Consider the following 133382-nt stretch of genomic DNA (forward strand, 5'->3'; position numbering starts at 1 on the left):
TGTCTCTGGAACATGCCCCCTTAAAAGGATATTAATCATTTGGTTTTTCTCGAAATAATAGGTAAACTAGCTTATAGGCTTACCCTTTTAAAACCGCACTGCAGATGCTGGAGAGACAGCCCAGTCCATAGGTGTCCAGAAACCACATTTTAAAAAAAAAAAGTGCTAGCTACAATGTCACACTTGTAACCCTGGTGCTCGAGAGGTAGAGACAGAATCTGTGAACCGCGCTGGCCAGCTCATCTAGTCCAATTGCTGAGTGCCACAGGCACACACTTGGACACACATGAACGAATTTTAAAAGTAAACACCGGGCGGCTGTCCATGGTGTTCCATGCCTGTGATCTCATCACTCGGAACCCGGGGTAAGAGGAATGCAAGTTTAAGGCCACATCAAGCTACATGGTGAGCTCCAGCTTGAACCGCACGATGAGACCCTTTATAAAAATGAATACATATAAAGACACACTGCACGCATCTTTATTATGTAAAAATTGCTTCCAAGAGTCAATGATGCTAATCAGGCTAGGTTTAAGGAAGCATGCTTTGCAATTTAAATCTAAACTATTGTGCCAGGCTGGTGAGTGACTCTGCAGGTAAAGGCATTTGGAAAGCAAGCCTAGTGACTTGAATTCAACCCTTGGCACCTACGTAAAGATGGGAGGCGATAACTCACTCCACAAAATTGTCCTCTGATCTCTCTCTCTCTCTCTACACACACACACACACACACACACACACACACACACACACACACACCATTTCCATACATATTCACAAAAATAATACTTTTCTTTTCTTGGTTTTTTTAGACAGGGTTTCAATGTGTAGCCCTAGCTGTCCTGGAATTTATACTGTAGATCAGGCTGGTCCCAGACTTAGATACCTGCCTGACTCTATCTCCAGAGTGCTGGAACCAAATGTGTACAATGACAATATCTTTTAAATGTAAGTAAAAGATTAGAGTTAGGCTAGTGTTTCTGAATTACTGCCTGAGGCCATCTAATTTAGGGACCTTGGGAATGACTCTCTACCCATCAAACTTTCCTTATGTTACATATTATAATTTCTGAAATTTTCCATCATTCCAAAGCAGAGGCAGCCATGGTAATCACCTGGGGAGTGACATTAGGATCTTCTTGGGTACATGGGATGGGTGACAGAGGCACCAAGAAAATCCTGCTTTTGTATTGTTACTTGTTTGTTGAGGCAGGGTCTCCTGTATCCCAGGCTGGCCTGGAACTTGCTACGAAGCTGAAAAAAAAAGCCTTGAACTCCTGAACTTCCTAACTCTCCCTCCCAAGTGCTGGCTGCCAGCACGCACTGGCCCGACCAGCTTACGGCTCCTCTGTGCTTCTTTTCCCTTCTTAGTGAACACCTCTTTACTTGCTTGCCTGCTTCCTGATTATTGCACCCCTTCTTTTTCATGTGTTTTGGTAGTGATGAGTTTTTGTTATTATCTGTTGGGAGCTGTGAATCCCCAGATCCTGAATTTCTTGTAAACAACGTGTTATGCTTGCAGCTGCTCTGAGCACAAGACCCTCAGGAGTTCCTGATGGCAAGGGAGTGGTTTCTAGTGGGGTTGGCTGGGGTGTGGCTATCAGTTAAGGATCCCTATATAAGAGGCTCTAGTACGCAATAAAGAGGGCATTCTTGGGGCATTCCTGTTTCAAGGATGACCCAGAGTCATGCTGCCTTCACCTCCCCATGTGTGATTACACACAGCTCCACCACCTCTGGCATTTGACAAGGATGCTTGAAATCAAACTCAAGTCCTCCTGCTTAGAAGACAAGCAGTTTAGCAACTCATCATCCCCAACCATCTTCTTTTGTTCGGTTTGGTTTGGTTTGAGACAGGGTCTCACTGTATAGTCCTGGCTGGCCTGGAACTCCCTATGTAGACCAGGCTGGCCTCAAACTCAGAGATCTGTTTGCCTCTGCCTCCCAAGCATTGAGATTCAAGGTATGCCATGCTTAACTCTGTTCTTTTGTGTCTAGAATTCCTATCCAAGCTCTCTCAGGTTTTATGTGGCTGTAGTCAGCCCCGTATTGGCTTGCCAATCTGTTGTCAGAGACTGTTTGTTCATTTCCCAGCCACCCAGACCAAAATAATCACACATAAACTGTATTATTACAACACTGCCTAGCCTATTAGCTCATGCTTCTTATTGGCTATCTCTTATGTCTTAAATTGACCCATTTCTATTCATCTGTGTATCACCACATGGCTGTGGCTTACTGGGTAAAGTTCCATCCAGCATCTGGCATCTGTCTCCTACAGCAGCTACATGGCTTTTCTTTGATTCTTGGAATTCCCACCTTGCAATAGGCCCAAAGCAGATTCTTTATTAACCAATGGTATTCACAGCATACAGAGGGGAATCCCATATCACCCAGTGTCTTTGGGAGGCAAAAGATCTCTCTCTCTCTCTCTCTCTCTCTCTCTCTCTCTCTCTCTCTCTCTCACACACACACACACACACACATTCACTCACCACGGCCCCACCCCTAGCAACATTGAGGTCCTTAGGATGAAAAAGGGAAAGTAGATACGTATCACAAAGTATGGCTACTGGAGTCAACCTAGGCCTAGTGCTTCCAGGCTCTTGTTCCTGACTTTGGTTTGCAGACAGCAGTCCAGGGAACCCACTAAAAGCAAACCTCCATGTGCACAAGTGTGCTCAAGAGGTGGACCTGGACCACATCTTTACACAAGGCACCTTCTGGACACAACAGACACCGTTAATTATCTGGGTCCTTGTGGGAAGGTTATTTTTCTTTTTTCCATATCTCTCTCTCTCTCTCTCTCTCTCTCTCCTCTCTCTCTCGTATTTGCATATGTATGGGCACTGGAGTGAGTGTGAGAGCACGGATACACATGGCTGTGGAGGCAGCCTAAGGGTGATGTCAGGAATGAGTCTCCATTACTCTCCCACCTTCTTCATTGAGACAGGGTCTGTCAGTCAAACACAGAACTCACAGACATAGTTATAGCGGCTTGCTCTGGAGATGCCAGTCTGTACCTTCTGAGGCTGGAATGACGTGAAATCACCAGTGTACTGCTACACTCGCCCAGCTTTCTTGTGGGCTCCAGGCATCCAAACTCTTGTCCTCCTGCTCGTGTGTGATCTAACCACTGAGCAATCTCCACCGTCCGCTGAGGTCTGGGCTGGTGTCACATCTTTAATAGTCCGTCATATCCATAAAAAAAGAAGGGGCCAAGTAAAACACTTTAAATAAAGGTTGCTTTCTGTCAAACACATGGTGAGTATTCTGATTGAATCAGGATTTTTGTTTTTTCAGAAAGATAGCACCAATGGAGAGGCAGAGGAAGGGAGGAGGAAGAGAGGAGGAGGTGATGACAGGACAGGAGGAAAAGAGAGAAAAGAGGAGCAAGAAGGGCTCAAGTGAGCGAGCGCTGTGCAGAAGCGGGTGGCGATGGGCTAGTCTGACACCTGCAGACCACACAGGCTGCTCAGGCGCTCCTGACCTGCTCTTGATATCTGCAGCAGAGTCCCTTCTTCCTCAAGACTTCTCAGTGTTTCTGTCCTCAAGACCTTGGAGTGATGGTGCTCCAAGTCAGCTGAGAAGTTGGTGTTGGAGAAAGCCGTTCCCAGAAAGCAAGCAAAAGCCTCGGAAACCAACAGTTCAGTGGGGAGATGCCTGCGGAGATCAGCCAGTGGCGGCCCTTGAATGGAAAGTCTGCCAGGCACCTAGCTAAAGCAAGCAAAACTCCAGGGGGCACAGAGTACAGGGCTTTGCTTCCACCTGTTAATGCTTCTCCCCTGGTGCGAGGCTAAAACCCAAGACTTTGCCCCTACTGGGCAAGTATGGTACCACCAGGCTACATACAGCCCTTATAGTTTGTTTGCTTGTTTGCTTTTAGTTAGGGTCTTGTTGGAATTCAGCCTCCCGAGTGCTGATCCCAGAGTTATTCTGGATGAAATGGGGAAGACATCTCCACTGTTGCTTCGAGTCTTAGCTGGGGTCATCCTCGTGGATTCCTGGGAATTTCCCTAGTGCCAGGTTTCTCGTTAGCCCTTTGATGGCTCCCTCAATCAAGGTATCTCTTTCCTTGCTCTCCCTTTCTGTGGAGAGGAGGGAGTGGGAACAGGGATAGCTATGTAAAATGAGAAAAGATTCTATTAAGAATATTAATAAAAAAGCAAAAAAAAGAAATTGGGAAGACAGTGAATAAAGAAATGGCATGAATTGACTCACATTTTAACAAAATTATTGGCCACTATATTGAGAAGGGACTTCAGGAGCCTTTGAGATGGCTCAGTGGGTAAAGGCACTTGCCACCAAGACTGGCAACAAGTCCCCTGGGACCAGAGGGTTGCCCTCTAACCTGCACGCATGCAGTGTGGTTAACCACACACTCACACGGACACATGCATATGTTCACACAAATAAAAACAAAAGAAATTGTACGGCATGTAGGCCAGGACAGAAGCAAAGGCGGTTCGGAGGGGGCGAGTCCAGGTAAGAAGGAACACTGGCTTGGGTCAACACAACAGTCACAGGTAGAAGAGAATGTCTCAGCAAGAAGCTGGATTTATTTATAGCTTGAAGATGGACCCTGATTTGCCGACAGATGTGCGGGCTATGAGAGAAATGCGAGTGTCTTCTGTGATTTAGGGCAGTTTTGACAGAGGAACCGGGGCAGAGTCCGATCAGGACAGCTCATGGGAGAGCAAGAGCAGCGCGATTAGAGATCACGAACAAAAGAGAAGATCATAGTGTTCAGCACAGGAGCAGTAGCGGCTTGGGTGTGCTGATGGGGGCGGCCCAGGAGCAAGGAGCAAGCCCAGCAGTGACTCCAGAGAAAGGGAAGGGGCTGCAGCCTGATTCTTGAGAGGGGACGGGATTTAGCACACAATCACGGTCTGCTCCTGGCCACAGCATAAATAAGTCATTCATCTTTGATAAGCAGGAAGCAAGGTCAGGTCAGCGGAACGAACGCAGCTAGAAGGAGAAAGTTTGAGAGGACAGAGAGAAAACCACAGGCATGACTTGCAAACTTTACCTGAGTTTGTAGCTGGGCGAGCTCTTTATTAAGGCTTCCTTCTGTTCCGGGTAAAATCCGGGTGCCCCAGAAGAGGATGTGGAGGCAGCACAGACCCCCAGATGTTTGCAGTAAGACAGGAAGTGTACCACAACGGACAAGGATTGCAGGATGCACGTAATTGGCCACGTTGCCTAGAAGTGGACCCCACTGTGAGGTCTGTCAGTACCTCCAGAAAGCAGTAGCTCAGCAATTCTCAACCCATGGGTCACGACCCTTGCTGGGGGATCAAACAACCCTTCCACAGGAGTGGCCTAAGACCATCCATATATCAGACACTATGATTCATAACAGCAGCAAAATTACAATTATGAAGTAGCAAGGAGAATCATTTTATGGCTGGGGGTCTTATCACAATATTTAATGTCGCTGCAGTAGGGGACTTGCTTTCTTCAAATGGGAAGGGAAATATGGAAATTCAGGTTTGCCGGAAGAAACATTCTTTGCGAGAGTCCTTATTTACTTTGGTATCGCTGTTATCATAATACCTGAGAGAAACAAGGGGAGAGTTGGGCTTGTGGTTTTCAAGAGATTTCAGTCTATTGTGGGGAGGAAAAAAAAACACGCGTTTTTGGTTCCTTTTCTGTTGCTGTGCTGGTACACCATGACTAAAGAAATTCGGGAAGAAAGTTGATCTGGGCTTATGGCTCATCACGGTGAGAGACGCATGGCAGCAGGCAGCAGCAGGTCTGGTGACAGGAACTGAAGGCTGAGAGCCTACATCTGAGCCTCAAGCATAAAGCGGACAGAGCAGACTGGAAGTGGGTGAGGGCTCTTACTCTAAAAGCCTGACTCCAGTAGCGTGCTATCTGCTGCACTTCCCCACACAGTGCCACCAGCAGGGAACCAAGTATTGGAATGTGAGAGCCTGTGGGGGCATTCTCATTCAGCCCACTATACCGTGGGTTCTAAAAGCCCTTGGCAGAGGCTGCTTTCATGGCCAGGAGCAGGAAGCGGAGAGGACAGGCCAGAACCAGGGATGAATAGAACCTTACAAGCCTCACCTCTAATAACCCCGCCAGCTGGGTCCTACCTCCTAAGGTCTCCACAGCTTTCCAAAACAGTGTCATCAGCTGGAGAACCAGTGTTCAAACACGAGGCTTTGAGGGGCCATCACAGATTCGAGCCATAGCAGCTCCCCAATCTCTGAATGGATGGTCCAGCTCCTCTGTCAAAATTGAATGCTTAAACCAGACGTGGTGGTGCATGCCTTTACTCCCATCACTCAAGAGCCAGAAGCAGGAGGATCTCTCTGATCCTGGCCAGCCTGGACTACAGAGCAAGTCTTAGGACAGCCAGGGCTGTCTCAAAAACAAACAAGCAAGCCTAGGGTGAGTGTTGACAGAGGTTTCTGTCCCACCCGGTCCCACATACCCTCAGAAATAGATTGCATAATGCTTTATTAACCTTGAGTTTTCTTAACGCTAATAAGAAAGGGACAACAGGGGCTGGAGAGATGGCTCAGAGGTTGAGAGCATTGCCTGCTTTTCCAAAGGTCCTGAGTTCAATTCCCAGCAACCACATGGTGGCTCACAACCATCTGTAATGAGGTCTGGAGCCCTCTTCTGGCCTGCAGGCATACACACAGACAGACTATTGTATACATAATAAATAAATAAATAAATAAATAAATAAATAAATAAATGGGACAACAGCAGCAGAGAGACACTGGAAAACAAAAAAACCTTCTGAATTAAATCAGCTGGTGTATTTCAAGGATGTGTTGACCTCACAATGGAAACCAGGAGATGTGCTACGTTGGGGAAGGGGTTTCGTTCTTGTTTCCACAGGAGAAGGAAAGTTATGGATACCATCAAAATTAATAAAGGTTTGGTAAGAAAAAGACAAACCTCTTGAGAAAGAGAAATGACAATTCATCCACAGGGGTGACAATTAGACAGGTGGGAAAAAAAACCCTCATAAGGGCTGGGGCAGGGTTCTGCTCTTGTCTTTGCAGAAAAATACTCATCTTCAAAGAGTCGAGAGACCTTGGCCATCTAGATGTCTAACGATGAAAAGATAGCTATCCAGGAAGAATCAACAAGCCAGGAGGAATCTGACTTATGATGTTGCATCACCTGCATGGTAAAATTTGGTTATCTGGACACATATACATCTCTACTTAAAAATTAGAGCTGGCTTTGGAGTTGGAGATGGCTGTCCTTCTCTAAATCCAAGCATGTTGTTAAGAGAAAAATTCAGAGTTTCTGTCTCATGCCAGGAGCCATCTGGTATGGGTAGAAGATATGGAAGAAGATAGATTATAAGGAAATATTTTCCTTTTTGTTTATATCGTATCTTTCACTGAATATATGTTTATATGAATAATTCTTGAGTTTTCACAGTGAACAGTAGGTTTTCCTGCAGTAATCTTTGAAGCTTCCAAGAAGAAGATGAGGCCCCACAACAATGACTCTACCTGGTCAAGATGACATCATGATGCTGATAGCACTATTAATGAGACCGGGTTTGGGGTACCAGCTATGGAAATGGTGCACCTTCTTACAATGTTCTGGCCAGAACTCCAAATAAGAACTTCAGAAAAACCCTATCGACTACTCAGAGACCATTTGCAAGTAAACAAAACAGTAATCTTGGAACTTAACCAGCATTTTACTTTCACAGGATCCCATAGAAAGAACATCGCCCCCATGACAGCTGGAAGCAATTCTAGAAGAAGACATCCCATCTCTCAACAAAGTTTGTCCTCAGGGTTAGGGACACTATTTAGGGGTTGATTATTACTGGTATGGGGGTTAGAGTGGAAATTATGAAGGCCCAGAGATCTCATTAAAAAAAAAGAGGGAAAACTGAATGGGAAAACAGGTAGATCAGTGTAAACTCACACTAATAATAATAGTAGTGAGTAATAGAGTGAATACTTGTGAGCTATTATTTATGGACAATTTACATTGGTATAGATTTTTGTATATTGATACAAGTTCAAATTATATTTGTTATATTGAATATGCTCCTATTTCTGTTTACAATATTTGCACACCTATGCAAAGTTATTTTGTCAGATTATATGCATGCATGTTTCTACCTCTGTTTAAGATATTTGTATATTGATACAATTTTAGGATATATTTATCATCTTGCATTATACATTTCTACCTCTGAGAAAGGTATACATATATATATATATAAACACAAAACTGGAAACCATAACATACTTGCAGAGGACCTGGTGCAGACCGTGCAGGCCCTATGCATACTACGTCAGTCTCTGTGAGTTCCTATGTCCTTTGTTTATGTTGACTTAGAGGGCCTTGTTTTCTTCTCTTCTCTTTAAGTTACCCAGTGTTGGGTATTTTGTTATAGCAGCACAAACAGACTAAGACACCTACTAACTCAGAAACTCTGAGTGCAAGGCTCTGCAGCCTGTGCTTTAGCAAGGTCATTGCAATCCGGGCGACAGCTTGGGAGCCGCTGCCGGAGGCGCCTGGCAAAGTTTCCCTCTGCTCTGATCCGGTGCTGCCACCTATTGGGCGAGCTCGTCCACAGGCTGCCAGGCGAATGAAGCCTAGGCAAAGGGGGAACGAAGTGCCTTGATTTTTCTCTTCTAAACAACTTTACAAATCAAAATAAAAAGAAAGTTTATGAGTCTTTCTATGCAAACACTAATTTTACATTGCTGTAAGGAATATATTTAGAGTTTCTTTTACATTTGTTGGCTTACTCTGTGTGTGTGCGCGCGCACGTGTGTGTGTGTGTGTGTGTGTGTGTGTGTGTGTAGACAACTTGCTGGAATCCGTTCTCTCCTTCTATCATGTGGGTCGCAGGAATCAACTCAGGTCATCAGACAGATTGAGCAGACAAGATAAAGATTTGGAATTAATAACATCTCAGTGAATCTTAGAAGTTTGTTATATCCCAAATTAGTCATTCCTTGTTTTATATGCTTAAGCTATTTTCAATTTTCTGTAGTCATAACTAGTAACATAGTAAATACTTCTGCATGATAGACTGGAGGTAGTTATTTCTTTGACATTATAATTTTTTTTTTTTTTTTTGGATTTTTGAGACAGGGTTTCTCTGTAGCTTTTTGGTTCCTGTCCTGGAACTAGCTCTTGTAGACCAGGCTGGGACATTATAATCTTCAAACTAATAATACTTTTTTCCCTTAAAGGTTTATTTGTTTTTATGTGTATGAGTGTTTTGCCTCTATGTGTGTGTGTGTCAATGTGCCATGTGCATGCAGTGTCTGCCAAGGCCAGAAGATGGCGTCAGAGCCCATGGAAATAGAGTTATAGACAGTTGTGAGCTGCCTTGTGGGTGCTGGGATTTGAACCCAGGTCCTCCTCAAGAACATCCAGTGCTCTTAACACTGAGGCATCCCACCAGCCCTAAAATTTCTTTTTTAATTTTGTTTAATTTCCTTATTTAATAATGTGGCAGGGTCGGGCGGTGGTGGCACAGGCCTTTAATCCCAGCACTTGGGAGGCAGAGGCAGGAAGTTTTCTGTGACTTTGAAACCAGCCTGGTCTACATAGTGAGTTCCAGGACAGCCAGAGCTATATAGTGAGAGACCCTGTCTCAAAAAAAAAAAAAAAAAAAAAAAAAAAAAAAAACCAGGGTGTCACTATGCTACCCAGGCTCAGAGTGGTCCTTCTTGAGCCTTGAGCCTTGTGAGTAGCTGGATTTACAAGCATGTATTGGCCATGCTTAAGGTATATAACACCAGCATTTTTATTTTGTCTAAGGTTTTTTTTTTATATCGTTTTGTTTTGATTTGGTTTAGACAGTCTCTGTAGGCTCGCCTCGAATTCGTTATGCAGCTGTCTTAGTCAGGTTTCTACTGCTGTGACAAAACTCCAGGACCAGGAAGCGAGTTGGGGAGGAGAGGGTTTATGTGGCTCTGATGGTGAACAGCAAAGGAAGTCAGGACAGAAGTCAAGCAGGAGCCTGGAGGTAGGGGCTGATGCAGAGGCCATGGAGGAGTTGCTGCTCCACACAGTGAGCTCAGTCTGTTTTATTGGTTTGTTTTTGAGACAGGGTTTCTCTGTTAACAGTCTTAACTGTCCTGGAACTCGCTTTGTAACCAGGCTGGCCTTGAACTCACAGAGATCCAAAACAGCATCTTTCTCCCAAGCGCTGAAATTAAAGGTGTGCACCACCACTGCCTGGCCCAGCCTGCTTTCTTATAGAACCCAGGACCATCAGCCCAGGGATGGCACTATCCACAAAGGGCTGGACCTTCCTCATGAGTCACTAGTTAAGAAATTGCCCTGCAGGCTTGCATACAGCCCAATCTTACAGAGGTGTGTTCTCAGTTGAGGTTCCTTCCTTTCAGATAACTCTAGCTTTGTGTTAAGTTGAAGTTAAGACTAGCCAGCACAGTAGCCAAGGACGACCTTGAATTTCTGATGCTTTGCCTCAACTTCCCCAGTGCCGAGTTTACAGGCATGCACTACCATGCCCAGTTGTGGTAGTTTAAATGAGAATGGTCCCCAGAGGTTCATAGACTTGAATACTTGATCCCCAGTTAGTGGACCTGTTTGGGAAGGATTAGGAGGTGTGGCCTTGTTCAGATAAGTGTGTCCCTTGGGGTTGGAGGTTGAGGTTTGAAAAGACTCTTATGATTCGTGGTAACCCTTCTCTCTCTCTCTCTCTCTCTCTCTCTCTCTCTCTCTCTCTCTCTCTCTCTCTCTCCATTGTGCTTATGGATCAAGATGTGAGTTCTATAGCAACTCTCCAAAGCTGTAAACCCTAAAATAAGTTCTCTTCCCTAGTTGCTGGTTTACGTGGTGCTGTGCGGAGAACAGCCTTGTGCATGCTATGCAAGCACTTTACCAGTTTTGCTTAAGTTTAAATTAAAAAAAAAAAAAACAGCCAGGCAGTGGTGGCGCACACCTTTAATCCCAGCACTTGGGAGGCAGAGGCAGGTGGATCTCTGTGAGTTCGAGGCCAGCCTGGTCTACAGAGCAAATTCCAGGACAGCTAGGTCTGTTGCACAGAGAAACCCTGTCTCAAAAAAAAAAAAAAGAAAGAAAGAAAAGAAAAGAAAAGAAAGAAAGAAAGAAAGAAAGAAAGAAAGAAAGAAAGAAAGAAAACAATCCAAATGCACTCACAAAGGCGTTGGCATGGTGTGAGAACTGTTCCTCTGCAGCTGTTAGCAAGTGTCCCATTACATATTGTCGAGGAATTCACTAAAGGTCTTAGCTTCTGTGCACCTTAGGGACACCCTTCCTTAGTCTCTCCTCCCTGCTGGAAGTCAGAAAGTCCTTTCTTGTTTCACTTGCAGAGAGTTCCCATATGATCTAGGGTTCATCCACCCGACATCCCAAAGTCAGGCTGACTCAAACATGAGCAATGGAAGGAAGCAGGAAAGGCGGGGCAAGGGTAGCATCAGCACCCGCCACTCAGAGCTCCATGAAGCGGGACCTCGGCATCACAGGTGCAAGCCATGTCTGCGTCCACATTAAGTAATGTGGCTGGCATTAGTTACCTACTACCTGATGGAGTTTCCTCAGTGTGTGGTGGTGCGGTTAGAGCATCCCTGACAGCTGAATAGTCAGCCCTTCAGCCTAGCATCCTGGCCCTCCCAGACATCTCTGAATTATTTATATTTTTTTCATAAGTCCACCTCTGCCTGTGTGTTTGCTCCTCCTAATGTTGCTATGTGACAAATATAGTGTATTGTGGAAAATAAACTAGGTTTTCTCAACATTGGTAGAACAGACATTTGGGACCCAGACAATTTCTTGGGTGGGGCTGTCCTGTGTCCTGTGAGATCTTTAGCAGCATCCCTAGTCTCTGTCCACTAGACCCCAGCAGCATTCCCAATCCCAAGTTATGAAAACCAAAAATAATGTGTCCAGATATTGCAAAATGTCTTCTGAGGCTAAAATCACCCCAAGCTGAGACCCGACCAGCTTAAAATGAGCAAGTCTTATGGCATGTCCAAAAATATTAGGGCATCTCATGAAATAGTGGCTAGAGATGGGTGAGCTGGGGAATGTCTGGCATTACTTGCCCACTTCCTTAATTTTAAGGGCTCTCCACATGTCCTCTGTTTTGTTTTATTTTTTGAGACAGGGTCTCTCTATGTCCTGGCACTCACTATGTAGACCAAGCTGGCCTGGAACTCGCAGAGATCTTTCAAGCATGAGCCTCCATTCTGATCATCCACAGGTCCTTCTTGTGGGACCTACTTTGTGCTTGTTTATAGCATGATGACATCATGTTAGTTTAACTGATGATGTGGATGCTCAGAGCCCTAAGAGAATATTCTTAAAAAATTGGAAAATGCTTTTTAGGACCTGGTCTCAGATGCACCATGTCATCATTTCTGCCATAATCACAAGATCCAGAGAGGGGACATGGACTCTACTTCTCAGGAGGAAGAATATCAGAGTTACATTCTAAGACCATATGCAATAAGATGCAATAGACACTTTTGAGGATCCAACCTGCCACAGTTGCCAGCATCACTATGTATCATGGAAATGCAAATTAAAACCACTAGACACCACTACAAACCCACCAGAATACTTAAATATAAAACATGGGTCAAAACTATTCTCCACTGCAGATGAGACTGCATGTTGGTACAATCACCCCAGGCAAATCGGCTGTACCTATAGGGCCGAAACTCATGCCTACTCTACCACTCAACACTCTCCTAGGTTTGCTCCCGAGGGACAAGAACAAGCATGCACACCAAAAGACACACAAGAGGATGTCCACAGAATCTTACTTCGGATAATTAAAAACTGGATGACAAAAATGTCTGTTAAGGGACCATCTTGGAAAGGGGCTGAAAGATTTGAAAAGCCAGAAGTCAAGGAGGACCAAAGCAAGGCAGTGTGCGCTGACCACGACAGGACCGCTGTGCTCACGAACACACAGCATCTGTGGTTGCCTGCACAAACCTGTGAACAGCAGGCCAGCTAGCATTCTAGCGTGGAGTGGAAAGAGGTCCGGGAGCTCCTACCTCTAACTGACAAGCTATGGGCTTCTGGGAGAGGAAACGTCAGTTGTCTTTAAGGATGTGGCCCTAGTGGGTGGGCCACAATCCAGTAAATGAGTGACTGGCTCCATGCCTGTGGATATATGGGTAGCACAAATTGGAGTAAATGAGTTTTTTTTTTTTTAGGGGGAAATGAAGTTAGAAGGGCTGGTAGAGTGAAACCAGGCAGACTTAGGGAAATAGCAGAGGTGTGGTATGGTCAAAATATATTGTATGTGCCGGGCAGTAGCATCACATGCCTTTAATCCCAACACTCAGGAGGCAGAGTCAGGCAGATCTACAAGTTTGAGGCCAGTGTGATCTACAGAGCAAGTTCCAGGACAGCCAGTGTTACATAGAGAAACCCTGTCTCAAAAAAAAAATACATTGTATGCACCAAAAAAATTCTCAAAAATTAGTAAAAATATTATAAATAGCTGTCAATAAGAAAATGAAATTAGGAGCTGGAGAGAGGCTCAGAGATTAAGAGTGCTTGGTTGCTCTTCTAGAGGACACAGGTTCACTTCCCAGCACCCACATGGCAGGTCACAAGTGTCTGTAACTCCAGAAGATCCAACACCCTCATACAGACACTTATGCAGGCAAAACACCATTGCACATAAAATAAAAATAAACCATCTAGAAAACAAAACAAAACAATAAGCTAACTGTGATCTAGTCATCCATCCACTTGCAGACTAAACTTTAACATAAAACAATTGTTTACACACCCAGAAGGAAAAAGGCAATAGATATCACATTCAACAGAGGAAGCCAGACACATATGGTGTAATTCCATGTGTATAATATCAAAAACAGGAAGCTAATCAGAAGCAATAGAAATCAGAGGACGTGGTGACTTCTAATGGGAGCAGGAAGTGGCTACTGTCAGAAAGGGGCAGAAAGAACTTCTGGAAGGTTGGAACCAATCTCTGTTCGATCTGGAAGGTGATTAAACTCCTGTGCATAATCCAGGAGTGCACTTTGAAGTACTTAACTCCATTCCTCAGGAAGAAATAAATCTAAGCCAGTGTCCCTGTTTATAGTAATACATGGGTTCTGCCAGCTACAACGAAAATTCTTCACCTAAGAAAGACTGTGGCCCTTGCCAGTGGAAGGCACAGGCTCACACGATATCCATGGTGCTTCTGTGTGACCAGTCCCTCTGCCAGTTAGTCCTACCAAAAACCATCGCCACTCGGGATATGACTGGGATGTTCCTGGAAGAGGTAAGTGCACAAGTGAACACTGCAAGCATAAAACATATTTATTTAATTAGAAGCCAGGGCTCAGGGAGACGGTTTAATTATCAAGAGCTCATAGTGTTCCAGCAGAGGACCCAAGTGCACCCATGCACATAAAATGAAATAATTTTTAAGAAACATTTGAGTGGCTGGAGAGATGGCTCAGTGGTTAAGAGCACTGGCTGGTCGTCCAGAGGTCTTTAGTTCAATTTCCAGCATCCATATGGGGGTTCACAACTGCCTTTAACTGTAGTCCCATGGGATCTGATGCCCTCTTCTGAAGTGCACGTATACATGCGTACAAAACACCCGTATGCATACACACATCTTTTTTAAAGGAAAAGAAACAGCTGGATTTTTTATTTTAAAAAAGAAACATCCATAGACCCCTACACTTTGAGCACCAAGATTTTAGAGAACGCTGTTGTTAAATATTGGGCTGATTCAGGATGAATGTATGCTAAAGGTTCCTCACTCTGTTTCAAGACTATAAAAATTATACTGCTCCAGAAGATACTCAGAAATGTATTTTTAAAACAAAAGAAAACAAAATGGTTAATGGTTCTTGTCTTTAATTCCAGCATACAGCGGGCAGGGGCAGGCAGATCTCGGTGACATGAGGCCTGCTTGATCTACATAGTGGGTTCCAGAAAAGCCAGGGCTAGAAAGACTTCATCTCAATAAAATAAAATAAAATAAAATAAAATTTAAATATAACAAAAACCAAGAACTAGAACCAAAGAGGAAATTCCTGGTTATAATGAGACGCTTATTGCCTGCGGCCATAGAGCGTTGGATCCAGCAGCGTTAGTGGTCTAAAATTTCAGACACATGGGGAAACTTCAATGGAGTAATAAGAAGCAGGCCCTTCACAAAGCGGGAGCTGAGACAATGACCTTCTCTGCTACCTGTTAAATTCACAATGAACAGACTGAAAGATTCCTCACCTAGCTAGAAACCAGCTTCTCACACAAAGGACAGAGAAAGGCAGAAATGTTGGCAGAGTGGCCACCAGGAATACTCTCCATGTGGGCTCCTGGTCCCAAATGCTGATGTCCCCTGAGCCACTGCATTTATCCTTAAGCAAAAGAAGATGAAGCAATCACATAACCACTTTCCAGGGAGTGAGGAAAAGAGGAGGGGAGGGAAGGAAAAGAGGAAGGGAGGGTGGGAGGAAGAAGGGGGGAGAAAGAAAGTGGGCAAGCTTCCACGTTAGATGAACACTCAACGACATTACGAAGGCCTCAGTGAATCTGAGCACCACAAAAAGACAGCAAACCCAGCATGTGTAGGTACTTGTGTAAAAGAAATTTGCTCTACAAAGCAAGTTCAAGGCCAGTCAGAACTATTGCACAGAGAAACCCTGTCTTGGAAAAAAAAAAAAAAAACAAGAATGATAGAACAATCGGAAAAAGATTTTAAAATAAGTACATTAAAAATTAACAAACCAAGCAAGTTGTTATGGTTTAAGAATAGGAGAAACACTGGATTATTTAAAATTATTTATTTTTATTTTATGTATGTGTTTTGAATACATACATATCTGTGTGTACCAGTGCCTGGTGCCCACAGAGGTCAGAAGAGGGGGTTGGCTCCCCTGGAACTGGAGTTAAAAATGGTTGCGAGCACCATGTGGGAGCTGGGAATTGAACCCTGGTCCTCTGGAAGAGCAGGCAGTGCTCTGAACCACAGAGCCATCTCTCCAGCCCCTAGATACTTTTTTCAATCCGCAGTTGCACATAGCCTTTATCAGATGGCTGTAAGTGCTGGATTCTGGCAACACAATCTCCTTCCTTTGTCCCTTTGGCCATAAGGGTGGCAGCAGCTTCCTGCTTACTTAATTTCTGGGACGGTACACCATCTCAGTTTGTCTAGCACCTGTATAATAATCTGTCTAAATTTTCACTTGTTATCCAGGTGTGACGACACGTGCATTTAATCCCAGCACTCAAGAGGCAGAAGTCACAACTGTCTGTAATTCCAGTTCCAGGGGACCCAACCATCATGGCAAAGCACCGATGCACCTAAAATAAAAATAAATTAATTAATTAAAAAAAAGAAAAGTGAGCAGTGGTGGCTCATGCCTTCAATTCCAGCACTCGGGAGGCAGGTGGATCTCTGTGCATCTGAGGCCAGCCTGGTCTACAAAGTGAGTTCGAGACCAGCCAGAGCTGTTACACAAAGAAACCTTACCTCAAAAAAAAAAAAAAGAAAGAAAGAAAGAAAGAAAGAAAGAAAGAAAGAAAGAATGAAAGAAAGAAAGAAAAGAAATCAAAGAAGTGCCTCTGTGTTAAATATGGCTTTTTCTTATCATTAGTCCCAAAGCAATATAGCATAGCGATGATTTACATAGCACTTATATTGCATTAAGGGTTCTGAGTAATATAGAGATGGCATGAAGTATGTAAGAGTATAAGAATGTGTAGAGACTGTAGCTTGGTTGTAGCATACTTGTCTATGAGGCATAAAGGCCTGAGTCTAATGTCCAGCACCACATAAACCAAGCATGTTAATATCAGCCTGGAATCCCAGTACTAGAGGCAAGAGGATCAGAAGTTCAAGGCTACATATGAAGTTCAAGGCGAGCCATGAAAATATGAGACCCTCGCTCTAACAAACTAGAGAGATGGCTCAGCAGTTAGGAGTACTTGCTGCCCTTGCAGAGGACCTGACTGGGTTCGGTCCCCAGCATGCACATGGTGGCTAACAACCATCTGTTACTTCAGTTCCAGGAGATCTGATGCCCTCTTCTGACCTCCTTGAGTACCAGTCAGGCACATGGTACACATATAAACACACAGGCAAACACATACATAAAATAATAAATAAATATTAAAATTTAGGTAAATAAAGTATACAGGAAAATGTGACATGTGAAATAATAAATAAAATTTAAAATATAGGTAACTACAATAAACTATGCAGAAAAGTGTGAATAGTGTCTTTACAAATACAGTCCCTAGGGACTGGAGAGATGGTTCGGCAGTTAAGAGCACTGGCTGCTCTTTCAGAGGATCCAGGTTCAATTCCTGCACTCACCTGGCAGTCACAACTGTCTGTAACTCCTGTTCCCAGGGATCTGACACCTTCACACAGACATACATGCAGGTGAAACACCAATGCACATAAAGTACAAATAAATTATTTTCTAAAAAACACAAATACAGCCAGGTGGTGGTGGTGCACCCCTTTAATCCCAGCACTCAGGAGGCAGAGGCAGGCGGATCTCTGTGAGTTCGAGGCCAGCCTGGTCTACAAGAGCTAGTTCCAGGACAGGCTCCAAAGCCACAGAGAAACCCTGTCTCAAAAAAACCATAAACAACAACAAACACAAATACAGTCCCATTTTCCACATAGAACTCGTGGTGATTTGAATGACAAATGTTCCCCATAGTCTTGGCATTTGAATTCTCAGTCCCCAGTTGGTGGCACTGTTTGGGAAAGCTTAGGAAATTGCCTTATTACTGCAGAAATTGTGACACTGAAGGTGGATTTTGAGAACTTAAAGATTTCAGCCAGAAATCCTGACTCACAAGGTGGATGGCTAGATAGATAGATAGATAGATAGATAGATAGATAGATAGATACAGATAGAGGTAGATAGATAGATAGATAGATAGATAGATAGATAGATAGATAGATAGATTTCATGCTTCCAGTTGAAGATGTGAGCTGTCAGCTTCACCATGCCTGCTGCTTACTGCCATGCCTCGCTACCACGCCAGACTCTAATGGCTGGAATCAGAAGCCTGAATGAATTCTTTTTCTGTAAATTGCTTTGGTAATGGTGTTTTATTGCAGCAATAAAAAGCGAACTCATGCAGGACTCAAGCATCCATAAATTTTGATATTCAAGTAGTCCCTGAAACCAATCCCCCATGGTTCCTGAAGAAAAACTGTAATAACACACTAATGTCCTATGAAGTTATTAAACTTACTAACATATGGCTATATAGGGAGGCATATGGAGAGATGGTTCAGAGGTTAAGAGCACTGCCTGCTCTTCCAAAGGTCCAGAGTTCAATTCCCAGCAACCACACGGTGGCTCACAACCATCTGTAATGAGGTCTGGGACCCTCTTGAGGAAGAGACCTGGTCAGTCATCCTCATCAGCTTAGACCATGAAACCCAATATGAACAAGTTCAACAGAACCACCATATACAGGCTGCCCATGCATGCTTCTGCACTGCCAGGGCATACATTTCATTCATTTCATGGAGGCATATAGTTCGGAGAAGGGGCTATAAATAGAGTACTGCAGGGTCCCTGAATTGTCTGAGAAGTAGGCAAACATGCCAGGCAACATTAGACTTGGGGAAATCAAAGGTGCACATTGTACGCTGCACTACAGCTACAAAGTAGCTCTCAGTCCTGGGTGCATGCCGAAGAGACATGTGTGAACATTTGCACCAAAGGGGAAATGCAAGAGCACTCCTAGCAGCTGGATTGGAGACAGCCCCAGAGGTCGATAACTTGCGATGTGCTCAAGAAATGGAAGCCAGCCAAGCCAAGGTCTTCCAGAGCACCTCCGCAGCTGGTAAAACTGGACAGTTGTCCCGTCCCCCAACCCCCCAGCGCTGCCTCGGGAATGAACAGACTTGCTTCACTCCATTTAGGATTAAAGGATTAAAAGTTCCAGAAGAATGAGTCACCCTCTCGTACTTTAGGCAACACGCTGATACCTTGGCCCTATTGCAAAGATTAGAGGAAGAATCTGCCAGATGGCGTCTTCAGGGGCTTCTTTGGTTTCGGTAGTGGGAGTTCTGCCAGATTCTGAATTTATCATTCCCCCGAGATTGCACACACCCTGGGAACTGCCCAGGAGCAATCATGCTCGTTCTTAGGAAGGATGAATGAACGAATGGGAAGTCGTAACCCCCTCCCACAAAGCTCCACCATTTCAGGATGGTCTTCTCATGTATGTATGTCCAAGAACTCTGTTGTCTAAAGTGATGTGATTTCCCCTAGCAACATAAAATAGACTTATGTTTCTCAACATCTCCCCGGTTTCCACATCTAGCTCCAAGATAAAGATCTGTTTGGATCTGATCTGTTCTCCTAATTCCATAGCAATGCTGTAATCTAAGGTTCACACAGCAAATTTATATCCATCTTTATCTATATCAGGGACAGGGAACCAAAAAGATGAAAAAGTTTTTTAAACACACAAGCATATATATTTGGGGGGATGAGGCTCAGATAGAGCCTTTATTTTTGCAGCTTGCTATCCATCATCCAATCCTAAATTGTGTTAATTTGCAGAGGTGGGGTGTCAAAGAAACTAATCTCTGAAGGCCTATGTCCTCTGTGGTCCTGTCTGCTCAAACACCTAGTAGTTTTTCCTTTCAAGCAGCGGGACTCCCTGACTTCCAGCCCTATCCTCGGTGCATTTTGCATCAATTAGAGACAAGCCTCTGCCTTTCACTTGGCCTTCCTGCTCTTGAATTGCTGGTCTACTGGATAAACCCAGTGACTCCCACTGGTTAATGGCCTGTCTGAACCCAGCAGCTCCTCGTCACCCCAGAAGGAGCAACAGGCTGCTCAGGTTCTCACAAGCTGTCCCGGTGCTACCAACACGAGGCAGCTGAAGTTCTCAGAATGGGTATGGGACTTCCCTGAGGAGTTGGCACCAAGGCTGAACTCCCCCTCCCTGCTCCCCAGCCTCACACGCAGACACATTAAACTCCTCGTCCCAGGCGTCCTATAGAAAGGCAGGGGACCACCAGGAGATTTTTAAAAATTGCGTTAAGAAGGGAATGCAGGCTAGAAGCAAGCACTCATGTTTCACCTACTAGACTAGAAAAATAGGACATTCCAGCCAGGCTTGACGCTATCGGGTACTTTCATTACTGCAAGAAGTATGTATTGGCATGGCCACTCTATATTGGATGAGCAACTTGACAGTTGATGTACGACTTTGGAATGCACATATTATATGACCGAACCTGTCTGCCCTAGAAAACCACTCTGGCACAGAGAGGTGAGATGTGTTCCACTGAAGCATTGTGGAGAACAAGGAGAACCTAGAAATACCCCAAAAGGTCACTCGTAGGAAAACAGCAAAATGTACGATTCTCACTTGATACTTAAGATAGAAGTGTGTTTCAAGTCCCTATTTTTTGGTAACCTAATCTCCAAATGGATATCTCATGATTTATGTAATATTCTGTTCAAAATTTGATGAGATGGTTACGTGGGAAAAAGCAATGAGTGGGAAAAAAAAGTGACTCTTATGGCAATAGGGGATCATAGGTGCAAAACTAAACACAGGCATTTGCTTTGGGTATGGAAAGATTGACTCCAAATTCATACATGCAGGCAAGGAGAGGTGGGAAGAAGAAGGCCCGAGATCAGGTTACTGTCAAAGAGGATTCTATTTATAACATACTTATTTCATAAAGAGAATGTGTTCGTGTTATAGTCTTACAACTACGAATTAATCTAAAAATAATGTGTGCTGCTCAGGAAACAGGAAAATCCTCATTTGTACAATGTATGATAACGATTTGCCTTTTTATTTAGTGTTGTAAGAGAGGAATAGCTCACTGGTCTAATACTAATACAGCTCGGGCTGGTCTCAAATTCACAATCCTCCTGCCTCAGCCTCCCAAGTACTGATATTTCAGGTGTGTACTACCATGTTCAGCTAGACCTGCCTTTTGACTCTTCACAGGAACACAGACTGAGTGGCCCCAGAAACTTCTAGAATTACTTTTCTGGAAGTCTAGCAAGTTAAATAAGCGAGCACAGTGGAAAATCTTTCCTGAAGCTCATAAAGTCAAATTCCAACAGGAAACTCCAGGAGCACTTGAAATCTTTTGTCTAAAAAAAAATAAGTAACCTGATAGTGGTCCCTGAATTACCTATTTATATTAACTGCACAAGAGCTAATTCTAAAACGTAATAGAACAAGACGATGCAGTTTTCTCAGTGTCTGTGACCCGAGTATCAGGATCTCACCCTGCAGGGTCACCATCAGAGTATTGGAAGGGCTATGGTCTCATCCAAAGGCACCATGGGGGAAGGAAGGTTTCGAGTTCACTCGTGTAGCTGTTGGCTGGATTTTGTTTCTCAGAAGCCATTGGTTCCCCCGAGAGCTTCAGTTTCTCATGGACCGATGAGCACAGCTGGCTGTCCTCAGCATGGACATCTCCATAAACTAGGCGGCGGCAACAGGACAGCTAGCCCCACTCAAGACAAGCAAGCAAGAGACAACTCATGAGCCAGACAGAAGTCCTCGGATTTTGTAATCTAATCACAGAAGGGACGTCTCATGACTTTTATCATCCTGGGTTCATTAGAGTCAAGTCATTAATGTCATTCACACCCCAGGCCTTACAGGGATCACTGCAATCTGGTCCAGAAACTTCCTGCCACAGTCTCGTGGGAATGCTGCCCTCTGCTTGTGCCTTTAAAATGGAGCCTGTGGGGTGGGGAGAAGGAAATACCCTATGAATACAGGAAATATTAGCACCCAACAGCATCTGAAAAGGAATTCCGGGTGCTGTTAGAATACTAGCCCGTTCCCTTGTGAGCTGATCCCTGCCTCTTCAGAAACAGCACAGGCTGGGAAGAACATCATGCGGCGCCAAACATTCTAGTTAGTGGGAATGGCTAGACCCAGTGCTGAGGATTAATTCGTGAAAAAGCCACACTTCCACTGTCATCCTGAGCAACTGGTACGATTTTCTTTTCTAACTAGTCACGGAGATGGTGACAAATTATATCATAACAACATGTACACTCTTTTACACTATCCCGTGTGGCCCAGTGAGCACCCATGTGAAAGGAAAAGCCCTCTCGGGCAGCATCCCCACTGATAGATTCAAAAAGCTTTGTACTATCTGTGCCTAATCAAACGCTATGCTTGCCCGTGGGCGGATCATTCACAATGCTTCAGCAATCAACTTTTAACCCTTTCTTCCCATTACAAATAAAATACCTGAGCAGTTCGAAATATTAATCACCACCTAGATGTCCTTTTCATTTTAAAGTATGTGTCATATTAGTGGGCCAGGAAATCAATTTGGTAAGTTGTGATAAATGCATATTTCAAGTATTATTTAACCATTGCCATTGTCTGTGTAGAGAACATTTTCATTAATCCAAGTAGAAACTGTAGCGTAAGCAAAAATTTCCTATTATCTCCTTACTTGGCCCCCAGCCCCTGATACCTCCTTTTTGAGTGGAAGAGGGAGTTATTGTGAGTTTTTTTTTTTTTTAAGTTTTTTCGAGACAGGGTTTCTCTGTAGCTTTGGAGTCTGTCCTGGCACTAGCTCTTGTAGACCAGGCTGGCTCAAACTCACAGAGATCCGCCTGCCTCTGCCTCCCGAGTGCTGGGATTAAAGGCGTGCGCCACCACCACCTGGCTTGTGAGGTTTTGTTGTAACAGGGTTTTACTCTGCACCCCAGGGCTAAATTTCATTGTGTGGCCCCAATTGATCTTTACTAAGTCACTACAATTCTCTTGCCTCAGGCTTCTGGACTCGGGGTTGGTGTATAGGTGCGCCCCACTGCCATGACTTGCCCCTGGTGATCTCTAATTCATTTTGTGTCTCTGCCTCATATAACCAAATAATATTTGTCCTTCCTCACGCCTGGCTTGTTTCACTTGGCAGGACATCTCAAGGTTAATTTACATTGGACAATATGTCAGAATTTCATTATTAATAATATTACAGAACATGGAAAGATCCCATCTTTCAATCCATCCATTTGCCCATCATTTGATCTTTCTTTCAGCTGTGAGTATTGATGCCATCTACGCTGGCGTACAAGTATCTATTTGGGCCCTGGCTTCAATTCTCTAGGCTCTCTACCTACTAGTAGAATCACTGGATCATATGGCAATTCTATGTTTAACTTCTTAGAGCCCTGGAACTGTCTTCCACAGCAGCTGTACCGTTTTACATTCCTATCACCAAAGCCCGGGGGTTCCAATTTCTCCATGTCCTTCCAAACACTTGTTATCTCCCAGGCTTTGGATGATGGCCATCCTGGAAAGTATGAAGGAGGCTCTCACTGTGGTTTCGATTTGCATTTTCTTAATGACTAATGATGTCGAGCATCTTTCCATGCGCCTGTTGGCCATTTGCATATCGCCTTCCGAAAATGACTAAGTCTTTGCCCGTGTTTAAATTGGGTTGTTGACTTGCTTATCATTGAGTTCTTAACTTTCTTTTTTTTCCTTTTCTACTGAAGAAATTTTTTTTTCCAGATGGTAAATCCTGACTACAGTTTCCCCTCCCCCAACTCCTTCCAAATCATGAAAGATGGGAAGGATCTAGGAGTCTCTATTTTGTATGTTAATTCTCATCAGATCTATGATTTGCAAATACTTTTTTCATTTTGTGAGGTGTCATTTCTTTCTGTCTGATAGAGTCTGGCTGACCTCGAATCTCAGTGTAACAGAATGGCCTTGAACTTCTGAACTTCTTGCCTACACGTACCCAGTTTCTGTGATGATGAGGATTGAACCCAGGACCTTGTGCATGTGAGGCAAGCATTCTACTAACTCAGGCTTTCTGTCTCTTGATAGTGTTCTTTTCTCAATACATTTGAATTTTTGTTCAGTCCAGTTCACCTATTTTTTCTTTTGTTTCCTGATTTTTGTGCCACATTTAGACAAATAAGTGACTTAATGAAACACAATAAAGAAGTCACAGTTGGCCACACAGGATAAGCATTAATGAAGCTCCTGCTTCAGTATATGTGATATGTGAATCATAGAATGTATTTTCACAGGGGCTGGAGAGATGGCTCAGAGGTTAAGAGCATTGCCTGCTCTTTCAAGGGTCCTGAGTTCAATTTCCAGCAACCACATGGTGGCTCACAACCATCCATAATGGGGTCTGGTGCCCTCTTCTAACCTGCAGGCATACACACAGACAGAATATTGTGGGTTTTTTTTGTTGTTGTTGTTGTTTTTTGTTTGTTTGGTTGGTTTGTTTTGTTTTTTCAAGACAGGGTTTCTCTGTGGTTTTAGAGCCTGTCCTGGAACTAGCTCTTGTAGACCAGGTTGGTCTCGAACTCACAGAGATCCGCCTACCTCTGCCTCCCGAGTGCTGGGATTAAAGGCGTACGCCACCACCGCCAGGCTCAGACAGAATATTGTATACATAATAAATAAGTAAACATTTTAAAAGAAGAATGTATTTTCACGATAACTGCAGTTGTTTGGCTAGGCCATAGTCAAAAGTGTGTGAAATTTGTTGATGGAGAGCAATTCTGTATCACACACTTGAATATTCTCCATCTCCCCTCTAGTTAAACATAAAAGCTTGTATTGACAGGAGCTTATTCCCTTTCGAGGCATTCTCTTAACATTCCGATAAAAATTACAAACTGATCAGAAGCACCTGAATCTCTTCCAAAAGCCTGCAGTAACAGAAACAATAAATTATTTATGTATGCTGCCAATAGAAAGAGAGCCGTTGTGAGCCAGGAATGTTGAAGCACTCTTAAAGAAAAATTACAAGACAAGATCACATCCAAGTACCACATGTGCAAGACAGGAAGAAGGCAGGGCTGGTCAAGTCTGAAAGCAATGGCTGTGAGGAACATAGTGGAATCATGGGCAATCTTCTAGACAGCTAATTTGAAGACTACATGCAAATCTCTCTCTGTCTTCATGTCTGTCTGTCTGTCTGAGCAGTGGACAGCAAAAAGAGTCAGGCTCTGCCTAAAACTTCCCCAGGAGCAGACAGTCCGCATGAGCTCTCAGCATTGTCCACTCTAGCTCCACAATCCCGACAGCACCCACAGTCACAAGAGCAAGAGCTCGTAAACACCAGTGGGAGCACACGGGTGAAAATGAAGGAAGATCTGAAGACACGCAGGGCCATTCAGCAGGCACCAAGCTCAATGAACATAAGAAACCCCAGCATTGCCACTGACGCTCAAGGGAGGATAGCTTTGTCTGTTTTCTCCTTTGCAGCTCACCACAAGGAGCCCGCCCCAGCTCAAGACTGACATGATGAGAGAGGGCTTGGTGTGGGATTCCTCTCTGTAGGCTGTGAATATGTTTTTTTTACCATTGGTTAATAAAGAAGCTGCCTTGGCCTGTGGCAGGGCAGAATACAGTCAGGCTGGAAGAGCTATAGAGAGAGAGTAAGTAGAATCAGAGAGACACCATGTAGCTGCCAAAGGAGTCAGATGCCGGAGCCTTGCCGATAATCCACAGCCTCATGGCAAAACATCGGTTAAGAGAATGGGTTCATTTAAGTTGTAAGAGCTAACTAGGAATACGCCTAAGCCGTTGGCCAAACAGTATTGTAATTAATATAGTTTTGGGTGATTATTCGGGTCTGGGCGTCGGGGAAACGAATGAGCGGTCTCAGAGTACAAGGGCTTTCTCCCCAGCACGGGAAAACAGCTAAAGCTGACAGGATGGCACATGCTTCTTGTCACAACCCTTGGAGGCTGCGGCCAGCAAACTGCGCATGTGAGAGGAGCCTACACGACACAGTAAGCTCCAAGCCAGCTTGCTCTACAGACTGAGGCCTTGTCTCAAAAACGACAACAAAATGTAAGTCAAAGATGAAAAGAAGGCATGGAATCTTTAGCCGTAACTAGGCCCCAACTCTATCTCAGTGGCAAGCAGTCTGCTCCTTCCTCCGCCTGCCCTCATACAGGAGGGGAACCAGATGGCATGCAGTGTAACTGACAGCCTGTGGCGATGGTGAGACATGAATACTGAGGCCCGGAGAAGGCAAGACTGCCAGGGAGCATAGCTGGGCACGGTGGCAGTTTTTTTTAGCCAGGGTTCCTACTGCTGTGCTGAAACACCATGGCCAGAAGGAACCTGGGAAGGAAAGGATTGATTGGGCTTGCACCTCCATAATCACTGCTTAGCACGGAAAGAAGTCAGAACAGGAACTGAGGCAGAGACCCAGAGGAGTGTTGCATACTGGATCACGCAGCCTGTTTTGTTACAGAACTCAGGACAACCAGCCCAGGATGGAACTACCCACTATGGCCCTCCCACATCAATCACTAACTAAGAAACCGTCCAGCAGGCTTGCCCATGGTTCAGCCTTAAAGAGACATTTTTTTTAATTGAGGTTCCCCTCCTCTCAATGACTATAGCTTATATCAAATTGACAATAAAATGAGCCAGCACAGTGGCTCCCAGAAGTCAGGAGGGTGAGGCAGGAGGATATGGGTGAGCACTTACACATGCGTGCGCGCGCGCGCGCGCGCGCGCACACACACACACACACACACACACACTGACCTGTGTATTTCCCAGGCTGGGAATTGAGTGTGCATACTTCATTTCTCCCCTCTCCGAATCGCCACAAAACTTCCTTTTCCCAAGCAAAAGACAGAGAGGCTGGGCATGGTGGCGCATACCTGCCTTTAATCCCAGCACTCAGGAGGCAGAGGCAGGGGGATCTCTGTGAGTTTGAGGTCAGCCTGGTCTACAGAGTGAGTTCCAGGTATACTGAGAAACCCTGTCTCAAAAAAAAAAAAAAAAAAAAAAGAACCAGGCAGTTCTCTGTAAGTTTGTGAGTTTAAAGCCAGCCTGATCTACATAGCTCCTTCCAGTGCTACATAGTGAGACCTTGTCAAAAACAAAACAAAAATAAAGCAAAAGCATAGGCTAAAAAGAAAAAATGTCACACATAGAACAGCTCTTGATTGTCTTGTCTCTTCTGTATATGACCTGGACTACATTTGCGCTTCTATATGCAGCTGGCCTTCAGATTCAAGTTTTCACATTCAACCTAAACTGGAAAACATCCTTATTAGGAACATCAGACTATCAGAAAAATGATGTTAAAAAATGAGAGTTGTCTCAAGTCATGACCCAGATAGTCCAAGAGTTAAGACCTCCTGATGTCAGAGCAGTGAAGCTGGGGGGGGGGGGGTAATACGGTGTTACAACTGTACATACCGGATAAAATCTCATCTATGTGCAAGCCTCACAATGTTAAGTTATAAATCAGATGTCCTTTAAAACCTAACCCCCCGCGCCCCAGCTGGGCAGTGGTAGCGCAGGCCTTTATCCCAGCACTCTGGAGGCAGAGGCGGGTGGATCTCTGTGAGTTGGAGGGCAGCCTGGTGTACAGAGCGAGTTCCAGGACAGCCAAGGATAATAATAACAGAGAAATTCTGTCTCAAAAACATAACCCCTAGGGCTAGGATAATAGTTCCGTGGGTAAAGGCACTTGTCCTGCAAGCAAGAAGACCCAAGTTCAAATCTCCAGCACTCAAGTAAAGTGCCAAGCACAGCTGCACATCCCTGTAACTCCCAGGGTGGAGTCCTGGGAGGTCACTGGCCAACCCATCCAGCCCAAATAGCAAGCTTCCAGTTCAGTGAAGAAACCAGGTCTTAAGGCTAATAAGGCAGATTGTGAAAGAGAAAGACAGACAGACACCCCACATCTGACATCCCACTCTGTCCTCCACAGGCAAGTACAGGAGCAAGTACACTCACATGAATCAGAGAGAGAGAGAGAGAGAGAGAGAGAGAGAGAGAGAGAGAGAGAGAGAGAGAGAGAGAACCTAATTTCCACCCCACCAATGTCCAATTTCTTCAGAAACTGAACTGAGAGAAATTTCCAGAGACAGGAAATTTATGACCAAATTTTCCTTTGTTCAAGATGCTCCTAGAACCAACCCTTCATGGTTCCAACAGCACCATAAGCTCCCACAGCTTGGCAGCCTCTGTGAGGTTTGTGGCAACGTGGGCGTACCAGAAACCTAAGAAGTGTGTGAGAAACAGCTCTTCAAGTACCAGGTCAAAAGACTTCATTCTGTGACTAGAGAAGGCAATGAAATAGTACAGCGAACTGGGCAAGCTTTAAGTGACTCTCATGAGTGTGTTTCGTGGGCTTTCTACCCGTAGAGAGAAGAGCAACATGGACCAACGCTGCAATCCACGTGCCAGTTTATCAGAGTGTCTGTCAGTGAAAAGCACAAGGACACTCGCTGTTGGTGCAGACTACAACAACTCTCAATACACATCACCTACTGGGAAGAAGTCCACAGATGACAGGGGCCCAAAGCACCAACCAGGAACTAGTTCCCCACCCCACTCCCCCACTTTCTCAAAGTCTTATAGGACCAAACACAGTTGAACACTGGTTTTTCAACTTGACTGCATGTTCAATCATCTGGGGAGAGTTATTTAAAAAAAAAAAAAGCAAACATACCGGTGCCTGAGCCTCTCTCCTAGAGAGTCATGTTCTGGCCTGAGATGACTCCTGCACAGAGGGATTTTTTAGATGAGCCCAGGGCAGGCGACTGTGCAGCTAGAGTGGAGAACCTCTACTGGGAACCGCGGACCTGTAACTCTGGCTTGTGATCAGGATCATTATTCCCCTTAGCTCTCATTCTCACGTCCACGGCTCTCAGATGGACGGCTTCGGCTAATCTGGGGTTACCATATGATCGATTTTCTCCAAAAGCTCAGACGTGATTCTGGTATAAACCTGGAGTAAAGGACCAGTTCAAAGCACAAACTGGAGAGACGCCTGGTACTGCAAACTCATGAATGCCAGCACCTAAGAGGCCAGGGAAGGAAGATGATTTGTTCGAGGCCAGCCTGGGTTACTTAATGAAACCTTGCCTCAAAACCGTCGCTACAAACTGGGCTGGTTGTGATGAGCAAGACTAGAGTGGTTTGCATATGAAACCTGGATTCATGTGGACTGGTTGCTTTTGTTGGCTTATTTTTGTCATCTTGACACAAACTAGAGTCATCTGGGAAGAGGGAACCGCAAATGCGAAAACGCCTCCATCAGACTGGTCTGCAGGGAAGTCTGAGGGTCATTTTCTTTTGTTTTATTAAAATGTTTTATCGTGTCATTTTGTGTGATTGTTTGCCCACACATACGTCTGTGCCCAGTATGCATGCCTGATTCCCACGGAGGCCAGACGCTCCTCGGGAACTGGTGTAAGGCACCATGAGGGTGTCCTCTGGAAGAGCAGTCTGTACTCTTAACCACCGAACCATGTCTTCCACCCCTGAGGGTAGTTTTCCTGATTTACAATTGATGCAGAAGGGCCCAGCCCATTTGCCACCCCTGAGCAGGTGGTCCTGGGTTCTGTAAGAAAGTAGGCTGAGCAAGCCATGGGGAGCCAGCACCCCTCCATGGCCTCTACATTAGCTCCTGCCTCCAGGTTCCCGCTCTGTTTGAGTTCCTGCCCTGATTTCACTCCGTGATGAACTATTAGTTACTCAAAAGTCTAAGCTGAAATAAACCCTTTCCTCCCCAAGTTACCATTAGTCATGGTCTTTATCACAAGAGGAAGTAAACTAAGACAGCAGGCCTCCTCCCAAGAGCCCAGTTGGACGACTGCGCCTCTAATTTGCTGCAGTTGAACAGGATGAGTTATGAAATGTTTTGAAAGCCCAGGCAAAGATAAAATGAAACCTAAAACGCTGTTTCAAAGCACTGAGAAGTTCTCTCGGCCCTGGACTTGCTTCAAGTTCTCAAGAAAGGTCACTTGAGAAAAGGCATGGTGGTGGCCTGCTCTTGTTAACCCATCACTCAAGGAGGCAGAGACCAAAGGGTAGGCCAGCCTGGGTTGCATGGTGAGAACCATTGTGCCAAACAACAACAACAGAATAAGGATTTGGGAGAGAAAAGCCAAACAGCCTGAGAGTTTGTTCCCTAGGACCTAGGTGGAAGGAGAGAACCAGCTCCCAAAGGTCGGCCTCGGACCGCCACATGCACACCCTGGCAGACGAGACATGCCTACACACACGCATTCATAAAGATAAAGAAACTAACTTAAGCCATCTGACAAGAGCCTGCACACATGTAAATTAAGCGAGCAGAACTTCCTAGCCCATGTGCTGGGCAGAAAGTGGAGATTGTCTGCTGCTTCCTGGCTCTAAAGTTTAGGGCAAGAACTCCTGGTGAATTCAGTCAGGCTCAGCAGGAACTCCAGGAAATGAAACTAAATAAACAAGTATGGAAGCTCAGTCCAGAGGGAACGAGATGAGAACTCAACTGAAGAAGTGGTTTCTGGGCGCCATTAGATTTGGAGCCACTTGACTTCCTTGAAAAAGTGTCTGCGAGGGAAGTGGAACATTCGCGGTCTTCCTTCTCATTGCGTTCAGTTTCTAAAGGAAAAACCTTCCTCCTCCTGGGTTTTCTTTATTGGAGACACTACACAGGAAAATCTACCAAAAAAGAGGGAATTTTTTTTTGTAGTTCTGTATATTCCAATAGGAAGAAGATGGGCAAAGGGTAGAGTGGGGGGAGCTAGCTGCACAGATGGGATTTCTGGGGGCCTGCAGGAGGGCTGGGAAGTGATAGTGGGAGAGACTTTTCAGAGATACATTATCAGTGGTGTGACAGGCTTGAGAGAGGTGGCAGAGGAGGGAGGGGACATTTGAGACGTCAGGTGGGAATTAAAAATGTATTCCTCCTTTGGTTCTTCTCAAGAGATTAAAGTAAAGCTAAAAATGACCTGTTACGAATTTTAGCCGCTGACCTAGATTTCTCTGGATGGATGCCGGGCAATAAATGAATCTCATAAGGCTCTGACTTACGTGGACGTTCTAAAGGGTAGATGCAGCAAATAAAAGATGACTTAGAATTAATTCTACCTAAGATCTGGAGAAAGATTAGACAGGCTATCTCGTTCATAAAGCAGGAATTAACCATTGAAGACAAACCTATTAAAGATACAAAATAAAAAGTTTGGAATATCACAAACTCTGGCTGGAGAAGTCTTTCTGAGTCACTTTCTTGGAACATCAAGCAAACAGGAAACAAAGGAGATTAAAACGTGAGAGAAAAGTTGTAACAACAAGAACAGATTGAGTAGTGCCGGGGCTGAATGAACGCGACTTCCAGGCGAGCTAAAGAAAATAAGGAGGAGAAAATAATTTTTAAATAAGATGAAAAACTGAACACCGATTTTCATATTTTAGAGAGACTCGTGGGGGGAGGGCTAGAGAGATGGTTCAGAAGCTAAGAGTGATTGCAACTTTTGCATAAGACCCATGTTCAATTCCCAGCACCCATGTCTAATGGCTCCCAACTGTTTGTAACTCCAGCTAACACACACACACACACACAATTTATTTATTTGTTTGTTTGTTTGTTTGTTTTTTGAGACAGGGTTTCTCTGTGTAACATCCCTGGCTGTCCTGGAACTCACTCTGTAGACCAGGCTGCCTCTGCCTCCAAAGTGCTGGGATTAAAGGTGTGCACCACCACCACCCGGCTCAAACAACTTTTTTTTCAAACAGCAATCAAATCCAAGAAAAATAAAACTTTTAAATATAGGACCAGTGAGAATGGCTCATTGGGTAAAACACTTGCTGAGCAAGTCTGATGATGTTAGTTCCGTTCGCAGAACCCACATAAAGATAACAGAAGAGAACTAACCCCCAAAGTCGGCCTCTGCCCTTCCCATGTAGGCATGGCATGTGCCTCCGGCCCCACATCCATCACCCATACACCCAGTAATAAATTTTAAAAATTAAAGACAAAAATACTTGGGCCTACTAAAGTCAAATATCAGAATGCCAAAAATAAAGAAAAACCAAGTTTCCAAAGAAGAAAAACCCATTATTTCAAAGGAAGAATATGATTATCCCTCGAGGATGTCTCATCCGTGTTTCTACATGGTGTACAAAGGGCGGGATACTGCAGCTTCAACTGTCAAGGGTGAGAAGAGTCTGAAGACATTTTCAGACATGCAAGGGCTTAAAATTTACCTCCCAAACCCTTTTCAGGAATTTAAAGGATCTGCCCCAGCACGCGATGGGACACGTCGCCTAGAAAGAGAAAGGTCTAACAGTAAAGAAACACTAGCGCAAGCAGGAAGCAAGAATTCAAGGAGAGCAGCTGCAGAAAGGAACTTGGAAAGAAATCAAGGTGGTTGGAACAGGAGGAAGAGGAGCCCAGGAGGGGAAACATTTCTGTGACTACAGTCCGCCCAACCAAATATTGATTCACAATAAAGAGCTAAAAATCAAAACAAACAAACAGAAAGTGCAGGGACTGGGGATGGACACTGGACCCATATAAATTCAGAACTCCCACTTTGTGACTGTGGAAATTCGGATGACAGAACGAAATGCAAATATCAAAGACCCACTCAAGTAAAAGAAACAAGGAAAAAAAAAACCCAAAATGTTGATTTTTCTCTTTGCGGCAAGAGTGGAGTGAGTTCTTGCACACCAGCCCTCCCACTAAGCACAACCAGAACAAACAAACAGGCAAGCGAGTGTTTAGAAAGTCTTAAAGAGTATCAAGCATGCTATCAGTACAAAGAAGACTTGAGAGCCGAGGAGGGACCCGCGGCCACCGTTGCTTTTCTCCCAGAGGCATTTACTGGCTGTTAAAAGGCAGCTGAGCCACTGGGAGCTTAGCAGAAGGTGGTGACTCATGTACAGGAACTGTGCAGTGCTTCCAATGGTCTCCGAGCGACTGGGAGGTGCTGCGGTCTGAATGTTCCCTCCAAAACTCGTCTTGAATTGAATTGCTTTTATAACCATATTAAGGAGCGGAGCCTTTGAGAGGTTGGTGATGTCACGGGGCTCTGTCCTGAGAAAGTTCTGATACCACAGGAGTAGGTAGGGAGTTGTGGCGAGTCTGTCCTTCAGGATTCTGTCTCTCTCCCTCAGTTCCACTCCCTCTCCCCTCCCCCTCCTTTTCTCGCCCCGTTTTCAACTCTCCTTCAGGTTATACTCTCCACACATAACACCAAGTGTGGCCCCCTCTATCTTTTCTTCCCAGCCACAGGCCAAACTTCTATTGTTCATAAATTACCTGGGCTGTTCTGTTAGAGTTGTGAAAAACAGACTAAGACACACACACACACACACACACACACACACACACACACAAAACCAGTACTAAGAACGGGGCCTGATACTAGAGCAAGGGAAGTAAAAACTTGACCAGGTTCGGTGGTCACAGGCCTTTAAACCCAACACTTGGGGAGACAAAAGCAGGTGGCTCCCGTTGAGTTTGAAGGCAGTCTGATCTACATAACAAGTTCCAGGCCAGCCAGGGAAACAATGAGACACTGTCTCAAAAAAAAAAAAAAAAAAAAAAGTAAAAAAAAACAGAACAAGATCAGGAGTAACAGAAATGCTTATAATAGTAAGTATACCAGTCAGCATTGTCTTATTGTAAATGATTCAGGATGCAAAGGGGAAAATTAGTATATTGTATATTATTTTAGTATAGTATAGTATTTTTCATATTTCCAGTTACGGGAGGGGGTACTGCACACATGAGAGCAGGTCCTGGAAGAGACCTGCGGCTTTGGATGTCCTAGAGCTTATGTTACACACAGTGGTGAGCTGCTGGACATGGGTGCTGGGAACTGAACTCTGATCCTCCAAACACCAGGAAGTGCTCTTAACCACTGAGCCATCTCTCCAGCCCGTTAATTCACAACTTTTTCTGATATGACTATACATAATAAAATTCAAAAGGCTTCTAAAGCACGATTAAAATGGATAAGATACTATGGTTAAAAATAAGCATGCATGTGAAAATATATATAAATCAGGGCTGGTGAGATGGTCCAGATGCCAAACACTTGCAGCCAAGCCTGACAAACTGAATTTGAGCCCTGGGACCTACATAATGGAAGGAGAGAACTCACTCCCATAAGTTGCTCTCTGACCACCACATGCGTGCTGTGGCACATGTATCCACGCACACACGCATGCACACACACGCATATACATGAGTCATATTGATAGCTTTTTCCCATTCTCCAGCAGGAGATAGCTTTAAAAATTGCCACGAACTTGTCAAAGGATATGAAAGCAAGAATATTTTATGAAAGAATTAAAACAAAACTAGAGTAACTGGAAAAACAGATGTGAGGGCAATATGATGAACATGTCAGGCTCAATTTAATAATAAAAATTCCCAATGGGCCTTTTGAGTGAACCAGTTAAAATATTTTAATGTTCCTTTGGAAGAATAAATGTCAAGAAAATGATGAAAAAGATGTGAAAATTTACCATAAAGTACTATGAGTAAAACACTATGGCATACACATAGAAAAATCAATCCGCAAAATAAACAAGAGAAAAAAATTCAAGGTTGTATTTGCAATTTTTTTTTCTGAAACAGGGTTTCTCTGTAGCTTTGGAACCTGTCCTGGAACTAGCTCCTGTAGACCAGGCTGGCCTCGAACTCACAGATATTCTCCTGCCTCTGCCTCCCAAGTGCTGGGATTAAAGGCAAGTACCACCACTGCCCGGCTTCTGTCTGTACTTATAATGTGAGAGTCATTTCAATTTATGGGTAAAGGATGACTTCCTTCTTAAACAGCACTGAAATGATCAGCTGTTTATCAAGAGAAAAGAGAGTCAAGACTTCCCTAACTATTAAAACCAAATAAATAACTGAAGAGAAGGATTAGTGGTTAATCAATGACACTGTTTTTGTGATGAACTACAGATCGCTTCCCAGTACCTATTTTGGGTTACTGACAGCTGGCTGTAACTCCAGCCCTAGGGCATTCAATGCCCTCTTCTGGCTTCTCTGGGCATCTTCACTCATGTGCACATAGCCACACACAGACATATACAGATAATTTTTCAAAAATAACTTTAAAGTTAAAATAACAAAAACATTAAAAGTCAGGCATGGTGGTATAACCTAGAGGGAGAGTCAGGAAGTTCAAGGTCATCTTTGGCTACATATTGTTGCAAGATATTTTATTACACCGTGTAAAAATATGTCGCTGTGATTGATTTAAAAAAAAAAGCTGAATGGCCAATAGCCAGGCAGAATTTCCAGGCATAGAGGATGCTGGAAAGAAGAAGGCTGGAGTCTTGTGGAGTCACCAGCCAGGCAGAGAAGAAGAAGCATGGGCTGTACAGAGAAAAGGTAATAAAGCCACAAGACAAAAAGTAGATTGATAAAAATGAGTTAATTTAAACTGTAAGAACTAATTAGTAACAAGTCTAAGCTATCAGCCAAGGTTTTATAATTAATAATAAGTCTCTATATGGTTATTTGGGAGCTGGCAAGCAGGACAGAAAAATCCACCTTCAATATAATAGAATTTTAGACCAGCCTGGAGTATATGAGACCCAGTCTCAAAAAATTAGAAATAAAATACAATCAGAAAAATAAATCGAGGGATGTATTTGTAGAATTTTAAAAGCAGAAAAGAACCCTCTTTAAGCAGGCCAAGAACCCAATGAAATAATAAAATAATAACATAGTTGAACCCACAAATATTAGATCTATATAAAATCATATAGGATAAACTAGACAATAAAAATGTTCAACAAGAAGGGTCAGCGAGGTGGCTCACTGGGTAAAGGGGCTTGCTGAGCCTGATGACCTGAATTTGATCCCTGGGACCCACCCGAAAGGAGAGAATCAACTCACGAAAGCTGTCCTCTGAACTCTACTTCCACACACATACTCCTGTGTGTATGCACACAAGCACACTCCACACACATACTCGTGTGTATGCACACAAGCATACTGTACACACATACTCCTGTGTGTGTGCACACAAGCACACTCCACACACATACTCCTGCGTGTGTGCAAACACACTCCACACACATACTCCTGTGCGTGCACACAAGCACACTCCACATACATACTCCTGTGTATGCACACAAGCACACTCCACACATACTCGTGTGTATGCACACAAGCATACTCTACACACATACTCCTGTGTGTGTGCACACAAGCACACTCCACACACATACTCCTGTGTGTGTGCACACAAGCACACTCCACACACATACTCCTGTGCGTGCACACAAGCACACTCCACACACATACTCCTGTGTGTGCACACAAGCACGTCACATGCCACACACACATACACACTTAACAAGGAACTGTAGTGAGTTTCTGTGAGACAGTATCTCACTAGGAAGCCCTGGTTGGCTTGGAATTCACATTGTAAAACAGGCTGGCTTTGAACTCACAGTGATTTCGCTTGCCTCTGCCTCCCAAGTGTTGAGATTAAAGGCATAAGGAGGCACCATACCCAGCTTTAAAAAATTGAATGTACAACAAATGTATTCGAAAATTAATAGGCCATTCAAAGAACACTAGAGATTCCAGATAGAAAACAGGGCTCACAGGATTTGAACAGGCAGTTTATCAGAGAGACAATGCAAAGGACAATTAGATATAAAAAAGTATTGACCTCTGTACCATGAAAGCAGAGTTAGCCTGTGAAATGTCTGAGACTGGTTACTGCACTCTCAGTAAAACAGAGGGAACAGGCGCTCCCAGAAATGGCTAGGAGCGGATGAACTGTTCTAAACTTGGAAACTTTACCCAACAGATTTCCTCAGCACCTACTCCGCATCACACTATCCTACAGGAACAGCAACAATCAAAACAACATACATCTCTGCGTTCATATTTACAATCTAGAAGAAAATAACTCAGCAACATCTAGGAACATTTTAAAACAGGACAGCAACCATTTATCTGGCAGTCCCATCTTGGGGGAAGCAGTCAAGTATGCATGGATCATATGTACATTTCAGTGTTCTTGTGTGTGTGTTTTCACACCCACGCACATGTATGGGAAGGTGAGAGGAGATCAAATATCTTTATCACTCACCCACCACCTTATTTTTTCAAGATAGGGTCTTGCACTGATCCTGAAGCATGGGGCTTCATACAGACTGGCTGGCCAGTGAGCTACCAGGATCCTAACTCTGCCTCCCAGTGCTGGGACTAGAGGCACCTGTGGCTGTGTAGTGGCATTTTATTTGTATTTTAACACATAAAGCTTGCCTGATGATCAGAGAGTAAAACAGCCCCACTAGTCAGTCGGCCTTACAGACCAGGAAGTGGTAACACACGCCTTTAATCCCAGTAGCCACACTAGTTGCCATAGAAACCGGGAGGTGCACGTTTTTAATCCCAGTGGTGCACACCTTTAATCCCAGCTCTAAAGAGGGTTATAAAACGGGAGGAGACAGCTCTCAGTCTCAGTCTCATTCTGAAATTCCTGGAGGCAGGATCGCCATTTTCAGACTGAGGTTGAGGTAAAAGCCAGTGGCTGGCTGTTTTGCTTTTCTGGTCTTCAGGTTGAACCCCAATTTCTCTGAGTTTTTATTAATCGTGCTTCATTTTGGTGCCCAACTTTTGGGGCATGAATTCACAAAAAAGCTGTTCACCCAAGGCTTTTTAACCGCCAGCCCAGGCCAGAACTGGGATTAGAATTCTAGATAGAGGTTTTCCCCAGCGGTGTGTCCGTGGCAGTACATCCTAAAACAATGGCAGCCGGCGGCAGTGATCCTCGGGCTGGAGACGTTGAAGAAGATGCCTCTCAACTCATCTTTCCGAAAGAGTTTGAGACAGCAGAGACACTCCTGAACTCTGAAGTTCACATGCTTCTGGAGCATCGAAAGCAGCAAAATGAGAGCGCAGAAGATGAACTGGAGCTTTCTGAGGTTTGCATGAAAACCCTGAACTACACAGGCCGTTTCAGTCGTTTCAAAAATACAGAGACCATTGCCAGTGTTCGTAGCTTGCTTCTCCAGAAAAAGCTACATAAGTTTGAGTTGGCCTGTTTAGCTAATCTTTGCCCAGAGACTGCTGAGGAGTCCAAAGCTCTGATTCCAAGTCTGGAAGGGCGTTTTGAAGATGAGGAACTGCAGCAGATTCTCGATGATATCAGGACCAAGCGCAGTTTCCAGTACTGATGTTCACACCCTGCTCCTGAGACTGCTCAGAACGCCACCACATCCCAGCCTGGTCAGCCTCACCCAGGAGTGCTGAAGCAGAAGACACTTGGGTCACTTTGCTTTATTGAGATATAATGTCCCTCTGTGGTCCTCAGACTCATGATACGCCTCCTGCCTCACTCAGCCAAGTGCTGGGATTACAGGCGTGAGCCAACACTCAAAAGCTTGGCTTTTTGGAGAGGAAAGGCTGACTTGATGATGGTCTTGGTTGCTGTTTCCACAGTGACTACTGGACCATAGTTACTGTGTTTTCTTGGTGCAACCTTGTAAGGGCTGTTATGGTCAAGCATGCTGCACTCTGGAACCTGTGAGGTAGAATGATGTGTTGACCGTCTCTTACCTTGGTGTTTTTGGAGCCCATGTTATTTTTTGTTCTTGTCATTTCAATTTTTGATGTAAATATAGTTTGTAGGTTTTTTTTTTTAACTAAACTGTTATACAAAATCTTGTATAGGGGATGAACGTTCTTATCTAGTTGGAAATGGGAGAGATAAACCAGAAGTTTTTTTTTTTTTAAAAAAAAAAAAAGAATTCTAGATATAGGAACTGGAACCCAAACCTAGCCACCTGGCTTTGGGAGAAGCACCTCGCACTTCCAGCTCCCATCCACACCCGTCCTTGATGTCACCCCACTGGGCACCCACACTTCTTTTTTTTTCTTTGTTTTCTGAGAAAGGATTTCTCAGTAGCTCTGTAGACCAGGGTGGTCTCGAACTCACAGAGATTTGCCTACCTCTGCCTCCTAAGTGCTGGGATTAAAGGCGTGTGCCACCACTGCCCGGGCTCCTGTGGAATTTTCTTTAGACCACTAACCAGCTACCAAATAAAGATTCGGAGGCATCTTTCATAATTCATTAATCATGAATGCTCGGCCTTAGCCTAGGCTTGCTTGTCTCCCTAGCTCTTTTAACTTAATTTAACCCGTTTCTATTCATCTAGGTTTTTGCCTTGGGGCTTTTACCTTTCTTTTATTCTGCACATCCTACTTTCTTGCTTTCTCTGTGTCTGTTTGACCCCTGGGCATCTCCCTGGTGTCAGTTTTTCTTTCTCTGAGCCTAAATTCCTCCTCCTACTTACTTTCCCTGCCCATAAGTCCCATCTATACCTCCTCAAGCACTATTGGCCATTCAGCTTTTGATTAGACCAATCAGGTGCCCCAGACAGGCAAGATAAAACAGCAACACATTTTTACATAATTAAACAACTGCAACACATTTTTGCATAGTTAAACAAATATTCTATTCTACAACATGTGGCCATGTCCAGACTTTATGTAAATGTCAGGAATCCAAACTTAGGTCCTCTTGCTTTCACAGGACGCAGCTTTACTTACTGAGCCATCTCTGAAACTTGCTTCAACCTTCTTCAAGGGGGGAGGGGAGAAGAAAAACTGAAAACAAATGTCTATCAAAAGGTAGCTAGTTAATTAAATCATAGTAGATTCAATGTAAGGAAAGTTACTCAGCTGTTAAAGAGAATGAAACTAAGCCTGGCCTACTGCCCCAGAAGAATGGATAAAATATATTAAGTAATATACAAAGAAGCATAATCCCATTTTTGTCAAAAAACCTTAAACAACTGGGTGCAGTGGTACAAATCTGTGTTAGTTCAAGGTCTACAGAGCGAGACTGTCTAAAAAGGTAATCTATCAATAAGCCTTGAAGTCACTATTACGATGCAGTCATTGGTATTCAACACAATTAAACACATGAATTAGCAGATGTGTCAGACAGAATCCCAGGGCTGATGTGGTGGGGTTCTCAAAGTCCCACTCCAAACTGAAAAGCTACTGGCAATCCATGGCTGTCGGGAGAGGGAGAGTAAGCTTCTTGAGGTCCCTGAGACCCTGCCCGTGCTCTGGTAGATGGTCTTACACTTATGCACATGATGGCAGCACTAAGTGGGCCAGCGGCACAATTTTAATCCCAGCACTCAGGAGACAGACAGGTGTAAGTTCATGGCTACACTGTCTACATAGCAAATTTCAGCCCAGCCGATGCTATATAGCAAAAAGACCTTGTCCAAAAACAAAAACAAAAACAAAACAAAACAAACAGTGACACATGAAATTGGGGAGGATTGTGATAGGGGAGTAGAAAGGCTCCAGAAGGGAAGGAGTAGGGAGATTTGATTAAAATACATTATATGCATGAAATTATCAAGCAATTAAAACTCTTGAAACCCTGCAAGCTTTCTTTCGGTGACCCAACTTTGTACAGGTTTGTGTGTGCATGGAGACAAAGTCTACAGGCTGTTTATTCTAACAAACATGGGGGCATGGGGGAAAAGATCATTAAGCTGTCTTTAATAGTTGTTCTGTATTTTGTAATAGCTGTTCCAATAACATTTAAAAAGTTTTTGAGAGGCCCATGCATCTCCAACTCCCTACATAGCCAAGAATGACCCTGGACTCCTGATCCTCCTGCCTCCATCTCCCCAGGGCTTGGAACAGAGCGACGTGCCACTACATCCAGCTTTACACTCATTTTGCAATTGCGTAAAGCACACCATCTGCTCTGTGCACTCTGTGTGCTACATATGTTCCCGAGCCTCGGGCACTAGGCTGGAAATTTAAACACATACACACACAGAGACACAGGGACACAGGTCATCCTTGAAACAAGAATGCCAAGAATGCCTACTTTATTATGCTCAGGAGCAGCTTATATAGGGCTCTGACCACACCCCAGCTCTCGGGATCTTTCAGCTGCAGCCACCAGAACCCACTCCCGTCTCATGCTCAGAGCAGCTGCAAACACAGGAAAAACAATTTGTTTTGCTCAGAGCAGCAGCAAGCAAGTTGTTTATAGAAATTCAGGGTCTTGGGGTCCACAGCACCCAACAAGAGAGCAAGCTCCTCGATAGTTCTCTTCTTCCACCTTACTGAGACAGGGCCTGTTTCTGCTGTCCTGTGTACACACTCCAGGCTAGCTGGCCCACAGGCGTCATGGTGTGTACAGGGGTTTTCTCCTGTCTCCACCTCTCATTTTGCTGTAAAAGTTGGGGTTACAGGTGCATGTCACTGTATCCAGATTTTTAAATTATGGGCTTAGGGGACTGAACTCAGGTTACTAGGCACGCACGGCAAGTGCTTTCCCATGTTGAGCTGTCTACCTGCCCAATAGGGAATTTTTAAAGGACAATTGTGTTCTGGGTATTGGAGCTAAGGAGACAAAGTTGTTTGGGGTTTTGTCGGTTCTTTTTTTTGTTATATCATTCTGTATTTTCCCCCAAAAGAAGTGCACTTTTAATTGTCTAAAATTTCAAAAATTTGTACTTGTTTGACAGCAACAACAACAACAACAAAAAAAAAACCCAGCAGTCGGGCATGGTGATACATACTATAATCCTAGCATTTGGGAGGCTGAGGCAAAGGGAACAAGGTCTTTTTGCGTTTTTGAGAAAGGATTTCTCTGTGTAGCTTTGGCTGTTCTGGAACTTGCTCTGTAGACCAGGCTGGCCTCAAACACAAAGATCTATCTGCCTCTGCCTCCTGACTGTTGGGATTAAAGGCGTGCGCCATTACTGCTCAGATGCAGGCTATGTAGACCAGGCTAGCCTTTAATTCAGGGCAATCGAACTGAATTCAATTTGTGTGCTTGCATGTCCATCTTGTGTGTGTGTGTTGGTAAGAGACTGAAATCAGGATCTTACCCATGCTATCCTCAGCTTTAAATTTGTCCTTCATTACTTCTCTGCCACTAACCGTATTGTATGCCTGTAATCCCTGCACTCCAGAGGCAGAGGTAGTGTGTTCTTAAATTTGAAGGCAGCCTTGGGCCAGTGGGAGGGCTCAGTGGATAAATGTACTTGCTGTAAACATACATGGTCAAAAGGGAAAAGCTTACAGCTACTCCTGTGCTAGTGCCAGAGGACAACCTAGGATGGCACAAGACAACCCTTTCTCCACCTTTCCAGGTCCCAGTCAGGGCGGCCAGAGCATGCTCTGTAGGAAATAGATTTTGTGACTCAGAGCAGAGGGTAGGCTCCATGCCTTCATATGATGGCTGCAAGCAGGGCTTCTACTGGGTGTAATTTTTAAGTAACCACATTGCAGCATCGAGTCTTCCCATTCGGCATTCCAATAGTGACACTCATTTGGTTATTTTTATGTATGTACATGTATGTCCATCTGTGTGAGTGGATGGCATGTACATGAGGTACCCTTGGTGGCCCGAAACAGGCATCACATCCCTTGGAGCCAGAATTACAGCTGGGCACTAGGAACTGAACTCAGGTCATCTGGAAGAGCACCATCGCATCTGGAAGTGTGCTTAACCACCGACTAAGATTCTCCAGCCCAACAGGTGGTTCTTGTGCATAGTCCCAACAAGTTTAGAACTCAAGAGATGAGGGCAGAAACAACAAAACCCCTCAGACCCCAAACTGTATCCCTGCTAAATGGACTCCGCATTAAGTCAAACAGAAACATGAAGCAATCAAACTGACTCCTCTTAGAAAGCAAAATAATTTACACAAGTCTAGTTCACTGCTATATTCAGACACTTCTGGGGCAGTCCCCATAGCTGTATGCCACCTAAGACTCACACAAAGGGCCTTGGTAGTAAGGTATCTTAGTGATCTTTTAGTATCAGCAGGTCACTAGTGCCAAACTCTTTCTTTTCCAATACCACCAGCAAGACAGGTAAAATGAGAGGGAGCTGGTTAGGGAAAGCCAAGCAAAAGAAAATAATTCTTGATTTGTACCCTCAAGTGGATCAAATATTTCCATGAGAGGTCAGACAACAATGTTAAAACCCAAGTAGGGCTGGGGAGATGGTTGCCAGTAAAGTGCTTGCTGTGCTTTCGTGAGGACAGGAACTCAATCTCCAAAGCCAGGGTAAAGTCACATGATGGCACATGCCTGTACTCTCAGCAAGGGGGAAGCAGTCAGGAGCACCCCTGGGCTTTGCTGGCCAGCCTGTCTAGCCAAATAAAATCCAAGTCATTGCAGGAGCTGTGCTTTAAAGCAACAGTGGTTCCCTTGGTGGTGAAAAGGACTAAAGTAAAGGGGCTTGGAACAAGATGGGCATTCTCGTGTGATTCAAGTCACATCTCTGTAAGTGTGATGTGTGCACAAGTGTCCGTGTATGCCTTGTCTATAGCCAACACTCCACTAGGGTAACTTAAAACAAAATAGGAATTTATTTACAATAGCAAAGATGTCAAAAATAACAGGAACAATATATAACAAATCCAAGAATTATTTTATGAAAAAGGCAAACAATATATACATGAAACAAAAGATAAAACAAAATTCATAGGGCAAACTTAATTTTGACCTCCTAAAAAGCTGTAAAATGCAGCAAAATGTCCTTTTTAATATGAACTACTTTAGTAACTCTGGGCCAATTAGACACACACACACGAACGCACAATTTTCAGTCCTCTTTACTTATCAAGTCGTCCTACCTTTGAGGAATGCAACATTGGGGGCTATGTAAAAGTAGGAGGTGCAAGCTATTCAGATGTGCACTGAAGGATATACTTAAGTGACTGGCTCAGACTTTTACAGAAAGGATAAAGCAAAAGTCTCTGAGGCCTAATTTATTCTCACTGTGCCATCTCTAGCTGCTTTTTTGTGAGCTTCCTACTATACAAAAACGTCACACTAAGCAATTTTTAGGTTCTTCAAGTGCTCTAAGCTCACTTTCACTAAACTTGAGCATGCAACAGAATCACTGGGACAGCTTCCTAAAACACAGGCTACTAGGGCTTGTGCCTTGTCCCAGTTCACTGGGGACTGGCATAGGGCAGAGAACCTGCGGCTTTAACCACACCCCAGGAGATTACCATGCTGCCAGGCTTTACTCTGACATCGTTCCTCCTTAAGATGCTCACTGATCCTGCTTTTCCTTACACAAATCTAAGATTTTGCAGGAAATTAATAGCGAGATCCCAGGCAACAATAGGGCTGCATATTTTAGCAGAATGAGCGGGATCACATTTTCCAGCAAGTCCTGGTTTGGTCAAACTTAAGACTCTGAGTGTGATGTCCACCATTCTCTTGGACATTTATCTTAAGTTTTGGTTATTTGTTACCTCTTCTTAGGCCAACGCTGGTTCTACATCACAGAATCTCATTGAAAAAAACTCCAAAGTGCTGCTAATCTTTCTCATGAATCCTGACAACTTTTACCCAACTTGCAATTTTTACTACTACAGTGACCATCCTCCAGCATGTTGGGTTCTACTAGAGGCCTCCAACCTAGGCACAAATGGGCAACTCAAAGGTAGGGCTTCTGAATAGTGATAGTCTCCCTCAGACTAAATATGTTGCGAATTGATAATAAAACAAATTTTAAGTGCTTTCAAAACCCACTTTATGCGCAGGTAATTTCTAACAGGATGCTAATAAAATAAATCATTTACAAAGATAAAAGAAAAAATGAATTTCAAGGACATGCTCATCAAAGGACTCACCAATCACCTCTTAACTTCTCTGTAATGTTACTTGCAAATTCACAGGACTGAAATATCAGTATTTGCATCCAAGTCACAAAATTCAAAGCAATCAAGCATTTTGCATTCCACTGCTGCATAAAAGGAATTAAGAAATAGGGGGATGAAAATAATCCACTGCTTTTGATGTTTATTAGGTTTACAAAAACTGTACATTTTCTTTCTTAAGAAAAAGCATTAACTTAGTACTGGTATCAAATAGACTGAACATTCATTAACAGGAAAATATTCTGATTTTTATTTTTGCACGTTATTCTCAAGTACACAATTACAATAATGTCACACATCCCCTATATGATTTTCTTTTTATGTATTTTACTTTTTTTTACAAAGTATACAGAGGGAGGGACATACAATATTTAATAGGATATTTCTACAGAACAATAACTTATATTATGTCCTTGTAAAAATCTGTACCTCTTTAAAACATTTAACTGAAACATCCTTTTTAGCTTTGCTAATCAAAATTGTTTTAAGAATTAAAACTAGGTTGTAACTAATGTCAGTACATAACAGTGACTACTTCATTTTCTCTTTATACAGACAAACACATTTTATATTCACTTGACCAAACCCTTAAATACCTTTTAAAGGCTTCAATATTGTGCTTTAAAAAAAGAAAAGAACTGTGTATGGTTCCAGATCATGTAAAGAGAAATATAAAGTGTGTAAAGTGTTGTGTTCCTTATCTTTCAGTTTATTAAAAAAATATGTTAAATGATCCAATCATTTATATTTTCTGTACTGATTGTAGATGATTTTTAAATTTCATAAATTTCAATGTTAGGTGTTTAAATTACTTCTGGGGAAAATAATAAAGTAGATTTTTTAAGTTCTCACAAAAAAAGACAGAGCTTTCAAGAATAACAGGGCATAAATCAAATCATAGTTGAGTTGTGATGCATTTTTAAAGCACATTGCAGAGGCTACAAAGGCGAAAGAATTCCCTATTGGATGGAAAGGCTAGGGAATCTACGCCTTGGCTTTGACTGGCATTGAGGATGGAGTTCATACCAGCCTTAAGAATTTGATTTAGAACTAGACTAAATCAATCTAGCACTTCAGAGGTTTGCCAAACACCAAATATTCAAGACATCTAACCCCAAAAATATAAACTTTTGAATACAAATATTGATGACTAAGAGAAAGATGAAAGGTAAAAACCTAACGGCACAAAAGGGATGGAGCACCATAATGAGGCGGCAAGGCAGCTATCGAGTGGGAAGAAAACTTCTAAGTCTCCCCATGATGTGCCAGACCCGTGTGCCAACAGCCAATTCCAGGGACTCTAGAAACTGTTTTCCAAAAGACATCTTAACAAAATCTCAGTAACCAACTTTTTACAAATTTTATCAGCGCTCAGTCCTGTATGTTACGAACTGCCAGCTCTCAAAAACAAAACTGTCAAAGACTTGGTGAGGATCCACATGAGGCCTCAGACTGTTCACACACTTGGACCACACCTCTATCGTGTAATCCAAGACAACCGAGTGTTAAGGTTTTTCAGGTTAACTAAGAACTAACAGAGCAGGCTCAACTTGCCAAGTCTAAGTCCTTATTAGCACCCGTTCTCTGGTCCATGGAGCCATCACTCCCTTTCTGTCCCTCTCGCTTGGTCAGACAAGAGTTCTCTCTCCCGTTTCTCAGAGAGAACTGAGGGATTCCTGTCTGGATACCCATTAGCTTTTCAGAAAAATATAAAGGCATGGAGTTGAAACTGTATGAAAACATTGTATCTATAAACATCTTAACCTCTATTTTTTCAATTATTTTTCAATTACCAAAGATATTTAAAAGAAAATACCTTTACTCTTTAAAAATACTAGTGTCCTTATTTTCCTTCTAATTCTTCACCTGAGTAGTCTCTCTGAAGAGCAAGACTTACAAAATGCTCTCTCTTGCATCCCTGGATCTTTCACGTTACTGTAAATTTAATACTTTTCATTATAGATTTTAAGCAACTACTACTGGGGGTTGTGTGTATAAGTATGTAAAATAAGCAATACACACAGATACATGTTACATATATATGTGTATATATAGATAGATATATATAATTCAGGGTACATTTACATATATAAAGTTGCAAAAGATCCTATGAGCCACAAGTTACCCCTAGGAGATTCCAAAATGCAGTCCTCAGTTAAATTTCATTTGTAGCACACAACCATTCCAAGACAAAGCAGCACAGACAGAATAATCAAAATACAACAGGATCAAGCAAAAATTTCCAACAAGGTTTTCTAAAAGTTTACTACACTGACAAAAGATAGTCTAAAGAAAAAAGAAGTATATTTTGTCCACTAAAAAGAAATAAAAAAGAAAAGTAAACACAAACCCAGCCACTGTTCTTTTACTCAGCAATGCCAGGGACACGAAAGTTCATATGGAAACTTTCACTGTCATATAGCCTGCAAATACTAAGCAAGACAAGGAAATGACTTCCATGTTATGATCATGAGACCTCACTGTAAAAATCTCCCATTCCTATTAAATATCTCTGACAATTTTATTGTGAGAAATTTGTGAGAAAAAAATTGAGTCAACATGAAGACCTTCAGTTACCAATGCGAAGTTACCATGAGTTAAATGGTCTTAGAAGAGTACCATCAAGGTAAGCAAGGTAAATATTTTAAAATAAATATAAAACCTCTAAGATAGAAAACTTCAGTATAGAACCAGGGATTACTTTAGTAAAAGCAACTAATTTGTTGCTGTGTTTCCCCATGTATTAAACAAACTGAATAGAATTCAGAACACACTATTGAACGAAATGTAAAAACAAAGTCAACTAGAAGCAATATTTCTATTTGTACACAGCATAAATCAATTTGATACAGTATTGTATGTGAACAAGACTGATTGGCTTTTAAATGAATTTTCTGTTTCAAGGCCAGTTTCTCTGCAAACATCGGTGAAGACTACTGTTAGGGCAGGCCAACTTCTTTATGATGGCGCATTATGTGCTGGTTCTTTTCCGAGGGTCTCCGGAATCCTTTCTTGCAGTACTCACAGCGGTGAGGGTAGTCTTTCGTATGAATGGAGATAACGTGCCGCTTAAAGCCTGAGGCATCTGTAGTGCTATATTCACAGTACTCACACTGGTACACCTTCCGGCCACTGTGTGTCTTCATATGCTTTTTAAGCTCACTCTGTTGACGAAATCCCTTTCTACACCTCTTACACCTAAATGGAAGGTCCTTTGTATGAACCGAGAGAATATGGCGACTTAGCACAAACGGATCTGCAATCTTAAAGTCACAATGTCTACACTGGTGCATCTTTTTACCCTTGTGGGCAGCCACATGTTTCTTGAGTTCTGAAGGCCTGTGAAAGCCTTTATCACACATATCACACTTATGAGGATAGTCCTTTGTGTGAACTGAAATTATGTGTCGCTTCAAATCACTTGAGTTGGAACTCTTATGGTCGCAATGCAAACACTGGTGTGTTTTGCTCTCCTGATGGATAAGAGCATGTTGTTGCACCTCTTTGGTATCTGAGAAAGTCAGAAGACAAATGTCACACTTGAACGGCATCTCTTTACTATGCTTAGTTTTTACATGTGTTTTCAAGTTAGAAGAGTCTGCAGACCTGTATTCGCAGTACTGGCATTCATAGGGCTTCTCCCCAGTATGGATTCGCATGTGCTTTTTGAGCTCTGATGGGTGACGGAAACCTTTGCCACACTCTACACAAATGTGAGGAAAGTTCTTGCTGTGGACTGCCAAAAGGTGGCGATTCAATAAGCCTTGTTCAGCTGTTTCGTATTCACAGAATTTACACTTGTGCATTTTGTTGGCTCCTTTTTCCTTATGCACCATTTTATGAGTAAACAAAGCCCCAGCATGAGAGAAGTGCTTTCCACACTCATCACATTCTATGGCCTTCTCTGCCTTGCTGGTTAGCTTGTGGCTCTCCAGGTGATTGTGTAAACTTATCTTCTTGTTGGTAGTGTAATCACAGTCAGTACAGCGGTACTTCTTCTTGGCAAGGTGTTCAGGATGGTTTTTCATGTGCCTTTTCAAGAAACCTCTCGACTTAAACTTCTTCCCACAAATCATGCAAGGATAGACAGTCAGGGGATGTCCATCTGGGCCAATAATTATTGCTATGAGAGGAAAGGAGCATAAGTGACCAAAACATGCCAATTTGGGTTTCTTCAAAAGTCTGAATGCATAGCCAGGGGTTCCTAATTCGGGTAACAAACTACACACTGACTTGTCATTTTCAATCTACAAGATACAGCAACCTGGCCCTAAGAACTTCATCTACACTAACCTCTTCCATTTTAACAAAATGAATAAATTTGTAATTTCTATTGGCAAGTGATGAACCCTTAAAAATTTAGAAACCCATATTCATAAGGTTTTTAAATTATAATTTCTGCTTTATTAAAAAAACATTAACTTATATTAACTTACAATAGAGTCTAAATATATCAGTAAGATTCTTAATATGTAAATAGGTGTAAGAAATAAGTTACAATATATAAACTCAAGCATACATATATCCTGCTGCTCTAAAAATTATGCCCATTTTATGCTGAAATAATAATTCTTTAACTATTTTTTTCCAAAATTAACACTTGCCAACATGGTTGCCTTTCATTTTCATGCAATTCAAGCTTTAACTTTTTTCATCCTTCTTTGATCCAATTCCCATTCCATTTTAATCAAGAAAAATCATTCATGAATATCACTCAATTCTGAAAATTATATTTTAAAATTAAATATAAAAAAAGCTACATATAGTCTAGCCACTAAGATGCCAACACAATACCCCTGTGGATGCACACTAGCATTTCCTGAGAGCTTGCGGAGCACGCTGCACCGTGGAACTCGCACGCCCTCACCTGTTTGGTACTGCCTGGAATCAGGTCTTCTCCTTTTCTTTGGTTTTTGTTTAGCCAGTCTGCCGAGGCCAGCAGACTCATCTATGTGCAAGAGAGCACTTGCAGTGCCATTCCGGTTTTCAATTCCATCAGAATTATTACCTAACAATGTGTATTAAAAAAACAAAATCATACAGTATTATAAATTATAAAGAATTAGGAATTCTTTATTAATCACAACAATGAAAAGCCATGATACTCATGAATGACAGAAATATCCCACTCTAGGTAATGGAGTTTTTATGAGCACATTCATTACGGTAAAACTCAAATATATGTCAGTATTTTCCCCATGGGTTCCCATGCTGTTTCCCAAAATTTTAAAGTTATGGGTCTGATACAGTTAAGATGAAAGGTTCCAGCCCGAAACCTGTATACTTCACACAGTTTATTTCCTTCTATGTAATATATACATAAAGGAAATGCCTGTTAAAAGTCAGGACAAAAAGTAGACTTTATAATCTTCCTCTATTCTCATTTAAATCAAATAATCCTTATATAGTACTAGCATTTCAGATTTCTGAAAACCTAAAACCACAAAAACTGTTTTGTTTTTTGTTGTTGTTACTGTTTTTCAAGACAGGGTTTCTCTGTATAACAGCTCTAGCTGTCCTGGAATTCACTTTTTAAACCAGCCCAGCTTTAAACTCAGAGATCTGCTTGCCTCTGCCTTCCAAGTACTAAGATAAAGGAATGCGCGGCCATCACCTAGCTACAAAAACTGTTTTTCAATCGCAAATTCATGTCTAAAGAACTGCTCTGTGACTTACCATAAGCAGCTGCCCATGCAATTGGCATGAAAGTTTTCATTTCATTGTCATCTATTTGTTGTTCGTGCACTGCAGCTGCAGCTGCGGCTGCAGCATCTTCCTCCCCAACAATCACTTCCATATAAACTTCGTCGGCAATTTCGGCAACATCTAAGTAGAAAATACATGAACTTTTCTGATCAGGCTTAGAGAGATCAAAGGAAAGATACTTTTATTTGAACTCAGCTAATATGCAAGCAGAAAGAAGTCCAAACATTACATACCTAGAACACAGCTTTTGTATAATAAACACTCAACAAATACTTACTTAATGACTCAGTTCTTAGTTTTCACCAGTTTAGTTTTAAGTTAACAACACTTCACACACACACAGACACACACAAATAAATAAAATGGGTCAGTAACAATTCCCTCAGAACATGCCAACAAAATAATTTCTAAAACAATGCTACTTATTTCCTGCAAATACTGACCGTTTAAAAGAGACAGGGAAAACACTCAGAAACACATTTTCTCCCACAGAAAGGCCACCTACTTACTTAAATCTTCCTCTTCTTGCTGAGAGTCATTAACAGTCATATAAACCATCTTTTCCCTGGGAACCCGAATACTGTTGTTTGGATCAAGTAGTTCAACTCCATGATCATTCTCAGGCTCACTTTCCACAATGTCTACAGTTCCACCTATCAAGGAAAACAGAAGCTCCAATAATTTATTTTAAAATTTCATTTCTACTTCTTTTTCTGACGCTGTTAAAATTATTTTATCTTCATAAAAACTTCACATCTAAATAAGCCAAAAACAGACTGAAGCACTGATCAGGATGTCTAAGATGCTAAGGTTAGCAGTGGTGACACACACGTCTTTAATCCCAGCACTTGGAAGGTGGATCTCAAGTTCAAGGCCAGCCTGGTCTGCAAATATAAACTGAGTCCCAGGACAGCCAGGGCTGTTACACAGAGAAACCTTGTCTCAGAAACAACAACAAAAAGATGCTAAGGCTTCCCTCTCACCTAAGTCATCTTCTCCAGGGTCAGCTTTAAAAATGTACACCTTGATGACTTCAGGGCAAGTGCCATCCACTTTACAAGGGTCGATTTCAGTTTCCGTGTCCATGGTCAATCCAGATGAACCATCATGTTCTATTTTGCCAGCATCATCCACTAAACAAGGAGAAAAATACATCTCAAATAATAATAGAAAATGCTCAAAAAGAAAGTTACTGTTTTTGAGAGTCCTGTTAACAAACATTCTCTTTAACCTGATTCGCATAAAATTGGGTGCTTTTAACCCAGACAAGTAGAAGGTTAATAAATACACTTCTAGAGACTTTTCTGGGATCAGATATTAAAACTATAGAAAATTAATACTATAGAAAAAATGCCTGATGACATATATTTAAATAAGGATATATTTAGCCTTGGCTAAACCACAGATAAAAGCAATCCTGTATTTAAAATAGTGTGAGTATTTAAGGCAAGAACCTTTAAATAATGTTTTAGTAGTAAAATGAAAAAAGCATGGTCCTCATACAAATATTTTTTAAGCACTACTTTCATGGTTACTATTCTTGAACACATTTGATGTGATCTATTTTCATCAGAATGATATGCTTTAAAAAAAATAACATGACTGCCAGAGAAGTATATCTCCATGAGATGGGGAATGCAAATTCTAATTCAATCTGCTTAAAACTTACAAATGCTGGCTCGATGGCACATGCCTTTAATACCAGCCCTCAGGAGTCAAAGACAGGCAACTTAGTCTACATGGGAGACCTTGCCCAAAGAAGTAAAAAAATAAATAAATAAATAAATAAAAAACTTACAACATATATCTTCTATGTAAGTAACACATATATAACTTTAACTTGTGACTTTAAGTCAAGGTCCTTGGTGGAAAGTAAATACAATATATAAATTCAAACAAACTGAAATGTGCATTTGTCCTGTTTTAAAGAAAAAAAGAAGGGCCATATGGAAAATGGAAGAGAGAAATGAAAAAGGGCAAAAATCAGGAAAATGTTACAGAGCAAACACCACAGTTTTGTTTTGGTTTTTTGAGACAGGGTTTTTCTGTGTTATAGCCCTTGCTGGTCTCAAACTTATCTACCTCTGCTTCTCAAGTGTTGGGATCATCAAAGTGTGGACCACCACCACCACCACCCAGCCAAACACTACAATTTTAAAAAGCTTTACAGAAATCACCAAAGTAATCAGTGTTATATATTATTTGGAAAATAAAACACAAGAAAAATTATTTGACTAAAGACCAAAAATGTAACTGCTACGTAAATAACCTTATAGCACACATTACTTAAGGGCATCTCCGGCAACACAGAAAAGTGCAGTGAAGGTTAATGAGAACTCAGTACCTAGAACTATCTATCAGAAAAGTTAGATTCATTAATGTAAGTCTTTCAAAGAAACACGAAAATGTTCTTTTTGTTCTAAGTCCAACTAGTTCTATTTGGGCCAGCTTGCCACAAGCAGAGGGAAACAGGTCCAAGGCCTTAAGTTCTAGAAGCCCCAATGCTCCCAGGAAGCAAGTGTCCTCCCACATGTATTTGTTTTCCTTCTGGCTAGACATTTATGTTTTAACTACTTCATCAAACAGTGAGTTTCAATTGTATATTTTAAGACTTCATGTTAGGCTCAATCCCTAATACTGCAAACAAAAATCCTGAAGATACTCATCTAGTATCAAATATTTGCTGATTTAATTATTTATGTAAAAATAAACATCCATCTCAGTGTGCAAATTTGATTTTGTCTTTAATAAGTGATAAAATTATACTTGAGGAAATTTCTGAAACATATTTGACTTACTAACAGTTAAAAAAAGACTTTACGTTAGATATTAGAAGATACTAGTATGACAAAGACTCTACTCCAGTGAGAGCAGATGATTATTTTAAATGCAGTAACAATAAATGTGATTACCATTTATTGACCAAGTACTATTTAATACATATTGCAACCTGTGAAAAAGAGTACAGTACTGTTGACATTTTATAAGAGAACAAATGGAAGTCTAGAAACACTGACTATTTGGAATTACATGGAATTTAAATCTCAAGCCACACTGGGACAAGTCCCAGTCCAAGTTTGTTAACTTTTAGTCTCCAGAGGAGGAGATGGATATTGGCAAAAGCAACTACATTACATGAAAAACTTGAGTAGAGTGTAACATTTAAAGAGGCCACCAGAAATAAGATTTACATATTCATGACTCTTTAGGGAGTTAGTACTAGGTGCTGGTGGTTCTGACCTCTGTAACACTTTAAATTCCAGATCATCTCTTTTGTAGTTTGCAACTAATATTAAACCAAGACAGAACTCAGATTGTGATGTCAAAAAGTCCTGTCATGCTCTCCCTCCATTAGGTTCAAAACTGCATTTACCTAGGCAAAATTCTTATAAAGAACATAAAGATGGGCCATTATTTCAAAGCCAACAGTAAATAGCAAGAATTGGGCCAACAAGATGGTTACACATGTAAAGGTACTTGCCACCAAGTCTGAAGATCTGAGTGTGATCTGTGAAACGATCATGGAAGGAAAAACTAACTCCCCAAAGTTGTCGTCTGACTTCTACATGTGTGCCACAGTGTGTGCCTACCCAAACACATACACACCAAATAAAGTTCAAAAAAGACAAGAATATACTGACAGTTTGTCTACCTGACTTCTGACTTACGAGAATCTAAACTATTTTTAATCTTTAAAAAGATCTGTGTATTTATTAATTTGTGTGCATTGAGTTTGCCTGCACGTGTCTGTCAAGTCCCCTGGAACTGGAGTTACAGACAGCTGTGGGCTGCCATGTGGGTGCTAGGAATTGAAGCTGAGTTTTCTGGAAGAGCAGCCAGTGCTCTTAACTGCTGAACTCTCTCCAGCCCTAATCACTCAAATTCTAAATACGTCATTGCACAGATCTGCTGGCAAACAGCTTCTGTAAACTCTTCTGATCTGTCATTTACAAAAATAATAATTATAAAATTTAATCATTCAAATCCTAAACCATGCATAGAACACTGGAAGCAAACATTTTAGTGACTGTTTTGGTAGTGCTGAGGATCAAACCCAGGGCTTTGTGAATGATATGTAAGTGGCCTAGTACTGAAGTACACATTCTCAGCCATTTTAGTCTACTTCTGACACTCAGTATATTATTATTAAATAGTGAATGATGAATGATATTTTAACATACACCCAGCTTCAAAACCAAACATGTCACTTAAAAATATACTTGCTGGGAGACAGATACAGTGCCACTGTAATCGCAGCATTCAGAAATAAAAGGCAAGAGGACTGCTGCAAATTCAAGGCCAGCCCAGCGATGGTGGCACATACCTTTGAGTCTCAGTACTCTGGAGACAGAGGCAGGCAATCTGAGTTCCAAGCCAGTCTCATTTACAGAATGAGTTACGGCACAGCCAAGGCAACATAGTGAGACCCTGCCTCAAAAACCACCAAAATGTTTATAAATATCTAATTTGTTGATGAACTATTTTACTTTTTCATGCAAAATTTAAAGTAACTGAACATAAAGGTCTCTTATGGAGAAAAGGCAGGTGTCTACTTAGTCACATTACAAGAACAGAGACGCTAAGCTGTCGAATGCAATCTTTAAAAGTAAGTTCATACAGAACATGAAAAAGGATTAATATCCAGAATGGCAGTGCTTTATTGTACACTGACTGATTCTATGTATACAAAAAGGATATCTCAGACTTTAAGGAAAAGAGAAGTTACTTCCCATTTTGGTGAAGGACAAACTATGTACACAGGCACAGAGACAAGAAATGGAATGAAAGGACTGAGCAGAAAGTGTGTCACAAGGCATGGTAGGGAATACAGCCAACTGCTAAACTGAAGTCAGATCACAAAGGGCCTCCTGCACCTGGCAGAGAGGATCAGACTTGATCCTGGAAAGCTGCAAGTTTCTCAATCAGGTCAGACATCAAAATTTCTTGGGGAACTTGAGGTGGGGGTGAGTCTCTAGTCAAGCAGTTAGTTCTACATAACCCAAATGTAGGGAAATGGAGGCTAGAAAGTTAGAAAAAGAAAAGATTTAGTGGGCCCCTAAGCCCTAACCCTGACCAGAGGTGTGAGAGCATTTGCTGTAAGTGATGGGAGATCATCAAGCAATGAGGATATCACATGCCTATTTGCTTTATCATCTTGTTAGCCTTCAGAAAGTGGATGGGCTGAAATGGATCAAGACAAAGCAGGGAGAGCCCTATGAGTCTGCTGCAGACATGTAGCTGGCAGGTGACAGGAGACAAGGCCTTCAATAAGGACAAGAGATAGCAGGAATGAGGAAGAGAAATGGGTTGGACATCTATTTAGGGATGAGCAGGACTTGTAAATTTGGACAGTACCCTACGTAAAGAAGAATCTAACAAGGAACCAAGTCAGGGGTTTGATTCTGAGTGGGCTAGAATGTAAGAGAAAGAAAGAAAAAGAAGGATCTTTTTTGTTTGTAGAAAAATCTCACTCTTGTAGCCCAGCTTGGTATGGAATTCACACTATAGGCCAAGCTGGCCTTGAATTTGAGGCATCCTTCCTGCTTCATCCTCAAAAATACTGGCAATAAAAGTCTATGCTAGGCTGTCAATATAATGCTTGCCACCAAGTGTGATGAGCTGATTTTGATCACTGGGCTTCACATGGTGGAAGGAGAGAACCAACTCCTACAAGTGTCCTCATATATTGCAGTACATCTTGTGCTCGCGCACACACCCAGGGAGAGAGAGAAATATAATTTCAAAAATCCACAAAAGCATATGCCAACACACTCAAAAGTGAATGGTTACTTATGATAATAATTCAAATATTCTCACAATCTAGATAACTGAATCAATTGTCATTTTCAAATTTCAAACAGAGGGTAGCACCAGAAGGATGCCAATCCATGTAGAAAAGAGTCTAGAATACATGGGGATTACTATTGGAGTCCTTATTTATAAACAGTTCAAATTTGATGAAGTTGGCCTAAACTTTGAGGAAAGTTTAACAAACTGATCCTAAGCCAGGCACTAATCCTAACACTCAGAAAGCTGAGACGACATAATGCAAAACTCTGTCTCAAAAATCAAAAGCAGCCGGGCGGTGGTGGCACACACCTTTAATCCCAGCACTTGGGAGGCAGAGGCCAGCCTGGTCTACAGAATGAGTTCCAGGACTGCCAGGGCTGTTACAGAGAAACACCAACTCAAAAAATCCAAAGTGAAAAGCAAAAGAACAAAAGCTGGCTGAAGAATGGTCTAGTGGTTAGGAGCAATTGCGGCTCTTTCCCAAATCAGAAGTTTGATTCCTAGCACTCACATCAGGTAGCTCACAACTGCCTTTCACTCTAGCTCCAGAGGATCCAACACCCTCTTCTGACTCCCTAGGGTACATATATGAAACACAAAAACATAGAAGATATACGCACACAAAACAAAAACAAAAAAGTGCTAACACCTGATTCTAACCGGTACTAAAAAGCCAAATACCCCTTTGGTTCCACAGAGCAAGAGCAAACTTGCTGTTCTCACATGTTAGTTTCCAATCAGTGCCCTTATAAAACCTTCAATGACTAGAAAATCTAATCATGTTAGAACGTGCAAAGTGTCATACATACACTTACCTATAATTCAGAGTTTAAAAACCTGTTTGCTTTCCTATATACATGGGAAAACACATTTAAAATACACTGACTTCCCTGATACAGAGCTATTCTATTATTATACAAAAGTAAAATTCACCTTCAGATTTTCACCTTGAGATCTTGCCCCACCTACTCAACCTGCGAAATTATTCTGAATATAAAATATTACAGAAGAGATTTTTAAAAGAACACTCTGATGGTCCTGTTAAGTACTCAGAATTTCACTATAATTTTAAAGCTACTATTAAAAATGAATTTCTAAAAACAGACAAAGAAAGCTTAAATAAATTGAGTCATATATGATTCTGCTTAAGTGCCTTCATCTGCAGTCATGAAGAACTAGTACTTTAGAATAAGGCTTCTCCAAAATAGAAATGCATGATTTTTTAAATTAAAATTACTTCTAATAATAACTACAATTTGCATTTTGCAATTTCTTTCATGTTTCCATGTAAGTTTCTTACTTCATTTTCCAGATAAAGAAACAAAGGCACTGAAACAGTGTGTAACTTGGTCAAAGTCAGTTACAGTGAAGACTGGCAAAAGTGCAAGGACACGCCCATCTTTAGAACCCAGGCCTCATTCTCATCTACTGGTTTTTAAAGAAAGAAATGTTCAGTGTCTAAAACTCAGTATCTAAAAAAAATTATGGATAATCCCAAGCCACCCAGGAATTCTCCCATTTTAGTAAATTTTTCGCACTTCTTTCCACTCTAAAAAGTGAAACCAGCAAGCCTCAACATTTTACCTAAAAACTGAAGTGAGATGCTGGTGAACAATCACATTAGTAATAACAGAGTTACAGTAAACATAAGGACACTTTACACAGCTCCAAGGAAGCTTCGGTAAACCCCCTGAAGACTGAAAACTAAAAAATGATTACTTGAGGTGACAGTAAATACTATGGCATCTAAATTTACATTATACTGAAGTTGTTAATCCATTCATTATTCTGGAATGCCTAAACAACAATATTCTCCTTCCCTTTCTGTGTGAGTGTGCATGTGTATGCACGTGTATGTATTTCTTTATAGATACAACTTAAGACCAGCTCTATCCGTGAAATTTACCTATACAATTTTAGATGGAGAAGCAGAAAAATCTCTAAACAAGCTTTAAAGATAAAGTTTTAAGGCAACTACAAATAATAACAATGTTCTGCATGCTTGAAAATCACTAAAAAATGTTGTCTTTACAAATAAGTAAAGATTTTAAGTTCTATTAACACAAAGAAAATAAATATGTAAAGCAATGCATGTTTATTGTTCAATGTAACCATTCCACAGTTCCCCTATTCATTTACAACAAAACCTTTGCCAGTCTTAAAGGTTTGAAATCAATGTAGGTTTTTCATTAAAATTTGGCTTTATGAACTATCTTTGTGAATGGCAGAAATCAAGAAAACACTAATGATTTTCCAACACACTACAATGGTTTGATTCCAAAGATAATAAAGTGGATTGTTTAATATAATCTTTAATTAGGATAAAAAAAGATGATGGCAGGGAAGGGAAAAAAGTTCAAAAATGTCTGTACAATAGAGAACACCATGTTCTCTAAATCTAATTCTAAAACAACCTATTTCATTATACCAATATAGGATAATAACATGAGCATATATACCTGTTTAAATGCACCTTTGCTTTCTTTGAATTTCTCTGAACAGGAATGGAATAAATAGCACATTAAAATATATTTATTATATATAAAATACATTAAAATATGCCAAAATATACTAAAAAGCTTACTTCTGTTCATATTTACACTTTTTAGGATCATTAAAACTCACTTAAATTGGAACCCCCAGCACCTCAAAGAAAGATAAATGTAAATATTTTTAAAGTCTGGATTCCACAATACTACACTTGGTATGCTGGTGTCAATACTACTAAATCTATCTCTATATATTTAAATGAGTCTATCAGAGAGGTAAACTTTCTAAAGAGCAATAAAGGCAAAAGGCTGGTGCACAGTTAAGCCTTACTCCTTAGAAGCCCTTTGAAAGCTAGAAGGGTGCAAGTCAGAAAGGTAGAAAGCAGAGAGAAACCAAAGTGCTGTCACCTTCACAGTCTGGGACAGAGCCAACTATTTCCTCTGGCCTTGGTGCTGGGTTGCCTAGTGTTATTATAGAAAAGCTGGCATTCATATTTAAAAAACAGTATTCTGGGCTAAGATGGCTTAATGGACAAAGCTTGCCACGAAGGCTGACAATCGTGTTTCATCCTTGGAACCTACACAGTAGGAAAGAACAGATATCCACGAGACATCCTCTGACCTCTATACACAGGCACCATGGCATAAGCACACAAGTAATTTTAAAAACAAAATAAAGGAACAGAGAGATGGCTCAGCAGTTAAGAGCACTTGCTGCTCTTGCAAAGAATTCAGGTTCAGTTCCCAGCACACTGACAATCACCCATAGCTCCAGTTCCAGGAGACTGGTGCCCTCTTCTGGTACATACCAAGTACACACCTGATGCACCATGTACATGCAAACAAAACACTCATTAAATAAAAATAAAGCTACAATTTTAAAAATAAAATAAATACTATTTTTTTTTTGGATTTTTTTTCGAGACAGGGTTTCTTCGTAGCTTTTTGGTTCCTGTCCTGGAACTAGCTCTTGTAGTCCAGGCTGGCCTCGAACTTACAGAGATCCACCTGCCTCTGCCTCCCGAGTGCTGGGATTAAAGGTGTGCGCCACCACAGCCCAGCATAAATACTATTTTTATACTAGAGCATCTTACTTATAAATGTAAGTATCTTTACTCTCCACTGGCTGCTCAATTACATTCCATATATCATAGACATCCATCTATAAGTCTCTGGCCCTGGCCCATCACCATCAGATCCAAGTTTTTCAACCCTTTCTCACCATCCTTTGCCTTTCCAACCAACCTCGTGTTTACTCTGTATTGGTATGGAGATGAAGCTGCCTCACTGGAAAAGCAGTTATGACATCCAAACATTCCTCTAACCTTCTGTCTCTAGCGAGGGTCCTCATTCTACGAACATTTTATGTCCCTGCCTAGGACACAACAATCATCCACTATGACCCTAAACTTCAGTCCCTTCCTCTTCTCTGCACCTAACTCCAGCTAATTCATTAGCCTTCTTTTCTCTATTGTCAGCGTGGCCCTGTCCAGTGGTTTGTACCTGTACCCATAAGCATGTTCAACATACATTCACCATTTCAGCAGCCAGCAAAATCCATACTACTGCTTCCTGTCTCTCAACTATAATGGCTTACAAAGTGTTTCACTCTAATACCACTTTTACTGATTTCTCAACCCATTAAAGTTCACTTCTTCCTTCTCCTAGCCACTCACACATGTTTTTTGAAACTAATCTAAATACCAACAACATTCTAATTGCCCAACAAGAGCCTTTCTTCCCAGGGACTAACACTTTTAAAGAATCCTCTGTAGCCTCAATAGTGTTGAAAAGACTTCGAAAGTTTGTCACTTTGTCTTTTTTTTTTTTCAAAATATTTATTTATTATGTATGCTGTGTTCTGTTTGCATGTATGCCTGCAGGCCAGAAGAGAACACCAGATCTCATTACAGATGGTTGTGAGCCACCATGTGGTTGCTGGGAATTGAACTCAGGACCTCTGGAAGAGCAGCCAGTGCTCTTAACCGCTGAGCCATCTCTCCAGCCCCCTCACTTTGTCTTCTGTAAACCTCCAATTTTCATTTCATCTCTTTTTTCTTCTCTTTTTGATGAGACCTTGTCTCACTTTGTAGCCTAAGCTAACTTTAAATGCCGACATCATTTTATACCCAAAATATCTATACTTGACACTTTTTAAAGTTAGCACACAAACTCATGGGTTTCATTATGGCATTTTCATACATGTGCTATATACTGTTATTCAACTCACCCTCATGACCGGGTATTGTTGGCTGCCTTCCTCTCCACACTTCTGCTTTCATGTCATATGTATTCCATTACTCCACCACCCCACCCCCACCCCATCCTGCACCTTCCCTTTCCTTTAAGAGTTCCTCCTTGGGGCTGGAGAGATGGTTCAGTGATTAATAGCACTAGTTGCTCTTGTAGAGGAACTGTTTTGTCTCAGTACCCACACAGTGGCTCACAACCAGCTCCAGGAGAACCAACACCGTCTTCTGACTTCTACAAGCACATGTTACACATACATACATGCAGGCAAAACATTCATACATACAAAATAAATCTTAAATTTTCTTTTTCCCCCCTCTCATGGTTCCATTTCTACTTTTATGACCTATAACTTACCCCCCCAACACAAATTTAAATCTAGAGTCATCGCGAGCTAAAAACATACAGTATGTCTGAGTTTTAGTTCTCTTAACATGACAGTCTCTAGTTTTATCCATTTTCCCGCAATTATATTGTTTTTCTTTCAGCTGAAAAAGTGCTACTTATATTCTAGCACTTTTTTTTCCCATTCATCTGCTGGTGGCTGGTTTTATTCTTAGCTATTGTAATGTAGCAGTAAACTTGGGTGTGTACGTTTCTCTGTGATATGCTGACTCAAGAGTCCTTCCTTTGGGTAGATACCCAGGAGTAGGATTGCTGAATCATATATTAGTTCTATTACATTTCAAGAAAATCTCCATACTGGTTCTATAGTAGCTACATCACATACTTGATACTGTTATTATGCAAACACTCCGGGAAATACCAGCGATTTCCATGTGAGACACTTCCTATATTCTGTTACTTTATCAATTTCTCTTCTTTCCAAAATAGCATATTTACATATTTACAGCCAAGAAATGGAACCTCAATCTTATTTATTTATTTATTTGTTTGTTTGTTTATTTTTGGTTTTCGAGACAGGGTTTCTCTGTAGCTTTGGAGCCTGTCCTGAACTAGTTCTTGTAGACCAGGCTGGCCGTGAACTCAGAGATCTGCCTGCCTTTGCCCCTACCTGATGTGGGAGTGATTTCTTATTAATAAAGAAACTGCCTTGGCCCATTTTATTGGATAGAAAATTAGGTAGGCGGAGTAGACAGAGGAGAATGCTGGGAAAAAGAAGCTGTGTGAGGAGTCGCCATGGTTCTCCCGTTCCAGACAGACGCAGGTTAAGATCCTCCCTGGTAAGCCAGCTCGTGGGCTACACAGAATATTAGAAATGGGTTAGAACAATATGTAAGAGCTAGCCATAAGGAACTGGAACTATCCGGGCCAGGCAGTGTTTGAAAGAATACAGTTTCCGTGTAATTATTTCTGGGTATAAGCTAGCCATGCGGGCGGCCGGGTGCCGGGGACGCAGCCCTGCCGCTCCTATTTCAACAGATGGCGCCCAGACGTGATGGGCTAAATCCACTTAAAAACCTGAGAAGGCTTAAAAATAAGGGAGAGAGAGTTTAACACAGATTTTTGCTGTTTTGTTGGTGGCGTGCTGTAGAGAGATTCCTGATTCAGCTACAACAGCAGAAAAATAAGCTACATCATTTTAAAGCGCGGCTTCCTGGGGGCTGTGCTGCCAGCATGAACTCTGGCTTTAAAGCATTTCAAGGCTTTTATGGGACTGGATGTTTGTGTTCCGCTTGGGATCGGAGGAGAGTGCTCTGAGACCGTGCAGATGGCTCAGAGCTCCCCGCCTGCACCTGGGCAGAAGGCAGAATCAGGCTTAGGCAGGCGGAAGAGCATGGCGGATTCCTGCCGCTATACAGAGACGCATTTTCAGACTGCGCAGTGCTCTGCATGTCAGATTTGGCTGTAACTTGGATGAAAAGAGTTTCTGTGCTGCACACTCAGTCTCAGAGTTAAACTGCTGAGTGCGGCTCCAATGTGGACTTGCTGTGTGCCTGAAACTGTGAATGGTTCAGGGGCACCAAATGACTCTGAGGCAGGAGCGGCTGCTCCATGCTGAACTGTGCTGATCTCAGGCAGGAACTACCGTAATTACCTTAAAACCGTGCAGTTAAGGTTTAGACTGGGCAGGACACAGGCAGTACCGTATTACCTGTAAATGGTGCAACTTAAGTTTTTAAGAAATGCTTAACATTTTAAGAAATGCTCCTGTATAGTAAAGAAATTACAGATTCACAATAAAACAGATTCAGACACTGTTGGATAAATGTACGTAGGCTTGGGAAAGAGAAGAAAAAGAATATAAAGAATAAAGTTAATGTCTTAAAAAGAAAAAGGGTAAAGTCTTTAAAGAGACAGAGTACAGAAGTACAGAGAGTTATAGATTAAAAGAAATAAAGAAATATAAGCCACGTAAAAATGGAAAATTCACAGAGAGTCTGGATTATGTACATTGTGTTTTCTTTAAAATTTTTGACTGTGAAGGAGCTAAGTACAGAGAGACATTTCATTACATGGGCTGCCAATCTAAACCAAAATGGATATAAGGGTATTATGATTTCAGAATTTGGGTCTAAGGATATGATGCTTTGGAGAGGGTCTTCTTTTGTTTTTGCAGAGGATGAGACCCTGTGGATTGCATCTATTCCGATTTGGTATGATAGACCACGCCCTCCTGAAAGGTTGCTGTGAATACCCTCAAAAAATTGCTTCGCTCAATTGCCAACTGAGATGAAACTAGCATACAGGTTATATCATGAACAACCTAATTAACGACGCCCCTATTCAGCAGGAAGCAGTTTGTAGAGAAAAAACTACGCCCATGTTCCCAAATATTGTTTATAAATGTTCTTTTACATTTAAAGGGGGATATGATATAGATATGAATAATTTGCATTGGTATGGATTTTATGGTCAATTTTGTTATATGTATATGTATTTTTGATCTTGATTAAGGTATTGTGATTGTGTAGTTCATTTAAAAATGTAATGTATAATTAGGAAATATAGGTTGTTAATGGATAATCATCGCTAATACTTAAGCTTGTAGTCATGTTAGTTAGATTTTCTAGATATATAGAGAGATATTTTAGTTAGATAGGCATTCTTCATATCTTTCAAAGGCTGCAGAATATGGCATTTAAGATATTTTAATAACTTAGGGTTTTTCATGACAATGAGACACATTTGCTCCTGGCAGCACCAATCTATTTCAAGAGGAAGATGGGCATCGAAGAGAATCCTTATGGAGTTTGATAGCCATTTGGGCAAGAAACTGCTCTTGCCTGGACTGTTGCATAAACTGGACACAGAGAACCCGCAGAGAGAGGACTGCTGAACTTGCCTAAAGGTGAGATGACCTTTTGGGGTTCCTGCTTCATGAAAGAGTCTGTGAGACATTCTGCAGGACACAGCAAAAAGTGACTGAACTGTCTTTGGAATTTCTTGCTTGATGAGAATGTCTGCTGGATACTATGGGCCTGTAGGCCGAAGATGGATGCCCCAACGGTACAGAGGAACTTTGGGTGACTGTCCAGGCAGCGAGATGTCTCTGTCATTTCTAGAGTTTTCTTATTTCTTGTTTGATAGGTAATATTATATCCTTCTGGAGTCTTTGATGGAGTTGAAGAATGGTTAGTTATAGTTTTCCTTAGTTATGATAAGAGATAAAATAGATATAAATATTGTAACTGTAATTCTTACTTGATAACTGTTTTGTTATATGTAATTTTACTATGTTAAAGTTAAAGCCTTTCTTTTTTGTTTAAACAGAAAAAGGGGAAATGATGTGGGAGTGATTTCTTATTAATAAAGAAACTGCCTTGGCCCATTTTATTGGATAGAAAATTAGGTAGGCGGAGTAGACAGAGGAGAATGCTGGGAAAAAGAAGCTGTGTGAGGAGTCGCCATGGTTCTCCCGCTCCAGACAGACGCAGGTTAAGATCCTCCCTGGTAAGCCAGCTCGTGGGCTACACAGAATATTAGAAATGGGTTAGAACAATATGTAAGAGCTAGCCATAAGGAACTGGAACTATCCGGGCCAGGCAGTGTTTGAAAGAATACAGTTTCCGTGTAATTATTTCTGGGTATAAGCTAGCCATGCGGGCGGCCGGGTGCCGGGGACGCAGCCCTGTCGCTCCTATTTCAACACCTACCCCATTGCTGGGATTAAAGGCAAGTGCCGCCACCACCGCCTGGCTGCACATCAAATTTTTAACAGAGCCTACATAATCTTTACCCACCGAAACTACTCCTCCTATTGAATGATTATCATGACCAAATCTTCCAAGACAGAAATCTCAGCGTCAAATGCCAGTCATCTCTGCATTATCTTTCCCCATCAATCTTTAATAAGAACAAATCTTATCTACTTTACTTTCTAATCTCTTGAGTTCAACTGTCTTTAATCCTCTATTATCAAAGTCTTTGGGATATTTGATTTTCTTGTTTTGTTTTGGTTTTTTGAGACAGGGCTTCACTGTACAGCTTTGGCTGTCCTAAAACTCGCTCTGTAGACCAGACTGGCCTTGAATTCACAGAAGTGCGGAGATTAAAGACGTGTGCCACCTCCACCTGGCTTGTGTTTTTGAGCCAGGTCTTACCGGCCCTAGAACTCAATCTTCCTGAGTGCTGGGGTTACAGAACTACACCACTACCACACCCCAACTTAAGGGTATTTTTCCTTATACATGAACCATTTGAACTACTGTCTCTTGTTCACTTATTCTTACTCTCTACTGCTACAAGGATTATCTTTCAAAATAAATTTAAACTTGAAATAAGCTACATCTCAAATCCCCCTACAGACCAGCAGAAACTTAAAAAGGAAAATACTGCTGTGTGTTGGTTAGAATCTAGAAAAATAGATAATCTCATAAACTTCATGAGGAATTATGCAAAACATTTAGAGGTATTATAACCACACATAAATATATTCTTTTCTAAATTTTTATTACTGTGTGTGTGTGTGCATGTGTGTAACGGGCACATATGTGGAAGAGGACTTTTGTTCTCCCTAGAAACAATGGCTTTCTTTACGTATTTAGTAGTTTCCAATAACTGGATCACCTACAGCAATGCTAAACACACAAGTTCCATAAAAACATGTTGGAATGGATGTTTTTCTTCCTTTTTACAAGGACTATTTCTTTTAAAAGTTCTATCATAACTTAAGACCGTATCTTACTTTGCAGCCTAGGCTTACTTCAAACTTGCAGAAGTCCTCTTTCCTCAGCCTCCTGAGTTTTGAGATTACAGGCATGCATACACAGCACACCTAGGTTAGATAACTTTTAAAAGATATTTCCTATAAAATGCTGGTGAACTCTATTATATGGTATCATATATGAAAACTAGGCAAGTTTATAAATAGTGTATGAGTTTTTATTTACCAAAGTTTAGTGCTTTAAGGAGTTAAGAACTTATACTGGGTTAGAAACAGCTCTACCCAACCCAGAGTTTTGTATCTGAAAGTGGAATCAAGAAGTATAATGTTATAAGAACAAACAGCTGTCCTCATGCCAACTTAAAACATTTGGAGGGCTATCCCCCAAACACCTTAGTTTGGTTCAGTGCTCTAATAAATTTGTCATGCTTGAAATTATGTCTCAGTACTATGCACTTTCCCATTCTGTTCCATAAACAGTATTTTACACACAACTCAAGTATGCAAGTATTATTGTGCATCCAAGAACATAAGTTCATACTTCAGATTTTCTCTGTCCAGTGGTTTGTTTCCTATACCTATAAGCATACAAGAAAATAAGCAGTTTGGTCATACATTTTTTTCCCAAGTTGTTTAAGGAGGATTCCTAATGCTAAGAGTCCTAAATCACATCCTTCATGATTTTGCAAAGTCATAGACTGTCTTTCTGTAACTGAAGAAACCACCTCTTTCTATCCCACCTTTATATAGAAACAAGTCAAGCACTTTACTTTTCACAATTTTCAATTACCTTACAGACTCCAAACTGAAAACTCATTTTACACATTTATTTTGTTTTATTTGAGACAGGGTCTCACTATGTAGCCTTAGCTGTCCTAGAACTCACTATATAGATCAGGCTGGCTTCGAACTCATAGAGATCCACCTGCCTCTGCTTCCCAAGGGCTGGGATTAAAGGTGTGCACCACCATACCTGGACAAGGTATCTTTACACATTTAATTTTAATGAACATTAAGCAATTATTATTCAATTTTCTTAACACTGTTAAGAAAATTAACATGGCTAATTTAGAAAAGCAGCACCCCAACAATGTACCCCGATACTTACAGGAAATCATAAGGTAGTCCTCACAGTTGGTTTTGTCATCATCTTGCTGATCCACAGGGATCCCATTGGCATCTATGACTGCTTCAGAGGCACAGTCTGCTACCAACACTTCTTCTGAAACAACATCGGCGGCCAAAGGATCAGTGACGATTTCTGCTTCTACTACAGTATCGTGAACCACATGTTCAACGTGACCAACGTCAGACACATGTATAGATTCACTTGTCAAGACATGTTCAGGCATAGATATCGAGGCTGAAGTAATATCAGAAGCTAAAACATCATCCGGAACTGTGCAGTGTGTTAAAGAAACTTCTTCAGTTACATCTGAGTCCAGCACTTGCTCTGGGATGATGACTGTTTCTGATACATCTGCTTCGTCCATGATATCTGGACACTGGACATCTTCTATAACAACGTCCTCAATAACATCTTGGATTACAACTGAGTCTGGGTCATCAGGAACAAAGTTGTGCACGGTTATGTCTGAATCCACAACATCTGACACAAAAACCGTTTCTTGTACTTCCACAACAATTTGATCCCCATCCATGTGTGTAGCACCAGCTCCTAAAAAATAAACAAAGTCTTAAGCAAGTGTGGTGGTTTGAATAAAAGTGACCCCTATCAGATCATGTATTTGAATGTTTAGTCATCAGGGAGTGGAACTGTTTGAAAGCATCATAAGAATTAGGAGGTGGGTACTTGTTGGAGGAAGAGTGTCACAGAGGGTGAGCTTGGAGGTTTCAAAAGCCCATGTGGTAGGCCCAGTCTCTCTCTGTCTCTCCCTCCCTCCTAATCTGGATAAAACTCTGTAGTTGTCAGCTATTTCTCCAGTCATGTTCCTCACAGTAGTAACAGATTAAACCTCTGAAACTATAAGCAAGCCCCCAATTAAATGCTTTCTCTTCTAAATGGTGTCTCTTCACAGCAATACAACAGTGGCTAAGACATAAGTAAATAAAGTTATCAACTTCAGTACTACATATTCCAATCAGCAAAATTATTATTCAATTTCACCCAAAATACACTAATTTATCAGTTTTCTTAAACATTTAGATTCCCCTGGATCCTCTGCCTTGGAAAAATAATCTATTTTAAATAAAATTTAAAAAGACACTTTTTAGCATACTCTAAGTACTTACCCCAAATCAATAAATAAAGGAAAAACTATTGATAATAATACAATTGAGACAAAAAAAAAAACCTTCAAGACAGTAAAATTCTAGGAACACTAAAACACATTCAGTTACTTAAGGCATGGTTCTAAAAACTTAAGTAATGTAACTACAGGTGGCAAATGCATCCATTTATATGCTTTTCATGCATTTTCCTTCTTGGTCTATCTCCCTTCCCACAACTTGTATTTTTTTATTTTCCATTTTTCCCATGATTTTTTTTTCCACTTCCTTCACATCCTTCTCCTTTTGGTTCTGGCACCACCAACAGTCTCCACCTGACTATGGAATCTTAGACTTTGACCTTTATTCTAGAAGGTAAAAGGATTGGGGTATAATCAAAAAGAAAAGGAGGACAGAAGAAAATCTGCCTGAGGCTGTCTATCTCTACTGACAGACAGTGAACAGAAATGCCACTGCCAAGGGGCAGTGGGATAAGGGGAGGTAGTAGAAGGAACCTACCCTTGACTTCAGTCTGGATTCAGACTTCCAGAGTACTGGATTCTATTAAGCCTCCTTCCCAGTGTCACTCCCAAAAGCAGCTCATAATACAGGAAACTCTTCCAGAGTCCGTTTTAGTTAAAGGGGTGACAGGAAATGAATCAATTTTTGCCCAAAGAGATTAAATGACTTAACTGAGATCACAGTTTGCACAGCATACGGTGCTCAGTAAATATTGTTCTCAACAAATGCTACAAACAGAACAATTATACATCCTTACGAGAAATACAAAACAAAATTTTTGAAAAATCCAGTATCTTGGCTGCCAGTCCAGAAAAAGTTAAGTTTTATGAGTTAAGTAAAGATCTAAGTCTAAACACGAAAATTCATTTCTTTTATATGTGCCTTACATATACAGCCTAAAGGTCATTCTTCATATGCATGTACTTTTACTTCAACCCATGCCATGAAATGGGGTGTGGAATTTTCTTTCTAGTTGTGGTGTCCTATCAGCACTCATAAGTTTTGGGTTTTGGAGCATTTGGGATTTTCAGATTAAGGCTATTCAGCTTGTACTGACAAGAATATTAAAGTCAGTTATAAGTAAGTCAAATTTTTGGGTAGAAGGATGATAATGTGTTCACTTTCCCATTTGTTGATTCTGAAATCCAAGCGTGACTATGAGAGTTAACAATTGGGCCCATAACAAACTCTCCATCTGGTAGATAAAAAGCACAATGTAATTACAAGTCATTATACCTGTTGCATCAAAAAATGAGTTTGGCGCCTGTGATTGTAATTCAAGTCCATCTTCATCCATGGCCTTCAATTCTCATCAGTCACAACTCCTAAATCAAGGGGAAAAGTTAAGTCAGTGTTAGTTTGGGTATCCTTTTTTTTAATGTCACATTTTCATTTCTAAAGCACTCAAGTTTTATGACCGACAAATATCTAATATATAAACATATACATCAAAAGGATCACCTTTACCCAGGCCCATTATTAACTGAGACACATGCCAGGTATACACCTATAATCCCAGCATTTGGGAGGCTGAGGCAGGAGACTCACAAGTTCAAGACCAATCTGGGCTACACAGAGGATTCCAAATCAGTCTCAGCTACACAGTAAGACCCTGTCTAGTGAGGTCATGTCTCAAATAAATCAATAAAATAAAAATAAATTTACTGCAGGGTAGTGGTGATACACACCTTTAAACCAAGTACTTGAAAGGAAGAGGCAGGTCAATCTCTATTAAGTTCCAGGCCAGCCTGGTCTACAAAGCAAGCTCCAGAATGTCAGGGGTACATGGAAGAAACCCTGTCTCAAAAACCCAAAAATAAACAAACAAACAAGTAAATTTGGTAGGTTGGGATACTGCCTATATACACATCTCTTTTAAAGATTTATTTGAGCCAGGTGGTGGTATCAGAGCACACCTTTAATGCTAGCACCTGGGAGGCAGAGTCAGGCAGATATCCGAGTCTGAAGCCAGCCTGGTCTACAGAGGGAATTCCAGGACTGCCAGGACCACATAGAGAAACCCTGTCTCAAAAACAAAAAAAATTATTTACCTTATGTGAATGGATAACATACATGGTTCATGCCACTGGCTAGAAAAGGGTGCCAAGTTTCTCCTGGAAGTAGAGTTATGGATGGTTATAAGCTACCACATGTGTTTTAGAATTTGAACCTGGGCCCTCTGGAAAAGCAGTCAATGATCTTTTATTTTTGTTTTGAGTTGGTTGTTTGTTTTTTGTGACTTTTCAAGACAGGGTTTCTCTATGTAGCCTTGGCTGTACTAGAACCCAATTCTGTAGACCAGGCTGACCTCAAAGTACTGCCTCTGCCTTCCAAGTGATGGGATTAAAAAGTGTATGCCACCACCTCCTGGCAACTAGTTTAAGGTTCAACTAAAAATTCATTCTATAATTTACTGTGGGAAATTTCTGCACAATTTTTATATTACTTCTCTAAACTTATATACCCTCCCTTTCAACCACTATATTGAACAATCATAGAAACCCAAAGTACCTAATTATAGTAAAGGTAATGGTAGTAAGAACATTCTGGAATTCCATTTTACAGTGAGTGACTCCTCCCCCCCCCCCACCTCGAGACAGGGTTTCTCTGTGTAGCTCTGGCTGTCCTGGAACTCGCTCGCAGACCATACCTTAAAGGTGTGTGCCACCGCCTTTCTTAATTGATTTATGCAATTTTTCAGTGTATTTAATTCTTTGGGCCATAGGTGATTAGTACTAGCTATGAAATGTTTTTTTTTTTTAAAGTTCATTTTTGAGCACAATAAAATCAACTTCCTACTCTCAAAAGTCTGCAACCATGAGCAAGAATGAGAATCTCTTCTAGTGATCCCGGCTTGCACTCTCTGTCTACCTCCATCTCTCAGTCTAGGCTGCTAGAACAGAGGAACTGAGAAGTCATTTTCCCACTTTGGTTCAGACCAGTGAAATAAAGTCCACCAACAAAAAGAATCAAGTGAATGTCCTGAGAAAGTAGACGAAGGCGGAAGAGGAGGCTTACCAACTGATTTTTTGGATTCTGAGCCCAGAACTCCCTGAAGCCCCACTTTCTCTTTCCTTGGGATTTTGAAGGCACCCCAATGACCTTAATTCTATCTCGCCTACTTAGCAAAAAGCAAAAACTTAACATATCAAGTAATATATTACCAAGTACTATTTGGTTACTACTTCAAAAGATCAGACACCAAAGATTTTACTTGCCTGTTTCTAAGTACTGCGTAAATCTCCTCAATGGTTTCCCTATCTCTATTTTCTCACTTTTTAATTCAATCTAAATGGAGCTATTAGATACATCTTTCTTTGGCCTTTAATTTTGTTAGTAAATACTATATACTCATGAAAATTTTAACAAAGTAATTTTTCTAAGCATCATTCCTGTTTAATCTTAAGTTCTAACTCCAAACTGTCTTTCCATCATTCTCTTTCCTACCATTCTCCCAAGTACCTCCCAGCACCACACAGGCACACACACTTCAGTAAACAAAAATGGCAGAACATCTCAACCCTGGCCTGACACACTAGGGCCATATAATTCTTAAAGAAATATCACGAGAAACCCAAAACTTATATAACAAATGTTTTTCAGTGTGTCAGCAATGATTCTATTCACTTCCAAGAAATAGCTGTTTTGTGTTAAAAAACAATTTGAAATTAAAACAAATGATGGCTAAATTAATAAACAAAAAACCCGTTCAACCATGAAAAACAAAGTGTACATGCTCTAAGCTGTCACCACCCACTCCCTACCAGAATTACCTCTGGCTAGAATTCTTTTCCCTTTTTAAAATTGCAACTATGAAATGACAAATCTAAGTTAACCCTTTTTTTCTTGGGGAGGAGGGGGACTTAAGACAGGGTTTCTCTGTAGCTTTGAAGCCTGTCCTGGAACTAGCTCTTGTAGACGAGGCTGGCCTCGAACTCACAGAGATTCACCTGCCTCTGCTGCCCAATTAAAGGCGTGCGCCACCACTGCCCTGCTAAGTTAACCTTCTAAGCATAATGAAATATTACATGAAATTAAGTCAACTAAGGGAATACATTAAGGTTCTTAGGTTCCACATTCCTCAAATCTCCCTACATAAGACTAATTCCCATTAACTCTAAAGATTCTCAACTTGTTTAACAACTACTTTGCTCCACTTTTATCTCTCTTGGCTTTTCTATTAAGACTTTAACAGGTAATCAATTCCACTGATTCTGAAGTTCATTCCTGCCTGTTTTTCCAAGTGCCATCCTAAGTCTCTTCCCCTTCTCTACACAGCTAGCTGCCCTGACTCCCCTCACCACACTAAAACTGAAGCCTAATTCTAGTCTGGTACACTTAACTATTTTCTCTTACTGTTTTCTCTCTACTCCCCTGGGCTATTTGCACAGACCACCAAAATTTATATACTCAAAGCAGAACCTTAAGCCTCTACCAGACTGACAACTCTTGGCCACTATTCCTTTCTCCTCCTTCCCCACTCACTGTCAGTCCAGGATGCCAGATCTTGTCAACTACTTCTTTGCAGAACTTCTCAGCAATCCATCCCAGTTCTTATTATCTCCAGTCTTTATTACAGTCTCTCAGCTTCATACTTCCTGATCCCTGAGGCGTGAAAATAGCCTCTCAAGTAGCCTTGCTCTTTACTGCCACTCCCATAACAAATGACTAGGAACCCAGCACAAGTTGAATAGGTGCCAAATTCTGAGGCATTCCTGTTATCTGTGGAAGACTAATCCTCCTACCACTGCTTTGAAGGCACTCCCCTGGGCTCAGAATACTTCAGCATCCCCCCCTACCCCACCCCACACCCACCCCCCATATTCATTCTACAATATGAACCTGACGTGCCAGGAGACAATTATCTGCTGTTATTTTCATCTTTTAATCATACACATATTCTAACATATTCTAGCAAACATGGAAGAGGGCCATTGCAAAACTCAAATAGGTTTGGAAAAATAAGACTTTGTCCTTACAAGTAGAAATGACTATACTGAGGGCTTTGTAACCCCTCCAGGGTTAGACTTGTTAATTCCCTCTGACAATCAAAATGAAATTGTGTTGTTAGAAATACTCTCTGGGGTAAAATCAAGTAAGAGTCATTGCAAAAGGTAGGCCAACAATGACACGGATTTGTCTGTGTAAGTGTCTGTGTGCTGTGGAGCAGGAACCAACCTCCAAAAGTAGCCAAATAAACACAATGGTTCAGAGCACCAAGATGAAATCCAAATGAAAAAGAACAAAGAACCAAATTATTACTACCTTTCTCAAGCACCCTCAAAGCACCTCTGAGATTCCTTTACCCTAGTTTGGAAAACTATTCCCTCCTGGTACGTAAGTCGTAATTCTGAAAGAAGTCACAATGGAAAATGAAGTTTTAAGGGAAGAATGAATTGGGAGAAATCCACACAAAATTCCCATGCTTCCTTACTTCCAATCTTCAAAATAGAGCAATAAACACTCCCACCAACTCAGTAGGAAGAGTAATGGCATTTTATCTCTTAAATTCAGAATTTAGGATAATTTGCTGATTTTATATTTCTTTAATTTCCTTTTGGGGAGGTGGAGGGGGAGACAGGATCTTACAGCGCAGTCCATGCTGGCTTCTAACTTACGGCAGTTCTAGTTCCCTATACCCACACATTGCTTTGACTACTTTCTTCGGTAAATTAACAGGAGTCTTAGATATGTATATTGCCAATATACTTATTCAAAAACCACTTTTTTGCTTGTGGTCCCCTAGAACTTTGATGTAATAAAATGGCTGACTACCGTCATTTCTGTCACACTCAGAGAACTAATTTGTAAAATATATGGTAGATAAAATGGTTCAAACTTCCCAAGAGCAACAAAAGCAAGCCTATCCAGAATTATTTTCAGAAAGTAAAAATGGTGAAAATTTACAGCTATGAAAACCTACTATCTTCCCTCCAAAGTAAGCTTTCCTAATTTTTTGCCACATTGTTCAATATTAGCTATTTCTCCAAATAGTCTCAAATCCAGACACATATTTTATTTCTCTTAGGTTAACCCTCAAAGTCAGCTATTCTTTTTATTTTTCAGGACAGGGTCTTACTATTCAGCCCTGGCTGCCCTCAAACTCACCCTCCTGCCTTTGCTTCCCAAGTGCTGGTACTAAATTAGCTACTATATGCCTGGCTAAAGTCAGATATTCCTAAATCTCATCAGTTTTTATTTATTTTCGATGTTATCATTCTAACAAGCTCTTCTCAACTCAAATGTATGCTCAGTGGGCCCTTCAATCAAGATTTGACCCCTTCTTAAACAAAGGAAATTTTCTTGGTTTTTTGGTACTAGACGTTTCAGGTAGTCTACCAGAAAGTTGAATCTCAGCCTTCTTTTTCAGTTTCTGAAGCAATTCCGGCCTCAGTCTTTCCCACTGGTATTACAATATCTATGTCATAAGGTCAAGCTAAGTTCTTGCATACTGGACATTTTATTGTTTTTCCAGGCATTGCTAATGCATTTTTTCAGAACTAAAGATTGATTCTAGACCTCGTACATGCTAGGTTAAGTGCTCTACCACTGAACTAGATGGAACCCCAGCCAGCTCCTTCCATTTTCTCTAGTCTTCCTTTTGTTTTGTGGTCTCAGAAAAGGCTGGCTTGTTGTACTCACGCAGCCCCAGGCTGGTCTCAAACCGGTAACTATTCTCCTGCCTCAAACTCCTGAGTGCCACTCTACTGGCTTCTCTATTCGCTCTTACTAGAGTGAGTTCCTATTACAGGATAAATACTCCTAAATCTGTCCTCTATTATCACTAACTTCCCTCTTATTTGCCTCTGAATTATGAATTTATGTGTGTGGGTATGTGCATGTGAGTGCAGGGATCCACAGGGGCAGGTATGGGATCTTCTGGAGCTGAAGTTACAGATGGTACATCTGTCCAACACGGACGCTGGTCTTCTATAAGCTCTTAACCACTGAGCTGTCTCTCTGACCCCCAACTTTCTCTTCTTATATCTACTTTTCTACTAACTTTTCTATACTAGCTACGTGGACAGTCACAAATAAGATGCTTTGTTTTGTTTTGAATTTGAGACAAGGTCTGTCTATTATGTTGTCCCTGGCTGTCCCGGAGGGCCCTGGGATCTACAGATCCATCAGCCTCTGCTGGAATTAAAGGAGTATGGCACCACACCTAGCAAGAGTTCCTAAACAAACTGAGGTGTTTCCCCCCCCTACAGTTATCGTCTAAATTTTTTTTTTTGGTAGACAAACATCTTCCCAGATATTTGAGACCCCAATGCTTATTCTATAGCCAACATTACACTTTCTTCTCTAGTGCTCTATTATTCAGTTGGCTGTTTTGGAAGCCCCTTCCAAACGGCTGGGTTTCTTCAAAAGCATTGTTCCTTTTGGTTGTTCACATTTATAAACAAGTTGCTAAATTAGTTACACTGACAGCCAGGAGACTTTCCTCAGCCCCAATGAAAAGCTCTGCTTTGACAAGTAGTGAACTTGTGTTCTAACAGTCACCATCTAAGTCACAGGCATCCTTTCTCATATCAGTATACAAGAGAGAGAAAAACCCGTGTCATCAGTCAGGCTTTCATTCAACAGTGGCAAAGTGCAACATTTCCCATGGCCAGTATCATAGCCTGCAGAATAAGCCAACTAAAACACTGCCCCTTAGATGGGCCTGGTGGCACAGGCCGACAATCCTACCTACTTGGGAGACTGAGACCAGACTGTGCTACAGGGTGAATTCAGTCTTAAAAAGAAAAAGAGGGCTTAGAATATAGCTCAGAAATAAAGTACCTTGCCTAACATGCCAACCTTTGTGGATTTTGTTAGTTTTATTTTTTGGTTTTTTTTTTTTTTTTTTGAGACAGGGTGTTATCTCTGGCTGTCCTGGAACTTGCTATGTAGACCAGGCTTGCCTCAAACTCAAGAGATTAGCCTGCCTCTGCCTCCCTGAGTGCTGGGATTAAAGGTGTGTGCTACCATTGCCCAGATACCCCAACCTTTCTTGCCACAGCACCCATTTTGCAAATTCATGTGTACAAACAAATGTGCAACTCAGATAATTTAATGCATTTCCTTCTGCAAAACCACCAAAGATAAGCCCTACCTACACCCACAGGGAAATGGCTCAGCTTTCACCACCTGGCTACATCCACGACTTGTTCTTACAGGATACCACTTCTTAGCCACAGATTCTCTAAAACTCTTGGTTTTTGCCATTGACAGATTCTAAATTGCTTTATTCAAGAAGAAAATCACAGTATTCTGGTGAAAAGTACATTTCAGGGTTCCCCCCAACGCCAGGATTTTATTTTTATCCTCAATTTGATTTTGGCAGAAAGGAAAAGCAAAGGTATTTGATCTTTATTCTATGTTGAATCCAAAGTCATGATTTTTATTGTACAAAAAAATTAGTATGAAAGTGTGTAAAAAAAACACACACAAAAGCTGGGCGGTAATAGTGCATGCCTTTAATCCCAGTACTTGAGAGGCAGAGACAGGCAGATCTCTGTGAGTTTGCTTGAGGCCAGCCTGGTCTATAAGAGCTAGTTCCAGGACAGGCTCCAAAGCTACAGAAAACCCTGTCTCGGAAAAAAAAAAAAACCCACAAACAAAAAAAAAAATTTAAAAAATTAAATCTGGTGCTGGAGACATAGCTCGCAGTTAAGATCACTGACTGTTCTTCCAGAGGACCCAGAGTCAATTCCCAGCATCCACACAGTGGGCACAGCTGTGAGGTCCAGGCTCCAAGCCCCTCACGCAGAGAGAATGCCTGCTGCTGTGAATGGAAGAACTCTGTCTGTCCTTCTTTGCCCTGTCCCACTTGGAACTTTTTGTATGTTTCACTCAGGAATTCAATGCCAAGTTTTTGTTAGACTAGTTTTTCCATAAAACCATTCTGTGCCAATTGGTAATTTCAAGGTTTTGTTTGTTTAAAGTTTGAGTCCGAACTTTCACAATCTATTAAAAATTGGCCCTAAAATGACAAACTTAAAACCCTTATTTTTCCAAAACCCCTATTCCTGTTCAGATTAAGAACTGCCAAAAATATCCTCTAAATTTAGCTGCATTTGAAAGCTAACAATACCACGCTGTGTTAAATGCTTTTAAGACTAGCTCGATGGTAGAAATAGTACAGGCTTTGCACTTGTTTTCAGACATAGAAAGCATTAACTCTTTTATAAAACAATGTCCTTTAAATTCATGCAGTAATTTACCAATCCACTGTTGCCATATAACATTCTACTGTTTATCATAAAGGAACAAACGTAACAACTCTGGTTCACCCTCTCCCACTTCAACTGTGACTGATTTTTAAGTTGCTTTGTACCTTTTGCTGAGATTTTCAAAGTCCTACTCGCGTCTCCTCAAGTAGAGTATTCTGTCTTTAGCTGTAAGTGCAGTACTGGAGTGCAATGTGTAAAACGAGGATGAAGACGGTATTTAAACATAAAATAGAGAGATTAATTTAATCTACATTGGACAAAAATATATGAAATAAAACCATCCACAGGTAAAACTTAAAAAAATCATTTCCCATCAACTGCAATGCAGGGTAAAGAAACGTTAGTGTTATAAGGAAGTGCTTCCTTGTCCATTTCCTTTGTTCCTCGAATCCCTGCAGTCATCTTTTACCAAACTGGGTATTTAATTAATTGCTGGCCTAGTCATCTGATAATTTGTTAACTTAGCTGAGTGTTTTTCTTACGCAGTCCCTTTCTCAATGAGTCATATATATAACCTTGCATTTAAACAACAACAACTTAGGCTGGGCATGGTAGTGCAATACCTTAAATCCCAGCACTGAAGAGGCAGAGGGTACTCCTTGAGTCTGTCTGACTGAGGACAGCCTGGTCTAAATAGTAAGTAACTTCAAAGATAGCCAGGACTACACAAAGAGACCCTCTCTCAAAACAAAACAAAGCCTTTCTACTACATTAGAACTTAATGGGTTTTGTGTCGTTGTGTTTTCCTAGTGAAGGTCAGATGACAGCCCCCAAGTCAGCCTTCCCTTTCTATCATGTGGTCTCGAAGAACTGAACCCAGGTAGTCAGGCTTAGCAGCAGGCATCCTCACCTGGCGACTCATTTGCTATTGCTAGGTTTTGATTTTTTGAAAAAGAATTCTTACAACAGCCCAGGCTGCCTTTGAATCACAACAATCTTCCTGTCTCAGCTTTCTGAGTGCTGGAATGACAGGTGGAGCTACTCTATATGCCTTCTATTTATAGTTTACTGTACGCTCACCTTCAACTACTTTATTCAAACTAATTCTCTTCTTAATTGTCTGGTAACTACTTTAAAAAAAAATCACATATTGCCATTTTGTACTTTTTATATAGTTCAGTGCTAAAGTGCTTGCCCAGCATTATGAAAATGGGTTCTATGCAATACCACAAATATAAACTTTGAACATTTATTTATGGTTTTATTAATTATTTTTGCTTGGGGTTGTTTGTTGAGAATTAGTCTATGTAACCCCGACTGTCATGGAACTCCTATGTAGACCAGATGGCCTTGAACTAGAGATTCTACCTGCCCCTGCCTCCCAAATGCTGGGATTAAGGGCATGGGCCACCACGGGTAAACTAACTATGAACAGTTAACATCACTGTCCTACCACAACACCAACACTAAAAGTAACTACTATACCTTACCGACATGAACACGACTTCTATTACCACTTTTCCTAAATATGCTATGTTAGGTCTCGGAGATGCTGCAGTTGTAGTACTAACACCAGTAATGGTCTCCACATGTCCTAAACACTGGCAAGAATATTGGGCCTTTCCGTAACTAGAACAATGTTTTTAAATTGGCAGCTGCAGAAACTGTAGAGTCTTTCTACACTGATCTTCTGTTAATGCAATTAGCAATTAAATTTTACACAAATAACTTAATAAATCCTTGAGCTGTTAAACAAAAGAACAGGCTGGGTTTGCCCTACAAGACCAGCAGTAAATATGTTCCAAGCTGACTATCAATGAGCGTTTAAACTTCAATCTTCCCCTGGAACTAAACTAAGGAACCACCTAATTTAAGGAAGGAATAATCTAAGGCTGGTTTTTTTTGTTTGTTTTTTTGTTTTAAAGAAAGTACAAAGACAATAAAATACTACTAAACTAAAAACCTAAAAATAAAAGTTGGGGGGGGGGGCTGATATAGAAAAAATGGCAAACTTCTAAGACTAAGTTAACGCCAACACATTGAGGGGACATGCAAATTACCAGCAGTAACTTTGTTAGACACAGAACCTAGGCTGGAGGCAGCTTGGTGGTAACATGCTCATCTATCATGTACAAGATCCTGGGCTCAATCCTACCACCAAAGAAAGAGGAGGAAGGAAAAAACAAGTGTAATCACCATTTTAAAATAAATATAGCTGTTAGGTATAACACTTTCAAAAATCATCAAGTTTTCCCCAAACTGTATGAACTACACCAGAACACAAAGAAAGCTTTGTCAATTATTTTTACAAAAGTGATTTGTCACTTAAAACAAAAACACAAAACAATTTAACCAAACTAGAAATTTTGCTATTATGAATTCCAAGTTAAATATTATAAATAACACCCATCAGGCAGGTGAATCTCTTGAGTTCGAGGCCAGGCTGCTCTCTACAAGAGCTAGTTCTAGGACAGCCAAGGCTACACAGAGAAACTCTCTTTCAAAACAACAAAAAATATTAATAGTACAGACCCATTCCACAAACAGAGAAAAGTTAATACAGTACAATCATCGCCGTGTTAAAGGTAGGAGCCAAATAATAGTCAAAATTAAATCATTCAAAAAGGGAAGCAGGCCAGGCGTAGTGATGCATGCCTTTAGTCCCAGAACTCACAGAGGCAGGCAAATCTCTGAATTCTAGACCAGCTTGGTCTACAAAGCAAGTTCTAGGTCAGACAGGGCTACACAGAGAAACTCGGTCTCAAAAAACAAAAACAAAACAGCTGGGCAGGGGTGGCGCACACCTTTAATCACAGCACTTGGGAAGCAGAGGCAGGCTGATCTCTGTGAGTTTGAGGTCAGCCTGGTGTACAAGAGTTAGTTCCAGGACAGGCACCAAAAACTACAGTGGCTAACAGCAAGTTTGAGCACCAAGTTTCAGGCCAGTTAGAGAGAGGGTTACATGAAACCTCATCTTTAACACACACACACACACAAAAAAGGACAATGTATTTAGAACCACTTAATAATAAAGAGGCATCAAAATCATAAGAACTAGTTATCAGAGAAAAGTTTTCAAACTTCAATACATGTACCTCAAAAAAAAGTTAAATAGCCGGGCGGTGGTGGCACACGCCTTTAATCCCAGCACTTGGGAGGCAGAGGCAGGTGGATCTTTGCGAGTTTGAAGCCAGCCTGGTCTACAAGAGCTAGTTCCAGGACAGGCTCCAAAACCAGAGAAACCCTGTCTCAAAAAAAAAAGGGGGGGGGGTTAAGAAAAATAAGCAAGCCTCCAAATGAATTTGTTTTAATGTCAGAACACACAGAAACAAAGCAGAAGGAAGGCAATAATAGTTCCCAGAGTAGAAACACAAAGCACCCATAAAATGAACAGCTGGAGAAGTCTGGAAAGTACAGGTTAGTTACTAACTTATGAATAACACTAATAAAAAAATGGTAATTAAAGTCAATTTCCTAAACATCATCAAAAAACCCTGTATTTATCAAAACAGTTGAGAATTTATACTTTTCTAAGAAAGGAAACTTTATTTTGTATAAATCACCAAAAAGTAAAGAAAAACTCAAGAAAAGCCAAAAGGCCATACCATGGGAGAGAAGAGGCTACGGCTAAATCAAGTCCAGCCGGGCAGTGGTGCACACGCCTTTCATCCCAGCACTCGGGAGGCAGAGGCAGGCGGATCTCTGCATGGGCTACATACAGAGCAAGCTTCAGGACAGCCAGGACTACACTAAGAAAACCTGTCTCCAAAAATCATCAATCATCAATCAAATCCAAAACCTACCAAAAAAGGAAAAAGAAACCAAGTACAGTTTTACAAATGGAGATCTGTCTAACTTTCAATAATCAGATCACTTCTATTAAACAGACCTGTTTCAAAAAAGAGGGAATACTCCCCAATTCATCTTACAAGGTTAGCTGGGCACAGTGATACACACCTGTAGAGGGAAAAAACAATCAATTAATAGAATATCCTATTTCCTTATTATCTAGGATTTTCATTTAGACTTACCAAAATTAAAAAAAAAAACCTTTGGAATTATTTAGGTAGGACTTTCATACTATATTGTACACGTATGAATGTACACGTGCGCGCACATACACACCCATGGCCCCTATGATTCAGAGAAATTAGCAGGTCATTCCTAATTTACATTCAGGGTTCTGTGAGTCGCTCTTCTAACTCTTCAATCCTGTTCACTTGTTCCTAACAAAACTATTTTCTGTCAGCAAGTGTTGGTGATGCAGCATTCCCTAAAACGCTTTACTATTATCTGTGGATTTTCTTTGAAGGTAGACACCCATTTAGCAACTGCTTCTGTGTTCTGTTGCACTGTTTGACATGAAATAGTATGAAACAATGCACAGATTCTCTAAAGTGATAAGAAAATTAAGAGTCCTGACCAAGCCTGTGCTTGTGCAAGCAATTGTAACTATATGATGACACCTGCCTAGGCACGGAATTCATTATACAATACCATCAACAGGGCTCTATTTTTATTTTAAGATGTTAAAATGTAGGAAGGAAATCCATGACATACATCCTGAGAGTTCAACAATGTAAGATCAATTCACCACACTGCTTATGAAAACAGAATAGAAAGTTAGACTTGTACAGCCCAGTTGAAGAGCACTTGTCTAGCTATCGTGCACAAGGTCCTGGAGTCAAGCCTCAGCACAAATGGGGGAAGGGAGCTGGCAGCAGAGCCCCTAGTTCCATAGGCTGTGGTAAGAAAACCTCAAATTCTAGTCCAACCTGAGCTAAAGAATAAATTCAAGGCCAACATAAACAAGTATGTGGAAAAAAACTAACAATAAAAAAAAAAAAACAGGACTGCAGGGGCTGAGGATATAGTTTGCTTGTCTAACACGCATGAAATTCTGGGTTCAATCCCCAGCACTGCATACACCATGCTATCTAAAAGGCTACCAAGGAACTGAGCATAATGGTAATAAATGGTAATAAATGTCTGTAATTCTGGAGGAGACTGAAGATCCAAAATTCAAGGTTATCCTTGGCTACATACAACTAGTAACAGTCTGGGATACAAGAGAGGGAAAAGGAGAAACACAACTTGGCAGAAGAACACTGGTCTAGCATGTGTGAATCACTGAGTTTAGTCCATAGTGCCACAAAAGGGACGTCAGAGAACAAACTAAAAGAAGACCTGACTTAAATCACAACCAAGATTATAAACTAAGACTAGAATTTTCAACAGAAGTAGATGCAAATCCAATCATTCTTCCCAGAAATTGAAAAACTAACCCTAAAGGAGAAAAAAAAAAAACAGATAAAATAATCCTTAAGATAAAAAGGAATATACAAAGACTTAATTATAAAGCTATCATCATTAAATCAATGTGGCAGTGATAGAACTAGCCAAACAGGGCAATAAAAACAGAAAGAGAAACTAAAAAAAGATGTGAAGCCAATGAGATGGCTCAGAGGGCATAAGAACGTGCAACCAAACCTGACAACCTGAATTCAATCCCCAGGACCCACATTATAGAGAACCTCACACCACACACACACAAAATGTAATTAAATTTAAACAAAATAAAAACAGATGTGCAGATGTGTGGAATATGGTATACCTCAGGGGTTGGGGAAACAACGCTCAGTTATTTGAGAAATTCAAATGCAAACATAAATGAGATCCCTATATCACACACTAGAAAAAAATTTCCAAATTGTACATAAGAAAAAGCACACCAGGCGGTGGTGGTGTGCATGCCCTTAATCCCAGCACTAGGGAGGCAGATGGATCTCTGTGAGTTCAAGGCCAGCTTGGTCTACAACAGCTAGATCCAGGACAGCTAGGACTATTACACAGAGAAACCCTGTCTTGGGGGGGAAAAAAAACTTATAAAAAAAAAATCAAAAAGGAAATGGGGAGAATATGATCACAGTACATGAAATATNAGTGGTAACACACACACACACAGCCAAATCTGGCTACTTTCACATTAAGACCTACACAAAAAGTAAACAAAACTACAAGAAAAGTCACAGAGTAGGAAGATATTTTCATCATATATAATAACAAATCTTTAGGATCCAGAATACAAAAATATCCATAAACCATAAGAAAAAAGGCAACAGGACAGGCAGTGGTGGTGCATGCCTTTAATCCCAGCACTTGGGAGGCAGAGGCAGGCGGATCTCTGTGAGTTCAAGACCAGCGTGGTCTACAAGAGCTAGTTCCAGGACAGGTTCTAAAGCTACAGAGATACCCTGTCTCGAAAAACAAAAACAAAAAAGAAAGGAAAGGAAAGGAAAAAGGAAGGAAGGAAGGAAGGAAGGAAGGAAGGAAGGAAGGAAGGAAGGAAGGAAGGGCGAGCTCAACATAAAAGTCAATAAAAGGATGCATGGACAAATGATTCCCAGAAAACTCAAATGGGCACTAAACTTGAAGGGGGTGGTCCAGCCAACCCCAATAGTAACCAAAGAAATGCAAAATAAGCACAGCAAGCAGAGTGCATTTATACCCAACAGTTTCACAAAGATAGCAAAATCTAATATTTTGGCAATGATCAAGCTCAGAAACAACTGGTAAGATTATCAAATGCAACTGGGCATTTTGGCAATTCCCGGTAAAACTAACAATGCAGACTTCTTCAATGCAGCAACCACACCTCGAGACAGAGAGCTGTTTGAGGATGTTCACAGCGGCACTGTTAGAAAGTGCTGAAAACTGCCAACAGCCTCACGTGCCTCCCCAACCCCCCCAGAAGGAAACATCACAGTGTTTTCATACATTCAAGTACAGCATGGGGAGGGCTTTCCTAGCAGTCAAAGACTGGCTCTGAAGCCCAGCACCGCTTGCCCCAAACACCAAGAGTGAACTACAACAGTAGTTTTCATTCAAACCTTTTGGTTTCAGGACTCGTTCAAGCTTTCAAAAATAAAGGACCACAAGAAGTTTTTTTTTTTTTTATGTCATTCATACTTAAAGAACTTGAAACTACAAGTCCATCCAGCCTGGTGACACCTAAGCACTTGGGAGGTTAAAAGCAGGACTGCTAAGTTTCAAGCTCCTCTGAAACTGAAGTGAGCTTTTGTTTTGTTTTGGTTTTTGGAGAGGTTTCTCTGTGTAGTCCTGGCTGGTATTTCAGGCTGGCCTCTACTCAGATCTACCTGGCTCTGCCTCCTGAGCACTGGAATTAAAAGTGTGCACACCACCATCGCTGAGATAGAGATTTAAAAACATTAATGCATTAAAAATCTTATTATATATAAGCATAAATAATGTTAGAATTAATTTTTAAGTAAAAATGAAACTTTTACAATTCTGCAAATCTAATGACTCACTTCACAGGGGAAAAGATGAATGTCAATCGTTTCTGTGCTTACTCCATTATGACACTGTTGAATTCTCTAATACGTGTATAATGTACAGATGACTGTGGATGAAAAGAGCAAATAATGGTATTATGAAAATCTGACTTTATAGACCCCCCCTATAAGACTATTAGGGATCTCAGAAATCCCTGCAGCACACTGGAAAGCCAATAAATTGAATCTCAAAAATTATAATTAATAGGTAGGGCATGGTGGTGCAGAGGCAGGCAGATCTCTGAGTTCAAGGCCAGTCTGGTTTGCAGAAGGAGTTAGAGGACAGCCAAGGCTTTACAGAGAAACCCTGTGTCAAAAAAAAAAAGAAAAAGAATGAATACATAGAACAATCCACAATAGATAGCTAAAACACATATTTAATATTTTTTCATTACACACATATTAGAACATAATGGGGATATTAAAAAAGAGAAATGGGGATGAAGGGGGATGCACCCTTGAATCTGTTAGACTATTCATCAAACATGTGTGTGTATCAAATAACATAACACACTAAAATTTGTAAACTCTCATTAATATTTACTTTTAGTAATTTTGAAATACTTCATAATTTAAAAACTTTAATTTTTAAAAGACAAATGACTACATACATCAAGGCTATGTAGTTTCTTTAAGTGTACTTCCTGCTGAGCAAAAAAGGGGGGGGGTAAGATTACGTGGATTTTAAAAAATGCTGTCTGGAAAAACAATTTGGCAGGAATAAGAGCATGCTGGCCATATTCCAATCAGATATGGGTTAGGGATAGAGGTTACTCAGCACCTGGGTTTGACCTGCTGTCCTAACAAGATAGGTGTGCCTTAAAATGAATATCCCTTGGTCAAAGGACATGCTAGATAGATAACTGAATTTGAATAGCTGGAAACTGTTCAACTTAAACCAAATTTACTGTGCCCAATAATTTAGGTAATTGTTTGGGGGAGATAATGAACATCTGCCAGGTACTGCTTGGGGACAAAGACAAATGAGAACCTATCTCTTCTACATTCTATTTATAAGACAAAAATACAAATATACTACTAAAACATAAAAAATTAAATGCTAAATTAAAGATGTCCACATTGTTCTATGGAACCAAGTGTAACAATCCAGGAAAACTGGTGATGCTAACACAAAGAGTAAGAAGCCGGGTGGCGGCAGCGGCACACACCTTTAATTCCAACACTCGGGAGGCAGAGGCAGGAGGATCTCTGTGGGTGCAATGCCAACCTGGTCTACAGAGTGAGTTCCAGGACAGCCAGGACACACAGAGAAACCCTGTCTCAGAAAAAAAATTCCTATAAATGGTATTGGTCATCTTTGTGCTGGGTAAGTTTGGTTTCAGCTATGTTAAGACATTAGACACGTCAAACGCTGGATGAGAAACTAGGTATGTGAACATGGTAACAGACATTGAACTAGCAGACAAGATTCCAGAAAGAAGCTAGCTGATAAACACTGAGGAGACAAAGACAGCAGAGTAGTGTGTGAAAAAGAACCCTTTCGTGTGACAAACCCATTGGCATGCCGAAGAAATTTTCTGACTTGGGAATTACTGGATTTAGGAAAAGGTGAAGTGTAAAGTACTGCATAAAGCAAAGGAGAAAACAGATGAGGCTTCTGTACAGTAAGCAAAACCAAGACTACTTGAAGGACCAGGAAGGCACCAGCTAAATTGCAGGAGACTGTATCTGGAAGGCTAATCCCTGCACAGGGAAGGAGCAGCAGGTAGAGCTCTGAGATCGAGGCCGCCTGGTATCTCAAACAAACAAATAGGCTAAAATAAACCAGAAAGGGACTCAATCAGCAGAGGTCCACCCCAAAGGAGGCAGACCAAGGTGTGTGCAGGAGGCAAGCCTAGACAAAAGTAAGGCAATCCTTACAGACACAAAAGGTAAAGAGAAAAGCCTACAGGGAGAAAAAAAATCATGAACAGGATGACACACTGACAACCAGATAACTGGGTTAGCCTTTTCAGTTAGGTTAATAAAATAAAATAAAAAAAGAATCTAAGCCATTTGTGGCAACACACACGCCTGAATCCCTACACTTAGGGAGGCTGAGGCAGGAGAATTGGGAGATTGAAGCTAACTAAGCTACTTAATTAGACTGGCTCTCAAAACAAACAAAAATGAAACCTTTGATGAGGGTGAAGGATTTCAGGAGCAAGTTAAGGGTTTTTTAGGTTATAATAAAATGAACTGCCCCTGTACACAAGCACAAACAGTGCATTATTAGTGACAAGTCAAGTCCAAATGTTGGTGACTGACAGCAGCAATACAGGGGAATGTCTCTGAAAGGAAACTCCAGCACTTTTTTTTTTTTTGGAAAATGGAAATCGCAAAAAAAAAAAAGGAAAGAAAATATCCATCTATTTGGAAAGTACATATAAATAAAAAAGCATCTCGTTTATCCAAGGTGGGTAAGGTAGGAAGTGTCTCAGCAGGGAAAAGGACTTTGTGTGGAACCACTCCTGATGAAAACTATACATTCCCAATCTTCCTAATTATACAATTTGAAATGAATTTCTTCTCAATCCTCAACACCCACTATAAAGAACTGCTTGACTGTACTAATTAAACTGAACAATCGCACACTATATATTACCCATTCTGACTGCTCTACCCCTCCACACCCAAAAACTGCATCTTAAATTGCCTTTTAAGAGAATTTTTCAAATGTGATTTTTTTTTTTTTTTTTGAGACAGGGCTTCACTATGTAGCTCTGGCTGTCCTGGAACTCACTATGTGGACCAAGATGGCCTCGAACTCACAAAAGTCCACCTGCCTGCCTCTACCTCCCAGTGCCAGGGCAAATGGCATGTCAGGCTCAAGATAACTTCTTTAATAAGTTTGCCATGGCCTCTATGGAAAAACTGTCCCAGGTCTTCCACGCTCTTCAGGAGCATTATTTCCAACCTGTTGCTGTCCACAAAAGTGGAAACACTGACAATAACGACGCAACTCACAAGCTTGTACCATAAAATTCTGAAACACACTTCCCACCTGTGCTTCTAGATAAGTCAAATATTAATCCAAAAAAAAAAAACCGCAGGGAGGCTTGGCTTAGCAAATAACCTTAGTTAGCCTCTCAAACAAAACGGTGGTTCCTCTCAGCAGGGAGAAAAAAACAGATTGCAAAGGGCACCTGAAGGCCACTGGTTTTAATAATCATCCTTCCAGCTACTCTTCAAAACCGACTTCTTAAAAAAATTACCACAGAAACACTTACAGGCTCATTTCTCATCTTCAAGCTGCACCAATCTTAATTTTCAACGATGGTGGACGAGATTACAGGAAACCCTCCTCAGTTTACCACGGAAATATTAACAGCTCTGAGCAAAACGATATTCACAGCGAGTAAAGAAAAGGGCAGCTGTCTGACGAAAACATCATTCAAAATGTAATAAACATCTCTTAAGAGGGTAAGAAAACCTGGCTTCTGAGCACTCTGGCTTCATCATCGCCGGGAAAACACTGGTCAACCTACAACTACTTCTCTCCAACTTATCCTAGCCGAGCCAAGGCTCTCGAGCACCGACGCCGCGAGGGAGGGCGCCCCTGCTGCGTCCCCCGCGGGCACAAAACCCTCCCGCCCAGCAAGGCGCGGCCCACCTCTCCCAGCCTCAGTTCCCACCACTCCTACCTAGGCTGTCCGCTTCAGGCCAACAGTGAAAACACTCGCCGTTCACTGGAGAAACTTCACCCTTGAAACGCCCTCTGCCTCTCTGGGCCACCACCTAAAAACGGCCCCGGTTCGGAAGCTCAAAGCGGCCCCTGTTCCAGGCACCCCCTCCCGACGCCTCAAACGGAAGCCGTGCCTTCGCTGGGAGCCCACGGGGCTCGGACGGAGCTTCGGCTCAACTCGGAGACGCTCGGCGCACGCCAGCCCTCGCTCGCCTGCCTCCACCAACCTGCAGCGGGCACGTCCGTCCGCGAACCTCAGGGGGGGGTTGCGGCCCCGGCGCCCCGTCGGAAAGCGGCACCGCTAACACGGGACTCACTCCGAGCTTCCCAGGAAAGTTGGGTACGGTGCGATGGGGACAACTTTCCCCGAGTCGCGTGCCGCGCGCGACCCAACTTCACGGACACCCTAGCTAGCCCGGCACGTGAGGTGCGCTAGGGGGTACGGCACTCGCTGCTCCAGGAGACTCGCTCCCTTCCCTCCTACTTCCCTCAACTAAAATAAATAAAGGAGATACCAAAATTTCAAAGGCAGCCTCCCCAGCAACTTGTTTCCACGGAAAGGAATACCAAAACTTCCCTCCGCCACTCAGTCTTCCGCTTTCGTAGGACGCCTTTTCCCCCCTATTGGTCAAAAGGGTGGTGAGAACTTTCCCATCGTTTTTCTTTCTTTATTCACGGACTCGTGAATGCAATGACTGGCGGAGAACACCCGCATTGGGGTCACCCTAACGGCCATGGCTGACTGTCTGGGGGGGGGGGGGGACACAAAACAAAACAATAAAACGTCTCCCGTTTCGCGACTGTCACCGGTGCAGCTCACCGGCGGCGGCGGCAAGAGCCAGGGAACGGCTCAAAGTCCCGGAGCGAAACAGATGAGGTGGCTCTGGCGCCAAGGCGACCGCGATGGCCGCCTGCGGCTGCTGAGCCGAAATGCAGCGGAAACAGCAGCCAGTCACGGGGCTGTGGGAGGCTGGGCAGGAAGGTGGCGCTGCCGCCAAGCGCCTGGAATCCGGGTGCTCATCATGGCGGCGAGGGCAATGGCCGCCGTGGGGAACGAACACGCCCCTCCGCGCACACTCGACGCCGCGCCCGGGCTCCGGTGCCCGTCGCCAGCGCCGCCGCGGCCGCTGCCCGCTCTCCCACCCCCCCTCACGGGCTGTAGCGGAATTTTCTCCTCAGACGCCGCCTTCAAGATGGCGGCTCCCCCTCCCGGCAACCCCCTCAGTCGTCCCCTGCAGCAGGCGCCGACCGGCCGCCATCTTGTCCCCCGTCCGTCTCCCCCCCCCCCCCCCGCCCATATTTACATAGCGAAAATCGCCCGGCCCGGCCTGCGGCCTTCACCTCACGCCTGCAGCCTTAGCCTCCTCGCCAGGCCTCGCCCCCGCACGGTGCCCCGGGTCGGCCGCGTCGCCCACCTAGGACCCGTCCGCCGCCTCCCCAACCTCCGGGCAACAGCGCCCCAGACGCCGCCCGTTTACGGAGCGCGCCTTAACCGTCGCTCCCCACACCCGGGCGCCACCCCAGGCCTAACTGCGGCCTCCTCCGGGCCTGCACGGCGCTGCGCGCCACGCCGCCCGGCCTAGCGCGGGAGGGCGCCTTGCGGGCCGCCCGACCAGGCCGGGACCAGGCCGCCGGCGCGCGCGCTAGGCCCCACGGCAGCAGCGGCACCCCGGACTCACCGGACGGGCGTGCGGCGGTCGGCGACGGTGGCGGGTGCTGCAGGCCGGCCTTTCTCTGGAGCACTGGGCCGGGCTCCGGCTGGTGGGGCGGGCGGAGGGAGGGAGGAGGGGCCGAGCTCGGAGCTGACAAAAAGCGGCCCAGCTCCCCGGCACGGGCCCGCCGTCAGCACGTCACGTCACCGCCGGGAGAGAGACCCAGGAAAATGCGGAAGGATAGAGGGGCCCCCTCCTCCGCCCGGTGGGTCCCTAGGACACCCCGGCTCGGCGCCCTTCACGCCCCACAACCGGGGAGCCCAGTGGCCTCGCTGCGGCGGGGTCTCCGGCGGCCCGAGTTTCCGTGACAGCGCCCCCCTTCTTTCCACCTCCGCGCTCCCGCCCGCCACCGCCGCCACACACACACCGCTGCCACCGCCGCCTGGGCTGTAAAGTCCGCACGAGGCCGTGGTCCGCCGACCCCTTCGAGAGGCGGGAGGCCCGGGCCGCCCCCCACCATGTTTGTGGGCCGCAACCACCCCCCTGGGGGCCTCCAGGGAGACCTACCGCCTCTCCGCGAGGGTCCTGGCCTGAGGCGGTGGCTCGAGTTGTTTGCAGGCCCTCAGACCCCCTCCCGCCGTAAATTGCGTTTTTTTTTTTTTTTTTTCAATCCCCGGTGCCTGGGGAAGAAGATAAATTTAGCAACCCCCGCCGTCTCCTGTCTTCCTTTTAAAAAACAACTTTGAAACAAAATGAAAATGGGCTTGCCAATTTGAATGGGGGGGGGGTCTCTAAAACAACTACCAAACCCTGGAATTTTTTTTAATAAATAAGCTTTCTGTCAGGAGGCCACATTGGTCTTTGGGGGTGGGGGAGATTGCATCTTGAAGACTTTCTCACACTGCAGTGAACAGGAATTTTTAGTGGTATAGTTTCTGGACACGTGTATTACATTATTTGGAGTGTACAAATTTTTACTTTTATGTGGCAGTGATCATGTCACATTCCTCCAGAAATATCTAGAAAACAAGATTCTTTAAATAAAATTCGCAAACAAGTCTCTTAAAGTTTAAGAAGATAGAGAAGGGAAAATGTATGTGGTTCGACAAAATATTTATAAAATTATTTATAAAATAAGAATTTTGCAATGGTACATTTCTTCCCCCTGCCCCCCTTTCAAAACGGGGTTTCTCTGTGTAGTCCTGGCTAACCTGGAACTTGCTCTGTAGACCAGGCTGGCCTCGAACTCAGATTCACTAACCTCTGCCTTCCTTCCCAGCACTAGGATTAAAGGCATGCGCTACCACACCAACCTATGTTACAGTCCTATACTGAAATACGGACTAAACCGACACTTAAAAGTTGCCAGGAAAACAGTGTACATCAATGTAGATTTTAACATGCTATAACTTACTGACATACTGAGAAATGACTTTAACACGGAGAGCTTTGTTTTTGGGGGTTGGGTTTTTTGGTGGGGGGGTTCGAGACAGGGTTTCTCTGTGTAGCAGTTCGAGCTCTGTAGAAGAGGTTGAGCTCGAACTCACAGAGATCTGCTTGCCTATGCCTCTCAAGTGCTAGGATTAAGGGCGTGCGCCACTACCGCCGGCGAGGTCATATATTTTAATTCCATCTTACAATCATAAAAAGCTTTAAAAAGGGAAAACGTGTAGTCTAAGAACTACCGCCGAGACAGGCGTGGTAACTCAAACCTGTAATCCTCAAAATCTAGACGCCAAGGCAAGAGGATTTTGGCAAGTTCCAGGCCAGACTGGACTATTGGAGGCACTCACATAGGTAGAATTGTACTAAGACTGGAACAGAAATTAGCATGGACCCTAAGCAAGGATGGCATAAATTTGTGAAGGGTTCCATCAGTTTTTTTTCCTGAAAGTCTACTAGAATCTAGTAGATCTATATAGTAACCAGATAGTCATTTTCTTCTCAGGATTTTAGCTTCCTGCCACCACAAAAATTTTCTTTCAAATGTATAAATGACACCATCTTCATCATTTACAGAAAATTCCTTCAGGCTGTGATACAGGCTGTAGCCACCTAAAAATAAAACTAAGCAAGATTACTTCAAGTAAAAAAAAAGTGAGAAACGATCAGGTACGGCACACACCTTTAATCTCAGCACTCAGGAGTCTGAAACAGGAAAATCAAAAGTTCAGGCCAGTCTGGACTACACAGGAAGACCATCTCAAAAAGTTGGGGGGAAAAAAGTTGGCAGGCAGGCACTGCATTTCCAGATGTTCCGGAAACTGAAAAGGAAGGATTCTTTCAGTGCACGTCCTGGAACCCAGCCTCACCAATAGAGAGACCTCATCTGGGGTGGGGTGGGGGAGGCAGGCAGTAAGGTAGCTTATGGGGTCACATTAATATAGTTTTTAAAAATGATAACCAGTGTTTAAAGACTTTATAAGGGCCTCCCCTTAATACTAGGTTCGCCCAGAAGGGAATCTCTACATCAGCCACGCAACCATAAACATCAGGTTCAAAACAGAAAGCGGAGGTCAGCATTCTTCTCGGGTTTGCCCTTATTACCAGCAACTACTCTCGAAGCTGCTAAGCACTTAAGAAAGGAGTGTCCAAGGAGAATAAAGAAGAGAGGATGCCACCTTAATTTACAAGATCACACAAGTTATTGGGTACTGACAGTGTCAAAGAGCCCTCGGATTAATTGGCATGTATAAAGAAACTTAACTTTGATGGAAAAAGGGAAAGGATAGCCTAGTTTTATTGTTTAAATTAGATATACTTCTATTAAAGCGCAATTAGAATCCTATTAATGATTGCACAAATAAAGTCAAATGTGTACACACACACGCACACACACACACACACATATATATGTATATGTATTTGAATTTTCAAAGCAGGGAAAGTAACGGGATATGAAAGTACTTGTCTATCATATGCAAGGTCCTGGATTTGGTAGCCAGAACCACATCCAAAAAACTATATCATTCCTGAAAGTACACTCGAACCTTGAGTGTACCTAAAATTACTGAAAGAATTTGTTACTCCAGCCTTGGGTGATTAAGTACCAGACACCTTATACTTAATTTTTAATGGTGTTGGTGACTATAGACTCGTGGGCATCACTTCTCTGCCTTCTGGCTAAGAGGAGCGGAGGATCTTGGTGAAAGGGAGCAGCAAGGACGTTACCCTTGCAGAACTTCTAAAAAGGAGGCTGTGTGGAATGATGAAAACGCTCCTGACAGCCCAGCATGGGGGGGGGCAGGCTGGTAATCTCAAGAAATGCAGAGGCTGAGGCAGGAAGAGGCTAGACAGAGCCTGTCTCAAACAACTAACGAAAATACAGTCTCCAAGCGCTTTCGTTACATTTACATTAGCTCTCAGCTAAGTAAACACAAAATAAGAGGACATTTTCTCTGGAGAAACTGGGTGCCTATAGTAGAAATGGAAAATGGCCAATTTCAAAGCAGTCAAAAGGATTCTAACAGTGTGCTAACACATATGTGTTCCTTCAAAGCTGTTCATGGACGTTTTTTAAAAAATCCACTCAAGGTTTTGCGGGTGGTTTAATCATAGAATTTCTGACAAATTTATAGGTGCTTGAGCCAGAAGCCACGCAAGACCGGTCATCATTTCTCCAGAGAAAGATTAGAGCAACAAGAAGCTGTTGATTTGTACCCCACGTCTATCACTAATAGAAATCCAAACAGAAGATGATATATTGCTGGCTTATGAGTAAATATAGACTTGCTTGAATAAAGTTGTGATGATGCATTATTTTCGATCCCCATGTTTCAATTTTTTAAATTTCCCCTAGAAAAGCTATATTTCTATCTGATTGGGCCCTATAAAAAAGAACTGCTTTTCTGACACCTGATTCTTTAATTTATTTATACTGTCCTTATGCTTAACATGAGCAAGTTGCATCTTCTGTAAGAGTTCGAGCAATTGGCTATAATTAATGCCAAGTAAGAATTTTTAGATCTCCAAGCTGTGTGCCTTCCTCAAGGAAAGAAATTTTAAAATCATGACTGACAAGCAGGTGATGTTTCAAGCAATGCTTCTCCTATGAATCATTAGTTAACTAAGATGCATAATTCCTGAACCTCACCAATGCCTAAACTCTACCTCGTGGATCCTAAATCACAGGGCAGGCCGAACCAACTAGCCCCACTGAAGAAGGAAAGACCAAGACAGCGGCCTAGAGACAAAAAGGCAGTGATCCGCAGCCCTGGAGCCCAGATTTCATCTGCTGCTCTTTCACACTGGAGAAATCTGGGCTCAGAGAAATGACGGAAGAATCGAAAAGCACACGATGTGCCAGGAACATCTTCTACCAGAAAAGCAACAAAAGAAAGTGTCCAAGCTTAGCAGCTGTGTGGAGAAAGGCCTCAGGGGCCAGTCCAAAGATTCTAGCCGGCTGAAGTTCAGAAAATTTGAACACCAAAAGAATACTAACTTCTGTAGATTGAAATAGACTGGATATGAAAGGTAACGCCACGTGTTAGAACATAGATTAATACAAATGGGTTAAGTTATAAGAGCTAGTTAGGAACAAGCCTAAGCTATAAGCGGGGCTGTCATAATTAATCCAAAGTCTTTGTGTCATTGTTTGGGATCTGGCTGGTAGGATAGAAAAAAAGCTCGTTACAGATATGTTCATGAATTTATAAGGCTTTCCAACTAGTGGTGATGCTTGCACAACTCAGTAAAGGTGTAAAAAAAACTAGTAAATTCTAGGTGACTTTGGGGAGGTTTTCTTTTTCAATGACAGGGCTCAAACCTAGATCCTCAGACAAGCCCTCTACAACTGAGTTACATCCCCAGCCCCTGGGTTTTTGAGATAGTGTTCCCCTAGATAGCCCAGGTTAGCCTGGAACTCACAACCAGCCTGTTTTTACCTCCTGGATTACAGGTGCGTGATGTTAGGTTTACCACCTTAAAATGGTGATTTCGATGGCAAGTAAATCGTATCTTTTTTTTAATAATCGCCTTTGGAGAATGCTAAGGAATCCACTCACTATTTTGAGAAACAGTGAAAGGTAAAAATGAAACATTTGCCACGTAAGAACTGTTCCTCAGATTAACCAAATGGTTTGCTAGGGAACTACCTTTAGATAGAAGTATTCTTGCTAATACACGAAGAAGGCTTTGATAAAATCACCATTTTGTAACCACCAGACTAATAACAGATCTTGGCAACAATAGTCAATGGCTGCTAAGCAAATGGATTCCCCGATGTATGACTCATGACGGACACACACGGTGTCACTTGCTTTAACTACCAATTTACAGGAAACACAAGGGACAAAGAAAGACATCAGTGAAGCTAGGGAGTGCAGTGCACACCTTTAACCCCAGCACTTGGGAGGAAGAGGCAGGCGAATCTCGGTGAGTTCGAGGCCAGTCTGGTCTACAGAACAAGTTCCAGAACAGCCAGGACTGTTACACAAAGAAACCCTGTCTCAAAAAAAAAAAAAAAAAAAAAAAAAAAAAAAAAAAGAAAGAAAGAAAGAAAGAAAGAGGGAGGGAGGGAGGGAGGGAGGGAGGGAGGGAGGGAGGGAGGGAGGGAGGGAGGGAGGCATGAAAAGCCAGCTATGTGACAACAACATGTTATTATTGAGAAAGTCTAGAAATGAAGTTGTCTGCTTTCTTCTACAAATAAATTCTAAAGAAACGATTGGAGGGGAAAACCAATAAGATAACCAGCACTGGGTAGAGGCAGGAGGATTAGGAGTTCAAGGTTATCCTAGGCTACATAGATCAGCCTGGACTACTTAAATCCCTATCTCCAAAACAAAGAAGCAAAATAAAAGTTGGAAAGGCCTTAAAAGACGTCTACTAGTTACAATGCATGAATTTGCATCTCTTCTTGGTTTTGAGACCACATCTTGCTACGCAACCCAGGCTGGCGTGGAACCGCTAGCCATCTCCCTGCCTTGGCCTTCTAAGGGCTGAGATGACAGGCATGTGTCACCATAGCCAGCCTTTTCATTTCAGTATTGATTCAAAGAAACAAATGAGCAAACTGATGAGAGAATTGGAAAAATAAGGTGCTATACAGCTGCGAGAAACAAGTTATGAACTCATTTAGGGATGATGAAAATGATGACATCCGTATACCTGAAAACTAGTCCTTATCGTTGAGAGGTACAAGATCAAAATGTTTTCCGGTGAAATAACACACTATCAGAGGGGCCTTCAAAAGACACGGGGTGGTTAAGAATGAGACAAAGACTGAGGGTGAAGTCAGTGGCTGGGCGACATCAATGAAATCGGGGCACAAGCAGACTGAAGCTGGATGTCAGACAGAAAAGGGCTTCTTATCTTATTTTCCTCGTGTATATAGCTGAAATTTTCTTCCTTTCTTTTGAGACAGAGTGTTAGCTACCATGTAGTCTTGGCTGACCTGGAATTCACTGGGTGGCTCTGACTGTCCTCAGATTCATGGCAAGCCCCCTGCCTCAGCCTCGGATGTGCTGAGATTACAGGTGTGAGCCGCCATACCCGGCTGGAAATTTTCCCTAGCGAGTTTAAGCCCTGTATGCATGTGTATGCAGAGGAAGGGGCTAGCGGCCAGTGGCAGTGCATCCTTGAAGTAAGCGAAACAGTGCATATATAATGGATTCCTTTCTCACTTTTCTATGGGCCATGTGAACATTGCCCGTTTCCAAAATGAACATGACAATCAATCAAGCACACAGCTCAGAAGGAGAGAGTGCTTGCCTATCGCGCGTGAAGCCCTGGGCTCAATCTCCAGCCCAGAAAGGACAAGAAGGAGAAAGGGGAAACAGTAATGTTCCCCAAATTTGTAAAGGATCACTTTGGTAAAGAGAAGGAAGCCTGGAGCCCAAATCCCAGGAACTCGAAGCAAAGAGTCCATCTGAGCTGGAGCCCCAGCTTCCTAATTTGTTTTATTTTGGCTCTTTTGTTGAGACGGGGTCTCATTAGAAATCCTGATCTTGCCAGGCAGTGGTGACTGTGACAGCTGCTACACATGCCTTTAATCCCAGCATGCAAGAGGCAGAGGCTGGAGAATCTCTGTGAGTTCAAGGCCAGCCTGGTTTACAAAGTGAGTTCCAGGACAGCCAGGGATTTACAGAGAAAGAGAAGCCCCATCACGAAAAAACGAGAAAAAAAAAAACTGATCCAGCCTGGTATGTATGATAGTGGATGCCTTTAATCCCAGTACTTGGGAGGCAGAGGCAGGAAGAGCTCTATGAGATTGAGGCCAGCTTGGTCTACATCGCTAGTTCCAGGCCAGTCAAGGCTACATAGTAGTCACATACAGAGACCCTGTATTTAAAAAAAAAAGGAAAAAGAAAAAAAGAAAAAGAAAGAAAGAAGGAAAAGAAAAGAAATTCACATTTGGAGCACGTGGGAGTCGAAGCAGAGGGATGAGAGGTTCAAGGTCATCTTTGGCTATACAGTAGGTTCAAAGCCCTTCCTCCTTCCTACCTTCCTTCCCTCCTTCCTTCCTCCTTCTTTTCTTCCTTCCTTCTTTCTTTTCTCTTTTTTTCCTTTTTTTTTTGTTCGCTTTTTGAGACAGGGTTTCTATGTGTAGCCCTAGCTGTCCTGGAACTTGCTCTGTAGACCAGGCTGGCCTCAAACTCACAGAGATCCACCTGCTTCTGCCTCCCAGCTGCTGGGATTAAAGGTGTGCACCACCACCTGCTGGCACACATTTGTTGCTCTTTCAGAGAACCCAAGTTCTATTCCCAGTACCCACATGGGAGCTCACAACCATCCATGGCTCCAGATCCAGGGGATCTGACGCCTTCTCCTGACTTCCTTGGGCACCAGGCATGCAAGTAGTATACATATATACATGCAGGCAAAACATTCATACACAAAAACTAGAACATATGTTTGTATTATGTGTGTATATGAATATATAATATAAATATATGTTTATATATAGAGAGATGTATATACATATGCCAAGCGCTCTCAGAGGCTTCACTTGCTTTGGCTTTAAGGTAAAGCATAGCATCGTCGCAGAGTACACATCGTACATCAGTTTGCTATTGTTCCTTTAGAGTCTGTGCTCTTGTGTCTTCTCTAAGAAATCTTTCACAGGATCGTATGTATTGACTCCTATTGTTCCTCCTAGTAAACTTACATTTTTAAATTTTATTTCACGTGCATTGGTGTGTCGGCCGCATGTATGCCTGTGTGAGTATGTCAGAAGCCCTGGAACTGGAGTTGCAGACATCTGGGAGCTGCCATATGGGTGCCAGGAATTGAACCCAGGTTCTTTGGAACACAGCCAGTGCTCTTAACCACTAGGCCATCTCTCCAGCCCCTAAATTTATATTTTGAAGTCAGACATAATGGTGCATATCTGTAATCCTAGCACTTAGGAAGCCGAGGCAAGAGAATGGCAGAGAAATCAAGGCCAGCCTGGGCTACATATCAAGACCCTGTCTCAAAAAGCAAAAAGCAAAGCAAAGAAATAAAGAAACTTTTTAAGTCCTTAAAATATCTTATATTGGGTCCATAAGATAGCTCGTCAGGTTAAGGCCCTTTCCACCAAGCCTGACAACCTGAATTCAGTCCCAGACCCCATGCGGTACAAGGAAAGAACCAACTTCCTCAAGTTGCCCTGTGGCCACCAACATGCCGTGTATGACATGGCATGCATGATAGTGCATGCATGCACACACACAGTAAATGAAGTAGAAATATAAAGAAAACTACCTTAAATCTATTTTTGTGTATGGTATAAAATAAGGATTCCACTTCAGTTCTTTCTAGGTATAAAATCAATTCTTTAAAAATCACTAAACAGGGCCGGTGGTGGCGCACGCCTTTAATCCCAGCACTCGGGAGGCAGAGGCAGGTGGATCTCTGGGAGTTCGAGGCCAGCCTGGTCTACAAGAGCTAGTTCCGGGACAAGCACCAAAACTACAGAGAAACCCTGTCTCGGAAAAAAAAAAAAAAATCACTAAACGGATCCTTTCCCTATTGGTTTATAGCACCCACTGTGTCATATAGTTTTTGTTGTTGTTGGAGTTGCATGTTTGTGTTCTGAGGAGTGAACCTTGAGCCTTGTGCAAACCAAGGGGGGATTCTACCACGTCCTCAGTTCTGTAATTCATCATCTGCACGTGAGAATGAGCCTGCACTCACTCTTCTGACAGAATGACCTGCTCGTCTATTCCTACATGAAAACCATCTGGTCAGGACGACTATATCGTTACTGTGCCTTTATTCTGTTTCATCAGGTCCCTCGCCACCTCAATCTCTCTGTCATTTTTCAGGATTATTTTGGATCATCTTACAGTTTCTATGTAAAACTTAAAAATAGCTCACCAAGGACCTGAGGAGATAGCACTGGTTGGCTTTTCCAGAAGACCTGGGTTCAATTCCCAGCACCTGCATGAAGACTCACACCCAACCACCGTACTCTAGTTCCAGGGTAATATTACCTCGTCTACTGGCTTCTATCAGTACTGCATGCCCCTGGTGCACATATAAAAGCAGAAACAAACTAAACCACCTCATCAAATTTTACAGTACATCCGAATGGTTTCTAAAAGCTTGCATTTTGGTTTGGCTTGGTATGGTTTAATTTGGTTTGTTGAGACAGACAGGGTCTCGCTATTTTTGTCCCGAATTTTGCCCAGGCTGTCATCAAATTCATGATCCTCCTGCCTCATCCTCTCAAGTGCTAGAACTGCCAGCTTGCAGCAGGATACCAGACTTTCTAAGACTATTTTCTCTGCTCCACGGCCTCTTTACTGACCTCCCAAGGGCAAACACCTGATCTTTGTTATTCCTTTTGCCCAGGGTTGTAGCATCCCTAACTCTAAAACAATGATCAAAAGTAACACAGCAAGATAGGCTTTTAGTGCAAAATGCCTGGTGCTTAATCACCTAAAGCTTGATTACCAAATGCTCTCAGTGATCTGAGGTACCCTCAAGGCCCTGATGTACTTTCACTGATGATACAGGTTTTAATTATAGTATCATCTCTGCTCACTGGGTTACAGGTGTGCACCACCACCCTTGACTTTGATGGTATTTTTTTTTACTACATTAAATTTATAGACCACTTAGATGGAACTTTTACATTTCCCGAGCCATGCATGGTGGTGCATGCCTGTAATCCCAGCATTGAGAATGTGGAGGCAGGAGGATCATCGTAAGCTCCATAGCAACTTTGAAGACAGCCTGGGTTCTATGAGACCATGTCTCAAAAATCAAGAAGGAACAAACTCGAACTGCTGACTTAGTTTTTCCATTACCTAACTGTTCTTTTCTTTAATATACGCTTCATAAGAACTGGGGCTGGGCAAGTGGAGAAAGTTGAGTGCTGGGTGCGGTTTCCATGGTTTTCAAGCATAAGCCTCCAAAAGATCAACACACTCACACACACCTTGGACTCTTTCTACTCTTCATTTGGGCCTTTGTTCCCAGGGATTGGAAGCTCAAATACATCACCTTCATGAGAAAAATAAGCCTTCAGGAAATAGGCTTGAATTGTCTTTAGGATCTTTGTGTTGTTGTAAATAGCCTGCAGGCGAGAAAGAGAAGCAAAGTATGCCTTAATTCTTTTTCCTTTTTTCTTTTTTTTGTATTTTATTTTATGTGCGTGGGTGTTTCGCCTGCCATTATGTCTCTGCACCATTTGTGCGTCTAGAGCTCAGGGAGGCCAGAAGAGGGTGTTTGATTGAATGGAAATGCAGTTCCTATTAGTTAAAAGCTCCCGCGTGGGTGGTAGGTAGTGACCCTGGGTCCTCTTAATCAGTGAGCCCTTTCTCTAGCTCCAGCATTCTGCTTTTATTCAATTCGGTCTGAATTTATTCCCCAGTGTATTTCTCCCTTTCCTTCATAATCATAATAAGGGAATTTTAATTAGACATAGGGCGTTAGCTAAATTATACACTTCCTGGTCCCCTTTGCCACTAGCTGTCACCACATTAATATAGTACAGGAGGGAGGGAGGGCGGGAGCGCCGCTGTATTCTGTATTATAAAGGAACATTTGTACTCAATATTATAAAAAGGAATCTGCATATACATGTTATTAATAACTTAGAAAGCATCCGCTGTTCATTGTTGCCTTGTTTTGCATTATCCCCTCCCCCCACCTCCCCCAACCCAGATGTCCTGGGAGGAGCATAAGGTTGATATCGGGAGAACCTAAGTGGACTCAGCCTTTCAAGTACCAGATCTCAGACATCCACAGGGCGAGGGAAGAGCACACAGGTTGATAACAAGAGAAGCGTGGTCAGCACAAGTCTCCCAAGTGTGGTTAAGCGCCTAACCAGAGGGCCAAGACTGAGGTCTGCAGAGATTCAGACTGCCTCTGCCTCCCCTCCCCCTATAGCCCATGGCTGGCTGATGATGGAAGGCAGGGGTTGTTTCGTTTTTTTTGTTTTGTCTTGTCTTAAATGTGTTGCTCTGCTGCCTTCTCAAAGCCTCTGAATAAAGCACAACTTCAAGATTTGGTTCCTGTCTCCACTCGTTGGCCTGCGGGGGTGAGAGGCAACGAGAACGCAAACGCTCAGCTTACCAGACAACCGTGTTCTTACCAACAGAACTGGAGAAGATAGGTTAAGTACCTCTTCAGGGCTCTTTAAAACACGATGTCTGGGCTCTCGCGGGCTCTGCGCCATTGTCTGATGGCTTGGACATGGCAGCAGCCTGACAGTGCTACTTGGGGGATGCAGATAAGAAGCACGTGTCGAGTTTGGCATGGATGCCTGCCAACCCTGCACCTTCCGCCACCATGGGATTACTTTGTGGGATGGAAATACAGTTAAATAGTATTAAATTTCTGTGTTTTGAGGGCTCTTTGAAAACAAAGGACTAAGCCTTACCTTTCATCTTCTTATTCTGAACAGTTAGATCATATGTTCTCAGTGCTTTCTGGTTGTGGGATATTTGGACACCGTGTGAAGGTGTGTTGCTGTGATTGAGGTAAGGAAAAGCTGAATGGCCAATAGCTAGGGCAGGAGGTAGAGGTGGGATTTCCAGGGAGAGAGAGGAAATAAGAGGAAGAATCTAGGCACACGGTAAGAAGTCAGAAGACAAGGAGAGGAAACAGGAGGTGCAAGATGGAAGAGAAGTAATGCCACATGTCAAGATATAGATAAATAGAAATGGGTTAACTTAAGTTATTTTAGGAATAAGCCTAATCTACAGGCCAAGCTTTCATAATTAATAAGAAGTCTCTGTGTCATTATTTGGGAGCTGAATGGCAGGACAGAAAAAGACTCGTTACACTTTCTTTTCTCTAAAATACACAGGTAAAACTAACTTCCTTCTCAGTACCACTACCTGTATCACTCAAACTTTGACGGATAGTTTTGTTGCTGTCGAGTGCTAAACATTTCATAAGTTTTTCCCGTTTTAATTAACTGTGGTGTGTGTGTGTGTGTTGGGTGTATGTATGTGAGAAAGAGGGGGAGAGACAGAAAAAGAAAGACAGACAGAGAGAGAGAGAGAGAGAGAGAGAGACGCATGCACACCATAGCGCACATGAGGAAGTCCAGAGGACAGCTTGCTTGCATTGAACTCTGTCAGGCTTAGCGGCAAGAACCTTTACCTGGTGAACTACCTCACAGACCTTTGAGTCTCTTTCTTTTAACGTCATTATTTAGACGTGTTTTAAAATGTCCCTAGGAAGTCGGATGTGGGATTTGCGTCAGTAGTTACAGGAACTGAAGAATCTGGAACAGAAGTATAGCTTTAACCCAGAGGTTAGAGGCCAGGGCATTGTAAAGAGATCCTGTGGGGGGAAGAAAAGAGAGAACAGTGCAGGGGAAGGTGGAGGGGGGGAGAAAAGGAAGAGAGCTCAGCAAGGGAGGCCAAGATTGTTTGCATATCGTTCATACCAAATATGATTTATCTCTTTGAACCAGAGGTTGTACTTGGCACAAGACCTACACAAGCCACCTGTAGTGAAAGACTAGTTTTTTTAAAAAAAAAAATCCATCCAGAAGTAGTAGCACAGGCCTTTAATCCTAGAGCTCAGGAGGCAGAGGCAGACAGAGTTCTCTGTGAGTTCGAGGCCAGCCTGGACTACAGAGCGAGTTCCAGGCCATCCAGGAACACACAGTGATACCTTGTATGGTGGTCTGAATAAGAATGGCCCCCACGGGGTCATCAGGAGTGGAGCTGTTTGAAAGGATTAGAAGGAGTAGGAGTTGTGAACTTGTTGGAGAAGTGGGTCATTGGGGGGTGGGTTTTGAGATTCTAAAAGTACTTGAGAGGCAGAGGTAGGTGGATCTCTGTGACTTAGATGCCAGCCTGGTCTACAGAGTGAGTTGTTCCAGGACAACCAAGGTTACAAAGAAACCCTGTCTTGAAAAACAAAACAAAAAGCCCATGCCAGGCCCAATCTCTCTCTCTCTCTCTCTCTCTCTCTCTCTCTCTCTCTCTCTCTCTCCCTACCTACCTACGGATCTGGATGTAGCTAGTAGCTCTGAGCTACTTCTCCAGCACCATGTCTGCCCGCATGCCACCATGCTTCCTGCCATGATGATAATGGACTAAACCTCTGAAACTGTAAGCCAGTCCCTAACTAAATTCTTTCTTTTAAAAGAGTTGCCATGGTCATGGTGTCTCTTCACAGCAAAAGAACACTGACTAAGACAGAAGTTGGGACCAGGGAGAAGGGTATTACTGTGACAGGCCTGACCACACTGTTTGTTGGTGGAACGTGAACATTGAGACTTTGTATTAGGAAGGCAGATGAATGCAATCAGTGCTGCTTAATGGGTCATCCTAGCAGGCGTGTGGAAGACAGTGGTGTTGAGAGCAATGCACATTAGGAGGACCCAGCTCAAGAGGTTTCAGAGGGCAAGAGTATTAGTTAAGTGATTTAGAGACCATTCTTGTGATATTCTGGCAGAAAATGTGGCTGCTGTTTGCCCTCGTCTGAAAACTCTGCCTGAGGATAAACTAATATCATGGGCAGGAGAGATTTTAAGACAGGCTAGTGCTGGCTGGGTCACATAGTTACTAGTGGTCACTATCACGCAGGTCGACAATGAAAAGGAGCGAGCTGGACAAAAAAAAAACAAAACTCAAAATGTACAGTTTGAGGAGAAAAGGGGCACCAGGAAGTGTAGTGGAGCTAAGCCCAGTGCCGAGGATAAAAAGCATTTAATGAAAATCCTGATGCTAGACAGAATAAAGGGAATGGTGACATCAGGGCAAGACCCTACTCACCTAAGAAAATCCCTTTTATTATATTAGATTGTATTCCCTTTAAGTCTTAGTAAAAAGGAATTTAAGAAAAGTTTAAGCAGTGAAGGAAGGCATCAGAACCAGAAAGTGAAGTTGGTGACAATATAATCGAACTAGAGGGCCATGTTCCAGCCCCAGCAGGCAGCAGAACTTGGAGGGTTTAGCCTTGTGGTTCTGGCTTTAGAGTCAAGACCAGAAGAAAAGGGCTATGGAATCTTCCCCAGCAACTGAGGGAAGTCATTGAGGTCATGTGTGTGTTAGGGCTGCCCCTGCATGAGGCCCAGAAAGGCATTGCATGAAGCTGTGAAGGTGAAGCCTGGATTGCCTTGGAGACCCCCAAGATGGTGGAGATGCCAGCGCTGTGGGACACCTGCCCAGGAGAGCTGCTAACGGGGAGTGGAACCAGCCCAAGAGAAAGAAGTGTATCACAATCAACAAGGCTGGAAGGAGGTGGAGATCTGAAGAGCTCTTTGACATCAGACAAAGCAATGCAGAGTTTGGGGTTTGCACAAAAAAACAAAAGCCAAAACAAAACAAAGCCCCAATCTACTATACACTATTTGTATAAACTAGAATAAAAATAAAACATTAGAAAAAATATCCTTTAAGGTAATTTTTAAAATATTTATCTCATTTTGTCTCTTGTCTGAATGTGTTTATGTACACTACAAGTGTGTTTGGTGCCTGCGGAGGTCAGAATAAGTGGCAGATTCCCTAGAAATGGAGGTATGGGTGCTTGTGAGCTACCATGTGCATGCTGGGAACTGAACCTGGGTCCCCTACAAGAACAAGAAGTGCTCTGAACTGCTGAGCCATCTCTCCAGACTCAAGATAAATTATTTTTTGACCAGAATACAAATCTACTTTTTTCTTATTTGCTTTTCATTAGTTTAAATCCTTGAGAGGTACTATTTTTATAAAGTTCTACATGTATGCCTTCAGGCAAGAAGAGGACACCAGATCTGACAGGCTGTGAGCCACCATGTGTTTGCTGGGAATTGAACCCAGGGCCTCTGGAAAAAAACAGCCAATGCTCTTAACCTCTGAGCCATCTCCCCAGCCCTTTATAAAGTATTTTTAATGATTCATTTATTTTTTATGTACATTATTGTTTTACCTGCATGTATGTCTGTGTGGGAGTGTCAGATTCCCTGGAACTGGAGTTACAGACAGTTCTAAGTCGCCATGTGGGTGCTGGGAATTGAACCCAGGTCCTCTTAACTGCTGATCTGTCTGTCCAGCCCTGAGAGGTGATATTTTCAAATGGCATTAAAAAAAATAGGCTGCGATCTTACTATTCAAGATAGCGGCATAAAATGTTCATCAAATGCTAGAAAACAGTATTGGGCCAGGCGGCACATGAATATAATACCACTCAAAAGAATCGGAGTTTGAAGTCAGTGGGGAGATACAGTGATACCTCGTCTCAAAAAAAAAAAAAAAAAAAAAAAAGAAGAAGTTTTAAAACACATTCCCTTTTATCTTGTCAAGTTCTGCTACCAAGGAATCCACTGGCGGGCACACTCCAGAGGCTACACAGGCGACAGCATGCCTTTGCAGCGTGTGCACAGCATAGCATAATATTTAACTAACTTACATAACGGCCCTTCACTTAACAACTTTGGCCCAATCAGGTCTTGAAAATTAAACCAGGTTTTAAAGAAAGACTCCTCCATCCTTGCACCTGATATAGTCAATACATAGATGCTAAAATAAAGCCCAGCATGTAAAGCCAGGCGTGATGGTACATACCTTTCATCCGAGAAGCAGAGGCAAGTGGATGATGGATCTCTGTGAGTGGGAGGTTAGCCTGGTCTTACATATACATAGTGTTCTAGGACAGCTAAAGGCTACACATAGCAGGTCAAAAAAAAAAAGGCTAAAATAAGTGATAATTTAACATTACACTTTAAGGCAAAAAAAGTCACTAATTACAAGACATAAGAATTCTCAGTCAGAGAGTATCATATGGAAAAAATTTGGATGGTGCCCTGTCTTGAATGAACCACAAATGTTTTCTGCTTATTTATTTCTCTTAGCATCCAGACATTAAGCAAAAGAAATAAACACCCCCAAATTGAGAACAAAACAGGAAGAAGCAGCTGGCAGAACTGTGGAAAGTTTTGTAATTCTGGCAAAGGTGAGGCAAGCCAAGGACACAGCAGGAGCCTGACAGAGCAAAATTAAAATTCCAATGAAGTCTGAATTGTACATACAAGACTCCTAGGTGCCTGGCAACGGAGCAGTTTTCGATAGTACCACCATGTTAGGGGGAATTTCACATGAAAATCAACACGGGGGGGGGGGGGGAGCAGTCCACAATTTGGTCTGCCCAGGCCCTTGGAGATTTTACCGGGAGATAACTGGCTGGGTAGAAAAACAAGGCTTAGGAAGGGAAAGTCAAGCAGAGCCTGTGCTCTGGAGCAGATCGCCACACACTTGGATGCTCACACAGTCCTGGGCCACTGTAAATGGGCCTCTTGGAACGCAGAGGGTCCAGTCTGGGCCTGAGGGTGGGTGTGTCCTTGTAGCCAGCTCCCACAGAGAGGCCCCAGGTAGCTGCTGCTCTGAGCAGCAAGGGGTTCTGGGATCCTGCAGAGTTTGGCTTCTCTCCCACCCCACCAAGCATGGAGTCTTGTCACTGATGAGTCATACACACTTACCTGCCAGCAGCTGCTGCTACAGAGATAATGGAGGCCTGGAAAGAAGCAGAACCCCTTCCCTCATGTGGCCTGGGGCTGCTTAGCTGCCTCGCCTGTGCCACAGAGACCCAGGAATGTTGGGCCAGCACAAGGAGTCCACCACTCTTGTGATGAATACTGTGCCTAGGGCCAAGCCCGGAGGAGCTGCAGCCTTCTGAGGCAGAGGGGAGATGATGAAAGAGATGAGCGATGCGGAGAATACAGAGCTGGCGCCAGCATAGATAGGGGCACTTATTGTTCCAGCTCAGAGCAGGAATGGTAGTTTACCAAGAAGAGCGCCCTGAGCTTCAGAAGGTGGTATCTCCAGAATGAAAGACTTGACATTCCAGGGAGACCTGACTGCCTACACGCAGCTGCATTTGCTAACAATTTTTTTTTTTATTACAAGGGAAACCATCCTGTAAGGCAGCAGAAAAAGCTGCTTCTGGGGGACCTGCCTTGCCAATGTGCTTCTCTCCTGGAAATGTAATGCCTAAATGCATGTTGCGGGTATCTGGGGGAAAACCAGCATTAGGTAAAGTCATCAGGGTAGGGTTCTCATAAGAAGAGTTAGGATGGCTTCAGCTGACGCCTGTTTCTGTCACATCCTGCGAGGCTCTCTACCATAGGATTGTACAGCAAGAAGGCCCTTACCAGATGCTAGCTAGCTTCATGGTCTTGAACTTCCCACCTTCTAGAACTAGGAGCCAAACAACCTTTTGCTCTTTGTAAATTATCTACTTTCTGGTGTTTCATTATAAGAAAAGAAAACAGATTAAGACGACCCACAAAGGCAATTTCTAGTGACTGGCTCCCCCCCCCCATGTGGGTCCTGTTCTGTTCTGTTTGTGTGTCTTGTGCTTTGTTGTTGACAACCGGATGTTTTGGAGATAGTGGAGCAAATCTGGATGCTGACTCTCCCCTACCTCCCACGGCCCACTGTTTGGTCATTTGACTGGCTTAGTTCAGTGAGTCTGAGATTCCTGCACAGGACAGAGCCCTTTGATGTCTTCCTCAGAGGCTACAACCCTGGACACACATCACAGCCTCCAGAAGCACCCGCATTACAGCTAGGTTCTCTCTGACTCATCTAGCTTGCCCTACCGGAAATGGTCTCACCCCCAGCCAGTGGGCTCACCCCCAGCCGGTGGGCTCCACCGATTTGTAGCTGATTGCTCTATTTTTGATACATCACGAAGCATAAATGCCACAATCCGAGCAGTCTCCTTTTCAGGGACAGCACTATTGACCAACTTTGAAGCTTGCTCCTACACCAGGAGAGTTCTTTGCTGTCTCTCCTACATTATCTCTTTTAACCTTCTAAAAGGTATATCATTCCACTACGAACACCGTGGAGCTCCTGGCCCTCTTTTAACTGCTCACCGCCAATCTTTTCCCCCTGATGACCATGCTTTGTTTCACAATGCAGGCCTCGAAGACCAAGTGGTCTTTTGTTCTCTTGGGCTCTCTCTCTCTTCTTGGGCTATCTCTCTCCTCTGTATCACCATGCTTGAACTGGGTGGAGGGCAGAGAAACAGTGATCTGCCTCTTCCAGAGGGACACGTTCGCTTTACAAGATGGGCCTTGAGCAGGCGGATCTCTGTGAGTTCGAGACCAGCCTGGTCTACAGAGCTAGTTCCAGGACAGGCTCCAACGCCACAGAGAAACCCTGTCTCGAAAAAACAAAACAAACAAACAAACAAACAAACAAAAAAGACCAGCATTTGGGAGATGGAGACAGGAGAATCAGAATCTTGAGGCCAGCCTGGACTATATGAGACCTTGCATCAAAACAAAACAAAAGTACAAAAAGATCCCTCTCAGTAACAAGAGTACTGCCCTGGCCAATTAGATAGTTTTCTTCATTTCTTCTTCAGATTCATTGCTAATGTGTAGAAATATAACTGATAATATGTTAACATATTCTGATACTTACTGAATTTGCTTTTCTTTTAAAGTGATCTTCATTTCCTACATAAAAGATTTTATCTGGAAACAAATCATTACACTTATTGCTAGTGTGCCTTTTGTTCTTCTTGCCAATACTAGACATCCTTTCATTGCTTCTGACCTGATCTTGTTAGATGTTTCTACCTTCTTTTAACTAAAAAAAAAAAATGCCNAAAAAAAAAAAAAAAAAAAAAAAAAAAAAAAAAAAAAAAAAAAAAAGGATGGACCTTGAGAGGGCTGTCAGGCCCTAGGCTTCCTGGCTTGTCTTGTCCCTCCTTGTGTGGAATCCACCTCGAGAACAGGCTAGAGTGGGAATGGTCAGGGTTGAGTACCATTGTCTGACAAGCACACAGTCGGACTTCTGTCCAAAGGTAGAGGAGGAAGAAAATGGCCTCCCATCCTCTGCCATTGCCTGAAATCCAGCTTCTGTAGAATCTACTTCCCTCTTCCTTCCTTTGTGCTGTCTTTCTTTTTAGACAGGACCTCCCATAGCCCAAGCTGGTTTTCAAACTTGTACTGAGGATGACCTTAAACTACTTATCCTCCTGCCTCCACTTCATGAGTGCTAGAATTACAAGGGTGTACCTGCACACCAGATTTCTTGAGCTTCTTGTAAGAAGCAGAGTGAGCGCTCCACCCCTCTCTTAGTAGCGTATCTATCTATTGTACTCCCACGTGGGGCAGCAGGTCTCTTCAATTTATTCTGCTTATGATACTATTTTCCTGTTCTTTTATTGAACTCTGCATTCTATCCTGGAGTCAGGGATGGCCTGCTTGGGTCTGTTGTTTCTGTTGTTTTGTGTTTTAAATTTCAGGCAGTAACATTTGCTCTGTTTTAGTTGTCTGCTGTGCCTTTCTCTGGGTTTTGACACTTGTCATGTATCAGCCATGGTTCTAGTAAAGTCCATGATGGCCTCAACTCTTCCTTATTTCCCAAGCCCTAGTAACCACTGGCCTGTTTCATTCCCGTTTTAGACTGAATGATGGCCCACAGAGATACCCATATTCTACTATCAGAAACCTAGGCTAGTTGCCTTATAGGGCAAAAGAACTTTACAGGATGTGATTTTATCAAGGACATTGAGAAAAAAAAATCATCCGGTGCTATCTTTCCACGTAGGCCCTAAATATAATGACACGAATCCTTAAAAATAAGACTGAGAAGGGGAAGGAGGAAGTAAGATGTGTGGCTGGGTACCAGAGGGTCTTGTAAGGTGCAGATGGCCTCCGAGCTAGCAAAGACAAGCCCCTGCCAATACCTTGCCTTAAGCCTAACGAAGCAGATCCTGAAGTTGTTAAACCTTGTTCAGTCTGCGGTGGTGCTTGGTTATGGATATGGAGCACTAGGAAATGAACACACGTTCCTGTGGTGTTCTCTCTCTCTCTCTCTCTCTCTCTCTCTCTCTCTCTCTCCAAAATGTCACATATAAGTAAGCTTACAATTATTTTAACTCTTTTATGTCTGGCTTCTTACCCTGACAAACTGCATTTAAAATTTATCCATGTTACAGAACATGGTGGCTCATGCCTTTAATCCCAGCACTCAGGAGGTAGAGGCAGGTAGATCTCTGTGAGTTGGAGGCCAGCCTGGTCTACAGAGAGTTCCAGGCCAACAAGACATGATTGTTCATAATTCTGTTGGGTTTTTTAATGGTCTTGGTAAGTAGCTCAGGCTAGCTTTGAACTCATTATGTAGATCAGGTTGGCCTTGATTAGCCAGCCCTAGCCTCCCTAAAATTGGGTTTGTAGGCATATGCTACCATGCTTGGCATTGATTCTAATTTTTTATGAATAAAGCTGCTATAAATATTTGCATATACATTTTGTGTCAGATAAATTTTCAATTCACTTGGCTCTTTAAAAAAAACTCATAAGCTTTTAGACTGTGGAAACAAATTAAATATCATTACCAGAGAAACAGATTATTAAGTGAAACAGACAAAAAAAGAATTACAGGCTTTTTAAGGCCAAAGTTACATTTCTAAAAGAAGTCACAAGCTCTGCATTCCAGACCTCTTTTCTGGAAATAAATTCAAAGATATTTAAGAGACCAAGAAATTATCTTATCCTATTGCCATGTGTGTGCGTGCGTGCGTGCGTGCGTGCGTGAGTGCGTGCGTGCAAGCTGTGGTCACAGTGCTTATTATCATAGCCCAAAGAACACTGGCCTAAGGAACTGGCATCTTTTAGCAATCCTGCTCTTTGACCCAAAAGGAGATAGCACCTGTCCCCCCCAGGCAGCTCCTTGCAATGCAACTCAGGGATAATAGCCCTGTCCTGGCTTTGCATTCTTGGCATACCCTAAAAGTAAAAACAGGGGCAGCCCAGCTCACACAGGATGGTATCTCCAGCAATATGCCCCCAGAGAAACTAGGCTGTCTCCCCTCCTACCCGAAGCAGACAAGATGTCCTCTGACTCATGCTCTGCTCCAGGACTATCTCCCTCCTCCACTGCCCTGCAGGGCCTCGAATGCAGCTGCTGTGATCGTTTGATAGTTGGTAGGTCTGTACCCTTTCTCTGTTGGCTGCTCATGGGAAACTTCCAGAAAGCCTTAAATGTGGATGAAGGGAGAAATAGTCTTGTAGCCTTAAGTGCAACGGGCATCAGAACTACCTACCTCTTCATGCCCCACAGCCGACTCGTGCTTTCTACCCACCCTGGGAACCAAATCGACACAACGCAATCACATGGTGATGGAAAAGAGCTAGGCACGCTTGGCCTAGCTCTTGCCGCTCATATTAAGAACCCTAACTCATCCGCCGTCCATCTTCCAGATCTTGGATCCACCCATGCCTCGCAGAAGATGGAGGGTAGGGAATCCTGTCAGTCACAGCCCCTTTCTGTGACACAGAAGGGTAGAAAGTGTCTGGAAGGGTCGGGAAAGATATTCAGCACAGCCCATAAATGGCATTGATGTCATTGGTGTGGTTTTTCAAAAGCATTAAGCCATTCTTGGGAAAGTTCCAAACAAAACACTGCTCCACACTCCTTTCAATTTACATTGGAGTTCCATTCCTGGAAAATTCCGTGTACATTCAAGCCATACAAAAACGACTTTGAGTTATGCTTGCTTCAGCAGCAATACACTACAACTGCAGTTACACAGAGAAGCACCCTGTGGTCCCATTCTAGAATGACATGGAGCTTTGTGAGCGTACTCCCTAGTTTTCTTTAACGCAATTTTAGAGCTAGAAAACAAGGGCTTTGGAACGATAATTACAGGTAGGCCTTTAAAATACATGCGTGTCGGGGGAGTATTTGGAAAGCATGAAGGTGCAGAAAAAAAATCTTTAGGAATTGTCACATGCAGTCAGAAACGCGACATTCTTGGCTCCTGCCCACTGCTCATTAGGAGACCCTCGTCAGGAGATTCCTGTTAATCACTATAATTACCAAAATGTTTCCCACGTTTGGAAGCATACCTTTGGGGGATGCTGCTCACAGTAATCTCCATTCTCCTACGGTAAAATAGTCAACATGGCAGAATTTCAGTATGAAACTTTACATATTTAGTGTCTGGGGCCACACTGAATGGAAGAAATGACTTCTCCATTGATGAGTCCCCATTAAATCCGGCACACGGAAGAAATTTCTGACCCCCAAAATTTCCTGTCTTTTGTTTGTGTTTATTTAAATGTATAACTCTGAGTCAGAATTTTCTGATTTAGTACAAAAAAAGAAAATGCTGACTAAATGGGACAATTATACTTTACACTGAGCTAAAAAATATTAATTACCCACATTTCACATCACTTGAAAAATATAATATTTAACTATATTTTTTTTCCGTTTGAGATAAGTGTCACTACATAGCCGTGGCTGGGCTGGGACTCGCTATGTTGATCAGGCTGGCTTTGAATCACAGAGATCTGTCTGCCTTTGCGTCCCGAGTGCTGGACTTAAGGGCCTGTGCCACCACACCTGGCAAATTCCCTTTGCTATCACTGAGAAACCTCCATTGTGTGTTTATGCCACCTTTTCTTTTCTTTATTCATTCATCTGCTGATAGGCTGATTCCTACATCAGAACTCACTGAGTCGCCCAGACTGGCCTCAAACTCACAGCAATCCTCTTGCCTTTGCCTCCCCAAAACTGGGCTTACAAGTATGAGCCAGTCAGCCCTTTTTTTTTTTTTTTTTTTTTTTTTTTTGGTCTCTCATTGTCCTCAAACTCTTTTTGTTTGTTTGTTTTTCAGGACAGGGTTTCTCTGTGGCTTTGGAGCCTGTCCTGGAACTCGCTTTGTAGACCAGCCTGGTCTCGAACTCACAGAGATCCGCCTGCCCCTGCCCCGCCACCACCGCCGGCTCAGCCTCAGATTCTTAATTCAACTGCCGGTTCCCTGAGTTCTAGGAGTGCGCACGTGCACTACCACACCAAGTTCCTCACTAGACAGCAGTTGATCATCATGTCTGAATCTAATGACCAAGGTGAAAATTATCATCATCCTAATAATTTCATTAAAGCGTATGAGGGACAGGGGCTGGAGAGATGGCTCAGCAACTAAAGAGTGTTTGCTCTTCCAGAGAACTGGAGCTGGTTTCCCAAGACTCACATGACAATTTACAACTGCCTTTCACTGTAGTTCCAGGGGATGCGAGGGCCTCTTCTGAAGTTTGGGCGCCTGCATGCACGTGGTCTGTGTGCATGCAGTCCCACACATACACATGAAGCTTTTTAAAAACTTGAAAAATGTTTGTTGTGTTCTGCTAAATCCACCATCCTTTCCACATTTATTAGTTGGATTTCACCTGAGTACAGCTTCTCCCTATTGTCTAGTGATATTTAGTTGACAAAATATATATAACATTCTGGAAAGGCTGGATAAAAAGCTTAATTTTGCATTATTAATGACCACTTTTCACAGTAAATAATTTTTTACAAGCTCTTATCTGCTTCATTAGTCCTATATTATTTTGGGCTAAATCCTACAAGCAAATAGTTAACTTATTTAACTTTCTTTTTTAATTAACTTTTTTTTTTTTTGAGTCAGGGTCTCTCTATATAGTCCTAGCTGTCCTGGAACTCACTGTGTAGACCAGGCTGGCTTTGGGCTTAAAGGCCTGCGCCACCGTACCTGGCTTTTTAAGATTAATTAACTTTTTAAGATTTCTTTATGAGTGTTTTGCCCTCATGTATGTATGTACACCATGTGCATGCCTGGTGCCTTTGGAGGTCAGAAGAGGGTGTCAGATCCCCTGCAACTGGAGCCACAGACAGTTCTGAGCTGCCATTGGAGTCCTGGGAACTGAACCAGGGTCCTCGGAAGAGCAGCCAGTGCTCTTTAACTGCCGAGCCAGTTTTCTAGCCCCATCAGCAGTTAAATGTAATCTATTTCTTTTAACAAGTTTATTTACTGTGACCGTGAGCACATGATGTCTGTGGGCATGGGTCGGGGCATGCCTCCCTGAGCATGTGGCAGTCAAAGGACGGCTTTGTAGACTTGCTTCTCCGGCCACATGGATCCCAGGGATAGATAGCACTCAGGGTGGCAGGCCCACTGAGCCATCTCCCTGGCCCCAATAGCTTCTTTAGATACTGACAAATACTTTCAGACCGTCCCTAAGTTGAACATCATGATTAGGCCGTGAATTTTCATGTAAATTCAATCTGTCTCATTTCATGGCCACCATTAGCCTTTATATGCTATAAATATCATGACTGTCCAATGAAACACAACCCTGTTCATCCTTGAGAACCTTACTGATTCTGTTCTCTCTCTCTCTCTCTCTCTCTCTCTCTCTCTCTCTCTCTCCCCTCCCCCCCCCTCCTCTGCAGGCCTCAAATTGAGTGATCTGCCAGAGCTCTGCCTCCCGAGTTCTGGGATTAAAGGCATGCGCCACCATGTCTGGCTTGAACGTTACTGATTTCCAGCACCATAAAATTACCCCTGGCTCTGTGCGTGCTTTCCTCGCTCCTTATCTGGAACAAGCCGTTTCTGCAGAGGACCCAGCTTCCTCTTAACAGAGAACGAGTTAAAAGACAACAACCCGAGCACTGGTGACTCATTACAAAGCTGGGAAACCCAAATGCATTTAGGGCAGACAAACTCTACAGCTGCCCCCATAATCCCTGCCTCCAAGGCTCCTGTGTGAGCTGCTCCTCTTGAACGAAAGAGGAGGACCTCCCACACCATTGGTTCCTCTCATCTAACCAGTAGTATATAGCAGAGGTGATGGGACGTACAATATTGCTATTTTATTTTACTTTTGAGATAGGAGCTCACATAGCTCGTTGGAGCTGAGGATGACCCTGCATTTTTAATCCTCCTGCCTCAACATCCAGAAAGCTGGGATTCCAGGTTTATGAGGTGCTGGAGATTGAGCCCAGGCCACCGTGCATGCTAGGCGACACTCTATCAACTGCTACATTCCCAGGCCTGGTTTTGGTTTTCATCTCTCCGGTGGTAGGATTATGTGTGCGCCATCGCAGCTTTTGTTATTTTTTTTCTACATTTTTGTGTGTGTGTTTGTGGGTGTGCACACCCTGGTGCGTGCGTGTGAAGGTCACAGGACAGCTTGTGGGAATTGGTTTTCTCCTTTTCTCCTGCCATGTGGGTTCCAGAATTGAACTCAGGTCACCATGTCTTTTTTTTTCCCCCTTAGGCTGGCCTCACATTCTTGGCAATAGCCCTGCCTCAGCTGGACATATACGTGATTATATTATGTTTATAATGATTACATGATGGGCTGTCCCTCTTGTTGGGAGACTTCCTCCCTTGCTGGCTTTACAGAAGCAGACTAACTATGAAGGAGGCCATGTGGCAAAAAACTGGGGACAGCTTCTGGCTTGTTGGGGTTTTTTTTGCGGGGGGGGGGGGGCGGGGCGGGAAATTGGGAGTCATTGAAGCCAGGGCTTCAGGTACGCTAAGCCCACATTCACCCTTTCACCCTCTGTGCATTAAGATTTATGAGACCCTAAAACAGACAGTGCAGACACTCCTTAACTCAGCATCCCGGCACAAGCCATGTTCTGACTCCTGGCTCACAGGAAGCAGGCAAAAGCCATGTGTCTCAAGCCTCTATGCTGTGGTAGAACTATTGAACAGGAACAGATAACTGATATAGTTCTAGCTAAAAAAAAATAAATTTAAGTTTGTTTCCTTTTTGAAATGTGTATGAGTGTTTTGCCTGCATATATGCCTGTAGCCAGACACTTGAGTGCTTGGTGTGTGGGGGTCAGAAAAAGGTATGAGAGCCTTGGGAACTGGAGTCACCGCACGGATTTTGGGAAGCAAACCTGGGTCCTCTGCAAGACTAACGAGTACGCTTAACTGTTGAGCCAACTCTCCAGCCGTGTTTTTCTCAGCCATGTGCTTACAGAAATGTTTTCAATTCCAGCTCACCATATGGTGTTTCCCTTAATTTCTTGGAGTTTTATCCTACTGAGGCTCCTCCTTGGAAGAGCACGACTCAAGTTGTGAACAACAGCAATGAAAATAAAGGCTCTTTCCCCTCGTGTTGCCCCCTCCCCCAAAGGAACCGATTATTCTTTATTTCTAAAGCTTGCTTCTTTCAGTCATCTATGTCTGTGAAAGCACTCCGCAATGCGGTAGCCTGAATTCCCTTCAACTCTTAACAAAAGTTGAATATCCCCTGTTAATGTAGCATTATGTGGCTTAAAATATTTTTTTTTCTTTTACTTTTCAAGACAGGGTTTCTTTTTGTAGATCAGGCTGTCCTGGAGCTCAGAGATCTGCCTCCCAAGCGGTGGGATTAAAAGATTTTTTTTCATACATGAGTTTCTCTAATAAATTTTGGAATATTGTTCAACTCACGGAAATGCGGTGGAGGCAAAATTATCATACAAATCATTTGCTTGCCAGCAAGTACTTATTCCCCCGAACAGGGCACCTGCATGCTTTCGAAATGACTTTTCAAAAAAAAAAAAAAAAAAAAAAAAAAAAAACGGCGCGATGATCCAGTAGATAAAAGTGCTTGCTGCCGAGCCTGTCACCTGAATTGGGTCCCCGGAACCCACGTGCTGGAAGGAGAGGCCTGACCCTGCAAGCGTCCTCATGCTGCGGCACACACGTGCCCACCTCTCCCCAAGGAACAAATAAATGTCAGAAGAGAGGAAGAAACATAACTTACAGCTTAATGCTTCGGCTCAAAAATCAGATATTTTAGGGCTAGGCATGGCCTTGCACACCTTCGATCCCAGCCCTCAAGAGGCAAAGGCAGAAAAATCTCTGCGAATTCAAAGCCAGCCTGGTCTACAGAGTTGCGTTCCAGAACAGCCTACATGGAGAGGCCCTGTCTCAGACAGACAAAAATTAGATAATTTGAAGTATTCATTTGAAACGTTGCTAGGTTGATTGAAAAATTACTCAGATTCATTTTAGATACTCTATCTCAAGTACGTCATTTAACAGGAGTCATTATAGGGATAACACAGCCTGACAAAAAAGCATTTCCCCAAAGTGATAATCCTGTAGCAATTTCTCTATTGATCTGACAATAAGCATTGTGAAATACCTCCTAACTACCCTGCCCAGGGTTGCTAAGTATTTCTGTAATGGATTTCTCATAGAAAGAAAGTAGCTAGGCTAGCTATACAGAACCTTCAGAAACAAACAAACAAACAAACAAACAAACAAAAAAACCCTAGAAATGAACTAAGTGGAAAAACTTGCTACAGCTTCACGTGTTCCTTAAGCCTCTCTGTTCTAGGACATGAAACTGTTTTGTCTGGATCAATCGTGTGCAGGAGAGGCTAAGGGAACCTGGAGGAAAGCTTTTATTCATTGTTCTTTTGCGAGGCCTAGTACAGAACCTGGTATTTTAATTCAATTAATGTTAAACAAACAAGTGGATAATTAAAAAGAAGGGAGGGAGGGAAAGAGAAAGAAAGGAAGGAAGGGCAAATGAGTCGATGAGATGGCCCTAAGTGCCTTTTTTAGGATAAAATATATCTGAATATCAGAAAAAGGGGGTTGGGACACCCCCTTTGCAGTGGACAAAAGCACTTGCTGCACTAGCATGAGGAGCTGTAACCCCAGTGCTGTGCTGGGCGGAGGCAGGAGCTTGCTGTTGGATCAACACTCCAAGTCAAGCGAGAGACCTACTCAAAAACTAAGATGGAAGCCAGGCAGCGTGCTGGAGTCTTTAAGCCCAGCACTTAGAGGGCAGGTGTAGGGATCGGGTGGCTGTGAATTCCAGGCCAGCCTGGTCTACTTAATGAGTTCCAGGAAAGCAAGGCCACATAATGAGACCTTCATTCAAAAGACTAAAAACAACAATGTGGAGATCGAGAGAGGAAGGGCCCCTACCTGTTGAGCTCTAGCCTCCACGTGGTCATGCACAGAAGACACACCTGCACACATATGAATATACCAGGCGTGCATGTGCCACATATACGTGCACACAAAAGTAATTATTCAAAATACTTTAAATATCTGAAAAAGGATAACGAAACGCAAAGGTACGAAACAGTCATCCAGGACCCTGGTGAAGGCCGCAGAGTTTTCCACGGACCGATAAAAGAAGCGGGCATTAGCAGAACAGATGGCCACAGGTGAAGATCCTGTGCGCATCCTGTATTTTAAAACTTCACAATCTATATTTTGTCTATAAAAAGGAGATTAGCCAGGCCTTTGAATTTAGGAGAAACTGGAGATCTGCAGCCCAAATTTCACAAACCACAGTCTCTGTCCAAAAGCAACCTCAGGGTAAAGGGACAGTAATTGAGCCCCTCGCCATGTCACACTTCTGCTATCTCAGCGCTGTATGGAGTGGGGGGTGGGAGAATCCTGCGTTCCAGGCCAGCCTGGAGTACATTGCAAGACCCTGTCTGGAGAGAGAGAGAGAGACAGAGAGAGAGAGAGACACACACAGAGACACAAAGGAGGGATTTTCTCCCAAGAATATTATGGATACTATGGGTGATATTGCCCTCCGCGGACCATTTTCAAAGTTTGTATGTGTTTGTTTGTTTAACACAATAAAACAAAACTGCAAAACAGAAATGCTAAGAGAATCTTTAAAACCACAAGAAGCTAGACGTGATGGCCCACAGCTTTAGTTCCCAGCACGTGGGAGGCAGAGGCCCCGGCCGACTTGGAACTTGCTATGTAGACCAAGCAGGCCTTGAACTCACGGAGACTCACTTGACTCTGCCTCAAAAAAAAAAATGAACAAACAATCCCACAGGAGATAAATTCCTTACCGCTAAGAAATAAAAGTTAGATCATTAGCAGCTAACCGCCAACCATTGGGAAGAGCGCTGAACATTTTAAAGCGGGGGGGGGGGGGGGGGGGGGGGGGGAGTTATTCGCCTCCAAGAGTTGTATACCTAGGTAAACACACTTTTCAGAGTCAAGGCAAAATTTACAAGCATGCAAAGACACAGTCTACCGTTTCCCCGACTCAAAAAAGAAACAATGATTTCTGGTGTCAACCAAAACAGGAATAAATCCACAATAATCACTCTTACCTGCTTCTAGCAACCGGAGGTCTCTGTAGAAAAGAAAAAGAATTACCTGAGGTCTCGGAGAAGCAAGCCAGAAGAGGCTGATCTGGAGGAGAGATCAAACGTCCTTCAGGCTCCGTCCGCACCTCCGTGCCTAGTGAGCGAGCGAGCGAGAGGGCTTTGAGTAGATAAAGGCTCTAGCCACGCCCCTCTGGACCCGGGGCTTGGTCTCCGGAACTAGGGGATGAGGAAAACTGACTCCACGAAGCTGTCCTCTGACCTCCACATAAGCGCTGTGACGTGCAAAACTGCACAAACAAATTTAAAAAAAAAAAAACTTGAAAAACTAGGCGTGTTGGCGCATACCTTAAGTCCCAACACTCAGGCAGAGGCAGGCCGATCTTTAAGAGTTTGAAGCCAACCTTCTTTACATGTGGAGTTCCGGGACGGCCAGAAAAAAATGCTCAAGACCCCTAAATTCAATCTCCAGAAAAACAAAGCAAAACAGAAAACTTGAAAAATTGGCTTGCCTGTAATTCTAGAGCTTGGGAGACCGAAGCAGAGGATCTGGAGTTCGTGACTAGGCTCAGTTGCAAAGCAAATTCAAAGCCATCCTGGATTACATGAAACTCTGTCTCAAATGACAGAAATAGATAAGGAAAATAGATATTATATATACATTTTTTTCACCCATAAGGGAAAATAAAGTTATGACATTTGAGGGAAAAATTGGTGGACAGAGATAATCACATTACGTAAATTTAATCAGTCTGAAAAATATAAATATTATTTTTCCTCTCATTTATAGTTCCTACACAAAATCTTATATGTATAGATTAAATAACAGTAGAAATGAGATTGTCTAGAAAGGCTGGAAACATGGCTTAGAGGTTAAAAGGACTTGCTGCTCTCGCCTGGAACCCAAGCCTTGTTGCTGGGCCCACACGGCAGGTACAGCCGTCCAGAACTCTCCTTCCTTCTTCCTTCTCTCCTTCCTTTCTTCCTTCCTTCTTTTTTGAGACAGGTCTTTCTCTATATCCTTGACTGTCCTGGAACTCACCATGTAGCAAGCTAGGCTAGAACTCACAAAGATCCACTTGTCTCTGCTTCCTGAGTGCTGGAATTAAAGATGTGTGCCACTACACCTGGCAACCACGCACAACGTCAGTTCCTGGGGATCAGAAACTCTTCAGGCCTCCATGGGCACCAGACACATGCATGCAGTATGCCTACATACATGCACGCAGTATACCTACATACATGCACGCAAAACACTCATACACAAACTAGAGATAAGCAAATCTTTGGTTTGGTTTGGTTTGGTTTTGGTTTTGGAGACAGGATTTCTTTCTATAACAGCCCTAGCTGTCCTGGAACTCTCTTTGCAGACCAAGCTGGTCCTGAATTCACAGAGATCCTCCTGTCTCTCTCTCCTGAGTGCTGCGATTAAAGGCATGTGCCACCACTGCCTAGCATAAATCTTTTTTTTTTTTTAAAGAAATTTTCTAGATAAAAGGAGGAGGAGTGGGGATGGGAAGGGGGAAGAAAAGAGGGAGAGGAGAATGTATCGGGGAAGATATTCTGAAGTATAATATGTATACGTAAAATACTTTAATTTACACTTTAGTTCTTAAAGAGCATGTAGCACACTGCACAGTAGAGACCAGAGGTTAGAGTTCTGGAGGTGCTTCTCTCCCTCCTCCGGATGGGTCCTGGGAATAGGCCTCTGATTGTCAGGCTTGGCCGCAGGCGCTTTTAATCTGAAACATCTCTCCAGACCAAGCGAAAGAATTCTCAGAGGGCTGAATTACCTACGCCATCAACCCTACTTTCTGAGGAGCTGTAAACTGCGAAAGAAGACAGACTCTGAGAAATCCCATCTTTAGGGCCTCAGAAAAGCACACAACGTGAGCACAAAGAGAGCTTGAGGAGGCAACTTTTTATCTTGTGTGAACACAGCGTGAATCCCAGGCTTACCTCTAAACTGGACAAACATTCGTCAGCCTCAAAGCAACACCACAAAGACCTTGAGAACTGAACTATGATATCACACGCCACCCAGACTAACCCCTGAGTAAACCGTAGATGAAGCAAACCCAAAGGAGTTGGGCAAAGGCGTTGGAAGCAGGGCTGTTTGTGGAACAGCTGCGCACAGAAGATGAAACACAGTTTAAATCTGAGCCGAACCAGGCCCAGGGATATAACTCTAGAGCTCTTGCCTAGCGTTTGAGAAGCCCTGGCTTCCATTCCTAGTACCACAAGCAAAAACAGAAACAAAACTTGGTGCAGAAAGAGCCGAGAAAACACTAGTTTCTGAGAGAAAAGACATTCAGTAAATGTCAAAATCAAGATGACTCAGTTGCTGAGATTAACAATGACTTTATCTTTGAGATTTAGCTTATTTTGTGTACATGAATGCTTTGCCTGTGTGTATGTGTGTGCACCATGTGCTTGCCTGGTGCCCTTAGACGGCAAAAGACGATCTCCTGGAACTGGAGCTACTGATAGTTTTGACTTGCAACTTGGGTGCTGGGATTTGAACCTAGCTCCTCTTTAACAGCAACATGTGCTATAAATTACTGAGCCATCCCTCTAGCCCCCTTTAACAATGACTTTAAAGCCATTGTTATAATACTGATCTGTGAGGTAGAGGTAAACAAATTTATTTTTATTTTTATTTTCCACTGCTTGGGATTGAACCCAGAGCCTTATACCTGTTACATGAGTACAAACATGTTGCTTTAAATAAATGAAGATACTTGTCTCGGTAGAATATAACGAAATTATAGTCAGGCATGGTGGCGCACGTCTTTCTTTTGTTTTGTTTTTTGTTTGTTTATTTGTTTTTCAAGACAGGATTTCTCTGTGTAGCTTTTGAAGCCTATCCTGAAACTCACTCTGTAAACCAGGCTAGCCTCAAACTAACAGAGTTCCACCTGCCTCTGTCTCCCGAGTGTTGTGATTAAAGGCGTGTGCCACCACTGTCCAGCTGTGGCACACATCTTTAATCCCAGCACTTGGTAGGCATAGAAATTTTGAGACCAGCCTGATCTACATAGCAAGTTTTATGATAGCCAGGGGTACATAGTGAGGCTCTGTCTCAAAAACAAACAAATAGACAAAAATAAATAAAAATAAATTCAAGAATGCTGGAGAGATGGCTTAAGGGTTAAGAGCACTGGCTGCTCTGGCTGCTCTTCCAGAGGACCCGGCTACAATTCCCAGCACCCACATGGTAGCTCACAACTTTCTGTAACTCTAGTTCCAGGGGATCTGACACCTTTGCACCAATACACAGATATAATAAATAAATAAGTTAAATAATTATTTAAAAATGAACATTCAATATTCAGGAGGCTGAAACAGGAAGTTCAAAAGTTTAAATAAGCTTGGGCTATGTACAGAGTTCTAGGCTATATGTACAGAATTCTCTGGGCTATATGAGATCATGTCAAAGACAAAAGGAAAGGAGGAAGCTAGGAAAAAACTAATGTTCAATAGTAATAATACAGTATATGAAATTTTAAAAAATCAATAAGTGATCTCATAAACACACACACAAATGGGGTAGTGGTGGCACATGTCTTTGATCCCAGCACTGAGGAGGCAGAGGCAGGCAGATCTCTGTGACTTTGAGGCCAGCCTGGTCTACAAAGTGAGTTCCAGGACTGTCAAAGCTACACAGAGAAAAATATTTATTTGTTTTGAAAAATTAAAAATAAGAAAGAGAGGGGGAGTTCTGCAGGGAAGTAGACCCAATAGAATATAATCATACAATATATAGGCAAGCCCAAAATCTGTAGAGTACAACCATAGTCTGGAAACCAGGAAAAAGTTGAGGCTGCAGGCTTGAGTCCAAAAGTCAGTCTGGAGGCAGAATTCCTTCTTTGTCAGGAAAGGTCAATCTTTACACCCAAGAACCTTGGTGGGATGGGTGAGGCCCTCTTACATTACAGAGGACAATCTGCTTTACTCAAAGTCTACAGGCTTAAATATTAATCCAATCCAAAAATTAGACTCACAGCAACATCTACCCCAGTGTTTGAACAAATAAGATGTACCATAATCTATCCAAGTTAACCACTGGGCCAACAGGAAGGCCCAGTGAGGAAAGGCATTTGTCGAGACTAGCAACCTGAGTTCAATGCACATGGTAGAAAAAAAGATCCAATTTGTGAAAGCTGTCTTCTGACTTTTACATGTGTGCTGTGGCATATGTGTGCTCCCCCCCAAATAAATAAACAAAATGTAATTCTAAGATTTACCATCAGAAATAGCAGAGAATAAAGTCACTGAGTTTTAAACTAGAGCAATGAGAATTCTGTAATCTGAAGGATGAAAAGAAAGAAAACTGAAAAAAAATTAACAGAACTTCAGGCTTATGAAAATTTATGAAAAAGTCTAACATTTATAACAACATAATCCCAGGAGAGCACACAGAACATAAAAAAATATTTGAAGAAATCATAACTGGCTGGGTGGTGGTGGTCCATGCCTTTAATTCTAGCACTCGGGAGGCAGAAGTAGGTTGATCTCAGGTTCGAGGCCAGATTGGTCTACAAAGCAAGTTCCAGGACAGCCAGGACTACACAAAGAAAACTGGTCTTGAAAAAAACAAAAAAGAAAAGGAAAGAAAGAAATAACTGAAATTTTCCGAACTTGGAAAAAGATGAATATCAAGGTTCATGATCAGCAAACTCAAAGCGGTGCTAACTCACTAAAAAGAAGAAAAAAATTAACTTTCTTGGTATAGGTTATTGTTATTCCTGGGTTCAAGTGAATTCTCCCGCCTCAGCCTCCCAAGTAGCCAAGGCCATAGGTACATATCATCATTCAATACTTGAAAATATTTTGTTCATTCTTCTCAATCACATAGAAGGTATTTATTTAAAATGATCACTTATAAATGACAAATAGAATTCCAACACATTTCAAAGAATCAAGATTAAACAAGCCCCAAGCTTGGATGAAAAAAAAATAAAGGGATAATATAAAAAGTAAATGTTTAGACCAGGCATGATGGTGCATGCCTGTCATCCCAGCACTCTGGAGACTGAGGCAGCAGGACCAGGGGTCCAAGGCCAGCCTGGGACATATGGGAATTCCCCGTATCAAATGAACGTCAAAATAGTAATAATAATAAAGGTGTGCAGACACTAAAATGCTACTAAATAAGTCATGGGTTCATTGGTAAGTCATGGTTTAATAAATGATTCTTAGATAACACCAGAAGCTACAAGGATAGAGAGAATGAATAAATTCTTCATTGGCATTTAAAGCTCTGGTCACTAGCAATGCCATGCACAGGAAAGCCACAGGGAGGGAGAGCATATCTACAAATCACAGATCTGATAAGAGCTTTGTACCTAGAATAAGTAAAGAACTTGGAACAGCTGAAAATCCAATATAAACAAATGTCAAAGGATCTAGGGAGACAAGGCCTGTATTTCTCCCATTTCTCCCAGGAATGTGCAAACAGCTAGCACACACACAAAAGATGTCCTACATTGTTCACCATTAGGAGAAGACAAATCAAAATGGCCATGAGATGCCACTTTTTAGCCCATAGGATGACTAAATTTCTTTTTTTTAAATTTTAAAGATTTATTTACTTTTCTGTGTATGGATGTTTCCCCTGCATATATATGTCTGTGCATGTCTGTGCTCATCTGGGCACCAAATGTGTGCAGTACATGTGCAGTTCCCATAGAGGCCCAAAGAAGGCATCAGATCCCCGAGAACTGGCGTTACAGACAATTGCGAACTGCCATGTGGTTACTGGAAATCAAAACCGGATCTTCACCAAGAACAGTCATCTTTCCAGCCCCATAAAGGCTAGAATTTAAAATCTTCAACAATAACTCCGATTTATTGTAAGAATGAAAAATAGAACAACCATTTTGGAGGAGAGATTGGTAATTTTTTTACCAAATTAAATACATGCTTACTATATTTTCCCCAAATGAACTAAAAACAGGTCAGCATATAAACTTGTATGTGAACGTTCATAGCATATTCGTCCATAATTGCCAAACTGAGCCAGGAACGGTGGCACATCCCTGTAAGTCCCGCACTTGGGAAGTACAGAAAGGATCAGAAGTTAGTTAGGCTATCCTTGTCCACATAGTGAGTTCTGGGCCACCCTGGACTACATGAAGATCAAACTATAGATTATAGTAAATCAAACAAGAATAGAACAAAATAAAAGTTAATACATATTTCTACCTCAACTGAAATTTAAATGTTGCAAAAATATTGTGAAATATATTTTGTTGTTTTGTTTTGTTGCTGTTTTGGTGCGGTTTCGATGGTTGCTGGTGTTTACATTCTGTAGCTAAGACTATCCTTGCAGTTGCTATGTAAAACGAGCTGTCCTTTGGACTAGTGGCAATCTTCCTGACTCTGCCTCCCAAGGGCTGCATGGCTCAGTGAGTAAAAATGCTCACCATGAAGCTTGATGACCTCAGTTTAATCCCTGGTATTCACATGCTAGAAGGAGAGCGCTGATTGCCACAAGTTGTCCTTTGACTTACACTAACTCATGCTGTGGTCCTCACAAACACATATACACACAGATTAATAAATCAAATGTAAAAAGAAAAATATTTAAAATTGTGTGTGTATATATACATACATACATACATATATGTTAAGAAAGGCATTAAATTCATGGAACAGAATTAAGAGTTCAGAAATAAACCCTTATATTTTGTGGTCAACAGATTTTGAAAAAGATTCCAAGATCATTCAATGGGGAAAAATAGTCTAGTCTCTTCTATAAATGCTGCTGAGACAACCAGATACACACACAAAAGTATGAAGTTTGACCTTTCTCATACAATGCACAAAAACGACCTCAGAGTTGCTCATGGGCCTGAATGTTAGGAGGTAAAACTATAAAACTCGTAGACGAGAACAGGAGCAAGTCTTCACGGCCTTAGTTAGGCTTTGCAATGGATTCTTAGATAAACTATCAGAAGTACCTCCAACAAAACAAAAACTAACTGGGCTTCGTCAAAATGACACGTTCAAAGCTGTAACCGACAGCAGCGTCTGAGATCAGATTTCTAGCCACAGAAGACTAAGAATAAACTTCTGTTGTTTAAGGCACCCAAGTGGTGGTTTGTTGTGACTACTTCTAAAGACTAATGCACATACTAAAACATTCAACAACATGAATAGTTGAACCTTGAAAAAAAATCACATTAAATGAAAGGAGTCTCTATATCATATGGCTCCTTGTATGTAAATGTCTAGAAGAGGCAAATCCATGAAGAACAGAAACTGGTTTAGTCCTTGCCAGGGCCTGGGTAGTGATGGACTGGGAATGGCTGCCTAATGGATATGAAATTTCATGTTTTGGAATTAGCCAGGAGTAGGGCTAGAGATGGAGCTCAGTTGGGAAGTAGAGCACGCAGGAAGCCCTGAGTTCAATTCCCCAGTGCCAAATAAAACTGGACATGGTGGTACACATCTGTAATCCCAACACTCAGGAAGTGAACACAGGAAGATCCGGAGTCCAAGGCCAATGTCTGGTACTCGAGACCCAGTCTCAACGGTGGGGGAGTCTGGGAGTGGTAATCACGCAACTTTGTAAGTATGCATAGAACCACCGAATTACACACTTTAAACGTGTGAATTTCATGCTGGATGAATTGTATATAAAATAATTGTATCTAAAAAAATTCATATACAAGAGAATATGAAAAACAGTCCAAGAATTTGGGGTCAGAGATGCCTGTCTAGTGTGGGAGGCTAGGTGCTGGGTTTGATCTCCAGCAGAGTCAAAGGGGCAGCAAGTCACATCAGGGGCCTGTGAGAACAGCAGAGCAGGAAACTAATGACAGAAAACAAAATTTTTAAGTCAGGTGTGGTGGTGGATACTTGCAATCCCAGTACTTAGGAGGTCAAAGCAGAAAGATTACCATACTTTCAAGGCCACCCTGGCCTACACAGGAAATTCCAACCAGCGTGGCGTACAACGTGAAGCTCTGTTTCAAGCAACGAAGCAAAACAAGTCAGGTATAGTTGTGCATGCCTTTAATTCCAGCACTCAGGAGGCAGGAGAATTTCTGTGAGTTCAAGGGCGCCTGGTCTACTTAGCAAAGTTCCAGGACAGCCAGGGCTGAATGGTGAAACCCTGTCTAAAAAATATAATAATAATAATAATAATAATATAAAAATAAATGTCTCTCATTATAAGAATTAGCAAGGTCAGTCAGAATTGGTCAAAAATCTTCCCAGACTTTCAAAGGGAAGATGATCTCTCTATATTGTGCTGTACATTTTTAGAAAACAAAAGTAGAGGCCCACAGAATCAACTAAACAAGATTTGAAGGGGCTCACAAAGACTGAACGGACAATCACAGAGCCTGGATGAGTCTTCGCTTGCTCCTCGAGATATAGGCTGTGGTTGTTTAGAATAGAGTTTTTGTGGGACACCTAACAGTGGGAATGGAGGTGTCTGACTCTTTTGCCTGGCCTTGGGACCTTTTCCCCCTTTTAGCTTACATAGTCCAGCCTTGATAAGAGACTTTGTGCCTAGTCTTGTTGTATCTTGATATGCCCAGTTCAGTTGATATCCCTAGAAGGCCTGTTCTCTTCTGAAGGGAAATAGAGGAGTAGTGGATCTCAGGGAGAGGGAAGATGGGAGATGGCTGGGAGGAGTGGAAGGAGGGTAACTGTGGTTGGGATGCATTATATGAGAAAATAATCTATTTCAATAAGTAAATAAACTTAAAAGATTTAAACTACAAAAAGTAGGTAAGTAAATGCATTAGTCCTTTCTATAAGCTAGGGCTAATTTGTCATCAAACCCATAGAATATTTTTAAAATAATATTTAGACCAATACTATTTTTATTTTATTTTTATTTCATGTATATTAGTGTTGCCTACATGTATGGCTGTGTGAGGGTGTTGGAACACTTAGAACTGGAGTTATAAACAAGTTGTGAGCTGCCATGTGGGTGCTGGAAATTGAACCCAGGTCCCCTAGAAGAACAGTCGGTGCTCTTAACCGCTGAGCCATCTCTCCAGTCCCCTAATATTTATTAAGATGTATGTAAAACTTCTTCTTGCTACATTTATTTAGTTTGGGGCTGGGGTGGGTGAGGGTGGGAATACTTGCCACAGTTCCCGTGTCGGGTTCAGATGACAGATTTCAGGAGTAAGTTCTTTTCTTCCACCACCAGGGATTGAACTCGGGTCATTAGGCTTGATAGCAAGTGTCTTTATGTGCCTTGCTATCTTGCTGGCCCTAAAACTTCTAAATAAAATAACAAACTCGGTTTCTGCAGTGTGTTAAGGAAGTAATGTGGAGTGATCAAGTATGCTTTTATGAGTAACTGTGGTGCTCTCAATGGCCCTCATCGGCTCATATATTTGAATGCTTAGCCCCCAGTTGGTGAACTGTTTGGGACCAGATTAGGAGGTGTGGCCTTGTTGAAGGAGGTGTATCACTGAGGGTGGGCTTTGAGGTGTCAAAAGATCGCACAAGGCACAAAGTCTTGCTTTCCCTCTGCCTCCGTCTTACAGATCAGATGTGAGCTCGCAGCTGCTGCTCCAGCACCATACCTGCATGCCTGTCTCTGCCATGTTCTCTGACATGATGGTCATGGACTAGCCCCTCTGAAACTGCAAGCCACCCCCCCCCAACTGAATGCTTTTTCCTCTAAGACACCTTGTTTGTGATGTTTCATCACAGCAATAGAACAGTAACCGAGACAGTAGGAACACATCACAAAGAATTTCACATCAAAAAATCTAGTGATCTATTTTATAGATTCACGCTGAAAACCTAAGAGATCAAAAAAAAATAGAAGAAAAGAAGCCGGGCGGTGGTAGTGCACACCTTTAATCCCAGCACTCAGGAGGCAGAGGCAGGTGGATCTTTGTGAGTTTGAAGCCAGCCTGGTCTCAAGAGCTTGTTCCAGGACAGGCTCCAAAGCTACAGAGAAACCCTGTCTCGAAAAACAAAACAAACAAACAAAAAAAACCCTAAGAGATAATAAATCCTCATTTATTTAAAACAAAACAAAAACACTCCTTTCAGAGTATTAAAAACACTATGGAGTAGAGAGGCAACTTCCAAGGAGGATAGTAGTCAACTTCCCTCCCCCAAAAAGTGACTATAAAGTTGGGCAAATTTTACCAGGACAACCATACAATGATCTGTGTAGTGACCACGCACGAAAGCTTCATGGGAGACTATGACAGTCCCCCGGAGGCCTCTCCTGGCTGCACTCCCCCTCCCCAGTTTGTTACCATAGAAAGTCTGCAGTGGTTGGGTTACCTATGGGAACTGGCAGGTTTTCATCCAATGTGGCACAAAGAATAAAAACTCAGAGACAGGTATTGGGGTTCAAGCTGAAGTTCAGAAAAGCAAAACAGCCAAATCCCTAGAAAAATCTTACCTCTACTAAGGCTGGGTGACAGCAGACAGAGCTGAGCCTCTGTCTCCTCCTGTCTTATATTCCCCTTTGGTGCTGGGATTAAAGGTGTGACTCCCTAGTACTGGCATTAAAGATGTGAGCCGCCACCACCACCTGGATCTGTGTCTGGGTTTTTCTTATTTGCGCTACTATCTACAAAGTGATTTCACTCAAACTGGAGCAGGAAGTGATGCCAATGCAAGCACTGTCAGAAAAGAAGTGACAGTTTAGGTAAAGGTAGAGATGGGAGGACCAACGTCTTTTCTAGCCCAGTGTTGACATAGTGACTGGAGCAATCATATTCCTGGCTGAGCTGCATCAACTAAAACAGACTTAAAGACAAGAAATGTTATCAGAGACTGACCGGTACATTTATTTCGTGGGGCTATAAGTGGTACTGTGTGAGGAAGATATAGTAGTCATAGACTGGATATACACCTAAAAAGAACCTCAAACCATATGAAAAAATAATGAAAGACATCAAAGGTGCATTAATTAATTCAGAAACAATAGGCAAAGATATCCACAGCAAGCAGCTGAGTGCGGTGGTGCACTTCTGTGAGCCCAGCACTTGAGAGATGGGAGAACTAGTTCAAGGCCTGCTTGGGCTACGTATTGAGATGTTGTCCTCCAACCCCACCCTTGTTTAAGAAATAATAAAGATAAAGGGGAAGAAGAGGAAGAGGAGGAGGAGGAAGGGGCAGAGGAGGAGGGGATGAGAAAAGAAAAAGAAGAAAAAGAAAATTTAAATTACATTATGTGGTAGCGTTACCATAATGACGGTCTCTGGGAGCTGCCCCATCCTAATCACCGGTGCCTATAAATATGGCACTTTGTACGACAAGTGGGATGTTGTAGGTGTGACGAAATGAAAGGTTTTCAGATAGGGAGATTGTTGTGCATTCTCTGGGTGGGCTCAGTGTAACCACAAAGGTTCTCCTACTTGAAAGAGCGAGGAAGGAGAGTGAGCATCGGCGTGATGGCAGAAGAGAAGGGCACAGCCAGTTCTTTGCTGCCTGAAAACAGAAAGGGACCCTGAGCCAAGGGATGAAGGCAGCCTGGAGAAGCTGAAAAGACAAGGAAATGGCTACTCCCTGGATCAGGCCATCTTCTGTTATCCTAGCCACAAAGTTCAGACTGGCTACTTTACAAAGAAGGGGGACTATTTAAATAGCGCACAGTTTTGGTAGCCGAAAGTCTGAACAACATGGTGCTGGTTCTGGGGAGGCTCTGCCCTTCATGGTGTAAGACATCATAGTAGTATCAGCGAAGAGAAAGAGAGGGGGAAGGAGAGAGGGAGGGAGGGAGGGAAGCATATGATAAAAATCTCATGGCAAGAAAAGAAGCGAGGGTAAAAAAGAACTAATTCAGGGTTCCCACAAGTAATATAATTTAAACATTAATTAATTTATTTGTGTGTGTGTGTGTGTCTGTCTGTTTCGAGTCGTACATGTGAAGGACAGAGGACAATTTACAGAAGGAGGGTCCTTTCCTTCTCCTATGTGGGTCCTAGGGATAGAACTCGGGCCATCAGGATTGTGAATCTTCGCTACTTAACCATCTCCCCAGCCCAAGATTTATTTTAAATCTCTTCTGAGACCAATAAACTTCCACAGGCTCCACTTCTAAGAGTTTCCCACCCCACACCCCGAACATCACTGCAGACCAAGCTTCTAACACTGGGACCTTTGCAAGACAACCTCAAACGCTGTGCAGGGAGAGACAAGATTAGGGGAGAGGCTCTATCCAAACTATACCACTTCCTTAGAGTCACGAGAAGAAAATGCAGCCTTGCCAGTATCACCATCACCCGGTGAAAGCTGTTTCGGACTTTTGCCCGCCGTGCACGCACAACAGTACATTCCTGTTATTGTAAACGACTGCTTTTGTGGCAATTACTACAGCAACAAGAAAGACTCACAGAACTAGCAATGAACTCAGCCTAACTGACACTTTTAGAACATTCCATCCAACCGCTTCAGAAGACATTCTTTTCAGGCACACAGGGAACATTCTCTAGGATAAGCTATGGCATAGGCAGTAAAACAAGTCTCCATAAATTTAAAGGGACTGAAATCATATTGAACCTTCTCGGACAACAACGCAATAAAGGTAGAAGTCAAAATGTCTCAATACATGGGAACAAATAGGCTTCTAAATAACAACTAGATCAGAGAGGAAAGCCAAGGAAATGAAACCAAAATACAGTTAAAACATAAATATTATAATGCTACTTATATGAGGTGTCTAAATCATTCAAATTCATAAAAACACAAACTTTAATGATGATTAACATGAGGTCAGAGGAAATTATAAAGAGGAACTATTTAGCTGGGCATGATGGCATAAACCACCTAAAACTCAAGAGACAAAGGCAGCGAAGATCCCTGAGAATTCAAGCCCAGCCTGGTCTGTATATCAAGTTTCAGGGAGCCAGGGCTACATAGTAAGATCTGTCTCAAAGCAATGAAATAAAATTAAAAAATTAAAAAGACTATTCAATGAAGGCTGCATTTAATTTTTCCCACTCTGGCCTATAACTTATTACGTAGAACAGGTTGACTTTTAATTCATGATTATCCTGCTGCCTCAGACTCTCTAGTGCTGTAATTAGCGGCATACGTCACTATACTCCACCTGTTTTTAAATTTTATCTATCTATCTATCTATCTATCTATCTATCTATCTATCATCTATTTTGCGGTTCTGGTTACCCAACTTAGGGCCTTACACATGTCAAGCAAAATAGGGTTTTACCCATGAGCTACATCAATTCTTGGTTGTTTAGACAGAGTCTTGACTATGTAGACCAGGATAGCCTCAACTGGAGACCCTTCCTCCTTTCACCACAGTCTACCTACTACTGGGATTATAGGTGTGTGTTAGCACACTCAGATCGATCGATCTATCTATCTATCTATCTATCGATCAATCGATCTATCTATCGATCTATCTATTTTGGTGCTGAGGTTTCTCACATATAGTAGGAAATTTTTCTATAAATGAGCAATACCCATAGTCTGATTAAAGGGTTTTAAAGCTAGCTCGTTTCATACCTGGAAATCTGGTTCACAGAAATATGAACATTTATTACTACTGAACTATACACTTGAAAATGGCTAAGATAAGATGGGTGGTGGTGGTGCACACCTTTAGTCCTGCCGCTCGGGAAGCAGAGGCAGGTAGATCCGTGAGTTCGAGGTCAGCTTGGTCTATAGAGTGAGTTCCAGGACAGCCAGGGCTACACAGAGAAACCCTATTTCAAAAACAAACAACAACAATAACAAAAAAGGTTACGATGGGGCGGGTGAAATGGCTGAACGGGTAAGGATATCTGCTGGCAAGCCTGCTGGCCTGCTGGCCTGAAATCATCCACAGAACCCACGTGGTGGAAGGAGCAAACAGGCTCCTGCAAGTTGTCCTCTGGCCTCCATGCATGCCATGGTATTTGGGCTACCCACTCCCAACACCCGCCAAAAATAAATAGATGAAAAATGGTTTTGAAGACGTTAAGATAGTAAAATTCATTAATTTTTTTTTGTTTTTGGTTTGTTTGTTTGTTTTGGTTTTTGAGAGAGGGTTTCTCTGTAACAGCGCTGGCTGTCCTGGAACTTGCTTTGTAGACCAGGCTGGACTCGAACTCACAGAGATCCACCTGCCTCTGCCTCTTGAGTGTTGGGATTAAAAGTGTGCACCACCTTCTAGAGATAAATAAAGGTCAGTGAGTCTATAATTTGATCTCCTAAAGAAGCTAAATAAGAAGGTGATCCCAAAGAAAAACACATAGCTATCCTCCTGATTATGGGAAGTAGACAAGATTGCTGGGCAAAAAATGGGATCTTGGGGGAGGGGGGGGGGAGGGAGGTAAGGGGAGATGGGGAGAGAAAAGTGAGAAGGGGAGGGTGGGGGGAACTTGGGAAACGGG

The 133382-nt window shown here is 42.4% G+C and overlaps 2 protein-coding genes across 12 annotated transcripts; one reads left to right on the top strand and one right to left on the bottom strand.

The window, feature by feature from the left end:
* Positions 1-37479: 37479 nt before the first annotated feature.
* On the top strand, positions 37480-38085 carry LOC126494751 (DNA-directed RNA polymerase II subunit RPB4-like). 2 transcript variants are annotated; one of them, XM_050132168.1, is made up of 2 exons: positions 37480-37736; positions 37830-38085. In XM_050132168.1, the coding sequence occupies exons 1-2, from the start codon at positions 37480-37482 to the stop codon at positions 37906-37908; spliced, it is 336 nt and encodes a 111-aa protein (XP_049988125.1). In that variant the 3' UTR covers positions 37909-38085. The 2 variants fall into 2 exon arrangements, with proteins under 2 accessions (XP_049988125.1, XP_049988124.1); XM_050132167.1 differs by having other exon boundaries at positions 37480-38085.
* Positions 38086-43076: 4991 nt separating this feature from the next.
* On the bottom strand, positions 43077-119147 carry Zfx (zinc finger protein X-linked). Of its 10 annotated transcripts, none has more exons than XM_050132157.1 (10): positions 89831-90324; positions 81001-81068; positions 77276-77350; positions 69190-69278; positions 66812-67381; positions 51090-51239; positions 50616-50759; positions 50077-50226; positions 49268-49408; positions 43077-48523 (listed from the first exon to the last, which is right to left on the bottom strand). In XM_050132157.1, the coding sequence occupies exons 4-10, from the start codon at positions 69248-69250 to the stop codon at positions 47340-47342; spliced, it is 2400 nt and encodes a 799-aa protein (XP_049988114.1). In that variant the 5' UTR covers positions 69251-69278; positions 77276-77350; positions 81001-81068; positions 89831-90324; the 3' UTR covers positions 43077-47339. The 10 variants fall into 10 exon arrangements, with proteins under 10 accessions (XP_049988114.1, XP_049988116.1, XP_049988115.1 ...); XM_050132159.1 differs by lacking the exon at positions 89831-90324 and adding an exon at positions 88972-89102; XM_050132158.1 differs by lacking the exon at positions 77276-77350.
* Between the last annotated feature and the right edge of the window lie 14235 nt (positions 119148-133382).

The sequence above is a fragment of the Alexandromys fortis genome, unplaced genomic scaffold, assembly GCF_014885135.2.
Source record: "Alexandromys fortis isolate MF-2015 unplaced genomic scaffold, M_Fortis_MF-2015_v1.1 scaffold_406, whole genome shotgun sequence".
NCBI classification, from domain to species: domain Eukaryota; kingdom Metazoa; phylum Chordata; class Mammalia; order Rodentia; family Cricetidae; genus Alexandromys; species Alexandromys fortis.

What these genes read in the sequence shown, in the direction of transcription:
- LOC126494751 (XM_050132167.1), top strand. Translation starts at nt 37,480, where the DNA reads ATGGCAGCCGGCGGCAGTGATCCTCGGGCTGGAGACGTTGAAGAAGAT.
- Zfx (XM_050132162.1), bottom strand. Translation starts at nt 69,250, where the DNA reads ATGGATGAAGATGGACTTGAATTACAATCACAGGCGCCAAACTCATTT. An exon ending in CTCATTTTTTGATGCAACAG is followed by an intron (nt 67,382 to 69,189) that starts GTATAATGACTT and finishes TTTATTTTTTAG; the next exon opens with GAGCTGGTGCTACACACATG. An exon ending in GCAAGAAGAGGAAGATTTAA is followed by an intron (nt 50,227 to 50,615) that starts GTAAGTAGGTGG and finishes TTTTCTACTTAG; the next exon opens with ATGTTGCCGAAATTGCCGAC.